The 143,062-nt window shown below is 47.6% G+C and overlaps 2 protein-coding genes across 2 annotated transcripts; both read right to left on the minus strand.

Annotated features, from left to right (window-relative positions):
* Window positions 1–418: 418 nt before the first annotated feature.
* Window positions 419–38,568, minus strand: SLC13A4 (solute carrier family 13 member 4). Its single transcript, XM_090287555.1, has 16 exons — window positions 37,717–38,568; window positions 32,390–32,518; window positions 24,237–24,373; window positions 22,171–22,340; window positions 21,695–21,749; window positions 18,966–19,005; window positions 18,074–18,148; window positions 16,136–16,320; window positions 12,496–12,615; window positions 11,361–11,462; window positions 9,753–9,854; window positions 8,871–8,968; window positions 8,530–8,654; window positions 5,250–5,411; window positions 3,591–3,728; window positions 419–1,555 (listed from the first exon to the last, which is right to left on the minus strand). The coding sequence occupies exons 1-16, from the start codon at window positions 37,813–37,815 to the stop codon at window positions 1,418–1,420; spliced, it is 1,875 nt and encodes a 624-aa protein (XP_090143681.1). The 5' UTR covers window positions 37,816–38,568; the 3' UTR covers window positions 419–1,417.
* A 4,128-nt stretch (window positions 38,569–42,696) lies between these two features.
* FAM180A (family with sequence similarity 180 member A) lies at window positions 42,697–57,268 on the minus strand. The gene is made up of 3 exons (XM_090286810.1): window positions 56,983–57,268; window positions 45,360–45,460; window positions 42,697–43,853 (listed from the first exon to the last, which is right to left on the minus strand). The coding sequence occupies exons 1-3, from the start codon at window positions 57,056–57,058 to the stop codon at window positions 43,509–43,511; spliced, it is 522 nt and encodes a 173-aa protein (XP_090142936.1). The 5' UTR covers window positions 57,059–57,268; the 3' UTR covers window positions 42,697–43,508.
* Between the last annotated feature and the right edge of the window lie 85,794 nt (window positions 57,269–143,062).

Consider the following 143,062-nt stretch of genomic DNA (forward strand, 5'->3'; position numbering starts at 1 on the left):
AGTGTTCAGTTTTCAACTAAAAATGGCATGACTCTGTGCCCTACCTTCCCTACTCACCCTGTCTTACCCTGAGCTACCTTTTTGTTTCCCTGGATGAAAAAAGCCCTCAGAAGAAATGTTTTTGCCGATGTGGAAGAGGTGAAACAAAATGGCAGAAGCACTAAAAGGCATCAAAACCAATGAGTTCAGAAACTATTTTGAGCAGTGGAAAAAGTCTTGATGGGTGTATTGCATCAAATGGAGAGTATTGTACTTTGAAGGTGACTGAAGTTTAAATATAAGAATAAATACACAATTTTTTATAAATCATGGTTTTTGGGGGGTCCCCGTTTGTATATCCAGTCATATAGCAAGGACAACCATCCTGGAGAAAATGGCAGGGTTTTCAGGAAGAAGAAGGAGGCTTTGATTTTTAAAGTGATTTTTCTCAAGGGAAACATTTATTGAACAGTTACAGTTGACTATATTGTATAAGTTTTTGGGGACTCTCAGAGACATAAGACATCTCCTCTCCCCTCAAAGGGCTTGTCAACATGTAGATAGTGATGGATGGGTTTGGCCCTTTCTGTACTTGTCCCCTCAGGAATGAACTGCTCATTACATCCGGAAGAAAGCCATCAGTAGTACTGTGGTCTTCATTATAGTTTTAATATGACAGGTATGAACATTTTTCCTCCCTCCCAACACTGAACCAACACAGGGGTATTGATGGTTCGTGGTGAGTGAAGAGATGTTAATCACGACGTGTCTTCTTTCTCTACTTCCTTTTCCTTTGACAGAGAGAAGAACAGCACCAGCCTTTTTTCAAAAGGGGAACACTATTTCTTTATAGGAATTTGGTGTCGAGGTAAAGAGAAGCCATTGAAGAGAGATGCTTAAAAGGGAATCAGAGTAGTGATCAAAGAGTTCTGACCGCCACAGAGGACTTACTAAGCATTGGCTTTCCGTGGCGAGAACTGAGGACAGAAACACTTAAGAGAAAGGAGCTGCTGTAAGCTCTCAAGTTCTAGGTGAGAGTGTCTTACAGAAGAGATGTCACTGGTCTCACTATCTGTGCGTAGGCAAGATGGCTTGGAATTCCTTCAACTCCTATGAAGGGATTAAGAAATTGAGTGACATCACACCTAGTGAGGCCAGCCAGCGTGGGAGGCTCAGCCTGCGAGGGGCGAGGGACGGGGGCTTCGGCAGGCTCTCTCCTCCTCCTGCCTTCCAAAAGGGTTGCTAGCAGAGATTAGAGGCAGAGAAGTGAGGAAGTAGTAGGTTTTCTTGAGCTCTGGTAGGTGTGGGAGGCGGCCCGCACAGCACTTGAGGTGGCAGATGGCGGGATCTCCTGGTGGGGGATGGGTGCTCCAGGCGTTTTCTTGGCCTGGGTGTCGGTCAGGTTCTGCTGGGTGCTGGCAGCTCCCTTGGCTGGCCGTTAGGCCTGATCAGTGATGTTACTGACCTCAGCCCAGGCTGGAAAAGTGTCCAGGTCGAAGAGGCTAACTCCCCATGTATTGATAGCCACCGTCACTATCACCAGGCCAATGACATTGACCCCCAAGCCGGCTTTCACCTGCAGGACACAGACCAGCACACCCTCACCACTGAGCAGGCAGCAGCCCAGAACCCTGAATGCCCCCCAATATGTCCCGCCCGACCACAGCCCACTCGCTGGACCTGCTTTGTTCCCGACGCTACCCGGGGTGCGCTGTTGTGCAGGGTGGCACAGGCTGGGGGAGGCCGGGAGGGGAGGGGGAGGGGAGCCTCGGGCTGGGAGGAGGGTGTTAGGAGCCTCCCCACCTGTAACACCCTCATCGTCAAGAGGAGGCTCCGAAGGTAAATGCTCAGACACCAGAGATGCCCATGTTGAGAGCTGCACTAAGAAAGGATCCTGCAGCTACATTGTGGGGGAATGTGTTACAATTACCCAGGCCTCTTTAAGGCAGGAACCTCTCAGAGCCTTTAATGTGCTGACAGGTACGGGGGACTGGTAGGGGGGACTGTTCTATGGAACCGTTGCCACTGTTACCCTTTATTTTTCTCTCTCAAGGAACAGCCTGTGGAAGTCGGATGTCTCGGGTTCCCCTGGGGGAGCGGGTCAGCTGCGTCTGCTCAGCCCTTCCATGGGACGGTGACACAGGCGTGCTAGCTTTGCCTTCTTCTGATTGAATGTCACCTCAGTGACCGACCCCTTCCCTTTCTGCCACAGCGTTGGCACTCACAGACGAGGGGGCTGTGAGGCATGACGGGTGGCACAGCCGGGGCCGAATGGGAAAATGTACAGTACGGCTCGCTGGCACCCTACCAGGGCGTAACCAAGCACAGCGTGTGGCCACAACAAGCCCGTGAGCGGGCGTAAGCCTGGGAAAGCTGCAAGGGGAAACAGAATGCCAGGCGGCTGCTGCAAGCACATGAGTGGGCATGTCCCCTCCCTGCTTTCTGGCCCCCTGGGCCTTGTGAGGTGGAGAACCACGCCTGTTTCCTAGCAGATGAGAGGGGACAGGTTGTAAAGGAGCTCCACAGAGGTCATTTAGAGCTGAAGGGGACCACGTGGAGCATTCTAGTGTGCAGGTAAGGAAATTGAAGACTCAAGTCAGTGCCCAGCTGCGAACAGAACCGAGGACTGGCCCACTTCCTGTCATCCGGTGTTTTTGATAGCTCCTGCTTCTGATCATTTGATTCCAGGGTAGAAGGCTGGGGTGAACGGCGGGGCGCACAGCGGGCGGTGCAGGGGGACAGTTGGGGCAGAGCTCAGGCTGAGACTGAGGGGATAGGGGTGGCCATGACCTCCCTGAAGTATGAGTGACCTGGGCGAGCAGTTTGAACGGTAGATGGATCTGAATATCTGCTACCAGCGTGAAGCTCTTTCTTTCCTCCATGTGCTAGTTAACAGGGCTGCTGGGAAGGAGTTCGGGCTCCAGTGAACAAAACGTTTGAGACCCTCCGCAAAGCTGAATGGACCCTATTTCAGACAGTCAGGCCCCAGTCATCTGTTTCAGGTTTTTTCATCCTACTCCCCCTCCCCCAAGCCCCCATCAGCCCCGGACAGTAAATGGCCCAGCAGTGAGTGTGGATGGAGGAGTGGGAGGCAGACACGCCCGATTCTAAAACCAGCCGCAGACTGTCTCCTGGCAGCCACTGCGCCTGCGCCCAGCTCAGAACTAAGACATGAGCTGTGGATGCTTCATTTTGCTGCTGTTGCTTCAGGGATTTCTTGCCTGGGGGAGAGTTCCACTAACGGATCCTGTTCTCACAAAAGACCTTTCACTTTAGGTTCATACAGTTTCTCAAACTTCACCTGCTAGGAATAAGCCAGCTTTTCGAATGAATAGCCCACCGGCCCAATGAATAAATGGAAGCAAAGACCAGAAGCTCACACCTTCTGGAACGGGGCGACTTCCTGGGTCGGCTCCAGCTTCCTCTGTCCGTGGTCCCACTCACTCCCAATCAAGGCCTGAGGAGAGCCCATTATCGCCCTTCTCGGTGCTTAGGGACCCACCCCAAACCTTTTCACCAGCACCCTTCTTTCTCCCACACTAGACTGAGTGCCGGGCTGTGGTGCCGGTCATCCCCGTCCTCCCGGCAGGAGGAGGGCACCCGGCACTCACCATGTCCTTGATCTGGCAGTGCCCGTAGCTGAAGACGATGGCGTTGGGGGGGTTGCCCACAGGCAGCATCACTGCAAAGGAGATGCACATGGTGACTGGGATCAGGGTGTAGAGCGGATTAATGTGCAGCGTTTCGGACTGGAAGGAGAGAATTCAAAGAAGCGTTAGTCTGGACAGTAGACTGGCATTTCCTGGGCTTAGCATCACAGATGGGCTTTCAACAGTGGCTTGGTGCTGGCCAGCCTTGGCTGGACACCTTGTGCTGGGGGCGGTTAAATCACTGCTCCCAGGGGCACGCCAACGTGCTCACGCTCCTCACTCCCCGCGGAAACGCAGGCTCTGAGTTGCTCCTAGGAGGAATGTTTCCTTTCTTGGTGCTGGTCTAAGGAAGTGGTTTCTCAGTTTTATTCTTTAGCTGAGATTCTTTCTTCAAACACAAATCTCATGAAAAAGCTGCTTTGATTGAAGTAGAGATCCCTTGCTCTTGGGGTACAGAGCCAAAGGGGCCTTTTTTCAGGGTAAGCTGCTTGCTCTATATCAGTGGCTCTCAACCTTCCTAATGCCACGACCCTTTAATACAGTTCCTCATGTCGTGGTGACTCCCAACCATAAAATTATTTTCATTGCTACTTCATAACTGTAATTTTGCTACTGTTATGAATCGTAATGTAAATATCTGATGTGCAGGATGTATTTCCATTGTTACAAATTGAACATAATTAAAGCATAGTGATTAATCACAAAAACAATATGCAATCATATATGTGTTTTCCGATGGTCTTAGGCGACCCCTGTGAAGGGGTCGTTCGACCCCCAAAGGGGTCGCGACCCACAGGTTGAGAACCGCTGCTTTATATGGATGTGAACCCATCAGCTGGACCTCCGTGTGGCCAAGTTTTAACTAAGCGCACTCCCGTGCTCGCAGTAACGAGATGCTGGGAGCCGGGGGTTGGAGGGAGGCACCTGATTAATGAGCAGAGTCTGGGGTTAGAGAGAGCAGGGGGGTGTTGTGTTGTTGGGGACGGGGAGGAGCCTTCATTCCATAGGTTCCACCTCACAGAATGGACGGACTGTGGTGCATTACCTTGGGGCCGCTTAGCCAGGCTGAGATCTGGCCGCTGCTCCCCTGCCCTATTCTGTTAATGACACATCGTTCTGAGGCCATGAAAGGGGGCTGGCCTTGCTCCCGCCTCTCAGAACCTCTGGGCACTGGAAGTGGGTGGAAGTGGTGGGAGAGCTGTGGTCTTTGTCCTTGTCGCTGCATGTCCTTTTGGGAGCATTTTGTCTCCATTTTCTGGAGTTACTTCTCTGGCCCTGCTATCAGGTCTTATCTCAGGAGAGGGGGGCTGATGATGATGGTGGGGAATCGGAATCCTACAGCTGTAAGGTTTCCACTCCAAGCTCCTCCCCAAACAAATCCTAGCCTTTTGCGAAAGGGTTTCTAGAACACTTGCTTGCTTTAGTAATTTATCTATTGGCTTATCAGTTGCTATTTGAAAAACCTGATTTTTCAAACTGTGGTTTGAACATCAATGAGCGAAGGCTGTGAAAAGGACCAGAGTAGGGAGGACAGCCAAGGAAGCTGCTCCCTGGCCCCCGCCTGCCACTGCACACCCCTGAGTCACCCGCCGGGACCCCCGTGAGCCCTGCTGTACTCACCAGGCTGCACAGGATGGGCAGGAAGATGGTGATGGTGGCCGGGTTGCTCACAAACTCTGTGACAATGGACACCAGGATGCATGCCAGCAGGGTGACTGCCCATGGTGGGAGGCTGCTCAGGGACAACATCTGCTGCCCAATCCACGTGGAGAGGCCAGAGCTCTGCAGGCCAAGGGATAGTTAGCAGAAAGGAGGAAAGGCACATTCCCAGGGGAACTCAGCCTCCAGGAGGTCAGGGGTGTTGGGGGGCTGAGGAACCACAGGAGTCCTCCGATTTGCCTCCCTCCCTATTTTCAGGCAGACCGGACCCAGCAGCCCTCCTGATGTTTACGATTAGATCATTTTTGTAGCCCAGAAATTCTTTCTTATGATTGTACAACATTCAGTCTTAGGGCATCCCGGTCAGTTGCTGTCATGGGAGGGGACAGCCATGCACCCTAATCGCCTTGATTCTTCTTAGGACTTTGCCACGATGGCCTGGCAGGGGCTGCAGGTCTTTGGGGCGGTGAGCTCTTCAACTTCAATCTCATTACTCTTGCTCCAGCTTCTGCCACCCTCACTGTCTGCATCCGGTCAACAGTGCCCTCTACACAGACTGCCACGTGTAATCCTGCTTTCGGAATATTTCTTTCTTCCCCCAAGAGAGGGAAAAACTGTGAACCTCTTTGGATAGTAACCTTTCCTGTGTTTTGAGGGGGAGTGAGCAGACAGAGCTGGATATTAGGAGTTTAACTTGAGTAATGAAGAGGGGAAGGGTTACTAGTCTGTCTGCATTTAGTGTCCTGAGCTGAAGCCCGCTGTAGGTTCAGGTCCCATCATGACTAACATCGGGTCTACAACATGCCTGTGCTTACTGACGACACCAGGCATGAAAGCCTGTTGCCACTCTTGAACCTTCTCCATTAGCAACGTTTATACACAGCCACTCCAAAAGATGAATCTTCCCACTTGGAATGATTCATTGGGGTGGAAGCTGTTCATCTGGCAATGGTGAGGGCTCTAGCCCCTTCTCTAAAAAATGAAGAGCCCTGTTTAGTTTTTGTGCTAAAAAAAACAAAAAACCCAGGTTGCCTTAGGCAACCTCCTGCCCTCCTCCCTCCTCTCCCCTCTGTGGTTGATATGCTCTAATTTTTTCGATTTACCCGAGAGACTGCAAATGCAGTAAAGAAATGAGCAGGGTGAGACATTTTATGGTTCCTCAAGCTCTATTCATGTTTCACAATGAAAGACGGCCTCTCTATATTGTCAGGAGGCTACTTTTTCTCCTCTTCTCCAGATCATCAAAAGCTCATTTGATCTCCACGCCTCCTGGGAGCTCACAGACAGCTGATGACCAGGGCCTTCAGAATTCTGTCTGTTGTAGCCACCTCTAACCTGGGAGGACTTTTCTATCCTCCCCCCTCCACCCCCCGCAACTGACTGAGTGCTGCAAATCCAATCTGTGGGGAGGACCTCATTTCATGGTGGGTACAGAGCCTCCAGGCCTCCAGGAACTCTGCCGTTGTTAACTCTTGTAGCACAGTAAACCCTGATCACTGGACAGAGACAGGGGAGGGGGAGCAGTTTGCTGCGTGGAAACCATATATTTTTTATAAAGAAATGGAGTTTTACTTATCCCAACAGCACTTGTTAAGTAAAGTGAAATAACTTAATGGCGGTTATTTTTCCCCAGGACTATTTTATACTATAATTTGAGATAAATTGATAAACTAGACTGCAAAGTTAGGAAAACAAAACACAACAAAGGAAGTCTTAATTGTTCAAATCCTTGGTATGGAAACATTTTGGATTGGATTTTCTTCACTAATGTCAAGACCGAAATGATTTCAAACTCAGTAGGAATCCCATCTATGGTACCTGAATTATATTATTAAAATTAGCAAGTTGGGGTTTTATAGAAACATTAACTCTACTATCTGTCATACATGCCCAGTTTTAGTTAAACAGAAGAAGATCTTGCCAGGCTGGGCTCAGAGGCCAAAACTAACCACTGAAATTCAATAAAGATGAATACGATATCCTGAACTTGGAATTAGAAGTGTGGACAGCATATATACAGAACTGGCTGGAGGATTTGAAGCTTAATAGTGGCTAAGAATAAAAAGAAGAAAGAGTTGAGTTGACTGCAATTCCAACATAAATGTTGACGTGAGAGCCAAAGAAAAATCTTACAAAATCTTCCGTACAAATACAGGATGGTGCTGGGATCACACCTGGGGGGGGGGGGGCTTCAGTAATATAACTGCTTTAGCCTCACTGCCTCTGGGCCATGTTGGAAGAAGGCCAAGGGCAAACGACTGAGTCCTGAGAAGAGGACCAGCATGATAAGGAGCCACTACTTCTATGATAGTTAAAGGGACAAAGGAATTCTAGTTGGAAAAAAAATGATCTAGGAGGATTAATACTTATTATTTTACTAGTTGTCACACAGAGGAGGTTTCCAGAGAACAGAGCCAGAAGACCTGAGCTGAAAGCAGGCAACAGCTGTGCTTTGTTCCCGGCTCAAGGCGTGCCCTGTAGGTGTACAAGCCAGGGGTGTCTGGGAAAGAAACCTCACATTGGGTGGGAGGCGGGACTTGGTGTAAGTGCAGGATCCTGGGACATATTAATGATGCAGAGAGCAGTGGCCCACAAGTTTAGAACGGGACAATGTGTTCAGAGAGGCTGCAGGGAGAACTGGTGTGAACCTTAGCCTGATTCACTCTTAAGGTCGTTTTCTATTTTAGGAAGGGCTAGCACTTTAGGAAATTCAACTATTTCCCACCAGCCCCCTTTAAAAGATCTCATCCCCAATCCTCCCAATCAGGAAATCAGGGGGCATTTGCATCAGCTTTGGCATATCTTCTCCAAAGGGGCTCAGAATACGCCTACAGACTGACTGAGGGATGAGTTGCTGTGTGTCATTGGGGGGGAGGGGGCATCTCTGGGCCGTTACAGACATATCTCCTGTCACCACTGTCAACTCTGCAGAAGGAGATGGCTACAATATCCGGTACACCTTTTGCTGTGACAGTGCGGGCCCATCCATGAGGTGTGAGTGCCGTGTGCCCTGACCCCGTGGCACAGCTGATCTGTCACTGGGCCCAGCAGCACTAGCCTAGAAGCTCGGGGAGTACAGCATATCTTCCTGGCTGTACTGCTGCCCTTCCCAGTGCCTTGGAAGGGAACATTCATCTCTCCCTCAGCTCCTTTGAATCCTTCCGCCCAGAACCGCAATGATTCAGTCGGTAAAGTAGCTGGAGAAATATTTTGTCAAGTATGTGCAGAATTCAAGAGCTACCTTGCTGCCAGAAGCCAGAGCGTAGCCTCCTCCCACCAGGATGACAATCTCCCAGGGCATGGTCTTCTGGAAGTCCTTCCACGTGATGATGGGCTCCATCCTCGGCGAGGGCTCCCGATCCTCCCCTGGGTCACAGGGAGACAGGGGGGTAGAGCCAGGTGAACCCTCACGGGTGTGCTTTGTGGAGACAGGGGCCGAACTAAGGACCCGGGTGGTCTGGGAGGGTGCTCTGCTATATCTGGGCGGAGTCAGAGGGCCTTGGTCACGCTCCTTCTGAAAATCCTGACTTGGGTGTTCGTTGACTAGAGCCAGCCCCAACTTCTCCCCTCAAACTCTCTCACCGTCCTTCTTTTTCCTAAAGCAAGGCTTCTTGGCTGGAATCAGGAAGAGGAGGAAGCCAAGGAAGACGGAGACGGTGGCATCGGTGCGGTAGCCTTTCCTGGCAAAGAGACAGGCAAGCTGGACGGGAGGGTCAGGATGCCCCGGGGCAACATGATACCTGGGGACCTCTGTCTGAACACAAGGCCTCTTTGTAAGGCAGACTAGAGGGGACGTCACCCTTCTCGCTGCCAGCTGTGTGGGCTCTGCAGTGGTGGATTTAATGGGCAGTGGTTAATGTCTGCAGGCAGAGCCTGGCTAGGGTGGACGAGTCAGTGGGAATTTGTAGGCCCGAGCACTGGGGCGAGTCCTAGAAGGATCACTGTGATGAGGAGTTGCCTAGATGAAGGAGAATGGAGAAGGGTGGGCCCTCTTTCCAGTGGGGGTCACACCTCCCTGTGTGGGGAGAGCTTGAGGCCCGTGGACCTGGCCTCAGGGGAAGATGCGGGGCCGGGACAGGAGCCTCCATCTGCCTTGCCCTCCATAGGCCTCGGCCGCTCCATGGCCATAGTCTCTTCACAGTTGGTACGTTACTTGATGGACATGTCCCCCTTTAACTCATGGCACCCTATGTATGAGACAGCTGAGGTCCCAAGAATGTAAGTCACAAGACCAAGTTCACAGAGCTGGGTAAGCTGGGTCCCTGCCCGGGACTCGGACTCCACAGACTGTCTCTCCGTCCTGACTGCACCCTGCAGCCCTGCTGAAAGAGGGGACTTTCACGGGAACAAAGTGTCTTCCTGGCTTCACGTCTGTCCCTGAGAGTCTAGAAGGGGCGCCTGTCAAAGCTGCCTGGGGAGTTCACATGACGAGGTTGTTCTTAAGGAGGGGGCGCTACCACTTACTTTTCAAAGAAAGAATCCCAGCCGGGGACAAAGCCAGGCTCCCGGGTGAACCACAGCACGGTCATCAGGATGAAGAAGAATCCAGTCACCATTTCAGGGTAGCTACGGAATAAAACAGGGCAGTTCCTGGCAGCGGTGTCACCTGCTCTGTGACGCTTCTGTGCTCAGAGCTCCAGCGCTGGGGGCAGGAAGCCCGGTTAGTGCTCAGCCGCTCTGCACGCTGGAGTGCAGTGGGAAGAGGGCGGGACGAGGCCAGAAACATTAACCACGTTCACCAGGGGCGTCTAGGTGGAGGGGGAAGGATAACACAGCACCCCACGTTTACAAGATAATTTCAGATACAGCCTGCAGACACCATTGGTCCGAGTAGCAATCGCCACAACCTTTTTGAGGCAACCTGACCCATAAACCTCAGGAACCTTCAATTCGGTCATTCCTTTTCTCTAAGAAAATAACCAGAAATGCACATCAAAGCATTATCTATTTAAACACATTTAAAAAGGGAAACAACCTACTTATGCAATGATATTTCATGGCCTTGAATACATTTAGGTATAGCTGTTTGTTACAGTGAGATGCATCTAATAATGGTGCTTCCACAGCAGAGCTAACCACGTGGGCACACATGAAGTCTAATGCTAAATGAAACAAGCAAGCTGTAAAACTCTTCGGTATGGACTGAATTTTACTAAAAGTTTGCAGAATTTTGCTCATACACATAAAAAAATCAGGGAAGAAACAGTACATCATGTTAACGGTTGTTAACGGTTAACACTGGGGTGCTGGGAATACAAGTCAGTTTTAACTCCTTTATATTTTTCTGTATTTTCAAAGTGTTCTATAATGAACATGTACTCCTTTTATAAATTTAAGATAGAAAAAAATACAGTTTAAATCTGAATCCTTTCACCCAAAGTTGACCATGCCGATTGCCATAGGAGGAGAAACAGCAGGGAACAGGACCTAAGGTCACTGTGGGAAAGCTGGTAGGAATGGCTCAAAAACAGCTTAAATGTAAAATAAGTGAATAAATAAGTAAATAGAATCAAACAGTAAGAAAGGAAGGAAGGAAGGAAGGAAGGAAGAAAGAGAGAGAGAGAGAGAGAGAGAGAGAGAGAGAAAGAAAGAAGGAAGGAAATGGCCGAGGGTTGGTGACAGAATTCTTTCACACTCTATCTTCAGTCCGTATTTGATGCTGCCTGTGACTCTAAATTCAGTACAAAGTCGCCAGCTCCCTGGGAGTGGCCGCTGGACCTGCGGTGGCCCATCCTGAGCAATGTGGGAAGGCCTGACTTGAAAGAATTCAGCCGGGAGAGTGGCTGAGCTGTCCTGGCTTGTGCTTTGTCCTCGGGCGGCAGGTCTGTGACACTCCACCCCCATGCCTCAGCCATACCTTAGATCAGAATATAGTGAAGGGGAAGGGCGGCCACCTGGGAGCCCAGCCAGCCAGACTGTGGCAGTAAATAGCATCTCTAAATGCCTGGGCTGTAGTTGTGGGAGCTCCCCCAGCTCCAGGGAACGTCGGGAACAAGGCTGCCCTGTGCTGGCTGCCTGGGCCGTGCTTTCTCTCCCGGAGGAAGAGAAAGAACGTGAATGGTTGATTCTCACCTAATGGCTCCCAGCTTTTCATATTCCTCTCGGATCCTCTTCTCTGACAGCTCTTCCCTTGAGGTCTTATTCTTCTTGCTCAGAGAGCATGTCTCTTTAAAACTGAGAGGGGAGAGTGAGCAAAGGAATAAAGAAGCACAGGAGACCGAGTAATAAGCAAATGCTAAATAAACCACTGGCTTGCTCTGGACACTCCTCCCCGCTCACACTCCCTGCTTGCTGCCCCCTCCCCGCATCATATGACTTTTATTTGTCAAGTTACACAGCCTCTCATTAACTTTCTTCCTTAGCCTTTGGGTTCTCCACCTACTATTTAATCAATGTGAAGTTACGCGTTACGGATTTATGCAGGTGTATTTATGTGAGGTTGCTTCTATATACTTGTGTGTTACACACATAAACGTGTGTGTTTGTCTGTCTGCAGTGTTGGTTTTCTATCTGTGACACAGGAGGCATACAAGTATTCAGCTATCATTGATTTGACAAGAGCCTCTGAGTCATAAAATAAATGTCAGCTCAGAGAACATTCCCTGATTGATGGAAACATTAAGTTCCATGGACTAATAGCAAAACTTCATACATAATGTATCTTCCCTTTATGTATCTGAAGCCGGTCAAATTTGTAATAGACTACTGGCTGTGAAGAATAGGCTTGCCAAGCAGATTAATGTATGAAATAACATTCACAGAGAAACGTCCAACTTGTTATTTTGAGGGAAATGAGCATGTTCCATACAACTACTCAATATAAATCATTCGCGTCTAAGGCAACTTCTACTCGGGATCTTATTTCTTTAGTGGTTAGTTGATATTACTCTATATGCTTTGAGAACAAAGGAACTACATTAAACACTTTTCAAGTCAGATTCTTTGTAAACCAACAGTTGCTCCCACCCGTTAGTGGTCACTAAGAACGCTGCATGGTAGAGCTCTTACTGAAGTGCAGAGCGCCCGTATGTTTTGAGCGTCGAGAACAGACCACGCCTGAGTTGCCACCTAGTCCACTGTAGTCTCCTAGGGGCATCCCCTGCGGTTCCCTGGCAGCTCCCCCTCAACCGGTGCCCTCCAGGGCTTGCGCTGCGACCCTGGGTGAACAGCAGAGCCCCTGGCTGGCTGGCAGGGCCCTGGGACTCACTTGCAGCCCAGAAACAACCAGTGCATCCAGAACCAGCTGACCACCAGCATGATGAGGGAGATGGGGAAGCTGAAGAGGAACCAGGTGCCAAAGTTGACCACCTCGGCGGCTGGATAGTGGCTGGAGGGGAAAGAACGAGGTCGGCAATTAGAAGAGGCGGGTTTCCATGTGGATTTTGGGGGGTAATAAGCTAAGGGCTCCTTAAGAAGACAGATGGCAGAACTGACACAGAGGTAATGATAACAATATGGGACCCATGAGCTGGAACTCACTTACTGGACAGTTGCGAGTGTATGCAGCCCCGCCAGGAGTTATGAAGTAGGCTAGACAAGGCCCCAAAGCAGCCAAAATTGGTGTCACCGAAGTGTATATACTTTGCATCCAGGAGAATTGCTCAGGAGCTATTTGCTCTTAATTTTCATAAAGATTCTGATAAGTCTACTTATCTGGTTTCCAAGACAACTGAGCATGGAGAGGGCAGCCTGGTATACATTAGGAGGTTTGATTCTGGGACACAAAGCATCAATTCTAGACAACTTTGGACTCCAGAGCCTCATGGAGATCCCAGGTGTTAACTGTGCCCAATGGAGGAGTGAGAGTTGGAACCTCCAAATCCTTTATTAGCGCTATATCTACTGCTGTCTCAGAATGCCAAGGAGGCCACCCGGGACTCTTCATTCATTGCGGGTTGGAGCCATGCTGTTCCCTGGGAAGCCAGGATGGACCACACGTGAGCCCTGACGCCGGCCTAGCAACGCTTCCGTTTCTTTACCCTTGGGCCCTTTGTGCTGGGGCTGGGCCTAGAGCGCCTCTAAGGTGGGAGCAGGCTGCGCCCCTCTTTTCCTCTAGACACTGCATGGGGAAAGAGAAGGGCCAAGCGCAGGCTCCCCAGGGAGAATGCAATGGAAGCACAGGATGTAAGAATGTTTCATGTCCTCTGTCATCACAGGGACATCCACTCTTTCGCAGTGTGGCCTGGTCATCAACCTACCTGTTCTCATCTCTGTGTGCCTCTCAGAGAAGTTATGCCAGCCTGTGCCTTCCCTAAAGGCTGGCGTGGGTCACTGATCCTGGGCGTTGGGATGAAGGGCTTTTGGATCTAGATATAAGCCATTCAGAGGCTCCCTGCCTTGGGCTATCAGGCATTAAGTCTGTTGCATCATTTCTTCTCTGCACCCAGAAGCCTAGGTCCTGGACCCAGGAAAAGGAATGGACTTTTACAATAGATTAAATAGAATTTCATGGATAAATAAAAGAGCCTAATACTGTTTATAGCATTTAAAAAAGTGAGAATACGTATCCTGAGTGGAACAACTAATTTGTAAGGGTTTGAAATGAATTCTGGGGGTGGGCTGTTCACCAATGCCAAGAAAACACAGTGGCACTTTCAGACCAGTGGGGACCCAGGGAGCCCACCCTCCTGTCATAGAATCCCCATTGTCCAGGTAAGCCACAGTCATGACTAAATGTACCATCCACCACCATAGAAGTAGACCAAGGGAATACGTATTGGCCCAACCACAAAATGAAGCAGAAATTGAAGAGCAAAAACTCAGAGCCTGGACCGAGTAACAGTGAGTAAGGGGTCCGTGAAGCTCAGATCCTGAGGCATTGGCTCTTCAACGTTCATCGGCCCTTCCTCCTCCCTCCCTCCCCTTTTCCTTTCTTCTTTTCTTCCCCTGTCTGCTAAAATGAAAGACGGGTTTCTCCTCTTGTCCGTGATCAATTTCTTCACTCTGGGTCCCATCCCTTCTTGTGACTTATCTGTGTCACAAGTGACATCACTCTGTCAATTATCCCCTCCCCTCCAACCTTTAATTTTCCTCTCACCTGGATCTTTCCTATCAGCTCTCAAATGTCTTCCACCTTAAAAGCTTGTTCTTGACCCAACTTCACTCTCCCTGTATTGTCATCCCATGTCTCCTCCCTTCACCCCATGTCTCACCTCCTCGAACTCCCCAACTCCCCAAAATTTGGCTTCTTTTCCAATCACTTGACCAAATTGCTCTTGCCTAGATCACCAGTAACCTCCATGGCACCAAATCAGATGGATTCAGTTTCCTCCTTATTTTGCATGATCTCTCAGGAAACTTTAAAATACGGACCGCTCCTTCCTCCTTGAAACACTTTCTCCCCTTGGGTAGAATGACACCAGATCTTCCTCTTCCTTGTCTGATCCCGTTTTATTCTCTTATCTGTAGTCGAGTTTAAATGCTCAAGCTTCCTATCATATCTGTGCCCTCTGCTCTCCTTACTCTGCATGTTCCCCCTGAGAAATCTCTCTCCTTCACTCTGATGGCTCCAGTTCCCGCATGCATACCACCAGGGCCAACTACCATCTGATCTGGGTACTCAGTACGAATTCAAATGTCGGGCCCCTCATTCAAATATTATTAAAAATGTCCAGCCCTGGCTGGTGTGGTTCAGTTGGTTGGAGCATTGCTTTGCACACTGAAAGGTTGCAGGTTCGATTCTCAATCAGGTCATATGCCTAGGCTGTGTGTTTGGTCCCTGGATGGGGCACTTACGGGAGGCAACCGATCAATGTTTCTTGCTCACATCAATGCACACCCGTGCAGTGAACTGCACCGGCCACAATAAATCCACGCCTTCAGCCTAAAAACTCCTCCTGAGGCTCAGAGCTGTTTGTTCTAACTGGACAGCTCAATTTCTGCAACATTTCCTCATCTTTCCCTTCAGGTAGGTTGAGGACAACTCTGTTCCGCATGGCTGAAGCCACCAGACCGGAATTTTGACTTGGCCTTTCCCCATCGGGTCTACCTGTGAATGTCTCTCAGATCTGCAATTGTGCTCTCCTGTCACTGTCACCCAGGCCACCACCGGGTGTCTCCTGGGCAGCATCCTGAGTTTCTCCCTGCAGCCCGCTTTCTCCTTTCCCATCCATTCCAGCCCCTCCTTTTAAAATCCAAAATGAACTTTCAAAACTATAAATCTCATCACCTCACTCCAAGCCTGACATCCTTCAAAGGCTTCTTATGGCCTTTTGAATGAAGGTTCCTTAGAGTAGGGGTCCCCAACCCCCGGGGCCGTGGACGTATAGTGGCCCGTGGCTTGTTAGGAACCAGGCTGCACAGCACGGGGTGAGCAGCTAGCAAAGCCATTACAGCCTGAGCTCCGCCTCTTGTCTCCTGCCCCATCCATGACAAAACTGTCTGCCACCAAGGCAGTCCCTGGTTCCAAAAAGGTTGGGGGCCGCTGCCTTAGAGAGCCTGGCCAGGTCCTCTGTGGTCCTCCTGTGCCCCTCCCGCTTCCTCTCGCCCTCTCTCATTTTCTTCTGCGCGTTCTGCCCTCTCTCTCTGAGCCCGCCTACGTACTGTTGGCTTTGGCTGGAGACTCTCCCTTCATTTGGTCTTACTCCAGCTCATGCGTCAGGGCTCTGACTTCCGCTGTTGCCTCTTTGGGGAGGCACTGAGATGGGGTGGCCTCCCCCAGCGGGGCTCTCCCGGCAGAATCCTGCCCTTCTCCAGTCGCACTGAACTGTAATGACTTGATCATCTCTTTCCCCTCTTGGTACAAAAACTGTTCTAGTCCCCTTTTCTGCTGTATTTTAGCACCTCGTCACGTTCCTGACACATGGTGGCTGGTTAGTAGATCCTTGTTGGCCAAGTGAGTGACTTACTTGTTGAAGTGTTCCAAGAAAATGAGGCTGGTGGAGGTGCCAATGATGGTGGTCAGGCCTCCAATGGTGGCGGCGTAAGATGTGCTCAGAGACAGGCACTTGCAGATCATCTGGTCGTGGTGGGACTTGTACTTTCTTTTGAGTTCCTGGTTCCTGGGGCCGCGTGTCAGCACTGGTGGCTTTTCCTACCAAAGGAACATCAGTGAATCTCTCCAACCCAGCTCGGGCTGTCCAGCATGAAGCATGAAAAACAGGGGCACCGTGGTGTGGTGGAAAAGGCTTTGAACTTGCATGTCAGAGAGACCAATCCCAATGTCAGGTCTACCATTTCCCACCCTGGCGGTCCTCCTGAATCGCACTTTCTCCTGTAAAATGGGGAAAATCCTATTTTCTCTGCCAAGTGGTTGTGAGGAATAGATGAAGATGTATGTATGTATGTGGCACTTAGAATACTTCCTGGCACTTAACAAATGATAAGCTACTGTTATTTTTGTTGTTATTAATGTTATTATTAATAGTAACAGCATGTCCTGTCTGTTACTTGACCTCCATTAAAACTGGTTGCCCTCCCCTCTGTGTCTGAAGATGGTTGAGCTGTGTGCAGTGGGAATGGCAGTCCTGATGGACAGATGACTAAAAAATAAGCCTTGGATTACAAAAGGACTCTAGCTCTCATTGGGCAGAGGTCGAAATGTGTGCCTGCGTCCGCCTTTCCTTCCTCCCTTGTTTCTCCTCCCCTACTGGTTTCTCCTCCCCTCCGTCCCCCTCATCCTTGCATATAAGCCTCAGCCTTGCTGTGGGCCTCTCAGGTCCTGCTTGGTCGAGATGACAGCTGTTCGGGGTCAGAGGGTGCTGACCTCTGGTCTCAAGTGTGAACTACAGAAGCCAGGGCCACCATCCCTGTCCAGGCCTGGCCACCTCACATGAGTCTTCATGAGACTAGGAGCGGCCTGGCACAAATGTCAGGCCAGGTCATAGGACAACCATGGGGAAGAGGCCACCTTGCCACACTTCTCCATGCCCTTAACTACTTCCCTATCTTCCAAGGAGGGCCCAGGCAGGTCTGGGCCTTTCCAAACCTTCCTGAAAGATTCACTGATTATCAGAGCTGGGAGAGACCTCATAGAGTCTCTGGTTTCGTGGTTTGCCACAATCCTTTCTGCTGATGATTTTTTACATAGATCTCCAATATATAAAATGTAAATGCAGCACTTAAGTGGCATACATCATCTATTTTATAACTGAGTGTATACACAGGAGGTCAGGGAGACTTGGATTTGAATCAAGGTGCTCTCCTCATTAGCTCGAGGACTTGGGAACATGATTTCCTCTCTCTGCTTCATTTGAAAATGGGGGTTCAAAATTCCTACCTCATTGAGCCAAGACAAGAGAGAAGACGCTTAACGTAATAGGTGTAATAAATGGTGGCAGTTATGTGTGACGATGATGGACATTAAGTTAACCGAGATCATTCTGAGGAACACGCAAATTTGAATCAAGGTTTTAAGTGACAGATGTAATTTTATACCAGCTTCAGCATTTAATTTCTTTCTGCATTTTGTTTTACCAGGAAATACCGGGAAAATCCTATTCTCATAGAAAAGCAGTTGCCTGAAAATCTCTGGATGTTCATATAAAATATTTGCAATGTCCCTGAAGCACCTTTGAGGGATAGTTTGGACACCTTCTGATCTAGGTCAGTCCTCCGCTTTTATACTTGAAGCGACTGGGGCTCAGATAGTAGAATGACTTGCCCGGTCTACAGTGAGGTGGATGTTTTATCTCCAGGCACATGCAGGCCAGGCAGGCATGTGGACAAAGAGGGTCTGGCGACAGCTCACTAGCTTGGTGCCCTCGCAATTTCAAGGCCAGTGCCCCTGGAAGCTCCAGGCTTGTGAGGAGGCAAACAGGGTCAGGAGGGGCAATGTGTGAAATTACCTGGGATGGGTGCGGCTTGTCCTGGTGGTTTGCTGTTTTCATGGGGTTCGTGATTGTGGGCGCCCCATTCAGGTTCTGTTGGGACAAAGACCATTAATTACACTGTCAGGAAGAGGATGTGGTGGTCCTTGAGAAGGACCCCTTTTCATCCCAAGGGCGCCCCATGCCCCAGCCCTATGGGGGCCGGAGACCAGAAGCCAGGGTCTACATGCAGTGGAAAGTCACCCCAACTGTGCCTCCCTCTGCCTCAGGTCCCACCCAGCCTGGAGGCAAGCACCCCATTTGAAGAGGCTTTTGAAATTCATCAGAATATGGCTCTGTCTTTATAATAGACCTTGGCTTTCTGGAACTTCATTGGCTCATGAAGAATCCTCATTTTTAAAAAAAAAATCACAAAATGAAAAGAAACGAACCACAACAAAGCCCACCATTTGGACGGGTGCAAGGAGAGCCGTTGGGGGAGGGGGAGGCCCAGCAGCAGTGTGCAGGTAACTTTACTTTCCCCTCTAAATGTGTCTCTTTCCGTAATAAGGTTTTTGTACTTGGAATCCCTCCTGAAGAAATCCTAAGGATGAATCTGTGGCTCTTGAAAATCTGGATGACTGAGTATTGGGTTTCCATGAGAATTAAAAAATAAGGCTGTATGTGGCTGAGCCCAGGACTCAGGGCCGAGGTGTGGAACTAGGCAGGACCCTACCAGGAGCCTGACCAGGCTCGGGGAGCGCCTCTCCATCCAGGCTTGGGGACCACCTCTCTGTACTCACATCAGTGGAGGCGATGGGGCTCTAGGACACGCTGTCTGGCATCTGTCCCTGAGTTATCCTGAGGGACTTTCAGGCACAGAAAAACAAGCAAACAAACAAACAAACAAAAACCAACCCTAAGTACATACCTTGTTCTGCATCAGAGAAGTGAAGTCTGTCGTTGAGGTGCTGGAACAAAGGAAGTGGGAAAATCAACCGTGGACCAGACTTCATGACCTGGGAATTCTCCCCACGTGTCCACAATGGGAAAGGTGACCCTCTAGACTCCTTCTTCTCGGCTTCCTTGTAAGGAAGCCTAATCTGTCGCAACTCTTGGGGGCAGGGGCAGGGCATTTTCTTAGAAACTGACACTAATAGTAGCTCACATGGAGTGCTGAGTGCTCAGAAATGGCCTTTAATCCTCAGACATTGTCTATCCTTGGGGCAGGCATGACTGTCCACATTACAGGGTAGAAAAACGAGGCAGAGAGAGGTTGCTAACTTCCTGGGGCACCGGGTGCTAAGTGGGGTTGCTGGGTAGGAACCTGCCTCTGCCTGCTGGAGACCCCTGCTTCTCACTGCCTGACTCCAGAGGTCCCTCTCTGGAAAGAGAAACTTGTGAAGTGCTTATCTGCGATGACAGAAATGGGAAGGCCCACACTGCGCAGTTTCTGATCAGTGCCTGCCCCTCAGGGGGTGGCTGTCAACTGCAGTCCTTGGCCTTAAGGAGAAAAGAAAGCGGGAAACCAGCGCACGGCCTGACACTGAGTGTAATACGTGGGTGTTTCTGGTTTGTCTTGTTCTGACAGCAGTGGGCGCTGTGACCCCCTGTGAAGGCAAATGAGAGGTGCTGACCCCATGTGTAGGACTTGGATCCTGTGGGCATCACCCAGGTCCAGACTATTTCAGGGAAGGATAAGGAGTGGATTGGGAAGCGCAGGCAGAGGGAAGCGTTCTTTGGAGAGAGTCATTAGCCTTCTAGGAGTGTGGTGATGTCCCCATGCCCCCCACCCCCGACCCATTCCCACCTTCCTTCCCAAATTGGGTGAGGAGGGCAGGCGAGGACCCCCTCGGACAACATGGGAGGTGCTGGCCCTGAGAGAGGCATCCTCACACCAGAGGACTCTAGAGACAACTTGAGCTTTTGCTTTGGAGTCTGGGGGTACCTATTTTCATCTGGAAAAGAGCAAAGGAAAGAGGCCAGTGGGCACTGCCTGGGTGGATGGCCAGCGTGAGGAGGGTGACCCCCAGCCTGTCCTCTCGGTGCCCAAGAGTCTCATCGGGGGCAGGGCACCCACAGAAGGTAGCTGGGCTAGAGCTACCTTGAAAAGGCAGAGGCGCCCCCAGAACAAAGGAGCTGTAAGGGCGGGGGTGTGAGCTGGCAGCACACAGAACCAAGGGGAGCATGAACGGTGATGGGCATCAGGCCGGCCATCAGGCCCAGGGCACTGCAAGGACACTCCTCCTACGACACCCCCAGCCCACACCTGTTTGCCCTTTATCTTTCCTGCTCCCTGGAGAAGTCAGAGCAGCAGAATGAGCTGGGGGTAGGGGTGGGGGGGTGGGGGGAGGAGAAGAGGGAGGTGGAGGAAGAGAGAGAGGAGTCAACTTCCCCCACTGGCTTTTGCCTGTTATTCTGCAGACCTGGGCTGAGCGGGGCGGGTGTGAGCATGAGAAGGTGTGGGGGAGAAGCTTTGGGTGACAGATGGAAGTTCTCAGATGAGTCTGGGCTAGACTGCTGAAGATCTGAAACAGATCATTCTAATGGCTGACGGGAGCCAGAAGAGCTATGGGATTTGTATGAAGTATTGTCAAGGCTCGGGGAGGGGACCCAATAGGCTATGATGGCGGGAGTTTCTCCCATTCCGTATGCTGGTTTCACGCAATGTGAGTGGTCCATTTTTTATGAAAAGAGCAAACTGCAAAACTGAGCTCTAGTACAAATCCAGCTTTTAAAGTGTAACATTTTCATCATGGAATACCTTGAAGACCACATTTTGATATCGAAGCTCCAAAATAAATCAGTTGGTAATGGATCTACCTCACATGAATGTTTGAGACTATTTCTCCTTTTCTGGTTCCTTCTTTTCATCATCCCATAGCTCGCTTACCGATGTCCCCTAATCTGCCACCCGCCCCCTGGTTTTTCTTGGCTCTCTCTAGGAAGACCAAATGTAGTAACGATTATGTTCTGGACAACACCCCCCCACCTCCGCGATAGGTGAAAATCCGCGAAGTAGGAACCTTACATTTATTTTAGTATTTATATATATTTTAAGGCTTTATAAACCGTTCCCAGTCCCTTATTAACCTTTCCCACTCCCTTATTAACCTTTTCCACACTTTTATAAACACTACTTATGTTCTTAAACATATTCTACACATTTAAACCTACGTAACTTTAACCACATACGTATACAGTACTGCAAAATTCCGTGATATACAGTAGCGAAAAATCCGCAATAAATAATTAAATGTAATATTTTTTTAAATCCTGCGATACTGTGAGGCTGCAATAAGTGAACCGCGATACAGAGAGGGACTACTGAAACGTATTATTCTCCTAAGAGGGATGTAAGTTTAGAAAAGTTCAACTTGGTGGATGTATAGACAATCGATATACTCCTCAGGTCCAGGAGTCTTTTTATCGTTTGCCTCGTCACCACAATACCCTTTGCTTAAAGGGAGTGACCTTCCAGATCTTGGCTAGTGGCTCCCAGGCGCGGAGAGCAAGTCAGGGCAGGGGCAGAGGGTGGCCGGCCAGATGTGAGCGTGGCCCCCGCCTCTGAAAGAACTGTGGACGGGCTCAGGTCCGGCCTCCCAGACCTTGGAGAGGGCCCGGAGGGGCCCTGCCTGGGAGGGGGTTAGTCATACTCACTCTTCGTTGACAAAGATGAGCTCCAGAGAAGGCTGGCTACAGTTTGCGTCAAGACCTACAGTAGCAAAGGAAAGCAGGAGGTGAAACGTGGAGGAGGCTGGACGGGCCCCGTGGGGCAGGGCTCCGGGGCTCAGGGCTGCGTGGGGGAAGGAGGGCAGGAGGCTTCTGCTGGGGGAGGGGTGCATGACGACTCCCCTCCCCTCCCCTCCCCCCTGAAGGCGCTGCGGGACTACTCCTGGCTTGTCCTGCCCCTTGAGCGTTTGGGGGAAAGGGGCCAGGCTGACTGCTGTCCGTGGGGGAGGAAGGAAGGAAGATCTGGCAATTGGGGGGGGGGGGTTGTCTCAGGGAAACTTCAGGCTACAAGGGCGGGTATGGCGGAAGGGGCAGGGGAAGCAGCAGCCGAGGGCACCGAGCTGGGCCGATGCTCAGGAGGAGGGCAGCGGGGCAAAGGGCGGATCAACTCCGGCAAACGGTACTGGTGGGCTCGGCCTCCGCGCCCGAGTCGCGGGCCACGAGCTGCTCGTCCTCGGCGCCGATCAGCTCCTGCAGCACCGCCTCCACAATGGGCATCACCATGGCGGTGGTGGACGTGTTGGACAGCCACATGGACAGCAGCGTGGTGCAGCTCATGAAGCAGAGCAGCAGCCTGGAAGGCAGGGAGGGCCGGGCAGTGTGACAGCAGGGCCAGCGCCACGGCTGCCCCGCTCACAGGCCACCTGGGGCTTCACGGGCGCGGGGTGGGGGGCGATGTCCCCGCAAACCCCGCAGTGCTGGCCTGGAGAGCCGTGCCCCGCGTTTACCCAGAAAGTTGGGTTTTTATGTCTTACATTCAACTTTGTCCTCCCAGGGCTCTGCACAGTGTAAACAGTAAATAAACACTCCTTGCATGAATGAATCACACTGGATGGGCTGGCGGCCTTAAGCCAGAACAAAGCCCTGACTTAAGCAAAGAACAGCCTTGGTAGTGGGGTCAGAGGGCACGTCTTCCTGATTGCTCCTCTCGCTCTGTGGACACTAGCTTGGTGATGATGAATGTTTTTTTTGTGTGTGTGTATAGAAAGGAAATCTATTTTTACCCTTGCAGCCAGCAGTTCTATCAGTACCATGACATTCCTTGCTTTGCAGCCAAGTCACCATAGTTATTAGTGACCGAAACATGCAGCTTGCGGTTCCGCCCATCCCCGTCCCGTTGTCCACCGGCTGAAGGCACGGAAGTGCCCATCTCCCTGTGGGCGCTGCTTCGGCTCATCTCCGAAAGAATCAATGCTCAGAGGAAAACGCAGAGATAACTCCCCAGCCGTTTCTCTTTGCCTCTGAGAGCAGTGTGTGTTCGCACAGACCTGGTTCTCACTTCCATGAGATAAGCCAGCCTGAAGGCCTGGCAGGTGCTCATCGCTTTAGGTGGAAACACTGGCTTTGCACAGCTATCGTGTGGCTCACACCTGGGTGGGCCAAGATCTTGATGGAGTTTTTGTTTAGGCTGCAAGCGACATGAGGTTGCCTGCCTCGGACAGGCAAGGGCAGAGAGCACCACAGGGGCGGACACTTGCTGGGGAGTGACGCAAACAGAGACAAGTGGAAACTCAACGGGATTTAAATTCCTGAGCATAGGACGCAGAGGTTTTAAAGAGCCTCAGCATCCCAAGCTGACCACTGTGGGCCTACGAGGCTGGTGTGATTGTTTCTGGTGAGGGGTGAAGGGTGCTGAACGAAGCTGCTGTTAAGAGAGAGACAGGAACATCCTTTTAAGCAAAACCTATATTCATCTAATGACTAATGTTGAACATTGATCCCACGTTATTTGTTTAGATCCCAAAGGGGTTGTTTGACTCCCAAAGGAGTCAGGAAAGTTTACATAAAATAGAGAAAGCTGTACCCTAGAAGGAGGTGAGACGCTTCTCCAAAGGGAAGGTAGGGACAGGCTTGCCCAGCGGAGCAGGGGTGAGGTGAACCCCAAACTGTCAATGCTGACTTTCCTGCATGTTCCCCCAAGGCTGCGAATCTGTCCCCAGACTGGGCTTCCTGACAGCAGAGACAAAAGAGGAAGCTGCCGAGGGCACGCAGGGTACAGCAGACACCGGGTCAAATGTGACAGGGCAACATGCTTGTGGTCTGGTCAACGACAAAAGAAACTCAAGGCAGATGGGAGGCAACTGTCACATCTCCTTAAATGACGAAGGAGAAGCCACCGCTTCCTATCTAGCCTGTCCCCTGATATACCAGGAAAAGGCTGGGAGACAATTCGTTTGGTGCGTCTTGTTTCACCAGATGAGCTCCTTCCGATTTAGTAGCCCGCTGCCTTTGCAGTCTGGGTTGCTTGGATAAGTCACTTAGATTGTGACAGCAAGAGACACCGGAGTCACACACTCAAATGTCTATTCCATGGTTACAGGCCCTGTCGCTGGAGGGGCAGGTGGGAGCCCGTGGCCCGGGTGTGTGTCATCCCATCCTCACTGGTAGAGACACAACCTGACGTGGACATGCCCCGGTGGCCCACTGTCCAGGTGGCCCACTATGGCTGGACACCCCAAGCGCCACTTACATGCCCGGCTTGGCTCCGGCCATCATGACCATGCGCAGAGCGATGCGCTTGTGCAGGTTCCACTTCTCCACCGCGGAGGCCACGCAGATGACGCCCACCAGCAGCAGCGTGGTGTTCTTGAAGTATTCCGCCGCCACCTGCGGGGGGCCAGCATAGTCACCACTGCTCCCCAGTCGGGCCCAGGGCCGCCCCCCATACCTCCCCCGGGAACATGGGCCTGGCCAGACAACACCCATTCTCAAGTAAAGACTTGCAAACCAGAAGCAGGGGATTGAGGGTTCTTAAAATAGCCAACTGTTATATATATTAAATTGTTTTTTTGAAAAAGTATATATACACTACCTTGGGCAAGCACTATACTAAGAACTTCACAAAGATTATTGCATTTAATCCTAGCAATAACCCCATAAGGTCAATATTCTTCTTCACTTTTTTAAAGACATAAAAACACTATGAATGTGATTCCCAAGAATAAACATACTTATAATTTTATCTTAATCCTTAAAAATTATTTAAATAATCCTGGGTTTGTCTCCCAAGACTCATTTTTCTTTAGCTTTTTAGAAAATTATGTTTATTTTTATTAGAAAATCAATACATGCTCATTATGGAAAACTTCAAAATATAGAAATTTAAAGATAAAATGACCCTGACTCCTACTACTCTTAATATTTTGGTATACGTTTTTTAATTTTTTAATGTCTATGTTGGTACATAATTGGATTTATACAATATGTATAGTTTTACATTGTTTTTATTTTTTATTTTATATCATACCCTGATCATTTTCTTATGAGATTTAAATTTATTGGAAAAATTCATGGTAATGGTGGCATAATGTACCATAAATTTTATTTGGTCATTTTCTTTATGTTGAATATTTAGGGTTTTTTAAAAAATTACTACAAATGCTTAAATTGTCAACCTCACATAAATGTGATTATTTCCTTAAGATATAGCTCATAAGGTGTCTTTGTAACTAGCCTTAAACCTTAATTTTTTTTTCAATTTAAATAACTCTATAAATAACCCAAAATTCCAAGGAGTTCCAAAATGATAATAGTACAGGGAATACCCACATGCTATCTGCCTATGTACTTAATTTTCTTCCCTCTAAACCATTTGAGGGTAAGTGACGCACATTTTGGCCCTTCACCCCTAAATACTTCCTTACACAGCCACAGTACCAGTTATCAGCTCCTTCCCACTTTTCAGTGATGAGGAAATTGAGACCGAGGCCCGTTAAAAAGATGTTTCCCATGTTGGGGTCCAGGACCAGCTCTTCATTGATTCCCTTCCTCGCTCGGAACACTGTCTTCTCCTCTCTGCTTGTCCACACTTGTTCAGACTTCAAAGCCCATTTGGATGCCCTCCAGAAAACTTCCCTGTGAATCTAGCTAGCCTCTCTGGCTCCAGAATATTCCCTGCAGGCACCATTAACTCCACATATCACAGAGCACTGCGGGCAATGCTCAGATTGCTGCTTCATGGTTTTACTCTTTTATTTTTCTACATGAACGTGTCTTGTCTCTCAATTAAATTTTAGTTTACAAAGGGCCAAGGACTATGTTTCTTTCTATATCGTGTTTCTTTCTGTATCTCTTAATACCTGGTAGAATAACATGCTCAGTAAATATTTGTCACATACATGAGAATTGTTCCCAACAATGGAACCATGACAGAAGTGGAGAGAAGACATACAAAAAAGTTTAGAAGCCCTCTGACAGTGAGAAAAGAAGATTTTTAACTGTAGGAAAAATAAAAATTGAACAGAAAATGTATAGTGAAATTATATAGTGCTTGAAGTAAACAATATTTACATAATCACACCGTTAAACACTGATCATTGAAGTTACACAAATGGTGATGTGCTCATGTTGGGAGGAGCGAGGGAGGGGGATCTGGGGACGTCAGAGGAAAAGCCTCATCTGCTCTCAGAGAGTCAACTAATAACTTCTAAAAGGGACAACTCAAGAATTAAAATCAGAATGCACACAGGACTGTGGAGCGAAATACCAGAAGAGGCAGTTAACAACATTTAAAAGTTACTGACCGAGGGTGGGGGAGGTGCCCCTTGGTGGGGGAGCAGTGGGGGTAGGGGAACTGCTGATTTTCCACTGTGAGCCTCTCAGTATCGTTGGGCCTTTAAACTCTGCAAAGGACACTTTGATAACATAAAAGTCAAGATAAAGGCACCTGGCTCCCAGTTTCCCTTCTCTCTCTTCCCAGTGTTTCTGTCGTGTCTGGCTGATGAGTTTTGGGTAGGAGAAGGGACATTTGCCCTCTCTGTGACCACTTCCTGGAGGAAGAGCCCTCTGCTTCTGGTAAATCGAGTTCTTGTCCTCACCCCCAATCTTCAATCTTCACTGTCACTGTGCTCCCAGAGGGCAGAGAAGGCCACTGGGCAGGGTCCCAGGGTGGAGATGCTGCCTCCTAGTGGGAGGTAGCATCCTTCAGGGGAGGGTGACAGTGAGCTGGGGACGGAGGAACCTTTCTCACGGCACCCGCCCCCTTGCCTTCCCAGGATATCTAGGAGGCAGCTTTGTGGTGGGATCAGTGTTTTCATTTTCTCTGTCTACCAAGGAGGGAAGTCCTGGCACTGGCTCCTAAATACATACGTGGAGTCAGGACCAGCTTTAGCAGGATGTGCTGTTTTCTTATTCTGTTTGGTGGGGTTCATGTCTACTCATGTGCCCTCCCCACCCCCTTGTTAGTGGTGCCATGTGCTTGGGCGATGAGCCTGGGTGTAGATTGTGATGAGGGAATAATGCAGTCCAGTTGTAAAGAATGGGGCATCTGCAGTCAGCCAGCCAGGACTTGGCTGTGTGACCCTGGGCAAGTGTTTCAACCTCTCTGGGCCTCATTTTTTCATCTAAAAATAAATGAAGCCCTACCTGGTGTGGCTCAGTGGGTGGGCAATCTCCCGCAAAGCAAAAGATCGTCAGTTTGATTCCTGGTCAGGGCACATGCCTGGGTAGCGGGCCAGGTCGCCGGTTGGGGGCATGTGAGAGGTAACCAATCAACGTTTCCCTCTCACATTGATGTTTCTCTCCCTCTCTTTCTCCCTCCCTTCCCCTCTCTCTAAAAATAAGTAAAATCTTAAAAAAAAGGATTGTGTGAGCTTCTACCTTTTGTAAAACTGTTGTAAAGATTAAATGACACATGTAAACCAGCTGGCATGCCCACCGCGTTGACAACCAGGGTCCCCGGTGGTGCTTCCTGTTACTAAGAGTGAGCCCAGGCACAAGACTGCCTTTTCACCTTTATAATTAAAATCCCTTCCAGTGATGGTGTTTGTTAGCTGTCTAGCCCATTGAGTTTCTTTTACAATAAAACCCCCCAGGGAACACTGAGTTCTAGGATTCTTAAGGATTATTTCAATCATTTCCTAAAATGTGTTGATCCTCACAATCTCATTAAGCATCCCCATCTATCTAATTTCTGAGATTAATATTCTGTGAGTTGATAAACTCAGTAATGAAGCTTGTTAGGATTATCTGCACGGAGAAAATAGATTTTAAAATGAGTGCTCCTCCCATGAGTAGAATGCTTGGTTTTGTGACATTTATGTTGGCGGTTTTATTGCCTTTTCTGCTTTCCTGCTCTGTGGTTTTTTGCAGTCTGCCAAGTCATTGGGTTTGGAGAGCAGAGGTGTTTCTGGACTATGTTTTAGAAGGGATGGGCTCAAGGAGGCTGCTTTGAAAAAAATGGAGCCGAATGTAGCCACAGAGAGCTTGGACACCAGCCCTGGCCGGGTAGGTCAGTTGGTTGGAGCATCGTCCCTTACACCAAACGGTTATGGGTTTGATTCCTGGTCAGGGCACATACTTAAATTGCAGGTTCGATCCCTAGCGGGGCAACCAATCAATGTTTCTCTCTCACATCAATGTTTCTCTGCCTTCCTCTCTCTCTAAAATCAATAAACATCCCCTCAGATGAGGATTTAAAAAAAAAGAAAAAGAGCTTTGGTTCCGACGTCAGGCTGCCTGGGTCTAAGCGGTTGCTCTATCGGTGGCACATCTGATTGGCCAGATGAGCGGTAGGCTATTGGGCAAGCTGCTGACCCCCTTGTGACGCGTCACTCCAACCTTTGCAGTGGTGATTCAGTGACACACAGCTCATTTAATCTGTCATGACATGGGCCTGCGGTGAGCTCAGGCAGGCGGGCTCTTAGAACAGTGCCTGGCACGCGGGGAGGGCTCAGTGAATGGCCATTATGATTACCACAGAGGTAAGCAAGGACAGAAGATGAGACTGGGGACTAGGAATCAGGCGCGCCAGCACAATCACGATCAAATGAGGGAATAAGAGAAGGACATGAAAGAAGGAGCAAGGTTGAGCTAAAAGACAAAGGTTCCTCCAGATCTAAGCGGAGGGCAAGTGGGCCACCAGAGCTTTCTGACCCAGCGCGGGTGGAGAGGCGCCAGGACGGGAATCCTGGTGAGTGCAGTCTGCTGACGGACCAGTTCGTTGTTAGCGAATTGCCGGTGACCTCGGTTAGGAACGAGCTTGTAAAACCCTTCCTTTCTTGGGACATAATTATGCATTGCTCTCTAGATAGGTTTTTTATTTTCTTTTAAAGTTTTTTTTTTTTTTTTTTTTAAACGAGGGCGAGTTATGGCTCTATTCCTAGGAGTCTGAGGAGAATGGAGATCGAGCTGTTAACCTCAGATTCACACTCAGAATTGTCTAAAATCCTCACAACGCCCCAGGAGGCAGGAATTTCTATTATTCTCAGTTTGCAGGTGAGTAAATGGCAGTTCGGAGAGGGGACACAAGTTGCTCAAGACTAGTTAGTTAGTGACAAAACTGCGTCCAGCTCGGCCCTGCCCTGCTCCCCCACCCTGCATCCCGACCCTTTCCGCGTGGCCATTCCACTTGCTCCTGCTCAGGGCGCCAGGGCCCAGCAGCGTGTGTGGATCTGCTTCCACTCCCCAAGGCAGGTGTTTAGTGGCATTGGGGGGGTCCCCTCCGAAGTGCAGCCACCAGGCCCTCTTTGCAAGTCACCAGTGCTCAGGAGACCAGCAGTGGCCTCTGGCAATGGACCTATTTTGAGGGATTTTTGTTGTTGTTGTTGTTGTCTTTTTTTTTTGTTCACCTGAACAATTTTGCAGTGAAATCCTGTAAACCACAGGAGGGGATGCCCAGACACTCCCCCATCAGAGCTGGAGCCCCACACTACATCATTCCAGCCAGGTCCCCCGCCCCACAGCCAAATGCAGTGTCTGGCTCTCAGCAGGAATGCAGTTTCTGCTGGGCGGGTGTATGGGGGCTCCTCCTAATCACCTAAGTCTCCTCATTTGAGGGCAGAGGGTTTCAAATCATACTCACTGCCTGCGGGAAGGGCCCTAGCAGCCTGGGCTCTGGGCCCCGTGCCCTGCTTGAATGGGACTTCTTCTCCCATCCATTGTATGTATTGGGTCTCCTAAGATTTGCATTAAAGAAAAGGTTTTGTTGCTTTGGGGGAAAAAAAAAAAAGAACACCCTTTTTTGCAAACTGTATCCTAGAGAAGTAAGTCTCAAGCAGAGAGCCCGGATGGGTGCTGACCCGGCGCAGAAGTTAGCCCAGCCTCTGCGTAGCTGGAAATGCTGGTGTAAAGAGCTCCCAGGTCTTTCGGGGACTGAGCTGCCCCAGTGGAGGAAACTGGGCTGGGCTCTGAGCCCAGAACCCAAGGGGCTGGTTCATCGTTGGGGAACAGGTCTGCCCATAGAAACACTAGTGTGTCCTCCAAAGGCTGCGAGATCTAGAGGTTCCTGGTCAGTCCCCATTTAAACCTTGGGTGTGGAGCTCAGCTCTGGGCTGTGTTTAGGGGGCTGTGGGTGATGAGCAACCTGGACTTGGGCAGGTGGCTGGGCCCAGATGCTTGACATCTCCCCCCTTTTGAATTTTCTCTTCTTTCCTTGTGCACCTCAAGTTCTAGATTTTTGGTGTCTTGGCTACCCTACCTCTGAAGGAGCTCCTTATCCAGAAGCTGATGTTCTGGACACACAGGTTTATCAGTTCAGCACATTTCAGAACATTCTGGTCAGTGGGTAAGAGCAAAGTTCTGGAATCATAGAATCCTGGCTCAAGTTTCACTGCTTACTAGCGACATAGCCTTCAGGAAGTTACTTAACCTCTCTGAACTTCAGTTTCCTTCTCTGTAAAGGGAGGGTAAAAATAATGGCCACTTCATAGAGATTAAATGATCGAATGCATGTCAAAGACCTCCCATAGAGCCTGCCATTTGGTAAATGCTAGAAGTTGTGGCAGCCACGTGGTCCCGGTAGAAGACTTGTGCTGAGTTTGTACTCAGCTGAGAGCCAAGGGTCTTTCTCACAGGCCCTGCTAACATCGTTTCGTGAGCTCTACTTCATTGTCTCCTTCTGTCAGCATTGATTCTGTCACCGTACAGTAGCTAGCCCACCCATCTCTGAGTCATCTGCAAAGTCAATAACATGCCTTTTATATTTTCATTTGAGCTCTCTCTCCCGTCCGCCGCCAATATGTTACTCAAGATTCTTTAGGTTCAGCTGTCCAACCGGCATTCACTTACTCAGCTGTGCTCTCACCCAGCCCACATGGCTCCTCTGATTGAGAGGTTTTTTTTTGCCCTTGGAAACTGAAGGCTCCAAAGGAAAAGTTCATCTCTGTTCAACAACTTCTGTTTAAGAGACCAGGGAAATTAGAAAGCCTTTTAGAAAGACTTCGATCAAAAAATGGTCAACATAAAGTTTGGGCGCTTGACAGGATACATTTTATTTATCTAAAACATTCCTGCACGGGGAATTACGTAAATCCTCTGCAATGCCAGAAAACGAGCATTATTGCCTAGGGTCTGGGGTGTTTTTCCATGTGCTTCATACTTTCTCTCTGCCAGAACAGAAACTTCTCAAGGTCAGGCGTCATTTCCATCAGTTCATACCTTTTTCAGCACCCGAGTTCCGCAGAGAGAAGGCAGTCTAAGCTTCGCACACAGCAAACCCTTAATACCTGCTGACCAGCAAGTCACCATAAAAATGAACCCCTTACAGGGACACTTCAAGTCAACAGTGAGAAACTCAGAAGCGTCAGCTGTGAGATTTGAGAGGGCAGAAATGATGTGTTTCACGTTTGACACCCTCAGGGGTACCTGTACCTGTAACATCCTATATTGCACAAGGTAGATACAAAACTCAGAAAATACTTTTCTGAATGTTGAGTGAATAACATGAGAGACAAAAGCCACAGTCTCTGAGTCACACCGACCCTGTTATTCACAGGCCTGACTTCATATGGAGAATGCATTGTTGATACACCATCAAGAAGCACTGTAATCAAGAAGCATTAGCTGAAGGCCCGCAGGCCACAGACATTATATATACATCCTAGAGGGCAGGAATCTTGGCGGAGAGGGAATGTGTCTGCAGAGAGTTGACATCTGTTGTATCTCATTTAAAGGCTAAAGGGAACCACGCTTTTAGCCAAGGTCTTTGGAAAGCCTCCACTGAAGAGGGTAATGGGTAGGATTTTAAAGGCTGAAGGAATTGGAGAGAACTTTTCAAGGGGGAAGAGTGGCCTGAGCCACGGCAACCGGCTGTGACAAGTACATGTCCGTCGTGAACAGGGGCCTCCTGCTGATGTCCAGGCTAGCTTTCCCCGGTGACCACGGCACACACGGGCACAGGGGGCGGCTGGTGGCTGTGGCTCAGACTTAACAGGCTCACAGAGAGCTGTCACCCGTGTCCTCTCTCTTACTGGCATTCTTCTTCTAATCTGAGTCTGAAGTCCAATTAAACAGATGACTCTGGCCTAAACTGCTCCCTGTATCCCAATTGCCACTTGATCACAGAGACAGTGTAGGATTTTTCACCCCAAATAATAAAACTGCTCTCTGGCTCCCCCAATGTTGTCCGTCTCCAGCCCCAGCAATAGCAAGGTCTAACCCTTCATCGACAGCCATGTTCCCTTGCAAATGACTAAAAGGGGCTGTTTGAGGGAGAGGAGGTCAAGGGCGGGGGGAGAGGAACTCCAGCCCGGGAACAGCACGTGCAAAGGCTTAGCGCTCAGGGGTTGTTCCGGAGGATGGAAACGCCTTCCGGGCAAGGGCTTTGTGCACCTCCCTTCCCGTTGAGCCCTCTGTCACTGGCCTGGCGTGGACCTGAGCAGGGAGCTGCGCCGCACGGGGTCTCACCTCGCTCGATCGGAGGACTCCGAAGAAGGGGTAGAGGAAGGCGGGCACCAGCGCTGCGGCTCCCAGAGGCACGGCCTCGGACACCCAGTACACAGCCGTCACGATCAGCACGTAAGCACACGCAGCCTCCTGGAAGGGGCGGAGAGTGGGCAGTTAGTCCCAGGGACAGTCACTGGCACTGAGAATCCAGACGAGACCCAGGGCACAGGCAGCGGGCACTGGGGACGCAGCCCTGGCAGGTGCAAGGCTGGCCCTGGCCGGAGTGTGGAGGGACGCGTGGGTCCCCTATCCTGGTGTGTGAAGTGATGGCCGCTCCTTGGGGGAACAGATGCCTGGCATGTGGTTTGCACTGGCTGGCACCTGGGTGGCTCCTGGTCTGTTGGGACGTCACAACTCTGCGGCGGCTTCCTTCCTGTACGGGGTAGGGACTAAAAGTCACTGCAGTGTTCAGAGCCAAGGTCATACATAAAGGTGGAGTTCCTAGCTTTAACTTGGACTGGGGCATGATATTTTGGTGTTGAGTTGATCAGACACTAGATGTTCTTGGGGATCAATGTGTGTGGTTGGTTCACATCCGCCCTCTGAGATTGGCCCATTTGGGGCCGGCTAATTCCTTGCCGTGCGAGGGGTGGGGGATGGGGGCTGTCTTGGGCATGGTAAAATGTTTAGCAGGAACCTTGCCATCTACCAACTAGATATCAGCAGCACCTCCACAACTGCGATAACCTAAGATGTCTCTAGACATCGCAAAATGTCCCGTGTGGAGAGAATTGTCCCGGGTCGAAAACCAGTGCCCTAAGCAGCACCTGGTTCTCTGTGCTCCAGCACTCCATTCCACCTGCTGGGTGCACGAGGGGGTGTTCTTCTGGCTAAGGAAGTACAGAGTGCTATCACCTGGAAGTGGGGCTGGGAAATTTACCAGCGTTTTCCCTCCGGCTGCTCACTTTGCTGGTTGCACCGCCTCTGGGTGCAAAGAATGAATTAATACAGCATTCCTATTTTAAAAAATTAGCCCTCCTTAACCTTGGCCTCCAGTAATGCTGATTGCCTGAAATAGCGCTGATTACTGCTGGGAGAGGTCACTGTCCCAGGGCCTTAATGATGGACTTGGAGGGTCTCTGTATAAAAGATCCAAGCTGGCTGTGGGTTCTTCCCTTTATACATAGTTCTAAACTATCTGGGCTCAAGTCTGCCTGCCCCGAGGCTGGCTGCTGATCAAGAAACTCGACAAATCTTGTTCTGTTTATCTCTCCCTTGGGTTCAGAACAAGCATCCTCACTCTCTTGCACAAAAGTTACAAAAGGTCGCTGTGATCGGGGAGAGTCATCAGGAGAGATGAACCCAGCCTGGCTGGATAGGCCCTGGCTCCATCCTCATGTGCACGGATTACGGGGTTGGGGCTTGGGAGGTGGGAACCGACTCCAACAATTGTTGACTGTAGCTCCCACTGAGAATTCCTCCAGGGCCAAAGATCACAGAGAAGCTCACATTTTTTTGGGATGTGCTGATAAGACAACAGAATCAGTAGTGGAAAAAATAAAAAGGCTCCTTTTGGAAAAGAATGCAATTTAGAGAAATACCTGCTTTGTTGCAGAACTAAAATGACCCAGAGGAGTTCGAAGGCCTTTAGCCCACAGCGGTCACTTATTCCCATCCCTTGCCTCTGAAGGAGACGGAGTGGCAGGTCTTAATTCCAACTGAAGATAAAGGAGGCAGAATGTCTCTCCCTCACTGACAGGGGACTATTCCTTCTTGAGACCCTCCAGTCTTTCTTGTCCTGGTTGTGACGGGGCCACCCATTAAGGGAAGGGATTGAAAATGAGAGACAGGAACGTCCCTGGTACCAGACACCACTTTGCTTTGAATGAGGAGAATTTGGGTAAGATGAGGCAAACTTTTGGATTGTAATTGTTGTAAGAATTAGACTAGCCCTGTCTGGCATGGCTCAGTAGATTGAGTGCCAGCCTGCGAACCAAAGGGTCACCTGTTCGATCCCCAGTCAGGGCACATGCCTGGGTTGTGAGCCAGGTCCCCAGTTGGGGGCTTGTGAGAGACAACTACACATTGCTGTTTCTCTCCCTCTTTTTCTCCCTCCCTTCCCCTCTCTCTAAAAATCAATAAATAAAATCTTTTTTAAAATAATAATTAGAATAGGTTACTGGAGGGAATCGCTAAGTCCCCTCCATCCAGCAGTATTAAGAACACAATAAACCACCATCACTGTGATCTGGACCTTCCCTAGAGCAGAAGAAAGACCAAGAGACCACCCTCAGAGGAGGAGTTCCACATATTTCTCCCTCAGATCACCGTGGAATTCACACAGATTTCCTTCTGTCCCTTCTCAACCTCCTCAACATTCGATAGGTAAGCTTATATTCAGACACCCCAAAACAGTCTGTGAAGTTTGATTACAGGGGCCAGTGTCCTCGTATCTGGCCAGTGTCTGGCAGGCAGCTCAATGTTGGTTGATCTGATCTGGGCTCGTCTGTTGCCTAACAGTTCTCTGTTACTTACTGGAGAAACTATTCAGAGAATCCCAGGCCCCTTATTACTGCCACGGGCCAGCAGGTGTGTAGGGTGCGGGCAGTGACTTTTAAGGGACAGTGTTCTTGGTTGTTTTTCTGCCCCTGTTACAAAGAAGGGAGAGAGTTCAAAGCGGGCATTTCTCCATGTCGGACAGGTGCCTCAGCTCCTTTTCCATGCAGTGATATCGACCACCCCAGTGATATCCCGTCCCAGCTTCACTGGAAGGGGCCTGTGGTCTGTGCAGTTGCTGGCATAAATGACTAGGAGGCCTTTTGGAAATCTACCTTAGGGGTTGGGTGTTACTTTTATCCTCCCTTGGGGACACCGAAGCAGGGCTTAGTTACGGAACCCCCCTCTTCTTCTGTAATGTGGTAAACTGAGTCTGGGCCCTGGTTTTAGAGAGCGGGGCAGGAAAAAGGGAGATCATTCTATCTCTTCCTAAATGTCACTTTGAAGACCGCGCAGAACTGCACGTGAGGAGCTGCTACTCAGGCCACATCTCTCTGCTCCAGCCTAGGGCAAACAGTCCATTTAGGAATCTTCAGGATTAAATATCAGAATCTAAAAGTGTGATGCTTGGCAGGAAGACCGGTGACCACAAAGTGCTTTTCCATCATTACAGAGGAAGAAGGGGAGAGCCCTTGTTGACACTGTGACACACAGGGAAGTCATTTTTGCAGGTCATGCTGGGGTGGGTGGCAAGCAGGCTGGGCTGCCACCCCAGGGCGTCGGCCACCCCAGGCTCCATCTAGCTGCCCCAAGGGCTGTGGGGATCCAAACATCTGCCCCCCACCAACCCACATGCACTGACTGGGAAGTTCTGAGGTAGCATATTTCTATTTCTTAAGGGCATTGGTTCTCAGCTAGGAGTGACCCCCCCCCGGGGGGGGATATTTACTAATATCTGGAAACACTGTTGGCTGTCATAAAGGGGGGTGCACAGTGTGTTACAAGCACCTAATTGGTAGAGACCAAGGATTCTGCTAAACATCCTACAATGCCCAGGACAGCCCCACCCCGACTCAAAAAATTATCTGGCCCCAGTGTCCCTAATGTGGCTGTTGAGAAACCCTGTCCCAGTGGAAAGAGAAACAGTCTGAAAAAAAGGGACTAAGTCAAGAAAGGGCACTGTCAATTGCCCTTAGTAAGCCCAGCTTAAAAAAAAAATCTCTGCAAAAATTATTTATAGACCCAAACAGAGCAGAGGCCCACCTGTCCTTCCGTGTCTCTCTTTTACTCCCTACCATTCCCCTCAAATGTATAGATTACTTTGCCTGCTTCAAGAATTTATTATTGCTTTTCTTTCTGCGGATGCTTCTTACTCATCATGGGTAACTAAGAAGGTTGAAGACAAGGTCTCTCAATGAAATGTGGGGAACACTGTATCCTACAGTCAGGGTCCCCAAGGATGGGACTGACTTCAGGGGACACAGAAGGTGGAGAAGAAGAGGCAATCAGGCTTGCGTTAGCATTCCCTGAAATCCACTTGATATTGAGTAAAGAGAAAAACCATGAAAAGAAATGGAAAATCAGCTCATTTGGACAAAGCAGAAAGCTGACTGGCGTACGAGCCAAGAAAACTGTCAGCGGTAATCACTGTCTGCTAATCCCAGCCCGGTTTGAATCAGCGTCTCCCTGGCATGCTGGAGTATTTATTCTACTAAAGATTTAAGCCAGTTTGTTTTTAAGACACATCCTAATCCCCTCTATTTAACTTTACAGCTTAATCTTTCTTGGTTACCAAGTTACTCAGGGAGCTGCGTGGAGGCGTTCTTCCCCTCCCACAAACACGATTAACCTCTCTTGGCTTCGTTTTCCTAAAGTCTCAGGGGTGGTGGTGGTGGTAGTGGGGGTAAAGCCACTGAGAGGAGGAGCGGGGAGGGAGAAGAGGAGGAAACGGAGGAGAAGGAAGGGGAAGAGGGGGAGGAGGAGAATGAGAAAGTGGAGGAAGAGAAGAAGAGGAAGAGGGGGGGAAAGGAAGGGCAGGAGGAGAAGAGAGGGCCTGAGAAGTGATGGCCTGAGAAGCAGGCCAAGTGCAGAGCCAAGGATGTCCTGCTTCTGCTCACACGATCAAAAACTAGGTCATAGTCTAGAAGTGGGGGCTCTTGTTTCCTTTTTATCACGTCGTTTGGTGTTTCTCCTTCAAGAACACAGAGAAGAAAACACAGAGAAGAAAACACAGAGGATACAAACAATGAAAGGGTGCGTGCAGGGGACCAGAGCAAGATGCTGAGCTCTGCTTTCGAGTCCACGTTCAAAGGGAACTTTGGAGATGAAGTTTCAAATCCTGGTTATCGGGGCCCATCGTGGGTGCACAAAAGCCCCCTTGGGGTCCCACCCCTTCCCTCCCCAGTCCTGCTGTCTCCCATCCACTCCTCAGCGTCATCAAGACGAGATCTTCCCGGCACATCCAGTTGCTCTCACATATAGATGGCCACATGCTGAGTCCTGACAACTACAGGACAAGGATGTCCTTCTTGTTATCAGTACATGGGCCCAGCCCTGTCACAGGGAAGGCTGGCCCACCAATGTGTGTGACACACATCAGCTAGCTCAGCAGCCCCTCCTCTAGTCTCACTCCTGGCTGGGGGCGCTGGGAAGGGGGACTGGAATGAGATGGACGAAAATGGCAGTTTGGGGGAAGTATTTCAGCCTCCTCCAGGCAAACACTTCCATTTCTTCAAACCAACAGAGAAGCACCTCGGGGAACTGCACAAGCACCCCCTTCCCTTTACCTACCTCCCCAGGCTTGACCTCCCACCTGACCCAGTGGCCCCAGGAGGGGACAGGCCGGTACTCACGCTGCTGGGGTAGAGCATGGGCAGAGGCAGCAGCAGGAAAGGCACGGAGACGGAGAGCAGCAGCTTTCCTTCCCGGAGAAGGCCCTTCAGCAAGCCCATCCTGGACCTCGGCGCTCCGGCCCCCTCGGAGCCCGCGTGGCTGGCCGGAGAAATGCCTTTGTTCCTGGCGATGCGCTCACGCCCCGTCCGGAAAGACTTCTCGCACCTCTCTCGGCTTCCAAGAGTCCTGTTTCGTCTTGGGGCAGAATAGGAGGGCAGTTACAGCCCCTGCTTGCACAGAAGGCTGGACTCCTCGTCTCCTGTTTTAGGTGGGATTGGTGAGCATGGCTTCATGCCCTGCCCAAAGCAACTGGGACAGGATGGTACACCGGGCATAGCGGTTTCCCTCTTTGCTGGATTAGTAATAGAGTGACTTCATTCTAGGACCAGCAAGAGCCCCCTTAATCAATCAAAATTCCACCTCTGCTGTAGCTGTGTGGCCTTGAAGTCATTTAAAGGCTTTAAAAATTAAAGATACCAAGAGTACATCGTGCCGTCCATCATTTTTCCTCTCTCTGGTGGCCTGTTTCGGGCAGTTTCTCTTCCTACCTGTACTCACTGTACCCCCCTTCCCTTAAAAAAAATCTAGCACCTTCCCCCCCTTTTCCCTAAATCAAGCCCCCCCCAGAGTTTGTCAGCGGAGGATGCAGTCTTCAGATAGGACTGGGCTTCTTTCCCAGGACCTGGCACCTGAACTGAGTTCAAATTTCTTTCCTTCAAATTGATTTCCCACTTAGAATTTGCCTTGATCCTGGACCTCCGGAGCAGAAAAAAAAAAGTCCCCAAGACATTCCTAGTTGTCACGGGACAAAATCTTGCTGGAGGCCCACCTTAACTTTCGGTCACCTATGGGAAGCCAGACAGAGGCAGCAGCCCCGCCCCCTCCCACAGCCAGTCAGCACGTCCCAAAGAACCAGTCCTATCTCTTCCCAAGGCACTTGTTGATTGGTGCCAGCAGGGGCCTGCTGATCTTGCAGAACTTAGGCAACTTGCAAAGCTTATTTTTGTTTCTCAAACGTCCTAGGGGCCGGAGTGATGACCGTCATTGTAAACATAATCGCACTTCCCCAAGCAGGAGACCCTGGGACACAGTACCTTGGTGGGAGGGCCACCGCTGACCTAGCCCTTAGGAAGATGATGTGTCTAGTGGCAGGGAGACAATAAAATATTAATTCTGGAGTAAATTGCCCCCAGAATATACAATATTAAACCTTTCAGACTTCCCTGGTGGCAAAGGGTGTTTGCGAAATGGTCTGAGTGAGCAGCGGGTTCAGCCTGTAAGAAAGGCCAGAGCTTTTTAGGGAGAATTGGAAGGATAGCTAGCTGCCTCTTTGGAAAAGCCTAGACGCCAGTCTCATTTCAGAGGTCTTTGGAACACAGAGGTCAGTGGTCTTTCTGGCTGGAGGAGGTGCTCAAATGCTCCTCTCAGTGGCTTTTTTACCAAAAAAGAAAAAGCAGAAGGTTTCGTTTGGCTGGACTACAAGGAGGAGGTGGGAGAGCAGGGAAGAAGTTAACAAGTTCAGGGACAGGGCCTTCGCAGCAGGTGGAATCTGGACAGTTGCTGCTTACAGATTGGGAGAAGCTGTTAGCCTTTCCCAGAAAGGACATGTGGATTTGGGGCGAGGAAGAAAAGAAAAAGAAAGAAAGAAAACCTACATGTTCCGTAAGTGGTGGTCCTCAGCAGAATTGCCTTGACCTGAGATATGCTGAGCAGAGTCAAGGGTTATGAAACCTAAGTTCTCTTGAATTCGCGGAATGTAAGGAATGGCGTTCCAAGATCTATAGCTATACCAGTTGGAAATAATCCCCAGGCTAAAATTAAAGTGACTGGAAAAGTAGCTCCAGAAAACCAGTTCTTCTTGACTTCTGAGATCTCCGTAGAAATGATCTTGCTATTATAAAATGGGCTGTCATGACTTATCTCTATAAATGCATGTTAAAGTTATTGTATTTACTACATTTGGACCTTATTTTGTGATGATTTTGAAACTCAGAATGAACAATGTTACATGTGTGATGTTTTGGTGGCAAATATTAAAGAGACTGGATAATAATAAACAGCTGAGGAAATCAACATTGCTGTTCAACCCACAAACCATTTCAAATTCCTTGGTAACATAGCAAAAGATTTCACTGAGCCTAATATAACTCCATCATGACATATTTATTCCACCATTAATAAACATTTGTTAAATAAAATTAGGTAAGGTGAGTGACACAGTAAGACCAATAAAGTTCTTCAGAACTCTATCCACTTTTCAGATGAAGAAAACATTCTCCAGAGTACAACACTCAAGAAAAGTAAGACAAATATCGTGTATATGAATCAAAAATAGTCAAACTCTTAGAAACAGAACATGGAATGGTAGTTGTCAGGGGTTGGGGGGACAGGGAAAAGGGGAATTATTGTTTTATACATGCCATTTTTTCCCAGGATGAAGTTCTAGAGATCTGTCATGGAACAATGTGCATATAGTTAACAGCACTGTACACTTAAAAATGGTTCGATGGTAAACTTACGGGGTGTGTGTATGTGTGTTTTACTACAATAAGAAAAGTAAGACATTACAATGGTTTAGGAAAGTAAGGAGTGCCATGTAAAGTCATTTAACAAGCATATGATTTTAGACCAGTTTACCTATGGAAATACCTTCTGACTGATTTACCACTTACATGATTCTTTCAGTTAGATTCAAGGTGAACTGATAGAGCAATGAAAGTTTTAGCACATGGATGTTTTCAATGTCTCCTGAGTGACACCAGAGGTAACCATGACGATGCCAACTCTAGAGGAAACTTCCAGAATTTCTAGATCCTCAAATTTCCCAGCAATATAGAAAGGACAGAATTGGTTCCCTAAGTCACAGGCAAGTTTCCACTACAAACATCATACCCCAAATTATTCTGTTTATGAGTAAACATGACAAAACGTGACTCAGTTGTGACTGTGGTATGTACAGAGTAACATTAACAAGGCAAAATGGAAGATTCTGTTTCTGTACAATCTTCTACTTCCTTGTTCATTGGGCAAAGAGGCAGGTTTTTGGGTGGCGGTCATGAGCATAACATTTGATTTTGCATGTAAATGAAGTCGTTGTTATAAAACTTTTTGTGGGTAAACAATTAATTTGTAGTCAGACTAAAATAATGTTTATGTATATAGTTACTGAAAATGAAATGTTCATTTGTCTTTAAAAGAGGTCCTGCCTTTCTTATTTCTAATTTTTCCAGTCATGAATTACAACATAAAATGGGCCTGGCTTCATGAATACAAAAGTGCATTTAATTTTTGTTACAGGGTGAATGAACCACTATTGCTGTCCCTGGTCTGGGAACCATCCCCCCATACATGGATCTCCCCCCACTGGGAGCAGCCATGCACATCATCAGGACATGGTGACCAGGGACCACAAGGTGGGTCTTTCCAGTGGGTGATGAAAGCTCTCAGACCCCTCCTGATGGGAGAGTCCCAGGGTGGGATGCGAGACTAACTGCGTGTTTATTGCACAGTGTCTAGGGACTGAGGCCTCTGCTAACCCTATCCCCATCCCCATCAAGGAAAAGTACAAACAGCGAAGGTAGATTCTGAGGCTAATCTGCCTCCTGGGCAATCCCAACTCTGTCTCTACGTTAACCTTGTTCTAGTCAGACAGTGATACCCAAAGGAGATCAAAAGCCAGTGTGTTCAAAGTATGCATGCGGGCAGGCAGAGATAGCGCTTGCAAAAAAATGTCAACCAACGGACACTTGGAGCTGCTTCAAGAAATGGATGCAAAGATAATCAGAATGAGGTCCAAAGAGAGAGCTGCAGAGACATGAACTAAAACTTTAAAAAAGAAGAGGAAGACAAACAGAGTGACCATGTCAAAGATAACAGGTAATATTAGAGAAAAGTTGAGCAAGAAAGCATATATCAGTGTGCAGTTGAGGGAGGTAAATGAGCAGTATGATCAGGGAATAAATGAGAAAGGGTGTTATTAATCTTCTAAGCCTGAGAACATCAGGATGAAAAGCTGTATTTTTCTAGTATTCTAGTATTTCTCCAGAAAGATCCCGCAGCTTGTGCTGCTGGGCTGAGCTCACTTGTTCAAAGGTTTTAAAGAAGTCCCGACAAACTTTTGTCATCATCCAATGACAGCTGTCAAATACTCATTTCAAAATCAAATTTAGCCAAATGAATCATCACTCATTCAAAGATCAGACTACTTGTGACTTTAGCCTCCTGGACCAAGCTGTAAACCTAGGAGAAGCCAGAGAGATCTCTGAGCTAGTGAGGAATCTAAAAACAAAATTAAAAAAGATTTTTTTTATCCTCATGCAAGGCCATTATTTTTGTTGCTTTTAGAAAGAAGGGAAGGAAGAGAGAGAAACATTGATGCGAGAGCGAAGCATCAATTGGTTGCCTCCTGTAAGAGCCCAGACTGGAAATTTAACCTACAATCTAGGTATGTGCCCTGATCAGGAACCAAACCCACAATCTTTTGGTTATGGGACAATGTGCCAACCAACTGAGCCACACTGGCCTGAGCAGTGAGGAATCTTTATTAGAACCCAGGCGGTTCACTCCTAGCAGAGGTCTTCATCTATTAACTCTTATTTAACATGGAACAAAAAGCAAAGGGCAAGCGATGTTGGTCACAAAGAAAAGTGCACTCTTTTAGCTTAAAGGCAAAGAAGGCAGCCGAAAAACTCACCCCTGACACAGAATTAGCAAAGCCTGGGAACTTCCAGGGTTGCTGCAATTAACCCAGCAGACCTCTCGGGTCCAGGTGTCCTCCCTGTAATGTCTCACAGGTAGTTCAATGCTCATGGAAATTTCAGAAATTGCAGAATCTTAGAGATTATGTCATCCAACTCCTTCATTCCAGTGTTTCACAGACATGAACCAAAAGCTTAAGGCATTTCTGCATAGTTTTAAAAGACATCAAGTCGTTGTCGCTAAAGTGAAAAATTGGCATTTGAAAGGATAAAAATTTGTCGTTCAAAACTAATTATTATTTGGAACACTTAATTCTCTGATGACACTAAATAATTTGAGCATTAGGACAGAAAGGCAAAGCTGTGGGAGCCACCTCTGTGTGAGGACGACCCTCTCCGCATTAGCTTGGTTTCTGTGCTCCAAAGACAAGGCATGCCTGTTTGTAGTGAACCAGCCTTCAGATAAGAAGAGTCAAGACAGAGAGGACATACAATTACCAACTTTCTACCTGATTCTCCTCGGTGACTTTTAGAAAAGTTTAGGAGTATATCCTTGGCTAACAATATGTTTACTTGGCTGCAGCTCTAGCATCTACGTATCTTTCTATAGAACCTTCGGAAAGATGTTCCTTCAACCCAGCACCCTACTCTCTTAGGAGCAAAGAAATCCGTTCCCCATCTTCCCACCATGCTCAAACCTCCACGACGGGTCCTCCAGCTGTCCTCCCTCTTGGGTGTGTGTGGCGGCCACTCAGGGTTGAAGCGTATCTTAGACGCTGCCTGTCACCAGGCAAACCGTTTGGCCTCTGGAGACATCCTGACTGACCACTGCAGCCCTTCCTTCTGGCCCAGGTCCGGTTAGGACGTGAGTCAGGTGTGCTTGTCAGGAAGCTCCCACGGGTAAAGAGCATGGGACTTAATTATTTTATCTTTGCTGCTCTGCATTGGAGGCATGTGCTTTGTTGTTGGTCTCTGTAAATGGAGTGGAGAATGAAGAATTTCTGGCTTACAGTGTTCACTGGCCCTGCTCCGCCCTCCTGGTGGGGGCCAGTCTCTCAGGGAGACAGTCTGGAGCCTGAGGACCGCACCAGGTCATGCCTCAGGGCCTGGAAAAGGCTCAGGAGGGACTGGGCCCAGATGTCCTTCTGGTGCCCTTGGGACAGGGCTGTGCGGTAGGCCGCGTAGGCCAGGGTCAGCGCTGTCCTTTCAAAGTCCTCTTTCTTGAGGATGCCCGGGTGGCTGGAGAGGCTGGCGCTCAGCCGGCGGATGTCTGGGATGCGCTTGGGGATCACGTTGTTGCAGACAGCACGGAAGTCAGAGGCCTTCCGCAAGGAAGCGAGCTCCTCATCCTTGATGGAGATCTCCAGGTCGGGGCTGATCTCAAGCTCGGCTAGCAGGAACTGGTGAGAAACACGAGATACAGAAACACACAAAGCGTTTGGGCATCACTGAGGACATCATTGTTTTCATTATCACTCGCATTTGCTTAGGGAGGCAGCTGTGGAAAGAGCTTTGGAATCCAAGGTCCTGGGGTCCAGGTCTGCCATTCCCACCAACTGTGTGACCCTGGATGAGTTACTAACTTCTCTGAGCCTCATCTTCCTCCTCTATGAAATGATTAGTAACAAAATACTTTACAGGTCTATTGTGAGATGTAAATAAGACAAATATGGACACCATCTAACATTGTCTCTGGTACAAAGCCACTACTTAATGGCTATTTATTATGCTTAGTGTCCCAGATTAACCCATTCTTCCTTTTCTCCCTCCCACCCACCAAGGGTCTTCTAAACCATGAACTGACTATTTCGGATAATTTTAAATCAGAAGCTGGGAATCGAGGGATGCAGAGAATTGTGCCAGGAACTAAGTGGGAGACAGAGATATGTCCTCACTTCTCCCCTGTTCTTTAAGAGTCAGGGTGGGGTCTGCTATGTGCATGCCCTGCTCAGCCAGGCTCACCTTGGGAATCTAGTCTATACCTCTTGGACTTGGGGTTCTAACTCTCGTCTCTGTTGCCAGCTTTCCCCAGCTCCAATTTGTCTCTATCCTACTATTATTTTGCTAAAGCAGATCTGTTCATATAACCTCCACATTCAAGACTTGGCAAAGGCTATGCCTTTTCCAGTTTGTTCTCTATGGCAGGACTTGAAATCCCTCCCCACCGTCTGGCTCCACTGCTTGGATGCAACAGGCTGTCTCTTCCTTAGCCATGTAGTTCTGGTCCATGGAGGATGTCAGAGCCCGTCAAGGTGGGAGGTAGGGAGATTTGGAGATCATTGTTGCCCCTGATTTGATGGCTGAGGAGATTCGGGGCCAGGGAGACACATGGCTTATACAAGGTCAGAGCTGATGGGGGGCAGCATCAGAACTAACGCTCCGATCTTGAACCTGGAATTTTACCACTGAACCAAATGAAGCGTCCCTGGGACACTTACCTGTGGCTTGCAGAAGTGGGGTCTGAATGGTGGAGGTGTGAGAGGCAGAGGAAGACAGCCCTTGGGGTGGCCCCAGACGGTCATAAACTGTGCTGTCACAGTAGGTAGTTACGAGAGACAGGGCTCCACGCAGACAGCTGGCTTGGCATTGCCTGGACCCTGTGACCAGTCCTGCCTCACAGCCTTCACTTGAGACTATTCCCCACTCTGCTGCTTGGCCGCTGGGAGTGGCCAAACCCAAATGTCATTTTGCCTCTGGTGGCTTCCTCATGCCACCATCCCCTGTAATGTCACATGGGGAAGGAGAGAGGAGAGACGAGGAACACCTCACGTGGGGGCGGCCAGGGTGTGATGGCCTCCACAGCCGAGTCTAGGCCCCTCACTTTCAGGGCCTTTGTTTGCTTCTCCACAAAAACAGAAAGGTTACCATGCCTTGGGGACGATGTGGCCACCCGCACCTCTGCTTACCTCATAGAGCAGTTCTACTTCCTCCAGGGAGCTCTGCAGGACGGGGTTCAAGGGCATGGAGGAGGATCTCTTTGGCCGATGGGCAGCAGGGAAGAGCACGGCTGCAGGGAACAGAAGAATGAGTTGCAGGGGGCTGCATGCACCTGCCCCCCCATCCCCACCCCTGCAACCTTGAGGTCAGCCAGCCAGTCTTGAAAGTGACCGATTGGGAGCTGTGGTGGCCGTAAAGCAGGGGAGATGACAGACCACTCTGGTGTCCCAGAGAGCTCCCAGGAATGGCAGACGTTACTCCTTCAGACCAGTGATTTCACACCTGGCTGCTTATCAGAATCATCCCTGAAAGAGTGGGGAAATATGCTGTGTACAGGGGCGGGCAGAAGTGGGCTCACAGCTGTCTGTACGGAAGGCGACGTGTAGGCTGTGGTCGCCACATGGCTTTATCAACGCTGCGTTTCAAGCACTCACAACTTTGGCCTACCTTTGCCCACCCCGGTATGTCGAGGGAACTTATGTTAAAATGAAACAGAAGTGAGCAAACAACAAACTCCTCCAAAGTCAACAAACGGGTTCCCTAATAATACTGTTCTCTAGTAGTGATGCACAGTTCAGCGCTTTATCGGGATGATGTGCTGGTTTGTATTTACTGACAACCCTTTTAATCAGAGGAGGAGACTTCTGCCTATTCCCCAGCCCTCTGAAATTTTGGCTGCCAAGAAATGAATGCAGGTGACAAGGAAGAGAGCGGCCCTAAGATTCTGACACGTGGTCCTGGCTGGGTGGCTCAGTTGGTTGGAGCGTCATCCATACACCAAGAAGTTGCAGGTTTGATCCCTGGTAGGGGCGCATACCGGAGGCAACTGATAGATGTCTCTCTCTCTCTCCCTCTCCCTCTCCTACTCTCTCTCCCTCTCCTTCTCTCTCTCAAATCAGTAAACATATCCTCAGGTGAAGATTAAAAAAAAAAGGTTCTGACACATGGCTCTAGGGGTGTGTGGCACCAGGCTCAGGGGTTCCCACAAGGGCCAGCTGACTTTGGAATGTATTTGGGACAGTCAATGACTTGCTAATGCTGTTCCTTTGTGGTTGCATGTAGAAACAGTAGCTGAAGGAAGATGGATGGACTGCTACGGGCACAGAGGGTAGCAAGAATTAGGACCTTGCTGAGGACCAGTGAAGGGGTAGACAGGATGCTACCAAGTGTAGGAATAATCGTTATACATTGCAGAGTTTCAGGTCCTGTCAGGCTGGGAGCAGACAGCCCCGCCCACGCCCATGGCCCCTCCATGCGCCAGGATGCTGCTGCCAGCTGGTAGAAGAAGATACAGCTTTTGCACCAAAGGTAATTGTCAAGTATTGAATCATAAGTCAGATTCCCTTAACCTTAGATGACTATCCTTTCTCCTGCAGTATGCTGCCTTTCAAAATAACTATTGAAGCCCTGACTGGGCTTGAACCACCAACACAGCAATTAACAGCAAAATGTAAAGAATTGTATAGAGTGATTTTGGTTTAAGTCTCATGTTACTAGAGATGCTCTCAAATGCGTAAATAAGAAAGTAAGATTCTCTATATGGCTTGGTACCTTGGGCCCAGAAGCAGTAAATGGACACTGTCTACCATTTGAGGAATTTTTATCTTGAAAGTACTTAAAATAAATCCTGTCTTTAAAAAAGAATGATAAAAGTACAGTGTCTTCAAGACACTGGATTGTGATTTCCCAGAAAACTGGGCAACTAACTATAAAAATATCTAGACTTTGAGGTAAATAGCGCCCCCTGAAGCTGTGCATGACAGCTCTGCTCTTAAGAGTTTTTTAAAAGATTTTATTTGTTTTTAGAGAGAGGGGAAGGGAGGAAGAAAGAGAGGGAGAGAAACATCCATGTGCGAGAAATACGTCGATCAGTTGCCTCTCACATGCCCCCAGCTGGGAACCTGGCCCACAACCCAGGCATGTGCCCTGACTGGGAATTGAACCAGCGACCTTTGAGTTCAGAGGCAGTGCTCAATCCACTGAGCCACACCAGCCAGGGCCAGCTCTTCTTAATGATGGTGTTCTGGGGCCATCCAGAAAGGGCCCATTGATGTCCAGTGCACTGTGTTAAAGAAGACAGGGAACTGCATAAACATTTTAGAAAAAAATCGAGCCGAAATGATAAAAATGCCACATCTTTGATATAATGACATTTCCTGAAAAGCTCGGTGGTAGGATTCTCCCATTTTGTGGAAGAAACTGGGTGTGTGGGGTATTGCTGTAATACTGCTTTCTCTGTACTCACTTATTATCTATACCACAAGTCCTTCTGGGGTTAGCATAAATACGGTTTTCGGTTTCTGCACCCCCAGCAGATCCCGGCAGGCTTCCAGGCCATGCGCTAGGCACTGCCGTTGGCTGACCAAATCTGTGCATGGTGGGGGGTGGGGGGGGCCTCGACAGGCAGGGGACCCTCTGCTTCCCCAGACCACTGTGGGGAAGGAGCCCGTGAATGCCAGAGCACCATTCTATAGCCTTGCATCTTAGCAGAGTTTGTTCTCTTTGCCGGAAAAGTGCCAGCGTCCCACAGAATCTGAGATTTTGGGGCTTTGCCTCTGTTCACTCGTGGCCTCTGCCTGTAGTTTTAGGTGCAACTCAGGAGAGTGAGGTGTGTCCTACTCACGGGCTTCAGAACCTTGACTGCACATTCAAATCACCCAAGGGGCTTTAAAAAACGCTGGTGCCTGGGTTCCCACGCCAGATGTTTTGACTGAATTGAATTAGGCTACAACTGGGGCAGTGAGATTTTCAGAAGCTTCCTAGGTGCTTCTGATGGCAGCCAAGGCTGAGTACTGAAGGGTGCCTGCCCGAGGCTGTGCAGAAGGTGCTGCCTCAGCTGGACGGCCGCTCTTGGGGTAGCCCAGTGGGTCTCAACCTGGACGGCACATTAGAATCCCCCAGGAGTTTTTAAAAACCCAAATGCCGAACGCCACCTCACAGGCCAGTTCATGGGCGTCTCTGGGGCGGATGGAGGCCTCAGGACTTTTTATGGCTCCCAGGGGATTATAATGGGCAGGCAGGGCTGACAGTCACTGGGCTGTCCGGAGCCACAGCCAAGCACATGACGCGAAAATGCAAAGCTCATTCCCATCTGAAGCCTTACAGGGCCATCTGAAGAGACCACAGCCAATGAGCAGAGGCACAGAGGGCGTGCACCTCGATTCTGCTTTCTCCTCGCTGGGACGTGACACCGGGACCAGAACCAGTCCAAGAACAAAATGTGGGTTCCTCCCATAAACGTGTACGTAGACCCTCTTCTCAGGATAGAACCTGAGAACAACTTTACCTCTTTAACTCTTCTTCCAGAATTTCTCTTTTTTTGTGAAATTAAAGGTATGGGTTCCCTTAAAATATTCATACTCCAGCAGGCAAAGGGGACAGGAGGGAATGACTGTCCCCAGCATTGAGCCCTTTCTGCTGCCTGTCACCTCAGACGGAGTGGCTGCCTCTGGGAAAGCTATTCATGGCGCTAGACCTGCGCTCCTTCACTGGTCTGTTTCCCTGGGAACAGCAACACTCTCACATGCCCACCCCAGGGCGCCCCTAGTACTCAGGGAGGTGGGAAGAAAATACTCTGGTTCAAAATTGAGTTTTAACAATGGAAATCTTTTTTTCCAATAGCCCTTGTTCTCATTGTTTTTAAAATAATAACATCTCAGGGAAGATTGTTAGAAGTAGCTTCTGTCTCTAGACCAGCCAGGGGAACGGATGATTGTTCCAGAAAGTGTGTGGGGAGCCCAGGAATCTGAAAGATGGACCCCTCCCTCCTCCCATCCCCTACCCAGTGCCCCTTCCTTCTGTGAGTACCCCTCCATTGCTGTAGCGGCTTTGACCCTGCACAGGGCAGGGGCTTCTCAGCGCCCTTAGGCTGCGGAGATGCAGCCAGCTCTGGGCCCAGCTTCTCAGCGGCTGCCCAGCCTCAACCCTTAGGAATGGGATGAGGATAAATTCATCTCCACTGGAGATGCTGCAGGTTATGTCTGCCCCAGGTCCAAACATTTGGCTACCAGGTTAACCATACAGTCCCTCCAGATGTTTTTGTCAATAAAGGAGAAGGCACGACCCTGCTGGAAATGCAAATGGCCCAAGCAAGGGCTGACCAACTCTGAGAGGCAGGCGTGCAAAGCCTGAAGCTAGACTCGCTCCCACTTGGTGGGAAAAACAGTGCTGTACCCCCAGGAAACCTTTCCCCGTGACCCCACCACATGCGGTTCCTTCTCTGTCCTTGTGGTTTCTGCATCCCTGCTACACGTTCCATGTCTTGCTCATGGCGGAGGAAGCGGCCTTTCTGCTTCCCGTGCTTGACCTTGGTGTCCGCAGGAAGCTGGGCTCTGAGTGCAGGCTCAATAGCTATGTTTCAGAGTGATTTTTAAAAAATTAGCTATTAAAAAAGCAAAATCAAAACAAGAACTCTTCCACTCAGGCTTTGCTGGGTTTTCTTCCTTTCCCTCTCTCAAATTTATGGAGATCATTTGAAGTTCGGCTCCCTCCTCCTTGTCAGCCATGGGGCGGCACAGGCTTTGCAGGGCTGAGAGGGGAGAGACTCAGGTGCTCCCCCTGGACTGCCATGAGCAAGGACACCCCCTCTGAGGAAGGAACGGGGGAGGGGGAGACCAGGACTGGCAGGACCCCCGCCTGCCTAGGCACCACCTGAGCATGGAGCCTCTGGCAAGAAGATGGCTGGGACAGTTTTGTCAAAATCACGGACTTGTGTACTTTTTGGGGGTGTAAAACTGGGCCAGTTTGTTTCCTTCTTTTCCACTCAATGCTCCACACCCAGCCCGCTCTCCAGCTACTTCTTCAGGATGTGAATGTGCCACGAGGGCCACTCAGCGTAACCAGGGGACACCAGAGGTTCCCACGCCTCCTTGCCGGCTGGTCTGCTGCCCTGGATGGGCTCTCCCCTCCTCCCTCAGGCCCTGGGCCGATGAGCTCCGGGGAGCAACGGACTGTTTACGAGTCATTGGACAGACCAGCACAGAACAAATGATTCACTTCCTGAAGGCCACGCCACGTGCACTGCGTTAGTCCCGAAATTGGACCCAGACATGCAGAAATCACGTGTCACATCCTGTTCTGTCCATGCCTTCTGTTGAAAGACACATTTGGACCTCAGACTGAAGTCGTTAAAACATGGGGCTCAGACGTAACCGCGGCTCATGAGCCCACGTGAGCCCCCCAGCGTGATTTGTGCTTCCCGTGTGGACCTTGTGAAGTACTCAGATCCCATTCTAGACGGGAAGAAACGTGCCCTAGGCCATCCAATTTGCTTGCAATGGGGCTGAAATTCAAACCCAGAGCTCACAGGTTCCAGAACCCAATATCACCAACAGGGTGAACAGTGCTCTCTTTTTGCAGGCACATCTGCCCCGAGACTGGGTGTTCCCCAGTTCTGAATAACTGCAGGAAGGATGATATTAATTGTGAATGAACGAATGAATGAATGAATACGGTATAAAACATATTCTTCCTGGGGAGGAGGGGGGCGGTGGAGGAAGGCTGCATGTTTATCACTTATTTATTTTTTACTTTTTAATTGTATTTTTTTCCATTACCATTTAGTCCCCTTATACCGTCCTCCCGGCCGCAATTACCCCGCCCTCCCTGCATGAAGCACACATATTTTTAAAAATCTGTAACTTTGATTTATAATGTGGTATTGCGACATGCCAGGTCAAGGGACTACAGCCCTGTGAACGCGCTCTTATACTTGTCCACACCTCTTTCGTCCACTGTTCCTTTGCAGTCCCCTGACATAAAGTGCAGCCCATCCCCTCATCTGTGGCACCACTGTACCTGTGAGCCTGAGTGGGGCTGCTGGAAAACACGGACATGGTCTCACGGAAGTTCTGATGGTCATTTTCACACGGGCCCTGACACGCTGCCCGACCCTTCTTCTTACTTTCCGATTCCTCTCAGTCTATTTCGCTGTGAAATGGATAATGATTCCACCCCTCCTACTTGCTCCTCAAATCAGTCACCCCGGCTCTGGCCCAGATACTGACGCCTGTTATGGTGTGTACGCTCCTATCTGGAGCCAACTTTTCCACGGGCATGAAGTCTCCAAGAAAAATGTCGCTCACCTCTCCACTTTTCTCTTCTGTGTGCTTCCTTTTCCCCTCTCCACTGGGTCTTTCACATTAACATGAAAACATGTTACTTCTTCTATTTAAAAAAAAAAAATCCCTCTTTGCTGGCTGCTGGTCCTCCCTGCCCCCGTTCAGAGTGCAGAATTCTGGCCTCATCTGGCACTGTCCTCTCTCCTAGCCACCCTCTTTTTCCTGCTGACTTGCAGCTTTTTATTTATTTCTAGGCCAGACTTTTATATATTTAACTGCCTATGGGAATCTCCTTTTGGACATGTAACAGTTATCTCTCCTGGTTCCCAGCCCAATCCCAGCTCCCCAAATGAACACATGTATATGCATACACATACATGTATGCACAAATGTGTGCCCCCCCACATATCTCCTGCTTTATCTACCTTCTTCCCATCTCTCTCAGTTGCTCAGGCCCAGAACCTGGGAGTCACCCCTGACTTTTTCTTTTACACCCTACCTCTGACTAATCAGCAAGTCTTGGTGGCTCCACGTTCAAAGTCGATCTGGAATGTGGCTCCTTCTTGCCATCTGGAATGTGGCTCCTTCTTGCCACATCCCTGCCAGCTTCCTGGTCCAAGACTTGAACATCTCTCCTAATGGGGTCTCTGCTTCCATCCTCCGTTCCTGCCTTCATTCTGTTCTTAACACAGCAACTGAAGTGATTTTGTGTGAACAGAGGTCAGCTGTGTCCATTTCATGCAGTGTAAAAGCCAAAGTTCTTCAGGGGGCCACGAGGTGTTATGTGACCTGACTTCTTACTGCATCTGAACTCACCTGCTATCCTCCCCTGGTTCATGCCATGCCAGCCACAGGCCTTCTCACTATCCCTTGAGCACCCCAGGCATGCTTCTGCCACAGGCCTTTGCACTGCCGTTCCCTCTGCCTTCAGTTTTTAGTCACCTCCTCAGGGAGGCCCTCCCTGACTACCATATTTAAAATTATAATCTTTGATATCCTTTAACCTCTTCCGACTTTATTGCAATCTAACAAACCAGATGTTTTATTTCTATGTGTTTGCAGTCTTTTCCCTCACTAGAATGTCAGCTCCACAAAGGCATGGGATGTTGTCCTTTTTGGTCACTGTATTCCCAGTGCCTCGCATCCTGCCCATGACTGTTTGTTGAATGAATAAACGATTCTGTTAGAAACACATTAACTACCTTTGTCAGGCCCTGGCTGGTTTAGCTCAGTGGATTGAGCGTCAGCCTGCGAGCTAAGTGTCGCTGGTTCGATCTTCCAGTCAGGGCACATCAGAGAAGGAAAACTCTGATTCCAAAAAACCTCCGCTGCCTTGCGGCATACCTCTTCAGGGGAAAGGCTAAGGGAGTAAACCCTGACAGAAAATCCGGAGCCGGAGTCCCTAAGGCGGTTTGACGTTGTAGTCAACACCGGCAACTCCTGCGGCGCACCTGAAGCCAAGCTGTATTGACTCCGTCTTTCCCTTGGACCCTTCAGCTGCGAAGAGAGGGGGGGTCTGCTGCATGGGCAACAGCAGACCCTCCATATCACCCTGCCCAGGCTCTGTAGCTTCAGCGTCATCGCAAGATGTCGATTCAACACGGGAGGAGACAGATACGATGTCACTCCCGAGTCGGACTGCACAGCCATTCTCGGCGGTGCAGATAGACTCTTGAGAAGCTACACCATCGTCTCTCGAGACGGACGGCTGCCGACGGAACTACCTTTGTCACCAAACTCCTTTCTTTTCAAACAAAGTGCTTCACTAAATCTTTCTCTTTCTAATGGAGTAATTTTTAGAACTTATTTGCAGTTATAGGTCCTGGCTAATTATCACAAAGTAGATGTTGTTTCCTATGCTCTGTTTTTATCTCTGAGGAGCCCCTGTTCTGGTCTGGGAGGAGCTACTCCTAAGTTTTTTTTTTTTTTTAATTTATTGATTTTAGAGAGAGAAAGGAAGGGGGAGGGTAGAGAAAGAGAAACATTGATTTGTGTTCCACTTACTTATGCATTCATTGGTTGCTTCTTCTATGTACCCCGACCAGGATCAATCCCATAACCCTGACATATTGGGACGACACTCCAGCCAACTGAGCTACCTGGCCAGGGCTTGGGAGAAGCTACTTTTAATGATCTCAGTCAAGGCTAGCACCTGTCTCCCCAATGCCTTAGCCCATCCAAGCTTTCTTGCTCAGACATACAGGAAGAAGCATCCCTAAATGAAGGAGCCTGTTTTTACTTTGAGTCTGACCATTTTATAACCTGGGATAAAAATCACCTCTTCTTCCCTCCCATCCCCCAATAGGTCCAATATAACAGCATTATTAAGGCTAATCACCATCTCTACTGTAATTTACACAGCGTTTGTACCAAAGAGCTTGCTGAAAAGGACTCCAACTGCAGAACTTTTCCAGCCAAAATACAACCATATTTTTAATGAATCAATTGAAGCAACCCTGTGGAAAAGGCAATGGGTGTGGAAAGGAAAAGCTCTGGTTTATAAAAGATCCGTTGCCAGATCCTACTGATGTCATTTACTTTTTTGCTCCTGGGCCAGCCCCTTAGAAGCTCAGTGATATTCTGAGCGAGCCAGGATCTTGGCCCGGGTGCTGGGGTCCAATGGGAGTGCTTCTGGAAGGGCTTCTGTGAGTCAGCTCTCCTTGGCCAGACTGCCCCACCACCTAGGGACCTCAAGCTGCTGGAAGGGATGGGGAGGCGTGAAAGACAGTGATACTTTAAGGCCATAGACTTGGGGTCGGGGCACGTCAAAATCCAGCTCTGTCCTTGCTGCTGAGTGATCTGGGGCACATTCCCTTCTTGCCTCACCCCAGTTTTCTTACCTGTACGTGATCAGCATAGCACCTGCCTTCTGGAGTGACCGGGGAGTAACCGAGGTGGACTCAGCACTGCTACTCCCGGTCCCTCAGTACTTACTGAGCACTGACCACAGGCCTTTCCCTTCACTCCTGACTGAAAACTCACACAACACCAAAATGGACACCTGAAAACGACATAAATCCCCCTGCAGACCTGAAGAGCTTCCTTTCCCTATTAAATTGCTTTAAAAAGAAATTATTATATGTATTTTATAACAACAGATCCTTATATAGTCAGTAAAGCATAGATTTCTTTTCTTAAGAAGACTGGCTAGTTCCCTCCAGCCCCCCAAGCCTTGCTGTGGTAGGAGCGCGGCAGGCTGGGACTCCAGGCAGGTGTGGCCAGTTCCCCAGTTTGGCCACATTAACCACAGGCGAGTCACTGGGTCTTAATCAAGTTTGTGGAGCTGGAAGGGCGACTCTGGCGCAGGGAAGCCGCCACCCGGGGCCAAATCCTAGAGAGCGCTTCTTACTGAGAATGTGATGGGTAGGAACAGGGCGTATTCCCTGTGGGTTTATTTCCACCTTTCTGCATGTGGGCGCAGGGCGTGGGGGAGGTGGAGGCTGGTGGAGCAGAGGGGGGTGGGGTGGGGTTGTAGAGGAGGAGCATCTTACAGGGAGGGCGTGGTCTCCCTGAGACTGTTTCCAAAGGGAATTCTCCGAAATTTAGGCCTGCCTTTGGGGTGGGGATGGGGTAAGGATGAAGGTGAAGGGACTAGTAAGTCACTGGGCGTGACTCCCAGTCTGTCTTTTAAAAAGATGTCAGTCGTGTATTCCTTTTAAAGAATTAGAAAAAGATGTTAAAAATGGTCAACTATGTGGAAAACTTTTGTTGATGGTTTGCATGACTCCATAGCATTTGTTGACTGAACACTGACCGGAATCACTAATCTTGCGCTTATCAGCTGCCTCGCCCTGGCCCCAAGTTCAGCTGTGCCTGCTGCCTGTCTTTGAGCAAGTCGTTCTTGTTATTGGGGACAGACCTTCCCCAGCCAGGACCAGGTGGGGCCAGGGCAGTTGATCCCAGGATGTTGCGATAGAAATGTCTGTTGAGAATCTTAAGCTTTCTTCAGCGAAGTTATTTCGTTTTTTGAGTGGCTAACATTGTATCCAGTGCTTCGCCGTTTACAAAGCTTTTTATTTACATTCTTGGATCTGACGCGCACTACGACAGAGTGAAGTTCAGTTTTGTACGGTTAACACGGTACCCGTTAGTGAACTGAAGCTCCGAGGCTTGCCGGCGACCACACAGCCCATTAGAGGCAGAACTCAAATCTTTGCGTTCCCGGAGGGGTAGCTCTGGATGCGGTCATCGTGTTTACGAGCCTCGTGACCAATCAGATCATCTCATTTGGAAGAGTGGCTTTTATCATCTTTTTCTGTTTTTAATAGGCTAATTAAGTAAAGCCCCCAGTGTCACACAGGGTAAAAGGGCAGAACATAACTTCAGTGCTTCTTCGCTCTCTGCTTCCAAAGTTTGTGCACACGAAGAGCAGGGAGGTAGAGTGTGTGTGTGTGTGTGTGTGTGTGTGTGTGTGTGTGTGTATGTGTGTGTGTGTGTGTGATTATCTTACCAGAAATAGAGGGGAATGCTACATTAATTATTTGCCCAGGACAACAATTATTTCACAGCTCCGCTCAGAGAACTGGCAAGTCTCTAATCTCAGGCTTAAAAAAGATGGAATAAAACCCCGAATAAGTGCAGTGCCTCCCCTCCTCCATTTCGGATTCATCTGCTCCGCACGCTCTGTTCCCACACAGTCGTTCCTTCCTTCCTTGACTCTCTGCTTGGGAATCAGGAGGCACCGTCTTATGCCACTGTGCCAGTCTTCAGCCTAGTTTGGGTCTCTAGAAACACCTATGAGCCTGACTTTTTTTTCCAGTTCTTTCTGGGTCTGAGAGACCTCAGTTGACTTTAGTTGGTGGGCGGAGAGATTTCTGTTCAGATGGGCACATCATGGCCAGCACCTTGGCCTCTCACTTCCTGCCAGTGATATACTCTCACTGGCTGGAGGTGCTGTTCCTGTCTGCAGCCTGGGGCTGGTCCTGGGGCAGAGAGAAAAGATGGCATGCCGGCTCTGAGGAACTACATCCAAAGGGAAAGAAGTCAGCCATGAGGATCACAATTATGTCAGGGACCCTTTGTTTACCAGGGTGGATGGGTGGCCGGTGAGGGCAGCCGGCAGGTAGGCACGAGGATGCTGAAGAATTACCCTTCCTCTTCTGCCCCTGGGCCAGCTCTACCCAGCTGGAAAGGTGTGTGCACTCCTGGTCAGGCTCTTCAGGTGGCACCTAGGCACCCACAGTCCCATCGTGTTAGCATCAGACCTGGACACCTGCTTTCCACGCGCCTGGCCCAGCTGCAGCGGCCTTGAGGGAGCTCAAGGGAGTCTGTCCACAAAGAGGACTTCACCCTGGCATGTCAGAGAGGGATTCCCAAGTCCCCTCAGCAGCCTGGATTTTATTCACTGTCATTTTCTCCATCACCTTCTAACACCTTCTAACATATCAAGAAGCATCAAGCAATCAGCAGAGACGAGATTAAAGGAGGGTGTGGGGCTTCTAATTCCCTTCCCCCTTTTATGCCCGCTCCCCAATTTCCAATTGTATGTAAAAAAAAAGATAAGCATCAAAGAAATAAATAAAGAGCAACTCACCCCTGCTCCACCTGTGGGGCACGGTAGCCTGAGCATCGTAACACAGCAGCAGGAGCAACAGTGTCTGCCAGCACATCTTCCCCTCCACGAACGTGGAAAGTTGCCCTCCAACCCAGGGGGACCCCAGGAGCTGCAGGTGTGCCCTTACTGGTCCTCCCTGGGAGACGGTGCCGTTCTTATCACCCTTCCCTTTTCAGAAGAGCAGACGCCCTCTCCCGCCCGGAAGGTAGAGGCAGAGGCAGCCTCCTGGGGGAACGGGCGTGGAGACCTCTCTTATCCCAACTCTCTCTGGGATTGGGGGACTGGGCTGCCACAGAGAGACTCTGTTTTTGAGCACATCTGGAGTGACTCACGGGGCATGTGATTTCCTTGGCAGTGGGGTGGATAAATATAAATTCTGTACTTGAGTTCCATGTGTTGGATGCACCCACTGGAATTTTTCTTTAACAAACAGACTCGTGGAACTTGTTAGAGAGCCCGGCGAAGAGCTGGCTGCTGTCCCCGTCCACACACACAGCCCGAGCCAGGGCGAGGACTGCAGGAAGAGCTGGGAGCCTTGTGTTGCAGACGCCGGGGCGGACGCAGCCCGGAGCAGCCTTCAGGACAGCAAAATCATTGTCATGTGGGGGCCAAGGATCAGGTCCTGCCTGGGAGTTAGACCTCGCAATATGCATGTCTGCAGCCAGTGCTAGAGTCTCCCCCAGAGTCTGCAGGGTTAGGGAGTGGGTGGGTCGTGAGGAGCAGAAGTGGGGCAGGGCCATCCTGCATAGGTATAGTGTGGGTAGGTACTGATCCAGGGGCCCAGAGGTGACCCCCTTTCCCCATTCACATTCACGGCACCCTGCTTTCTGGACAGTGTCTAGACCTGGGACCAAGCCACTGTGATTCTCCCAAGCAAAATGGTAGTACTTTTCTGGGATAATGTTTTTTGGTATTTAATTAATAAATTATTTTTTATTGAGATATAATTGGCATATGACAATGTGCAAGTTTAAGGTGTAAAATGTGCTGATTTGATACACGTATATATTTGCAATGTGGTCATCGGTGTAGTGTCAGCTAACACCTCTATCATATCACAGAATTCTCATTTCTTTTTTTGTGGTGACAACATTTAAGATCCATGGTCATTTTCAAAGCACTGCCATAGATACCCTGATTTTGTCCAATAGCATTTCCTTACCTACTGTGCAATTACAGACATGTAATGCTAAAGCTTGAAGGACAGTTAAGGATGGTGAACCTTGGCCCTGGCTGGTGTGGCTCAATTGGTTGGGTATCATCCTGCAAACCAGAAAGTCATGGGTTTGATTCCTGGTCAGGGCACATGCCTGGTTCGGTCCCCAGTCCGTATGTGTACAAGAGGCAACAAATCAATGTTTCTCTTTCACATCGATGAGTCTTTCCCTCTCTTTCTGCTTCCCTTCCCCCCTCTCTAGAATCAATAAAAGAAAAAGAAAAAAAAGGATGGTGAACCTTGTGGGTTTCCAGCCTGTGGAGGAGGTACCCAGTGTGATTAGACCACTCCTCTACCTGTTAGAAGAAGTTGCTTGAAAAAAAATGTGACTGTGAGATTTGAAAACTGTTGATCTCACTAATATTAAGAATAGTGAGTGGGTGTTAATTTTTCCAAGCACTGAGCTTGGTGCCCTCCTTGTGTTAATTGATTTAATACTCACACCAAGCTATGAGATCAGTAGAACTATAACATGAGTCACCAATGTAATTAAAAAATTTCTAGTTGCCACATTTAAAGTAAAAACAATGGGTAAACTTACTGTAATAATATATTTTATTTAACCCAATATATCCAAAGTATTATTTCTCCCTGTGATCAGTATAAGTATTAATGAGATATTTTCTTTTCTTTTTTTTTTTTTTTTTTTGTGCTAAGTCTTTGGAATCCAGTGTGCTTCACCCGACAGCACTTCTCAGTTCAGCCCAGCCACAGTTCAAGTACTCAGTAGCCACAGGTGGCCAGTGGCTGCGGCCGTACTGGGCAGCACAAGCCGCTGAGAGGAGAGGGTGGGTTCTAAAGCCCGACTGCCTGTCTTGTATTCTGGCTCAGCCCCTGACTAGCTGTGGGATCATGGCTGAATTCCTTAATCTCTCTCTCTCGTTGAAAAAGTTCTCACCTAAGGTATATGTTCATTGATCTTAGAGAGGAAGTAGGGGGAAGTGGTGGTGGTGGGGTGGGAGAGACAGACAGGCAGACAGACAGACAGACATCTAGGTGAGAGAGAAACATTTATATGAAAGAGAAACATCAGGGATCAAACCTGCAGCCAAGGTATGTGCCCTGACTAGGAATTAAACCCCCAACCTCTTTGGTACATGGGACAATGCTTTGATAAACTGAGCCACCCGGCCAGGGCTCCTTAGTCTCCTTTTGCCTCGATTTCCCTCATCTATTGAATGAGGATAATAAGTTTCTTTTTCATAGGGTTGTTGTGAGGAATCGATGAATTTAACATGTATAAAGTGCGGAGAACTAGATCTGGCACATACATGTGTGCTACATACACATGAATAGATAGGCTCGGAGGGGTTAAGTAAGGTGCCCAAGGCCACCCAGCCAGCAGGTGAGGGAGCTGGGATAGTAACCGTGGCCTGAGTGATTCTGTAGGCTGTGTGCTGACTGGCTCCCCTAGCCTGTCTTGAAGCTTTACATTTGGGAACCTCTGAGCGGAGTGCTGGTAAGCCAGTTCTGGAGGGGCGGAGGAAGCCCTCCTCTGTAGCATTTGCCAACTTTCCTGGCAAAAATACTCCCACAATGGCTGATTTCAAGCTACTGATGGTTTAATGAATGGCTTGCAACATTTCTGAAAAATGATTTAGAACAATCAGTTCTCTAGAAGCCCAGATGAACTGGTCCACACGCCACCCGCCTCACTCACACGGCCGGTTCTGATGACTCCTCTGCTTCTACTGTATTCTCTTTTTTTAAAAAGTATCTTTAAACATTTTTATCTTTATTTTTTATTTTATTATTTTTTCTGGTTCCATTTAGATGTAACACAGGGGTACAACATAATCATTTGGTACATGGTATATATTGCAAAATGATTACCACAAGAATTCTAGTTAACATCCCTCGCCTCACATAGTTACACATTTTTTTTTCTTGTAAGGAGAGCTTGAAGTTCTCCTCTCTTAGCAACTTTCAAATATACAATCTAATGTTATTAACTAGTCACCATGCTGTGCATTATAGCCACAGAAGTTATTTATCTTTTGACTGGAAGTTTGTATCTTTTGACCACCTCGACCCATTTGCCCATCTCCTGCCCTTGGCGACCACCAATCTGTTCTCTGTTTTGATGAGTTTGCTTGTTTTGGGGATCCATGCATAAGTGAGGTCATACAGTATTTGTCTTTTTCTGTCTGACTTATTTCACTTAGCATAATGTTCTCCAGGTTCATCTGTGTTGTGGCTAACAGCAAAATTGTCTTCTTTTTTATGGCTGAGTAATACTCCAGTGTATGTATGTGCATGTGTATCTATTTATCACAGTTTCTTTATCCACTGCTGACACTTTGCTTCCATAGCCTGACTATTGCCAATAATGCTGCACTAAACATGGGGCTATAGATATCTCTTCAGGACAGTGATTTTGATTCCACTGGATATATACCCAGACCTGGAATTACTGGATCATATGATAGTTCTATTTTTAATTTTTCGAGGGACCCTCATCCTGTTTTTCATGGTGGCTGAACCAATTTACATTCCCAGCAGCGGTGTACCAGGGTTCTCTTTTCTCCACATTCTCGCCAACACTTACCTCTTGTCATTTTGATAATAATCATCCCAACAGATGTAAGGTGATACCTCATTGTGGCTTTGATTTGCATCTCCCTGGTGACTAGTGATAGTGAACATCTTTTCATGAACCTGTTGGCCATTTGTACATCTTCCTTGGAAAGATGTCTATTCAGTTTCTCTGCCTAGTTTTAAATCAGAGTGTTTGTATTTTTGCTATTGGGCCATATGAGATCTTTGTATATTTTGGATATTAATTTCTTATCAGATATAATTTGCAAGTTTTTTCTCCCATTCTATAGGTTACCTTTTCATTTTATTGCCTCTGCCGTGCAGTGTACTTCTTTTTTAAGTCTGCAAGGATTTCCCAAAAGACCTAGCATGTGACTGAGTGCCCTGTTGATACCCATTGGAAATTTGTTGCTTGGTGCTGAAGCCGAGAAAGCTCCCTGTTCCCTGCTGTTTTCCCCAAACTCCAGTGAGTGAAGAAGGAGATGAGAGGGGAGGGTGGATCTGACTTGCCCGGCCACAGGGAAACCAGGACCAGAAATCACTGTCTTGGCCTCCAGTCTCGGACTTTTTCATCTGTAGGCTCACATCACCAAACTGTCATCTACTAATTACTAAGCTGGGATGCACATTAGCTTCTGGATCTGGGCTGGGAACAAATGTGTTTGTAACTCATTTCATAAGATGATAAGCCAGGCTGTCTCTTCCACACTGCAACTTGGCAGCCCGAGGCAAATATCTACTCGTCTCAAGGAGTCTTGGGAAAGCCTGGCCTGGTGCACTGATTTTTTTCCCTCTCTCTATGGTCTTCTTGTTCTTGCTGCAGTTCTGCGCACTCTGCTTGAGACTGGCAAGCACATGAAAAGCACTGTCTTTTGTAACAGATCACAGGAAAACCATGACTGTGGGGCTTCCTAAGTGTACTGCTTATGTAAAGAATACTTTAGGGGGAATGTGCTACATAAGGCAACACTTTTCAAGTTCATTCTCACCTCTGAACTCCCACTGTGCCTGTGAATATACTTTCACCGGCACCAATCATTTTCCAGCTTAGTCACATGTACCATTGACTGAGCTCTGACCTTATTTTATTTCCTTCAATTTTCACAGCAATTTTGTTCAGTAGATGCCATCACAGAGTCCATTTTACCTACAGCCAACTGAAGCTTAGGAAGGATAAATAACTTCTAAACGGTAAACACATCCCTGTAAAGCCTAGTAGGGGCTGGGTGAAATTAAAACACCAAGAAAGCCTCTCCTATACACTGGACACCTGATGCTGTAGAGGGAACGCTGGGCTGACCCTACACAATAGTCATAGGTGTGTGTGTGGGGGGGACATTCTGTTCATTCCAATGGCTCCAGCACAGAAGTGGTATAGTCATTTTTTTGTCCTCTGCTTATCTATTCATTTAATTTTTGAGCCACATCTCTGTGTCAGGCCATAGGTATAGCAAGCCAAATAAGACAGAATTCCTGCCACCAAGAATCATAATTCTAATGGGGAAATAGAAACCTCCACAGATATTTACAATGCCTGATGTTAGATTTAATGATGGGGGATCCTCCGTAGGAACTGAGAGGGGAGGGGTATCGGGAAGGCTTCTTGGAGGGGTTGATGCCTGCATTCAGTTTTTAGGGGTGAGTTGAATTTAGTCAGATTGTGGGAGAAGGTATAGTGAGGGATGGGACAACCTGAAAAATGGCATGGAGGGGAGAGACAGTTTGATGTATATGAGGATGTAAAAGTGGTTTGGCCCTGTGTGAAGGTCAGGGATGAGCCAGGCAGCAGTAGGAGGCAGGGCAGTGGGAAGGCAGACCAGTCACCACGGAGAGCCTTGTGTGCCCTAATGAGTATTGGGAGTCACAGAGGGTAGCGTCAGGGGGCTGAGGTGGTTGGCCTTCTGGGGGCTGGCTCATTGAGGGTGGATTTGACAGGGTAGAAACCAGTCAAGGAGGGAGCAGATGCAAATGTTTCAGGACAGACAGGACCTAAATCAGGGCAGGAGTGAGTGCTGAAGGACAGGAGGGTGTCGACTGGGGAAAGATTGCAGAGGTAAAATCAGGAATACACAGAGGCGCTGAGAATGGTAGAGAGGAGCAGACAAGAATTCTGGGGTGTCCCCAGCTCACACTGCGCTCAGAAGGAGGAGACGCCGGTGGCCTGAGTGAGTCTGAGGTATGTCCTGGATGTCGCTGTTTCCTGGTTTCTGGGGCACTTGCTCCCTGCATTGCCCTCCGTGACCTGCTGCTTCTCCTCACCCGTTGGTCCTGGGCTGGCTTCTTGCTCTCTCACTGGATTGCTCTCTCCTGCATCTGGGTTCTCTGCTGTGATTTGCAGCTGTGAGGACAGGCGGCAGTGTAAGTTCTTTTTGGAGAGAAGTGTCACGCATGGATGGGTTGGGATGTGAATGACAATAGATCCCCCACGGGAGGGACACATGGACACTGTGACATAACTCCTCTGGGTCGTCTCCCTTAGCCCAGAGGGGGCCTGCAGAGCCCCTCTTTATCTGGGTGACCCCATTTAGCCGTCACATTCTGGCTCAGGTGTCCCTCTTCCTGGCCGTGATTAGAGTGATTCCCCCAATTAAGCATGTGCATAGCCCTGTGAACTTTTCCTTCATATCTCATTCTTGTTGCAATTTAACTTTGTGATAGTTTAATTAAGCCTATTAAACTGTAGGCTAGCCATGAAGGCAGGGATTACGCTATTCTTTGCTCACCTTTGTATCCCTAGTACCTTTCGGTACTTAGTAGGAGCTCTACCAGCAAGGCAGTCAGGCAGTAGGGCTCTAGGTCAAGGTCCTGGCAGGGAAAACATGGCACAGTCTAAAAAAGAACTGAAAGGCATCAAATGGAGGGACTGTTATCAAGGAGTGAAAAGGATAAGGGTCCAATCCAGGGACTAGTCATGGTGGGAGGCTATTACTACTTGCTATAGATTAAAATTTGTTCCCCAAGAAGATACTTGGAAGCCCCAGTTCCTGTGAATGTGATTTAATTGGGAAATAGGGTCTTTGCAGATGTAATCAAGCTGAGATGAGGCCATTAGGGTCGGCCCCCATCCAATGACCGGTACCCTTCTACAAAGAGGAGAGGAGACACAGACGGAGAAGACAGCCGTGTGATGCCGGAGATGGAGATTGGAGAGATGCGCCTATAAGCCAAGGACACCAGAGGTCATTGGCAATTTCCAGGAGCTAGAAGAGGCGAGGAAGCCTTCTCCCCTGCATGGTTCAGAGGGAGTGTGGTAATGCCAACACCTTCATTTCACACTCCGGCCTCCAGAACTGTGAGACCATAGAATTCTCTTGTTTTAAGCCATCTGATTATGTGGCCCTTTATGATAGCAGCCCTAGAAAGCTAAAATACTGCTCCTGGGCCTGAAGGGCCAAGGGCCAAGGAGTGACCTCTTTGCAGTGGTCTATGGCAAAGGGGCCACCTGCCAGGAGCTGTGGTCCAGGTCGAAAACTGCAGTTATGGCCCAGCAGGAAGGAAACGGGGAATAAATGCCTTGATCTTTCCCTTCTCCCACTTTCTAATTCCCACCTCCTGGCTCCCATTAGTCCAAACCTTCAGTCCCAGAGCAAAGGGGCATGGTGATATGGTCTAGAGAAGTCAGGCTCCTAGGTACAGAGCTGAGTGTTCAAGGGGGAGAGATATGGAGCGCAAGCAGAGTCGATCCTGTCTGGTAAGTAAATACAGTATCGAGTGAATGAATGAATGAATGAATGGGAGCATGATGGAGACAGAATTCCAAGTTAATTCTTGGCGCTAGTTTGGAAACAGACAATTTGATGGTGCTGCTCTGTTTCCAGCCCGAGAAGAGAAGAGAGGAGTCATGTTTGTTTGTTTGTTTTCTAAACCATTAGGACTTTTGTGTCTAGCTTCGAGCCCTGCCTCCTGGCCTAGCACCCACGTTCTGAGCGCTGGGAAGCCTCGCTCTTAGCGCAGCTGGCACCTTTAGGCTGGATGCTATTTTCAGGCTGTAAGTGAGGTCATTTGGTTTGATAGCAGAAACACAGCTGTAATTATGAAGTGCCAGCCTCCAAAGCAGAAAGTCATCGGCCCTCAAGGGTTGCCAACGTAAATGACTCAGTAGTTCATACACACTTGTGCCAGGCCAGGCCAGGGCGTCCTCCTGCAACGTGGAGGTCCCCTGTGAACTGAAAGAAAGGGGCATTCGGATAATTCAACTCCTGTGTCGATGGATTTATGTGAGCCTTCAACATCCTGTCATTGCCAACTCTGTGAGCCAGAGCAGTGATTCGGGGGAGGTAAGGTTAAGTCCCCCCAATGGTTGGGCCCAGTGAACAAAATGGGCCAGACCTCTCCTCTAGTGGAAACATTGTCCCGATCAGGCTACCCTGGCAAAGCCTCTGAGGCCGGTTTACATGTCACTGAAACACCTGCAGTGCAATCAGCTCAGCTGCTTGGCTTTGTATAGACCCAGTGGCTGTGACCTCTCCGTTTCAAAGGCAGGTCCCTTGTCTAGGGGAGGCCAGAGAGAAAAAGAGACCATTTCTGTGTGACTTGCCTAGCCTGGCATTTTTTTTTTTTTTTTTTTTGTATTTCTCAGATTAAAAATCACTTTGGATTCTAGGTTTTAAAACTTAATTTAATTTTTTAGTAGGTTGCTGAGACAGGGACAAAGCATGTGTAGAGACTTAGATGGAATAAATTTTAGTTGTTCCCCTTACCCCACAGGCTTTTGAACTTTACTAGTGATGCTACTCATTTGTCTCAGAATTATCTTGGTTGTCTTCAGACAGCCAACGTTCCCAGGAGTCCTCCACCTGCAAGGCTCTGTGGCGACAATGTTAAGTGGTGGAACCTCCCTCTGAGGGGTTGCTATGTGTCCTTTCTTTAGCAAAAGGAATGTCCATAAGTTTCTGCAGAAGCAGAACTAGACCGGCGCCTCAGGGCAGATGTGGGACTCCTCACTTACTAAGCAGATATAAGTAGGCAGGAGACCTTAAGAAAGGATGCAAAATGATTTCCTTAAGAATCCTCTTTTGGTATAAAAAGCTCTGGGGAGGAAATGTCTGATTTGCACAAGGAGTTCCAGGGTGTTCTGGGAGGAAGGGGCTGGATATCCACTTTATTAGTCAGGATTTGCAAGGTTATGCTGCTTTAACAAATAACCCCAATGTTTCAATGGCTTACAACAACAAAGGTTTATTTGTCACTCATGTATCATAATCATCATGAGTTGACCATGGCTTTATTCCAATTATCTTCTTTCTGGCTAATGGAGCAGCTTCTATAGGAAGCCCTGTTTGGTCATCATAGCAGAGGGAAAAAGTCATATACCCTGTTTCTTACAATTTCTGCTTCAAAGTGACACCCCCCACACACATTTCAAGCCCTCTCACATATATATAGCCAAAACAAGGCTCTGGGGCAATCCCTCAAGTCAGCAGAGCAGGGTTATATAATTCTCCACTAGGATGACAAACATTAATATAATCTACCACATGTAGTGTAGTTACACCTTCCTTCTGAGCTTCACAATTAGGGAGACCTGTTGGGGTGGGCAGCAGGCTGGCTCTAATCATGGCCAGTTGGAGGGGTGGACACCTGGATCTCCAAAACGAAGTTACCAGGAAGCTTGAGACAGATAGATGGATAGATAGATAATCTGGTGGGTCCACTTGACAGAGGCAAAAGAGAGAGGGGTAATGGTTCTGGGTCCGTGAGGTGCTTGTGGGAGCCCATCTTGACCCAGTTCTTCTGGGGTCGGCTCACCCTGGGAAGGAGCTGAAGGAATCCTTGGGGGAGGAGCTCAGACCTTTGGTGTAGTTTTCTTGACGGGGCATAACTTTGAGGGATCATGGCTGTGGCTTCCAGGAGGCACTTTGCCTATCTTGACTACACATCCAGGAAAGTGAAAATTTACTCCAGCTACCAGCCTGCCACTGTGGGTGTCCAGCTAGAAAGGACCATGTAAGATTTGGGCCATCCCCAAGATGTCTCATTTTCTTTGCATTTTCTCCCCTATTCCCTACCTACGTACTAATGAGGACTCAGATACCTATGGACATATAAAGGTGAAGGAGTTGGGGCCTTGGAAATATGGACTTAATTTTTAGCTATTCTCAACTCCAGGACTTGGTTGGAGTATGCTATTTGTACTAGAAACTGTAAAGGGAGACATCTCAGCCATATAAAAATGTATGTCACAGTTCCTGAAAGAATTAGGAAAAAAATCACAATCAAGGCAATATTTGGTAAGTGCAATAGATGTTAAATGTGAGAGACAACCCTTCAGTATGTCAATCCACTGAAATGTTGGGGATGTTTGTTATGGAGGTTAGGCCGACCCTAACTGATACACTGTATGTATGTGTGGTTAGGGGAGGTGGGAGTAGCCGTCAGAGAGGTGCAGGTGGTGGTGGGGTGATTCCAAAAGGAATGTCTCAGAATGGAAAGTTCTCCAGGGTGGCATCTTTGCTGCTCTTTGACCAGATTCCATAGAAGGAGAAGACACTGCTGAGACTCTATGGAGGAAGTGGTGGGTGTCCCTGCCGGTTAAAGTCCCATTATGTCTCCTGAACGCTTGCCTAGAAGGGGTTTGATGACCAGATGTGAACCTGCCGGGTGAAGCTATAAGTTACAGTAAGTGATGAGTCCGCTCTGCTCGGAGCCAGGGGTGGCTGGCCTGGGAGCCGAGGAGAAGTAGCCAGGGAGGAGTCAGAGGCTCCTGCTCCCAGCCGGCTTCAGGAACAGAGGCTAGTCATGCAGAGAATTTCCTGCCTTTGCGATCCTAGTGCCAACAACCACAGCTTAGCAAATCCACCTCCTGGCCACTCTTGGTGAATTTTCAAAAAAAATACCTCAGGAGCTTTTTTAGGTTTGTCCTTAAAAATCCAAACCCAGTCCAGGACTGGTTTCATTTCTGACTCGGATTTTGGTCACTAACTGACAACTAGTTTATTTTCAACAGCTTTCAGAGTGGAAGAACGTTTTCTTCTTCTCCTTCGAATTTAGAAACGTGGGGGGAAAGAATTTGTTCTCGAAAGAATAAGAGGTGGGTGGAGCGTGAGCAGAGGTTAGAAAAATGCCTCGGTGTTTGGCTGGCGCCGGCAGAGCCCACGCTGGCCAGGGGCTGGGATGGGCTGACTGGGGTGGGATGGGGCCGTCAGGAGCTGGTTACACGGGGTGTTGTCATTTTAAGGGGAGGGTGAGACCAGCTTAGGGAAAGGAACAGGAAGGAGTCAGTGAACAGACAGGCCCAACCGCCCCTGCCTGGTGTGAGGATGGGAGAGCCAGGATCCCAGAGAACAGTATCTCTCCCTATCTTAGAAAAGCAAAGTGGGTGAAGGAGCTGGGAAATCAGGGGTGCATTCGGTCAGCTGGTGCAGAGAGGTATTCCTGGGGTCGTCGTCGGCGGCAGCCGTCCGTCTCGAGAGACGATGGTGTAGCTTCCCAAGAGTCTATCTGCACCGCCGAGAACGGCTGTGCAGTCCGACTCGGGAGTGACATGGTATCTGTCTCCTCCCGTGTTGAATCGACATCTTGCGATGACGCTGGAGTGTCCTCTCCAGTGAAGCTGAAGCTACAGAGCCTGGGCAGGGTGATATGGAGGGTCTGCTGTTGCCCATGCAGCAGACGCCCCCTCTCTTCGCAGCTGAAGGGTCCAAGGGAAAGACGGAGTCGATACAGCTTGGCTTCAGGTGCGCCGCAGGAGTTGCCGGTGTTGACTACAACGTCAAACCGCCTTAGGGACTCCGGCTCCGGATTTTCTGTCGGGGTTTACTCGCTTAGCCTTTCCCCTGAAGAGGTATGCCGCAAGGCAGCGGAGGTTTTTTGGAGTCAGAGTTTTCCTTCTCTGATGTACCCTGACTGGAAGATCGAACCAGCGACACTTAGCTCGCAGGCCGACGCTCAATCCACTGAGCTAAACCAGCCAGGGCTATTCCTGGGGTACACTCAGGGTAACAGAAGGAACAAACAATGCCCCGAGGGGGTGGTTATAGGAATTTCAATGGCTCGAGGAAAGTCTATTTAGTTGCAACTTATTCACCTGCTCTTCTTCTTCCCTCTTCTCATGAACCTATACAGAGTAGAGATAGGTAGAGAGAATCAATTAGGACGAAGAAGAGGGTGGGAGATGTGTGGAGGAGAGGAGAGATCCAGGGCTGAGCTGGGACGGATGAAACCTGAGAGGGAGAGGGAAGAAATCTGTGTCTGTGCTTCCGCTCCCCCAGCCCAAGGTATATTTCATCCCCGGGCCCCCGTGAGGGTGGAGGACTTCATTGGTGGGTACCCAGGTTAGATATTAGGTAGCGTAACAGTAATGATTCAGACCACTAGGAGTTCAAGTCTTTGTGGTTCAATAATTTATTGAGGCAAACATTTTTTAAATGTGCATCACCTGGATGGTTGCTCCCAACCTTTTCCTTGCATGCCCAGGAGGAGTGTAAAAGACCCGCTCTCTGGTTAAATGAATGCCCAACTTTAGGATAGACTTTGTGCATTGCAATTAGACTCAAAAGCCATATGGGTCTCCTAGAGCGAGGATTAAACAAAATAAGTAAAAGAATAGGAATGAGCACTAGGAATCCATTTAAGGATTTGTAAGCTCCGCCTGACGAGGGTGCTTTGGAGACCTGGTGGAGAGTCCCGCTGAGGGCCTTACTCTCTCCCACGTAGCTCAGGGGACAAACCACGTTTGCTTGCTGTGGGGGACAGAAGAATCGGCTGAAGTAGCTTTATTGATGTCCCAGTTCTGCTGGCCTCTTTCCAGTTGCTTCCAGTGGGTAGAACAGAAGAGCATCTTTCCTTCAAGAACAGACGCCGTCTGCTAAGAGAAACGGGTGGGTTTCTTGTCCTTGAACAAGATCCGTAGGCTTTGTTGGTGCACTCATAGGAGCAAGGGTCATGTCTCTGTTTATAGAACTCTGCTCTGCAGTTCAGAGGAAACATTGTCATAACTCCGCGTGCGAGTAGGTGCTTGATAGCGGCTCTTAGCCAGAGAAGGGGTTGAGTTAGGGGACCTTGCAGCTGAAAGGACCTTTGAGACCATCTAGTGCCTCTTTCTTTCACAGCACGCTGTGGCCTTTGGAGGGTGGCTTTCTTTAATGCTTGAATTGTTAAAGAACAAAATTCGACTGAGTAAATTTGAAGATCTAGTTGGTGTTTTTTTGTTTTTTTTTAAGATTTTATTTATTTTTAGGGAGGAGGAAGGGAGGGAGAAAGAGAGGGAGAGAAACATCAATGTGTGGTTGCCTCTCATGCGCCCCCAACTGGGGACCTGGCCCACAATCCAGACATGTGCCCTGACTGGGAATCAAACCAGTGACCCTTCGGTTCACAGGCCAGCTCTCAATCCACTGAGTCACACCAGCCAGGGCTAATTGGTGTTTTTAAGTGATTCATGAATTGGGCAGCATCCCATCTATCAATTAGAAGGCCATTCTAAGGGGTTGTACAAAATGGAAGGTTTTTATAGGCAGAGAGTGGGACTAAGAAGAGAGAAGAGTGGAAGGACCCCTCTTAGGGGAAGACAGGGGTCTTATCAGGCACATTACCTCCCCAAGTGTTGCTCAGGAAATTCCAGACTGATTGGTCTAAAATTCCACCCCTTGGAAAGGCTAAAACTGCAATTAGGTTGGTTTTTAAGTTTTGATTTGTTGAGGTGACTTAGCAAAAGGGACTCCATCATGGCCTTTTTTGTTTTTTTAACAGAATAAAAATTAAAATAGTCACATGAGACTAACAAAACAGTCAAATAAACATAAGAGCCCCAAATTGAAAACAATGTAACTATCCAACAGAAGAAAGGATAAACAAAAATGTGCTTTTATCCAACGATAAAAAAGAACAATTACTGATTCTTCATGGTTGAGCCTGAAAAACATTGTATTGAGCAAAATAATGTGAAATTCCATGAAGTTGAAGAATAGGCAAAACTAAGTATGGTGCTAGAAGTGAAAAAAGTGGTTAATTCTTAGGGAGGTGGCTATTGACTGGAACAGGACATGAGAGAACTTTCTAGAAGAATGGAAATGTTTTATCTTTAGACCTGGGTGAATGCTTCATGGGTATGTGTATGTGTATGTGTGTGTGACTGAGCTGTACACTTAAGGTTTTCACATTTTACTGAATGTAAATTATACCAGAAAAACAAAAAACAAAAACCCCAAACCAGAAACCAATAACGAACACACAGAATGGGAAGCATGTAGTTAATTGACTTAGGAACATTTATTGTTGATAAGCTCAATGAAGCACATTTAATAGTAAGCAACACTAACAGAAGTCCCCTTTGTCTAGCAGTTTAAGTAACTTGGGTGTGGACATTTACTCAGTGTATCTGAATTTCAGTTTTCCTTCTTTAAAAAAAAAAAAAAATGAGGGCTCATTTGTTCACTGCACACAGAATCTGCCCCGTCAGACGGCACTGGTCTGGCCGCAGGGAGAACACAAAGACTCCAATCACAGGCCTTGATGCTCTTCTGCCCATACAGTGTGCCCAGTAACACAGAAATAAATGCAAAAGCTGCCAATGCCAGCCCTGCCCGACTCCTTTTTCCTGCCTTTCTGGTTATAGCCAGCGCAGCAGGAGCACTGAAAAGGCCTAATGTTTAAATCCAGACGGGCACTTCCCTCCCTGCTCCAGGGGCCTTGCTTCTCCTCTGCTCCAAAGCTGCTCTTGTCCTCCAGGGCTTTGACCCTGAAAGGCTCTTCCTGTTTGGTGAATGAGTTTGAAGCCAGAGAGTCAGAGGGAGAGAGAGGGAGAGGGGAAGAGAGAGGGAGAGTGGGAGAGAGAGAGAGAGAGAGGGAGAGGGAGTATTTGACGGTACTCACACCCAGCCCCTAAAATATGTGGTCAAGATTCCAAGTCTAACTTCCGCCCAGGGAGACCAATGCCAATGGACCTCTGTGAGGCAGTTCTAAAGACATAGAAAGAGATACTGACGCCTTCCCAGCCCAGCCCACCGCCCTGGGCCACAGAGCTGATGCTGAGCAGGGTCCCTCCTGCCCCTCTGCTGACTCAGAACCCCCAGTGGGGGAAAAGTGGGGTGACCTAGTCACTGGAGCAGCGTCCAGGTCATTTCCTGCTTCATTTATATACTTGGTCTTTCCTTCTGACATGGGGAGGCGGACAAGTTAAGCGGCTTTTGTTTGCTGATGGGAGAAATGAGGCTCTAGAGACAGAGATGACCTAACCGGAGGTCCTCGAACAGAGGTCACACTTGTCCTCCCTGGTTTATATTCAGGATCGATGCAGGAGAGACAGGCTTATCTGGAGGGGAGTAAACAGTCCTTGGTCAAGATATTCTTCTATCAGGAACAGGGTTCGGTGAAAGCACAGAAATTGGCCCAATAAAACCAAAGATTCATAAACAGGAAAGTGCTGGGAGGTCAGAGACACCGATTTTATTTTATAGATGAGGGAACTTAAGCCTAGAGGGTGAAGTAACTTGTTTGGGGTAAAAGCCAATCAGCGACCATCAAGAACACTAGCAGTGGCGTGAACTCAAATTCCTCAGCCAGCCAGAGAGAGCGGACCACACCATCTTTTTCCCCCTAGACCAGGGTTTTCCAACCCTGGTTCTATTCACATTTTGGATAATTTCTTGTTGTGGGGTACTGGCCTATGTATGGCAGGGTGTTCAGCGGTATCCCTGGCCCTCTACCCACTAGATGCTAGTACCACCTCTCACCCCAACTGTGACAACCAAAAATGACCCCAGACATTGCCAAATGTCCCCTGGGCCACAACGTTGCCCAGGGTCTAGAACCACGGCAAAAGGGAGCCAGTGTTTTCAGTTCAACACGTAAAGTTGTACTGTGATGCACTTATTACTTGTAGATCTGTCTCATGCATGGGTCTGTAAGTTCTTTGAGGTCAAAGACAGGTGCCTATTACTTTTCTGTTTCCTGTGTCTTGCTTAGTACCTGGCATATGAGCGATATACAATAAATGGTTGAATGAATGAGTGAATGAATGAATGAACCAACTCCCTAAGAGACCCTAAAATGTGAACTTTCAATTGCTGGATATCTAGTACTATATTAAACATGAGCCTGATATAGGCTAGAGGACAGGCAGGAAAATTACCTGTATGGTCTTGTGAGGGTAGTGGGGGGCCTCTCATTCATCCTGTTGAGGTTAGAACATTCCCAACCTGTAGAGAATTTTTATAAAATTCTATTTGAGTCAAACAGAGGCTACACCTGGATGCAACAGATTAGAAACATGCTTTGGAGAATAACTTTGCAATTTCTTTTATGCATTTGGAATTAAGGAGGGAATGGAAGGAAGACTACATGGAGGTGGGCGAAAACAAAGCAAGGATTGGGTTACAGGAGAGTTAAGATTGTGGGTTTTCTTGAGGGTGGTCCCTCTTTAAAAGAAGGGGTCTGAAAGGGGGCATGTCAAAGATTTGCTAACCTTGTTGCAAAGAAGCAATGGACGGGCTTGCCTCAGGCAAAGATGAACCCGTACAAAAATAGTCACAGGGACAGGGCATGTCTGCCCATCATGGCCCGCCCAGTTAGGACTTTGGGGTCAGAGCATCCTGTGACATTACCTGGCATAGAACCCTCCTTTTTTCCTTCATAATCTGTCACCCACGATCACAGGCTCATCGAAGTGACTTCTCCTTCAGCTCCTTTTCTCCTGCTTGTCATTCTTACACAACAATAGAAATAGATTCTACGCTGGGGATAAAGCCAGAATTCCGAAATATTAAGCCTTGAGATTCTCACAGCTAAAAGGAAAAAGCCCCCAAATGCTGTCATTAGCAGCCGTGGGAACCATGGGAGGACATTGGTTATAGAGTGATAAAATTTTGGCCCTGGGAAAGTTGCAAGTAAAAGAGAGATGGAAAAATCTCTACCACAAAATCTTATTGTTTTCTTAATCCCAGAAATTTTCACCAGTGTTGTCTTTGGGCAAGTGACAAAACTCTTCTGTGTCTGTTTTCCAAACAATAAAATGCTTGAGAAGGTAGAGTTCTCTTTTGTAAAAAAGAAAAAAGAACAAAGAAAGGATAAAGAAAAAGGAAGTGCTTTCAGAAGACCTTATACACAAAGTCACAAAATGTAGTTCCAGTGAATCATGAAAATACAAGCTATTGGTTAGATAGTTCTTACAGAGGAATTAAAAATAAAAAGATGGCCCAAGGACTTTACTGGCCAATTAATCCAAATAAATACGTTGCTTTGGATGTAAATGGTGAAAGAGAACGCAGTTAAAGCAGAAATAAAGACAAAAAGGGAAATAATGACGTGGCCGTGAGAGGGAAGAACGATATGTTAGAAGAATGACTGGGGGGAATTGGGTTGATAGTAATATTAACATTAAAAATGGACTTGACCAGGCGTCAGGGACTCACCCATCGAGCCCTCATGCTTGGCCCTCATTGTGTGAGAGTTTGTGTGATGGCCTTCCAGCCTCAGTTTGGGTAGGTGACGATTTATCAGGGGTCATGGCTATTGCTTATGATTGACCAGTTGCTGCTGCGGAGGTAGGAGAAAAAAACGAGACCAGCAGGAGAGCTGGAAGGCTTGGGGTCCCAGCTCCAGGGAGGACCTCCAAACAGGACTCCTCATTGGGATGGGAGGGAGGGGTTAGGAAGGCGAAGTGTCAAGTGTCTCAGGAAGAGCTGGGAACCAGTTCGCTACGGGGACCTCCACTGGGAGCAGAGCTGGACCCCTGGGTGTTCTGGGACTTGGGCAGGTCCGGCCAGCACCACAGGGAGGGAGACGCTGGCCTTTCCTGTGAGCAGGGGCACACAGACTCACAGAACTTAGAGTAGGAAAGGCTTCTGGGATCTCGTCTAACCTGCCGATTTTCAGGCGGGGCCGAGGAGATGGCTGTATGCAAGTGGGAGGCTGTCCTCACACATGTCACTGCCTGCTCTAGAGAAATGGTCCCCGTTCTCTCTGAGGGCACAGAATGTACTTACTGGTTTTTTTAGGGGTTCAGCACGACCTCAGGCAGGCGAGCCTGAAGCAGCCCGATGTAAAGTGTCTGCCAGTGAGGCCGATCTTGTGTGATATCTTCCTATATGGCTCTGGTGTGTGTCCCCGTAAATCCTCATTCGCTCCAGGACTCCATGGTGGCCAGAGTTGCTGCAGGGGTCGGGGGTGGGGGGGAATGATGTCATGGGATCACCAGGGGTAGCACTTAAAAATACAGGATGCTCAGTTAAATTTAAATTTTCAATGAAGAACAAATGATTTTTTAAAAAGTATGTCTCATACACCACTTGTGATATACTTATCTACTAAGAATTTATTCACTGTTCATTGAAATTCAAATCTACCTTGGCTTCCTGTGTTTTATCTGGCAATCCTTTCTTGAGATTCTCAGCAGCAAGAGAGCCCGAGTCCTTGCTGATGTTGGTGATGTTGAGGGCATTGTGCTGTCCCTGTTTCAAAGGGAAGCTGGTGTGGCCAAGCCCTCCTCTCTCATCCACCTGGGGCTTCTAGAAGAGACAGGAACTCCGGATGCCTTTGAGGAGCTCAGGCTGCAGCGGAGGCAGAGAGAAGTTTTCATGGGTCATTGCCACCACACATTTCCTCCTCCGGTTCCCTTTTGTCTGGCTTCAGCAACAGGGACAACACGCTCTTTCAGGGTTTGAGGACAGAAGGGAGCGTGGCTAGATAAAGCCAGCACACACGGTAGCATGTGTCCTGGGGAGATAATGGCTTGAACCTGCGGAAGTAAATGGTCTGCTTTGGCCTTGGATAATAATCAGCTGGCAGCTTTATTCTCTTTTCCGGGCAGCTGGATGAAGAGATGCTGATTTCAGAGGAAAAGCAGTGACCTCAGGCTACCCATGCTGACCAGAGGGGGAGGAGAAAGTGACCATGACAGGCCACCACCTCTCCGGGGATACAGCCCCCTTCCTACAGAGTACTGCCCGCCACCTGTCACGTGCTCAAAGCTCTGCCATTCAGTTTGAACGTTAACGACCTTCTCTTTAAAAACACACACACACATCCCCGAGAAACACAGTAAATGAAGCCACTATCCTTGCAAAAGGAGTTGTCTTCTGAGTGTTTCTAACTCCACATTTGATTGAGAGCAAGGTCTTGAGGTTATTGGAGCCTAGGACAAGAAATTCTCACGGGGACAGAGTGATAGAGAAGTTGACTTTTACAGGGAGCGGGCATGAAGAAAGCCCAGAAATTAGGGGTCTGGGCAGTTCAGGAGAATGGGGAGAAGCGGAGAGAGGGAGGAATGAAAGGAGAGGCGGGACAGAGGAGGTCACTCACCACCACCTCTGCTGGGGCTCGCATGAGTGGAAGTGTCCCCAGCTTTTCAGACAAGTTCAGGTTGGGCATGGCTGAAGTCAGGGCATGTGAACTCCTGCCCTGCTCTTCTGTGTGAGTCGGGGCCCCTCAGCTCTGCTCCGTTCTCTCGCCCCCTCCTCCCAAATGCGGGGAGACAGATGAGAACACAGCGAGGGAGAGGCTCGGCAGGGCTAGTGCTCGGGATGTAAAAGCCACCTACGGTGGCTTGAACATTAAGGGGTTTCTGTTTCTCATGTGACAGCGAGTCCAGAGTAGGTGGTACAGGACATGTCATGGGGATGTAGACAACATGTATTGTCCTACAATTAAGGAGGCCGAAGGGCCTGGAGTCAGCGTTAAGGAAACTGCAGTGCCCCAGAAGAAAACCAATAGGACATAGTCAAGATAGTCCTGGAATGGGGGCCTTTCTTTTTGCTACCTGAAGAAAAGTCCACCATTCTGATGTTGTTGTGTCTATTTTTTTTTTTTTAAGGTTTATTTTATTCTCATTCAAGAGAGAGGGAAATGGGGTAGGAGGAGAGAGAGAGGAGAAACATTGATGTGAGAGAGAAACATTGATTGGCTGTCTTCCACGTGCTGACTGGGGATGAAATCCACAACCTAGGCTTGTGCCCTGACCAGGAATTGAACCTGTGACCTGTTGGTTACAGGGTGACGTTCCTACCCACCAAGCCACACCAGCCAGGGCCTGATGTGGTTGTTTCCAGTGCTGTCCGCCATGAGGAGTGGCTGAGTGTTTCATTCCCCGCCCAGGTGTCACCTGTGGCTCCCCCTCTATTTGACAGGACACCATGAACACCGAGGGGTCCAGGCAGGGGCCTGGGTCTCAGTAAATTCCCTGGGCACAGGGTGACCTTTGGTCCGAGCCCTCCGCCCAAAATCTACCTTACAGGAGCACAGCGGCTACAGCGCTTTCTCTTCCTACACCAGGAATTCTTACCGCATGGTCGGGTCGGTGTCATTTTCTTCCCGAAGGCAAATGCCTGAGAAAAGATACAGCGCAGAACAGAGCTTGGACTCCCTTGAGCAGCGCGTGCAGTTGTCCTTCAAGACGGCGTCAGTAGGGCCAGCTGGCCGAGTGTTTTCAGTTCAGATAACAGAAGAATCTGGAGTATGATAAGGCCAGTGGCAAAATTCTCTCTTTGGAGGGATAAACAGATCATGGCATAAGTCAAAGTTGGGGGTTCCAGGGCCTGGAATCGTACATACCCTGACTCGAGCCAGCTGTCCTAAGAAGTGTGTCCTCTAGGTTTCAAAGGAGAAAGAACGTGCAGTGTGTCCCGTCTATGTGACAGAAGTTGCCTGATTTAGTGACAAGAGGAGCTTTGGAATCCGAGACCAGGAGGCCAGCCCTGGCTTCCTGCCTCATCTGGTGGAATGGCATTGTACAAGTACCGAAGCTCAGTGACGGTCTCCTCCTCTGAGACGTGGATAAGTCCTGGACTGCCTGTCATGTGGGGAGGTCGTAGATGTGAACGCACATTTCAAACGCTGAGCTGTAAGTAAATGCGGTTTGCCAATGGGGACCATAACTTGTGGATGGAGAGAGTTGATTTCATAATCAAAAGGCGGCCCATTCACAGATGCTGCCCTGGTCGCCCCGGGCAAAGACAGTGACTTCTGAAGCAGTGCCTTGCACATAGTAGCTGCTAATCAAAGTAAAAGTGACATGAATTAATCCACGTGAGTGAAGGCTGAAGGTCCTTTCATGTCTACTTCAGCTCACCCCAGGACGTGGGATGCGGCACTCCATCCAGGCTGTTCAAAGCGACCGTGCGTTCTGAGACATGACACGTCACTAAATGTGCCCATGAGCAGGGCCTGGGCACTGAAAACGTAAAGTCTCAGATAAGCCCCTTCTGCCTCGGAGGACATGAGAACCTGCTTCCTGGCAGATACCCGGGTTTATTCTAGCTCTGTCCTTCCCGAGGCACTCTTCTTGGCTACGAAAACGTATCATTTCATTTTAAAATATGTTAATGTAAAAAAATCATTAGCTGTCTCCAAAATAATCAAATAAAGACAATTGTCTAGGCGATTCAGGTAAACACCTCGGTGGATTCAGGCATCCTGTGCATTTTGGCTACTGAGTGCCAGACACAGCACCCGGTATTGACACACATTGCCGCATGTAATTCTCACAGCGTCCCCCTGGGGTAATACTGTATGGTACCCCCTTTATAGATGAGAAAACTGAGGTGCAGAGAGATCAGGGAGCATGCTCACGAGCTAGGCAGTAGCAGGGCTGGGACTTAGCCCTGAACCCAGAGCTGTCTGGTTCCGAAGTCCATGCTCTTAACGACCACTGCAGTTGTGGATCTCTGCCTCATTTTTCTCCCCAGCTTGTGATTTCCAATTCCTCTAAGAGAAAACATGTTCCTTTTGCCCTTGAACTACCCATGTCTCCTTTCTGATGTTGGACAGCCCTGGGTTCAATTGCACAGTGAGGCTCACAGTGAAGGGAGAACGGGATTTGTTGTTGAGCTCTGGCCCAGGCAGGCTTGGACACGGAGGAGCAGTCTGGCACCCTTTCTCTGACTAAGGGTGCTGCAGGTGCCCCTGGCAGTTCTTGGTCGGGGGCAGAGCTTTAGGGGTCAGGGACAAGATGTTCTGCCACCTGAAGCTGGCAGGGCTCCTGCCTCACCCTGCCAGCACTGACCCCCAGCCGTGACTCCACAGGGAACCGGCGGGCAGAGCAGGGGCGAAGTCTCTCTGCTCATTTTCTCTTTCTTTGAAATGGGCGTAATGATTGAATACCGAAGGATGAGAACATGTATTTTGCCAATTGCTTTAAAAGCCTCAGAATCAACCACAAGCCTCCTCACTTGGCAAAACCTTGCAGAGGTGCTCCCAGCTACTTCTCGCCATCTGAAATCAGTGCCAGAGTCCCCCCTCCAGGAAGTCTCCGTGGAGATGCAGCCTGGGTTAAGGTGCCCTCCCTCTGTGCATTCTGCCGTTAGAGTGCTCTGTTACCACACTGAGGCTATTGGTGCATTTATTACCAGCTTACTTACCGGTTTCCCTCCAGACTGGACATTCTTCAAGGGCAGGGACTACATTTCCTGGTGCATAACTGTTACCTGTGCATGTTTGGTTATGTGAACCATTAAACTGAGTTGGGAAAAAAGATCAGGGATCCTTATCCTTGCAAAGGATTTTTGTTTTAGGTTGTTGTTGTTTTCTGTGTTTGTTTTTCATATCCGCCTCTGCTGCCTCTTAGGCGGAGCTAGTCCTTGGAAATGTTAGTCATCTTTGCAAGTTTCTTGCTTCATTCAGATCTCTGGGTCATGACTTAGAGTTCCAGGGTATTCCGGGGGAAAAGTCATTTGCTTCTGCAAATGCTAATGTCCACTGTTTGGGTAAAGGATCCCAGCTGTGACAAGGAGATTATTTCCTGGAAACTAATGAGCAAAGCTAGTTACTGCAGTAGAGCTGAGCAGGGACAGAGTGTACCAGGGCAGACTGTTGGCAAAGGTTCCCAACCCACCAGCTTGGCAACTGAGCCAGCGAGCCCACTAGACATACCAGTGCCGCTGGTCCCTGAACGCCTGTTCAATAGCAAACGGGCTTTAAGATCATGGTTTGGGGTTCAGTTGTTTGACAGGAGCCAGGGATGGATTTCTGTGGCTTGTTCTGTTGCTCCCTGGTTCCAATTTTTGTCAAATGCATACTAGAACAGTTTAAGTCTGATTGTTTTGAGGGTGTGGAGTTGGGGATCCTCCCATCACTTTCCCAACTTTATTCCTCACAAATCCTACACGGTTCCTCTTTTCTAGGACGGTAAACCTACTTCTTGACTCTCGCCCAGAAATGGCTGGTTTCCATGGCTACAGCTTGTCTGTTTCAGCCTCTGCCCGAAGTCAGGGCCAGGTTCCTCCCAGTGCAACTCAAGCCCACCTGCTGGGAGATCACCACCACTGACCTACCCCCAACCCCCGACAATGTTTGGGCCTTTATTTGGCATTCTGAGCTGTGCTTATACCAGATGCAAAATCCCATTATAATGAACTAAGTGGGTAACTCACATTCTTTCCTTTGGGTCCAATTTTGTTCACATCAACCCAAGAGGAGGTCATAGTGATATAGAGTGAAAATTAAATACCATAAAGGGCTTAGTCCAGTGCTTGGCACAATTTATGTACGTATTTTAGACATGTAATTTCAATATGCCCCTTTAGAGCATACTGGGAAACCCCATCCTGTTATATGAGGGGGGAAATGCAGAAAACTATGGTCTCTGCACTCAGAGGGTTTGCGTTTTAGTGGGGGGATGACAGAACAGCGAATGTCCTCATGTGGTGCCCGGGCTGCTGGGATAGTGACGGCATGACGAGCAGGCAGAAGGACTGTAGGGACTTAAAGTGAGGCAAGGACAGCCATGGGTGAGGTCCATTGGGACAGGATTAATGGGCAAAGTCTGAAAGCATAGGTACTATTTTGCCAGACACTGTTGGAGAAGGTACCCAAGGCTTGAGAACAGGTGTGTGGAAGTGCAGAGATGGTTACCATGGCAACAAAGGATGAGACAACTGGGAGGTGCAGGGTCTGATGGGCCACTGATAGTGCCCGTAGCAGCTGAGTGTATGATGGCAGCTGGGCTTGGATCATTAGTAAAACATTGGTTTTCCTTGGAATTCTGAGGTGAGGAGCATGCATGGCCCAACTTAAGTTAGAAGCGGTCAGAGATGAGAGTCTCTGTGTTTGAGATGAATGGGCGGATGTGTGCTCTGGAAAATGGCAGGTTTGGCCAGGATGATGGTGGAGAGAAGAAGTGAAGAATGGCCTACAACAAAGGCACTTTAACTGTAGGAACTGGAACTACACAATACAAACCACAGAGGCCCTGGGGCAACAAAGGGTCAGCACTGATTTTTTTGTTTTTGTACCAAGTCAGCAAACAAGTATGGAACAGGCAAGGAACTGTCACAGGTCTAAGTTCTTGAATTTTTTAAAACTTACAATAGTGAGATTTTTTATCCCATACTGTTGGTCAAACAAATAAATAATACATAAAAGGAAAGAAAGAAAGAAAGAAAGAAAGAAAGAAAGAAAGAAAGAAAGAAAGAAAGAAAGAAAGAAAGAAAGAAAAGAAAGAAAGAAAGAAAGAAAGAAAGAAAGAAAGAAAGAAAGAAAGAAAGAAAGAAAGAAGAGAAAAAGAGAAAATATGTTGAGGAATCAATACAAAAACAGAACCTATCGATAGTAAGCATTTTATTTTAATTTAAAACATAAAATGTCCATTCATTCCCTAATATTTTACTGTTGAGCCTAGGCTTTTCTTTGGCCATGGGTATGCTGACTGAAGTTTCCCTTTTTCTTTCTTATATGAACCACATTCATAATGGGTCAACAATGACCACAAATCCTTAGCTATTCCTCCCATCGAGAGAGAGGTAGTGTCCAATTTTTCTCCACTTGAATCTGGGTCTGCCTTAGTGAGTTTCTTGACCAAGAGAAGGCAGCAGAGTGGAATTCTGGGATTTCTAAGGCTGGGCTGAAAAATCCCGGCTGGGCTCTTTGGGACACCCTCTGAGAGCTCTGAGCATCATGAGGCCCATGGGAATTGCCCTGTAAGAATCCCCTACCTCAAGTTCCCAGAGAGCAGTTCCAGCTGAGCTCAGCCTTCCAGTCGTCCCCATGAAGGTGGAAGACATAGGGGTGAAGTTGTCTTGTGTCTTTCTTCATTGATGTCATGTGGAACAGACAAATTGCATGCCTGAGCCCTGTTTGAATTCCTAACCCACAAAATTATGAGATACAATAACATGGTGGTTGCTTTTAGCCACCAATTTAAGATAGGGTGTTATGTAACAGATACCTGGAACTTTGTTGTAAAGAGGGGTGGGCACAAGTTCATAGAGCTGGGAGAGACCTAGAGGTCAAGTAGTTCACTCTCTGATTTGCACATAAACATGAATATTGTCAGGGGCCTCCAGAAACTGACCACAAAATACAATGATCGTGCAAAAGGAGCCAGAGCCTCTGTATTGTTTCACCTTTCCTGCCCATGAAAGTGAAGGGCCTCCTGTGTTTACCTTTCCTGATGACCTAGCTGGAAAGGTGCCAGCGAGCAGAATTAGGTGCATGAGTCGCATCATCCCCTCCATGTGACATTGTTCCAAGCATCTGTTCTTCAGTGGTTGGTGTCTGTCTGCCTCTGCAAGGCCCAGGGGAGTCTCTGAAGTCAGGGTCTCCATTTCTACAATATAGAGGCTGCCTCCAGCCCAGTGGGGGCAGCAGCCCAGCTTAAGGAGAGCTTGGAGCTTCCCACCTGAGTGCTAAGGCTCCTGTAGCTGATTCCATGACCAGCTCCCCCACTTCACGGGCCTGTGACCAGTGTGGTTGCTCGAGCCTCATACTTGGTTTAATGCTCTGCTGTTACCATCTTGAAGTTCTTCTTTTCTTTTATTTTTTAAATATATTTTATTTATTTACTTTTAGAGAGAGTGGAAGGGAGGAAGAGAAAGGAGGGGAGGGAAACATTGATGTGAAAGAGAAACATCAATCAGTTGCCTTTCATAGATGCCCCAACTGGGACCAAACCCACAATCCAGGTATGTGCTCTGCCTGTGAATTGAACCAGTGACCTTTCACTTTGCCCAATGATGCCTAACCAACTGAGCTACACCTGTCAGGGCTTGAAATTCTTGACATTCCTTGAACAAAGGGCTCTGCATTTTAATTTTGCACTGGGCCTTGAAAATTAAGTTGTTAGTCCTGCGGATGGTTAAGACCAGGAGTCATGGCTGTTTCGTTAGTATAGCCTGTACTGTCTTCCTGAGAGCCGGTGAGGAGGTGGGGTCGGTGAGGAAGGAAAATCCATATGCAAAAATGAAGGTTGTGTGTCTGTTTCTCTTGTTAAAAAAGAAACTGAAGCATATTAAAATCGTTCAGAGCTGATGTCATTGTGATGGATAGGGTATCATTTTTGCAAAGAAAAGCAACAGTTATTCTTTTATGGACAACATTCCTCTTACACACACACACACACACACACACAGATAAACTTGAATGGGGCAGTACAAGAAGATTGGACATGGTTAGGAGCGCTCCGTCTGCCTGCAGGCACCAGGGTAAAAATTTACACGGGGAAGGTGCAGAGGATGACGTGATTGGCTATAGCTCAAAGCCCAGATGGCTGTCTGTGATTGGTTATCCTTAGCATTTTGATTTTGCAACCTTGGCGCCTTTACAGGCTTAGATTTTGGTTTGCATGTGTAGGCCGCCACAACATTAGGCACCTCAGTCTCATGGCCTTCAATTCATTCAACACCCTCTATATGACATGCCCCCTTTCCCACCCCCCACAACTGACAAAATGACCCACCTGCGGCGGAATTCACTGGGGGCAAGGATGCTTGGCAGGCAGACAGTGCGCTGAAGCTCAGGCCTTACACAGCAAAACCCAGAAACCCAGAATGTGCTGCTCTTAGTCCTCCTGGGACCCGAGCAGAGGACGCTCCTTTCTCCACTGGTGGGGTTTCCTTCAAGGGGAGGTCCTATAGGGAGAGTGCAGAGATTTGTGGGGGCAAAAAATAGAGGGCTGAACACCACAGCTTCTCAGAGAGGGAAGAAATGAAGAGCAAGGGCCCCACCCAGGGCCTTGATAGAGGCCTAGGAAGCTGGGGCAGCCTCGGCTGCAGCAAACGTGAACCCCCCCTTCTGTGGCCAGTGCCCCCTCCTCATAACACGCTGGTCCTCACTTGGAAATCATTTTCCATCTCTCTTTTGCCTGCTCCCGCTTACCCTTTCACCCACCTGCTCAGATCCAAACACAGCTGTCTTGTTGCCAAGAGCTATGTCCCAAAAAGTCCAACAGGCTGGGTCGGGGGTCACCTGGCCGATGATTTCTGGCCTTTTCTCTTTTTCTTTCTTGTTCTAGAACAGTGATTCTCAAAGTGTGGCCCCTGAGCCAGTCATATTGGGATTCCCTGGTAGAAATGCTCATTTTTGGACTCCACCCCAGACCCACTGAATCAGAAATTCCAGGGGTGAGGTTGGTCACTCCCATTTTAGCAAGCCCTCCAAGGGGATGCTCACAACCCCTAAAATGTGAGAACCACTGTCCTGGAGACACATGGCTGAAATAAGGCCCTTGGACCGGCACCCACAATTTCAGAGTTGACGTCTATGTGATGCATGGGGTATCGGTTTTGCAAAGAAAAGCAACAGTTATTCTTTTATGGACAACAACCCCCCTTCTACCCCCACCCCCAACCAAATACGTGTGACGGGGAAAAAAATGCTTCGCTTCTCATTCCTCCTGTACTTAACAGCTGTTACCCATGCTCGGAGTTGTTTGAACAAGAGAAGCAGTGTCAGAATAAACTCGCTCGTGGGGTGTCTGGAAGGCAGGAGCAACCTGCCACTTTTCACGCAAGATGGAACAAACAGCTCACGGAGCCTGAATCAGCCTTCTGCTGCCAGAGAAAGGGGGGTGGGAGGGTGGGGGTGAGTGTGTTGCTGGGATCAGACCCCCTAAAATGCTGCCTTACCTTGGGGCCTTAATTAGAAGCAGCGGTGGTCCTCCGGCCTGCTGAGTTTCTATTTGATGTGATTGCCCAAAAGAGCTGAGTTGGGAAATAGGACCTTTTGTTTTTTCACACATTCTGAAAAGCTTTTCCCCGAAAGCCCCTTTGCAGTCTCTCATTTGCTGTCACACGCACCAAGGTAGTTTTGGAATGACCGATTCCAAACAGTTGGTAATACCTGGTTTTTCCTTGTTGGCTATAGATGATCAGATTCAATTCCTGGGCTCTCGGCCCTTCTTGTCTCTCTCACGGGCACCTGTCCCTCCCCAGCCACCTGCCCATTCATTCACCACTGTCCTTCCTTCACCTCCTTCCTGTGGGTCTCTTTCCTTTTTCCTTGCTTCTTTCTAGATATGTCCTAGTGTCTAGTATTGGTGCGGAAGCTTGACATTTAATATTCAATATAAAAGCAAAAGTACCCATTCGAGATGTCGGTATTTTAACTTCATAACTGTACCCCCGAATTGACCTGATAAATTAAACTAAACGGCTGTGTAGTTTTTCTCGAGTTTTTCTTTATGTCAATATAGGCAACTGAGCACATACCATAGGCTGTGAGACCTGAGCTATAAGCCAGTAGAATGAATAGTATGAAGCTGGAAAGAAGAGAGATGTAACTGTCTTCCTGGATCTGCCACACATGTCGTAGAAATAAGTTCATGGGCTTAGCCCAGTACAGCTCTTGGCTCGAAGTCCTAAGTAACTGTCTACTGTGTGGCACTGGACTGCATAGCTGAGTACCCTTACCCTGGGTTAACAGAAAACATGTAAGGACTGATATTTTGACACATCAAGGAGGGTCTTGTACTTAGAGCATTGGACCTACGTTGATTGATTGATTGAACAAAGTCATTATTTTCTGTCTTGATTCTCTAAATTTTCAAATCATGGATTCCTTCTCCTCCTCTGTTTTCTTAAAACTTACTTAATTCCCTTTAAGCACCAAGGAGAGTTTATTGGAAGACACTGGAGTATCTCATAGAACCCACCTGGGATAACTGGGACTCGGGTTGATCTATGCTTCTTTTTCTCTGTAGACTGGCTTTTTCTTCTTTGGCATGAGCACAAAGAAACATGGGTGTCACAAAACAGCAGACTTTGTTCCCAGTTCAAGTGGGAGCCTTGAGGATGTCCCAGTTCCCAATAGCTGGTAGAAAAGATGAGTAGGCTAGTTGAGTCAGATGTGACCTTGGCTGCAGCCATATCCATGTGATACCAACATTACTGCTATATTTTATTTCATTAGGTGGGGATTTGCTCTGTTAAGAAAAATTATCTCAACTTTGGAAATAAGACGGAAGAAGAGCATGTCCCTTCAATGTCATTCATACTGGAACATTTGTTTAACCACCGAAGGATTTTTTAATTATCTAGGGGAATGTGCCTCTATTTAACTCACTTTCTACTACTGATTAAAGGCCTATATTCTGTGAAGTTACATGATAATTTACAAACTTTTTCCCCAGTAGATATTTATGTGATTTCTTTCTGATAGAAAGTATTGCCCATATGCAAATTAACTAGTTTGCTACCTAACCTAGCAATCTTATTCCAACATTTCTTCCTTTAATGACTGTATTTGTATGAGTCATATTTTAAACTTCTTGAAAAATTATATTTTGTTAGTTCTTAGAAAAAGGGAGGGATGATTGGTGTGACACTTCAGAGGTATTCCCTAGCTTCCTTTTGGTTCCTGTGAATTTCCTTTTTGTTTTATTATTATTGTTATTATTTTTTTATGACTTTCACATTTTACCAGTGACCTGGTCTTTTGCTTTAGGGACGGTTGACTGTTAGTAAATTTTCTCAGGTTTTCCTGGTCTAAAATATACTTATTTCACCTCATTCCTGAAAGAAGCTAGCATAGAATATACATTCTAAGTTGACCATTAAGCCTTTGAAAATATTCCACTGTCTGCTAGCTTCATTTGCTTCTGTTGAGAAGTCAGAAATAAATCTAACAGCTATTCTGTGATAGGTAATTTTTCTTTTTTCTCTGGTTACTTTGAAGATCTTCTTTTCCCCTTTGGTATTCTGTATTTTGACTATAAGAATCTTAATATAGATTCTTTCTTATTTGTACTTCTTGGAATTCTTGGGACTTCCTGATTCTTTGGGTTTGTGTTTTTCATCAATTCTTGGAAAAATTCAGTTAATAGCTCTTCAAATATTCTTTCTTATTATTTACATTATTCCATTCTAACATTCCAAGTAATTATATGCTAAACATTCTTACTCTATCATTCATGTCATTTAACTTCTATTTCATCATCTTTTTTTTTTTTCTCTGTGTTATATTCTGGGTAATTTCTCCAAATCTATCTTCCAGTTTACTAATTCTTTCTTTAGCAGTGGTTAATATTCTCTTTGATCCAATAAACATATACAAATGTTTTCAACATCATTATAACCAGGAAAATGCAAGTAGAAATTATTACACTTTACAGAATGGCTAAAATGAAAAGAAATTCCAAATATTGATAAGTCTATGGAGCAGTAGTTATACTGCTGTTGGGAGTGTAATTTGTTACACCTCTTTTAGAAAACAATTGTCACTATTTACCTAGTGTTGAAGCTACACTTTGAGCTAGTTAATGGTACACTAATAACAAAATAGAGGCAACATGTGCCCTAAGTGACTTACAAGATTGTTCATAGCAGCATTATTCATAATGGCCACAGATTGGAAATAACTCAAAGGTCCATTAAGAGTAGAAAGATGAATAAACATATATATTCATACAATAGAGAACTATAAGCAATTAAAATGAACAAACTAGCTATAAACAATAATGCAAATGCAGCTCACAAACCTAATATTTAGTGAAAGAAAACAGATTCAAAAAATATATTCTGCAAACATTTATTTATAAACAAATAGAAAACCAAACCAAAACATTACAAAAATAAGCTGTCATTTTTAGGGGAAAATACTTAGGAGTTAAAACTATAGGAAAAGGAAAAGATAACCATTAAAGTCAGGATAACAGCTAGCTTTGGGGAGGGTGACATTGTGTAGCATCTGGGAAGGGACTTTCAGGGTGTTTCTGGGGTACATGTAATATTCTATTTTTTTGCCTGGTTGGTGTTTACTTGAGTATTCATTTTGTAGTAAATCATGGAGCTTATGCTGTCTTGTGGAAAATAAAATACTTGGATTTGAAAAATAAAAATATGACACATCTAAGTTTGGTATGTGCAGCTAAGGTGGTATTTGGAAGGAATGTTATACACTTAAATGCTTGTACTATAAAATAAGAATGGCAAAAATCAGGGAATTGAGCTTTTAATTTAAAACATTAGTAAAAGAGCCCTGGCCAGTGTGGCTCAGTTGGTTGGGTGCTGTCCCAGCAAGCAAAAGGTCGCACATTCGATTCCTGGTCAGGGCAGAGGCCTGGGTGTGGGGTTAGTCCTGGCCGAGGTGTGTATGAGAGGCAACCAATCGAGTGTTCTCTCTCACATCGATGTTTCCCTCTCTCTCTTTCTCCCTCCTTTCCCCTCTCTCTAAAATCAGCAAGCATGTCGTCAGGTGAAGATAAAAAAGAAAGTTAGTAAAAGAACAGGAAAATTGTGTAAAGATAGTAAAATGAAGAAAACAATAGAGAATGGACAAGAAGTTAATGAAGTAACAAACAAGCATAGAATAAAGTAGAGACTAAAAATGATGACCAATACAAAATGTTTGTTCATTGATGTGACTAATTAAATTAACGAACTTCCAGCAAGACTGATGAAGACATAAAGAGAGAAGACAAAAATAATCAATGTGAACATGTAGCAGTCATAGCAGAAGTTACAAAGATAAGAGTGTGTTATGGACAAATTTATGCCAATAACACAGAAACTTAAGTGAAGTGGACAAATTAATGGGAAAACATAACCTAGCAAAACTGATTTAAATTAAAAGAAAAATGGGATCACTTCATAATCATTGAAACAGTGAATCAAATAAATTGAATTAGTAGTAAAGAATCTTCCCACTAGGAAAATACCAGGCCTGGGTACTTTTATAAGTAGGTTTCAGCAGACTTCAAGAAACATTAAAATATTATACAAATCTTACAACTAGAAGAAGGAAACCTCCCAGCTCAGTTTATGAAACTAGTAAGAAAAATTTTCATACCAAAAGGAGGTGAAGGCAATATGAGAAGGAACACAATAGGCTGATTGTCCTCGTAAACATAGGTACAAATACCCTGAAGAAAATATTGGTAAACTAAATGAACAATATATAAAAAGAAAATAAGTCACAACTAAATTGGAATGAGGGTTTTTCCCGGAAATGCAAGGCTCCGCATTTGAAATAGACTGATACAATTATCACATTCACAGATCAAGTGAAAAAATTCACTAAAAGCAGGAAAACTGCTTGATAAAATCCACCATTAACTTAGGATAAAAACTCTTAGCAAATGAGGAATAGAAGGGAATTTTCTGAACCTTATAGAGGACATCTATATACCAAAAATAACTTATAGCAAATGCTATACTTAACGATGAAATAGAAAAGCAGATCCTTTAGTGAGGAGGATCAAAATGAGGATTCCTGCTTTCACCAGTTTCTAGCCAGTACAATAAGGCAGGGAAAAAAAAAAGAATTATAAGGACTAGAAGGAAGAAACAAAACTGTTATTACTCAAAGTTGATTGATATTATAGTTTGTATAGAATCTCAGGCCAGTTGTTAGAATTAATAAGAGAGCTTCCCAAGGCCACCAGTTATAAACCCAACATATACAGATCAATTGCATTTTTACATACCAGTAACATTTGGAAAATTTAATTAGATAAAGCTATCATTTACAATAGCAATAAAATAAAAGAAAATTGTGCCTATTTTTCCAAACTGAAGCTTGAGATTTAAAGCATTTCCAATAAAAATACCAACATGGTTTTTCATGGAAGTTGGCAAGCTGATTCTAATGGTTTTGTGGAAGGGTAAAGGTCCAAGGATAGCCAAGAGCCGAGAAGAAAAAAGAACAGAGGGAGGGGTTTGCCCTAATAGCTATCATGCGTCATTATAAAGCCATAATAATGAAGACAGTGAGGTTTTAGCACGGGGATAGGCAAAAAGACCTCTGGGAAAAAAGCAGGGCCCAGACACAGTCCTGAGCCCGTTTGGAAACTTGATTGAATGACAGAAATGACAATTACAGAAAAGGGAGGGAGTGCTCGAGTATTCAATAATTACCCATATGGCAAATCAATGAAATTGGAGCCCTGTGTCGTTCCAGGTACAGAAACCAAGTCTGGTTGGACGAAGGACTGAAAGGGAAATGAGAAAACTTGAAGCCTTAAAAAAAAAAAAAGAAAACCAGACTGTCTTTCAGACCTCAGGGTAGGGAAGGATTCCTTAAACATCACACAAGGTGCAAGCCACCAAGAACCAGACTGATAATGCTGCTCCCTTAGTTAGAAACGAACTGGTCAGACTCTAGAAAAAGAGTGAGAATAAAAGCTCCCAACAAGGAGAAGAATTTGTAACACATATAGACAAAAAAAAAAAAAAAAAAAAGGATTATCCAGAATGTATAGATAACCGTTAAACCACACACTATACAGAGAGAAGACACAGATAAGAACGTGTGAAGAATGCTCAGTTTCATTAGTAAGCATGGGCTGCAAATAGAAACAAGGAGGGGATCCTATTTTATGTCATCAGACTGGCAAAAATTAATAACTTGGATAATACCATGGTTGTTGAGCAAAGCACCATTGATGGAAGATTAATGGGTACTTTGGGGGAAAAATGGTCACTATCAGAAAAGCAAAAGCGGCCCAATACCCCAACGACTCAGGAATTCCACTCTGCACCCCTAGAGAATTCTTCCATGTGAGCGTCAGAAGACATGCACAAGGATTTTCATTAAAAAAAAATTTTTTTTTTTTAATAGCAGAACTGTTGCTAATAACAAACACCTGGAAACAACACAAATCTCCACCTGGGAGAAAATGAACATGGAAATTGTGCTGCATACAGTGAAAACTAAATGAATGGCAGCTCATCCATTCACCTGGGGAAAAGGTCTCAGCAACAGCATTGAGGGAAAGGAGCCATTCACAAATGAACATACCCAGTGACTCCATGTTCACAACATTTGCAAACATGAGAACGACAAATAAGGTTTCATCCAGGGATCTGTTTATCTGCTGAGATGTCTTTGAGGGGAGCCTTAAAATAGGTGAGACCGTCTGTCTACCAGTTTTGGCATGAGGACTTTACCTGCTTCTCAGAGAGAGAGGCGAGGACTCTGAGGACCCCGGGCATCCTCTGGCCTGCCCACGTTCCTTGCTATCGCTTGCCGGTTTTCAGTAATAATTCCATGAAATCGGAACTGCTGGCTGAGCTTGTCGCTCCTGACAGAGGGGGCCAGGTAACGGTCTCTGTTGCTTTTTCTCAGTCCACTGCTGGGCTCTGGGATTGAGCTAGGCCAGGCCCTGTTATGGGCGGGGAAACATACGCATTTCTGAATTTAAAATAGGATGCCTTGATGTGAATTTACTCTCGTTCAAACCACTCACCCTGGCTCTGGGGTTCTTTCCTTGCCTCTACAGCATCCCAATATGATACTATTTTTATTTCAGAACTAGGGCACGATCTAAGAGGTATACCAGGTAATCTTTGGGTACAACCACAGTGAAAGTCAGTCAAGCTGGTCCTGCCTGTCTGTGGCCATAGAAAGACACAGTTTCTGGCGATGTCATGTCTGGGCAGGGGTACTGGGACAGGGGGGCTCCACCTCTCCTGCTGAGGGGCTCAAGCACCTGCCCCCCACCGCTCTTTGCCAAGGCAGCTGTCTGGTGAGCTATTGAAGGGGAGGAGGGCAGGTGACAAGAGAAATTGAGGGAGGACAGGTAAGAGGGAGGCAAGGGGGCAATGTGAGGGGAGGGTACCTGGGCAGCCTGGAAATGAAGCTCTTCAGTGTCTGAGCCAGAACTCCTTTTGAAATATACCAAGGTCTTTTCCAGCAAGTCTCCAGACAGATCCACCATTCATCCTGATGGCACTTTTTTTTTCTTCCCTTGAAGAAAATAACCGATCATCAGCCAGCAGGGCCTGGACCATGGGCTGAGGAATATGGTCCAATGGGCAGGTCCTTCTTCACTTATTGATGCCCATGGCTGTCAGGAGGTGACATCAAGGTCTAAAAATAGCCTCCACCTCACACCTACCCTCCTGGGTCCTGCACTTTCCAGGGACTCCTTCCTCATGTTGACTTGGCCTGAGACAGGGAGGGTATTTCTGGAAGAATAATATTTCTATCCTGAGCTGCTTTCTCCTTCCGAGTAAGGCAACTTGAAAACATTACTCTTTGCTGAAACATTCAGCAAGAAAACGTGATTTCTATGAAGTGTGAACACCTGGTTCAAAACTGAACTCAATCAGAGGCCAAGTCCCTATCGTGGTATGAAGTGAGCCACACACACACACACGCACGCACACACACGTACGCACACACACACACAACTATGGGAGAGGCAAACTCAGAATGGGGCCGCTAGCTCATTCAGAGCTTGTGGGTCTGATGTTTGTTAAATTCAGTGACACTCTGAGTTCAAAAAGACTGAGCCCCAAATAACAGCCTTTAAACCTTTTCTGATTTTTTAGGTAATGGGCTTAAAAATCAATAACATCAAAGGAATCATTGAATTAAAATATGGAAACATGCACAGCAGGTCCTCAGCATCCTTTTGTTCAATGTCATTCTGTTATAACTCACCTTCTTTCCTTTTCTATCTGCTCAACTATCAGTGGGTGCTAGGGTGGCAAGTGGACATGGGGGTGCAGATGCCTCTGGGAACAGTGACTTTGTTTTCTGTGGATGTGTAGTGAGAAGCGAGATCGCTGGGTCACACGGTAGTTCTATTTTTAATTTTTGCGCAGCTTCCGTGGTGTTTTCTATAGAGCCTATATTAATTTAAATTCTCACCTGACATCTAAAGATGGGCTCAGAATCTCCATTCATTGCCTCCCTGCACACCTGTGCTGCAAATGTAACTGCACCCAGACTCTATGACAGTGAACTTGCTTCGCATGTATATTACTAATGGGCCAGTTCATTAACTTTCCCAGAACAAGGTGAGAGAGAGCAGTTAGAGATATCAAATGGGAAAGGAAGAAGTAAAACACTACTATTTACAGATTCTATGATATACTAGACAACCCCAGAAAGTTGACAAAAAAACCAAAAAGCAAAAAAACAAACAAACAAACAAAAAACTACCTCAAACAATATGAATACTTAGTAGGGTAGCAGGCTATAGTATTAATAAACAAACAACGTGTCAGAAGGCATAATGGAAAAAAAAGGACCTCATTTACAATAGGAAACAGAGAGGGAGAGAGAGAGAGAGAGAGAGAAATTTAACCCCAAAAGTTTAAGGCCTACAGGAAGAAAAATTGAAACAGTTTTGAAGGAAACAAAAAAAGATTTGAACCAATAGAAAGATGTACTATGCCATGATATGTCAATATTCTCTAGATAAATGTATATACTTAACATTAAATCAATACAAATACAAACAGGACTTTTGTTTTTCTGGAGCTAGACAAAATGATTCTAAAGTCCTCAATGAAAACTTAAGTAGGAAAATTCCGAAAACCAAGAGCAATGAGTGGTGGTCTCATGTGTAATTAAGTTTAAATTGTGCGGTGCTAGTATATAAGTAAGAAAAATTAATGTAGCAATAGAAAGTCCAGAAATCATCTCAAATACGTGAATGAATTTGGTATATAATAAATTTGGAAAATCAGTAAAAAAAAAAACAAACTTGTAAATAAAAAGTGTTATTACAACTGGGTAGGTCACCTGGAAACTTTTGTAAGCCATACCTTATGTCATGTGCCAGGATACTTTTTGAAAAGATTGATAATTTAAATATAATGACCAAATAAAACCTATCAGAAAACAAGGAAGAATTCATTGGTAACTTTGGAATGAGTAAAACCTTTCTAAAATGATTCAAAACCCAGATATCATACAAAAAAGATTACATCTTCATTATTTTTGTATTTTTTAAGATTTTATTTATCTTTAGAGAGAGAGGAAGGGAGGGAGAAAGAGAGGGAGAGAAACATCACTGTGTGGGAGAAACATCTATGGGTTGCCACTTGCACGCCCCTAACCAGAGACCTGGCCCGCAACCCAGGTATGACTGGGAATCAAACTGGTGCCCTTTGGTTCACGGGAGGACACCCAACCCACCGAGTCACAGCCGTCAGAGCAAAAAACCAAAAAGATTACATTAAAATGTTTTTAAAAATTATTTATTGTTAGAGAAAGAGAGAAAGAAACATCAATGTTTTTGTTGTTGTTCCACTTACTTATGCATTCATTGTGTGTGACCTGACCTGGGATCAAACCTGCAACCTTGGTGTGTTGGTATGATGCTCTACCCAACTGAGCTACCTGGCCGGGGCTTCCACTTTTTTACTTTATAAAAACTTGACTTCCTTTTGCCTCCCAGGCTAGTAAAGTGGTACACAGATGTTCCATCTTGCCCTGTGTTCCATGTGCATCTCTATACGTACTGTGTTCTCAGTTGCATTAAGGAGACAGAGGCGATGGAGAAGACCCCATGATATGCAGTAGTGAGGTCTTCAGATTTTTCATGCACTTTATTTCTTAAGACGGTGAGAGCCACGTGGCTAAACCACCAAAATCGGCTGGGAGCTTTCCTGGTAGCAGCCCTCTCATAGAGCAGACTCACGATCCTGGGTTTTCAGCCAGAATCTGGTGTCCAGTGTGTGAGTGTGAAAAAGAGCCAGGAGGCCTGGTCAGGAATCTTCAGTCCTGGCCGCACATCAGGATTGTAAGAGCTCAAGGAGTGTTTACAAGTCCTCATTGCTCGGGCCTCTTCCCCCAGAAATCCCGACTCAGGGGGGTTGGACGGGGGCCCAGTGAGTGGCTCAGATGTGCAGCCAGGGTTAGAAACCACCAGTCTCAGCTTGTCCCAACACTGTCCCGAGGGAGCTGACGACCTTTGGCAAATCCCTTTACTTCCCTGGACTGCAGTTCCCTCATCTCAAAATAAGAACTTGGATTGGAGGTCCCCAACCCTGGCTGCAAATCAGTAACTCCCAGGGAGAAATTCAGGTTCCGGAGTCCCACTCAGGCTCACTGAGTCCGAACCTTTGGGACAAGGACCCAGGGGCCTGGATTCTTTAAATTATAGCATGCACGGCATACGTTTTACTATTATTAATTGTACGGTTGAGTGGTATTAAGGACATTCATATTGTGCAACTGTCCTCCAGAGCTTTTGTACTCGCAGAACTGAAACTTGGTACCCATTAAACAACAGCCCCTCCCTCTCTCCTCCCCCAGCTCCTAGCTCCATCTTTCTCCTTTCTGTCCTAATGAACTTGATTGTTCTAGGTGCCTGATCATAACCGGGTTCATAAAGCATTTGTCTTTTTGTGACTAGCTTATTTCACATAGCATGGTGTTCTCGAGCTTCATCCATGGCACAATATGTTGCAGAATTCCCTTCCTCTTCAGGGCTGCATGATATTACGGTCTATATATATGCACCACCTTTGGCATGTCCATTCATCTATTTAAGGACACTTGGGTTGCTTCCGTATTTTAGCTATTGTGAGTAATGTTGCTATGAACTTAGGTAAACAGGTATTTCTTTGAGACACTGCTTTCGATTCTTTTAGGTGTATACCCAGAACTGGAATTGCTAGGTCCAACGGCAGTTCTATTTTAATTTTTTGAGGAACTACCATACTGTTTTCCATAATGCACTGCTGCACCAATTTGCATTCCCACCAATAGTTCACGAGCATTTATTTCCCTTTTCTTCGCATCTTCACTCATCCTGATGCATGAGAAACCTGTATTTTTAAAAAGTCCCTAGGAGACTTGGTACAACCACGGGGTAGGGACCATTGGACTCAGTGGTGACTGGAGTCCCTTCTTGCTTCCTGAAAGTGCCTCAATGGATGTACAATATGAACTTAAATAGATACGCCTTCTGGAGTATCAGCAATTGTCATGATTTGCCCACATGAGAGGTTAGTTTGAGATCATCCTCTAGCTGTTTTAGGTATGAGCACTTCTTCTCTGTCTGTTGACTTCAAATTGCTGGCTTCATGCCTGGCACATGACAGATGACTCAAAAACTGAAGGAATCAGTGAGTGAACCAATGAAGTCCTTGAGGCAGAGAACACGCCTTCTGTCTCCCATGAACCTCGCACTGTGCCCAGTGGAGGAGCTGGTAACACGGGCAATGCTAATGAGTGTTTGAGTATGGAACAGACGTGTATCTATCTATCATTTTCTGCCAGTACAGAAGTTGGCACGCTGAGAAGGCTAAGTGCAGTGTGGACCCTTGGTGACAGTGGTTGGGTTTTTGTTTTGCACAATTGTTTTGGTAAAGGCAGGGCCTGGATAGGTAGCATCAGAACACATGTGGGCTAGAGAAATGTACCTTGATGAGTCTGTGCATTGCTCTTCCTCGTGCATGGGAGCCCCCGGGGTTAGCCAGCTGTTGGCAGACCAGAGATGGGGTCATCCCGGAGCAGAATCCACTGTCCCAGGACCCTCCCATCCAGCCTGGCCTGCCGCGCTGTGTTGCTGCTGCCACCATTGCTTGTCACTGTCTCAGGGGAGCGGGAGCCAATCCTGGCTGCGTGGTCCAGAGAAGCAGGAGGGGAGACTGGTCCTCTGTTCTCTAGAAAGTGGAACAGGCTCTAAAATAATGGAAGCCCTTCCAGCCTGGGCCGCAGGCATGGAGAAGGCAGTCAGGAGGTCTCCCCACCCTTGTGGCCTTCCCTTTGGTGCTCCCTGATAGGCGCAGGGCGTCGGCTCTATCACAGCCCCTGTGCTCAGCCAGTGCCTGACTCTTTGAAGCTCTAGTGGTTCCAAATCAGCTCTTCCCTGGCAGGAGACAGTCTTAGAGTTTAAAAATCCTATTTACATATTATGTCATAGTCAATCACACACAGAAGATTGTTTATTAACTTTGCGGGGTGGTGAAATAAGAAAGCATATTTCTTTTAGCTGCCTTGGCCAGAAGTATCTACTCTCTCAACCCACTGATGGCTGGCTCTGCCTTTCCTCTCCCCTCTTCAGCACAGAACATTCATTAGAATAGCAGCCGCTTCTGGCCTCCCCGACACTGAGTGCTGTCCTGGAAGTTGGTGATGATTGAACTAGTGAACTGATTTAAAAACCTGGATGCATCGAGGTGGAAGTCATTAGAGATGAACGCATATATCCATAAAATTAACAACCCTACATTCACAACAGTAACTGATAGCGATATAGCGTTTACTCAGAGGTGGCTGTTCGAAGCCCTTTCTGCCTCACAGAGGAGAGAATAGAGGCCCAGAGCAGGGGGTGTGGGGGTTGTGGGTCACCCACGGTCACACCGCTCATGGTGGCACTTCCTGATCTCTGCCGCTTCCTCAGCTGTCTCCGTAGGTCTCCTTAGTCTCTAGTCCCTCCTCCATGCTGCCAGCACTTACAAGAAAAATTGAGATGAAAGTCATATAAGATTAATGTGTATATTTGAATGTGTACAACCCAGTGGCTTTTAGAATATCCACAATTCTGTGCAAACACCTCTCTAGTTCTAGAAGGGAAACTAAAAGGCAAAGGAAACCCTGTACCCATTAAGCCATTACTCCCCATTTCCCCTGCTCCCCCCCCCCCCATCAGCCCCTGGAGACCACTAATCTGCTTTCTGTCTCTATAGATTTGCCTATGCTGGGCATTTTATATGAATAGAATCATGCAATATATGTGTCTGGTTTCTTTCACTTAGCACAGTGTTTTCAAAGTTCATCAAAACTAGAGCATGTGTCTGTACTTCATTCCTCTTTATGGCTGAATAATGTCCCACTGTATGGAGGTAACCACGTTTGCTTACCCAGTCATCTGTTGGTGGGCATTTACGTGGGTTGCTTTCATCTTTCGGCCACTGTGAACAGTGCTGCTATGAACATTTGTGTGCCAGTATTTGTTTGCATACCTGTTTTCGATGCTTTGGGGTATATGCCTAGGAGTGGGATTGCTGGGTCAAATGGTAATTTTATGCTTGATTTTTCGAGGAACCTTCTAGCACTTTTGGGTGGAGTAGGTCTGTCCTTGCTCTAAGAAGACAGAACATGCTTGTGGGACAGAAAGTGTCAGCTCCGCTTTCTTCCTCATCTAGAGCCCGTCCTTTGGCGCCCTGCCTGTGGGGGTGGCAGGGAACGTGACTGGGCTGGGAAAGAAAGCCGACATGCTGGGCTAGGTGGCACGGGCTGTCATAACAAAGCATCACAAACCGGGTCGCTTAAACAATTTGTCTTCTCACAATTCCGGAGTCTGGGAGTCTGAGACCCAAATGTTTGGCTCTAAGGGAACCTTGGCCTCTGTGTGCATTAAACATACGGACACCCAAACATTGGGATGAAAAATGAAAAACTCAGCAAATACAGGGGCCGTTGGCAGTTGGAGAGAAGAGCTGGGTGGCTGACCGGTTGTCCAACTGTTTCAGGCTGGTATAGACAGAGCCTCAGCATTTCTTATGTCAACACTGACTCTGGTTAAAGACCAGGCCAAGCCAGAAGAAATGAAAACGAGGGGCAGAGTCTAGGACTGACCTCCCTGCTCACTTCCTTCAGTTTCTGGGCTCAGGGGCATGTGTAGGCTTGTGCAGCCTCTGTAACCTGCCTTCTCAGCTGTGGCCTGTCCTCAGAGGCAAAACAACTCCTTTATCCCAACATACCACAGCTACTTAGGTGTGGGTGTTTAACCTTCTTAAGAACAAAATCCCATTACTCACCATGCCCATTATTATACTGGAAAGAGTATAGAGATCGCCTAATAGCCTAATAGAAGCAGGCTAGCTAAAAATATCTCATCTATACTGCATCTATTCTTTTATTAAAAAGACTTCTATTAAGCTGATAATTTCTAGGAGTAAGGGCACTTGGCCTAAGGTCAGTGGACATGAACCTCTGCACATGGCTGAGCTGCTTTGTAGTTTTCAGAGTCCCCGTTGTCTTTGGGAGGCAGTGGAAAGAGAAGGGACTTTGGTGTTAAACCAACCTGGACTCAAGTCTTGGGTGATGTGACTTTTCTCTGTGACCCTGTTTTCACTTTGTTTTGCTTTTATTCACTTATGTACTGGTTACCTTTGGGCTGTTGGCATGCAGTGAGTTCTTTTCTGTGTCAAGCACATTCATCCCCCATGTGCCCACCCCTCTTCCCTTCCCTTCGCAACATTTATTCTTCACTCTGGTTACATTGTTGTTGTCCGTGGTTTGGGGGTGAAAGATGGAGGACGCAGCACAGTGGAACATCCATGTGCACATAACAGTACATGAAAAGCTCACATGTTTTCCTCCTGTTGAGGTATTCCACGGGTCTTGCTTCCTTCTGCTCTCCCGTCTCCTTTTCCTTCTACAGCAAGATGAATTAGATCACCCGGAAAGCACATTCTTTATCCGAAACATCAACACACCCTCTTTGCTTTGAACAGCAGAATCAAAGGAAAGCAAACAAGCAAATCAAAGAAACCCATCGTGCGTGCGTGTGGGCCGGAAAGATCTTGGTTGCCTCTGGAATGCTTGGATGTGAGCCCTTTGCTCAGTTTCAGCAGGTTAGAGGTGCTCTCTGGACACACCTCATTTTCCCTTTATTGCGAGACAGTGCCCCCTGCCTTCAAAAACCCGGTACTTCCCTTTCTCAGTTCCAAAGCTCAGGATTGCTGTCTCTCTCAGCTCAGCCAGATTCCTCCCTTCTTCTGCAAACACCTGGCATGCGCCAACCGTGTGCTAACCTCGCAGTCAACCTACTGGTTGGAGTTGCACTTCTGGATTAATGGATCCAATGCTAGGTAAACCACAACGATTTTATTAGCCTTAGGCGGAGGGGTGGCTTAAAGTATTTACATATAGACATTGCCAGGATAGTCAAATCATTCCAACAGCGCAAGAGTAAATTCTCGGTTCCTGAGTTTTCAAAATTTAAGTAAGGACTTTTTCCCCTGGTCATGTGTAAATGGTAAAATAAATAGCCCTCTAGCTCTCTGCAGTATGCAGAGGTCATCTGACTGAAGGCAAACATGCCAGCGAGGCTTTTTTATTAAGGGTAGGGAACGTTGTCTTCTCTCCCCAACACCGCACTTCTCCCTGGGTGCTTTCACTCTTTCAGAACCAGGGAGAAACCTGCCTCTCTTTCTCTCCCTCTCGCATTTGACGCATTTGACTCTCTCCGTGGGAAAGAGGGCGACGTGACTTTTAACTGGGGAGAAGGGCCTCTGGGCATGGGCAGTGCAGCACCTTCTCGGCCAAGGCAGCTCCAGGGCTAAGTCAAACACTCGCCCCACGAGGCGTTCTCGGACCCTGCCCACGCTGGAATGGTCTCCCCGTCCATCATCTTATGGGAGCCTGGCACCTGCTGGCGCTGTGCAGTGTCACGCTCCATTGAGCTAAACTTGAACTTCTAGTTTCTTTCAGTTCCAGGGGTGGAGAGGGGCTGGTGCAGACAGGGCCACATGAGCCTCTGGGCCCTACGCCTTTCCACGTGTCCCCCGCCCACACCTCAGCCGCCCAGATGTGACGACAGCTGCTCAGTCAGTTGCCCGAAGCCTCGTTCCCGCCAACTGACTGCGGTTTCTGGTGCTGGCAGGAAGGGGGCCTCCCACCTCTCCACACAGCTTTCCATCATCGACCTGACTTCTCCCCGCCCACTGTACCCCCAGCTGCACCTCCTCTCCAGCAGAGCGGCCGTGGTCCCCCATCTTGGGAGCCCTGGTGCCTACCACATCCATGCCCCTCAGGGGCTCACTATTGAGTCCCTCGTATTTACCAAGTTACTTTTCCGGACAAGGAGTTTCCTCTCAAAGAGAAATCTCAGTGGCAACTACTTAAGATGCTAATTTTACCCCCAACAGCACTTCATTCGTACCTCACACAGGTGGGGTTTACAGTTATATGTGAGGTCGCTGGGGGTTCCATGCTGCTGCTGATTTCTGTTCAGGTGCCCCCACGGTAGGGGGCCCCTTACTCCAGTGGGACTTACATGGATCCAGGACGTGGCTCATGGGGGAACGGGGCAGGCACTTCCCTTGGGGCAGCGCCTCCTGCCTCCGGGACCCCTCTGATGGAAGGGCTTCCTTTGTTCCTTTTGCCCCTTGCCCCCTTGCAGTCCAGACTGTCCTCTGCTCCTGTTTCCAGGGGCCACCATCCTTTCTCTTGCCTTGCTCGGGCCTCTGAGGAGAAAGTCTTTGTCCTTCACTTAAGTGGAAGTGACTGTCCTCTTTGGGCTTTGTTTCTGCTTTGGTGCAACGTGGGGAAGAGAAAATAGCCCTGCGGTACAGGTATCGAAGAAGGGGCAAAAAATATGTGCTCGGTTGCCAAAGGAGGCAGAAGCTGCGTGGCACACAAAGCCGGGGTCCCATTCACATGGACAGTGCTGTGTGTGATATACAAATGGGGTTTGCAACCTGAGGAGAATGCTGAGCTCTGCTTGCTCTCAGGCAGGATGGCATGGATGTACTCTCCAGAGTGATATGCTTTCAGCTCAAAGATCCCAACCAGAATCACCCTATTCTGTCACTATTTCACTGACTAGCCCTGGACGAACTCTCTTACCATCTTAGAACCCCAGTTTCCTTATTTACAAAAGGAAAATGACAGAATCTCCTTTACACAGTAGCTGTGTGAAAGAAACAAGATCTGAGTTTAATTGTCTGGCATGTATTAGGTGCTCAATAAATGCCTTTGCCCTAGGAGGGCTGGTTGAAGGAGTGGTCACCAATCTTACTATTTAAAAAAAAAAAGTTGTTTTTATTTATTTATTTTTAGAGGGAGTGGAACGGAGAAAGAGAGGGAGAGAAACATCGCTGTGTGGTTGCCTCTCATGTGCCCCCAACTGCAGACCTGATGTGCAACCTAGTCATGTACCCTGACTAGGAATCGAACCAGCGACACATGGTTCTCAGGCTGACACTCAATCCACTGAGCCACAGCAGCCAGGGAACCAATCTCACTGTTATTGGCCCCTTTCAAGCGAAAATATTCCAGATCTTCCAGAGATTCTGAGGTACATGTATTGGAGCCTGAAAAAGATACAATCATCCTTCTTGCACCTTAATTGAAGAAAATTACAAATTTATCCAGATATGTGGCCTGTCGGCCATCCCAGAAAGTTACAGTCTTAATAACAACCACAATATACTGAGCACACACTGTATGTTAGGCATTGTTTTAAAAGCAACTCTGATGTGTTATTGCTCTGACAAAAGTCAACGCTTCCCAGAACCCGTCCCCAGAATCCTGTGTCTTTGCACAAAGGGTGAGAAGATAACTTTTCTTTGCTTCCCAGTCCCCTTCCTGGCGTTGCCCGGTTCTTTTGCAGCTCTTTGGGTCTCCAAATCCAGTCTGTTTCCACCAGCCCCTCTGTCCCTCTTGGTGAGTTACTTACCTCTGAGCACGCGCAGGAGCCTTCGTCACGCGGGTCCGCAGCTGGCATGTGCAGGTGATGACTGGCGCCCACTGATGAGAGTCGATGGTGTGCATCTCCAAGGCTCTGCGCCACTGATGTCGCACGGGTCTTTGAAACCAGCCAGGAGCGGGGTGTTTGCAGCAGGGAGACCAGCAGATGCTACCAAGCAGGACCACCCCCCTCCCTGGAAGCTGCTTTCCCGCCGCAACGTTACCGCTGGCCCGCACACTGGCAGAGAAAAGCTCAGCCAGGTGCTGCAGACTTGAATGGAGGAGCTTGGAGGAAACCGTTAATTCACAGACCTGCTTTCAGCAGAGGATTTCAGGTAGGCAGATTCTCTGCTTTAGGAGGACAGGTAACTGGTCTTCAAAACGATGCTGAAAGGTACCCCCTGGGGACCAAGTGCATCTTAAGCGTTACCTCCTGTACCTGGCAACAGCTTAACACGCTCAGGGACACCTTACGTTCCCTAAACTGCGACGTCTCAGTGTACTCTGGAAATTAAACAGGAGAGCACAGACCTAGCCGAAACCTCGAAAACCCAAAGAAAAAAAGGAGGTGGGGGCGCGCGGAGGGGGGGCGGTTGGCATAGCCTGAACTTCAGTGTTTGTACACACGATGGCGCTCTCTCCCCAGGAGAAGGGAGCAATTAGAACAATGCTTGTCGCTGAACCAGCAGCCAGAGAGTGGACTCATCTGCCTGTAGTAATCTACTGCATTAGAGCAATTGGTTTGAGCTGAGCCACGTTAAGGTCCAAGTCGCTGGCCTGTTACCTTACAAATGCATCTCTTGATCCTATGAGCCAGTATTAATTATTTCCGTTCCTAGGGGAAGGGGAGAGGAGGAAAACGCAGCGCTAAGGCAAGCCCTCTTGCCCTTGAGTCCTAGGTTCATAGATGAAAGACAGGAAATTGTAACTGATCCCCTCCTTTCGATTAGTAACCAAAGGCCTCCTCTGGCTCCAATGACAAGACAAAGAAGGTGTCAGAGATCTCTTCTGAATTCGTGGTTTCCTCCTGCTCCCCGCGCTCCCCTCAACTCTGCTGGCCCATCCTCCTACCCTCTGGACATCACCAATTTGCATCCGCAATTAAATCTCATTGCAAGAGGCAGCGATGAGAGGGAACACACATTGCTCAGATAAATTACAGGCGCAGTCCCTCATTACTCTTCCAGAGTGACACAGATGTACCTGACCAGCCCGCTCTAGGTCCTCCCTGTCATCCCCGCCTACTCGTGGTTGGCTGGCCACCATGGCTAACTGGCAGACTCTGGAATTCCTGTTCTCCATGGCAGTGCACCAGACCCCAACTCCCCAGCCAGAGGTCAAGCTTTTTTCTTCTACAGATGCTGGCTCTCTCTCTCTGACCCAGGCTGGACCTTGGGCCACTGACCTGGCTAGTCACCTCCAGTGTTGTGTGCTGAGCTTTCTGCTGCGTATTGCCCTACTCTCTTTCCTGCTCCTCTGAGCTGAGCCCTGCTCTGGTGGTCTTCCCCAGGGGCCATTCCTGTCTCCCGGCTCCTACTTCCATCCTATGCCAATGGCCCCCAGCCCGTGGGCACTTCTTGGGCTGTTTCCCAAGCCCTTGGCTTCACTCAATCCCCCTCAGGGCATTCCTCTGCCTCACCAGGAAATGAGGAGCCTTTTGAAACTTCCCACTCAGCTCTCAGCCTGGCCCTTTCAGTAGCAATCAGCCTTGGGGAGTAGACCCTTGGGAATTTCATGCAAGAAGCTCTCATCTCTTTGTTAAGTTGTAAGGAGGCTGCAGACACCCTGTGCATGTTGGATGATACCAGATCCCGGAGTCAAGGATAAAAAAGTACACCATGGTCTCATATTCTAACCTTTGTAGTCTTTGCCGGCGACATAGGTAGGTCAAGAGCTCTCCTTGCCTCCCCCCAGCTGGCCATGATCAAGTCCTTCTGCTCCCAAGTTAAGTCTCACCCACACACAGTTGCCAGTATTCCCTGAGGACCATCTATTCCTTCTGTTGCTTATGTTTCAGGAATGCCAGTAGCTGGGGAGGCATGTGAAGTCAAGTGAGAGTTTATTTAAGGGGAACACATCATATTTGAACATTGAAGGCAAAGGTCCAGTTGGTAGGCAAAACGAAAGTGTGTGTGATTGCCTGCAGTGAAGATCAAAATAACCACCTATTGCCCAAGTTTTCCCAGCTCACAGGTGTGGAGAAGGCAAGCTAGGAGGTAAGCTTGAGGCTCCTCAGTCTTTTTAACACTCAAGACTCACTTCTGCTGGTCACCAATGCTACCATTCTCTGCCTAGCACTACCATGGAGATGTCCTTCCTCCACCTAAAGTCTTGATCCATTCTTGGAATTCCAATCTCTTCCAGCCTTTTCTCTTTCAGGTGCTGTGACAGACTGATGTCATTAAAGGCTCCATGAATGCCTTTTGCCCTGTAGCTTTGCAGTCCCCACCCACTGTGACTCTGGGACATATGACTTGCTGTGGCCAATAGGACTAGAGCAAATTGGACGAAAGCATAGCCTTGCAAAAGCCTTGTTTGCCTTCTTCTTTAACTCCTGCTTATGGGAACACACCTGGACCAGCTGCCTGATAGATGAGAGACCATATGGAGCCGAGCTGAGCCATCCAGGGTGAGGCCATTTTAAACCAGCTGGCCCTCAGCTGACCGGCCAAACACAAGTGCGCCTGCTCAGATCCGCAGGAAAGCCCAGCCAGCCCATGGACTCTGAGCAGAAACAAATGTTTGCTGTTGTGCTCCACTAGGGCCTTTGGGTTGTTGATTATGCAACAACATTGTGGCAACAGACAACCGATACTGCCATAGCGTGTGAGCGCCAGGAGCAGTAGCTACCCGTGGGATTCGGGGGTGATGGGCTTGCTGCCTCTCCCCTCATCTGTCTCTGTCACTTTAAGCTACTGGGAGTAAGTTGGGAAGCTGCTGAGAGATTCTGGTGACCTGCTGTAGTAAAAACAAAACAAAACAAAACAAAACAAACTGGAGACCATGGCTTTTTGAGCCAGATGTGTGGGGGGATGGCATCATCTGAATAGCTCAGCTGGTTAGAGCATCATTCCAATACACCAAGGTTGTGGGTTTGATCCCTGGTCAGGGTACATACAAGAATCAACCAATGAATGCGTGAATAAGTGGAATAACAAATTTATCTCTCTCTCAAATCAATAAATTTTAGAAAATTATGTGTGAATATAAAGAGGGACTTTTGTCATCCTTGCCTGGCTGCTATTATTGATGTCCCCAGTAACTAGTCTTTATTTAGCCTGTTTAGTTGAAGACATATGCATCTCCCGTTTATGGGGCTCACTGGTTGACTCAAGGTTTGTCACAGTGAGACAGCTTTTGTCTAACAATCAGGGCTGCATCGCCTGGGTTATTGCGATAACTCTTCATGTAACCCATGCCCAGACCTATCTATCCTGCCAGATTGATCTGTCCCAAATGCCACTTCACTTCTAAATTCTCTCTTCTCTAGGCCAGGAAATACAGTGCTTTCCCCGTGGCCTTCGGGACTGAGCCTGAAGCCAGCCTGTACTTGAGAGGCCCTATGACCTGGCCCACCCAAGTTATTTACTCCCACCTCCACTGTTCCCTCTAGCCCCAGTGTCCTTACACACCAGGCTCCCAACACTTGTCCCTCACTCCCATTTTCCTCCCCACCACCCCCAACCCCATCTCCACTGCGCCTATGCTGAGCCTATTGACCTTTCAGGTTTAGACTCTGCCCTCACCTTGCCCATGTAGCCCCCTTGGTAACTAGAAAATGCTGATGCTTGCCTGTTCTGAGAACCTGTGATACTTGTAATGAAAAGTGAGTCTCACAGCCTTCCCTTTCCTCAGCCTTCAGAGGGCGAAAGCCATTGGTGGAGAATTGAGATGAGTCCTCCGTTAGAAGGCTCAATTCAGATCTTCCCTTGTACCCGAGGGAACAGCTGCTAAGGAACGCGTGATATTTTTCTCATTCTGTAAGCCCGAAGAGGAACAAAGAAAAAGTAAACACTACTCTTTATAATGTGATTTTCTAATCTCATGGGTGGAGAGAGCATCTTGGAGATTTTAAGACAGTCAGGAACTATTTCCTTCCTAGCTGAAGCTCCTGTCTTTGAGAATTAATGTCTGTAGTGTGTGTGTGTGGTGTGCATGTGTGTATGAATGCACCTGTTTCAACAGGTCCAAGGAACAGCCATGCCTGTATGTAACCCATTCGAATGAGGGATCACAAAGGCAATCTGTCCTAGAAGATCCTTCTGGATCCACTAGGAGAGCAATTCCAAAGCTGTTCCCACTGGACTGCTCTGGGAGGTATGGGGGATTTCTTGGCCATCAATGACAATCTAGGGAATTCTCAGGACCCTCCTCTAGACAAGGTGATTTAGACTTGGGAAATGTATGAATGGGAAAGGACATGATGGTGGGCATTGTGGTCACTCTCAGTGCGCAGGGGTTTGGTTCTCCCAAAAAGTATTCGGAGATTCCAGCCTGGGAGGTTTGATGAATGGGGATGCTCCCTGGCTGATGTGGCTCAGTGGCTTGAGTGTTGGCATGTGAACTAAAGGGTCACCGGTTCAATTTCCAGTCAGGGCACAGGCCTGGGTTGCGGGCCAGGTCTCCAGTTGGGGGCGCACAAGAGGCAACCACACATTGATGTTTCTCTCCCTTTCTTTCTCCCTTTCTTCCCCTCTCTCTAAAAATAAAATAAATAAAATCTTTTAACAAAATGGGGACACTTAGAGGAGAGAGGTGGTGTCATAGATGCTTTCCCTTTGGACTCTGGGAAAGTCTATTATTTTGTGTTTGGCTTTATCCCTTCTCCTCCCACAGTGAGTTCATGCTTTGCTTGACCTCATTCTCCTGAGCGTACCCCTGTGCACCCTGGTGTGCAGAGACAGGGGAGACGAAGGTCGGAATGGAGGGTTACAATGCATCTCAGCATTCTCAGGACTTTATGATTTCATTACATTTTTTTTTTTAACTCATTGATTTTAATTTAGTGAAAACCTAAAAATGTTAATCAAAGATCTCTGGAACGACCGCTCTTTAACCCAAATTGTCACAGTGTTTTTGTGCTTGCACTGACACATTGTGCCCAACCCAGATGAAGTCCCAGTGGCTGTATGAATGAAGCTTTGTGGCTTCAGGTAGGAAGTGAGGTGGGGGAATGGAGGTGTCTCCTGGCGTAAGGGGTGCAGACTAGCATCGTTGCCCTTTTACATGGTCATCAGTCAGGGTTCCTGAGAGAAACAGTACCAGGGGGACATAGAGAAAGACATTTACTATGAAGAACGTGCTTACATGATTATGGAGTCCTGAGAGGTCCCATAATCTGACCTCTGCAAGTTGGGGGCTCAGGGAAACCAGTGGGGTAGTTCCTGTCCAAACCAAACGCCCGAGAGCCAGGAGCATCAAGGTCCAGAGGTGGGAACAGATGAATGTTCCAGCTCTGCTTCCTCTACCTTTTCTATTCAGGCCCTTCATGGATGGGGCGATGCCCACCTGCGTGGGAGAGGGGGATTTTCTTTTTCTTTTTTTAACTCAATCTGCTGATTCAAATGCTAATCTCTTCTGGAAACACCCTCATAGACACACCCAGAAATGATGTTCTACAGCTATCTGGGCATCCCTCAGCCCAGTCAAGCTGACACAGGAAATTAACCATCACAAGATATAAGCAGATATATTATGTGGCTCAGATGACAAGTACTTTGTAATTTGCAGTTCGTTCAAAGTAAGTCTAGTAGCAAATTTATGATAATTTTTCTGATTCTCTGGAGCATTTGAGATCTTGCTCCTGGCGTATGTTGTCAGTTTGGCTCAAATAAACTCTTATTAAAAAAACAAAACAAATCAAACAAAAAAATGTTCCTTCCCTAAAACAGGCAGCAACGGGGTTAAATTTAAAGCAGTTGCTGGTGTCACAATGTTAACTTAACATCCATGGGATTAGACAGTGTTACAGTGTTATCAGATGATATACATATGAAAACAGGCATTTGAGAGTGGCATTTGGCAAATTTTGGTTAACTGTGAGGTCAGCAGACAAAGTCTTGACACGGCAAACATGATTTTCAACAGCACTCTTATGTACATAGGTTTTCTCTGAATTGGTATTATAAAAGTCAAACTACAAAGCCAAGCCAACTAAATAAAGAACCGGCCCTCAGGCTATCATTTTCCAGTATTAAACTCAACACCATTAATTTGGTCATAGCAAAGCAGGATCATTAAATTGGTGGTGTTAACGCAAATAGTATTGGTTTTTTGGATTTTTTTCTTGGTATGTAATTTATAAATTTGCTTTGGTATTTATTTATAAATTTAAAATATTTATACCAAGGTTTATGTTTATCCTTATGCAAATAAAGTTATAGAAATTTTAAGTCAAAATGGAAGGTCCCTGAAAATTTTTTTCCTTTGAGGGGGCAGTCATTACTCTAGTTTGAGAAAAACTGTGATTTTTGGGGAAGATCCTTGGGTTATATGCATATTATTGGCATTATAAATTTTCCTCATATCCTTCTCCAATTAGTTTTATGCACAACGAACTTGATCCCCCAATTGTTTATTATGCTTCTTTGGTATTCTCCACAGCACCAGCACAATACTGGGCATGGAATAGCCCGTCAGTAAACACTGGCTAAATGGGAGTGATCTAGGCTTTCTGAGTGGAATGAAATTCATTAGAAATGGATTCAAAAGAAATGGAGTGAAATGCATCCCTATCTTGCAAAAGTCCGTGGCTAGGCTGTATGTTCTGATAGTGTAAGTGCCTTTGCATGTCCCATGATGCTAATACAGAGCAGGAGTCCAGTCAGTGCTTCTAAAGTAAAAAAGGTTTTATTCTCAGCAAAAGGAAGAAAAAGGAAACAACCTCCTTAGAGTTCTGTACATGTACATCCAGGGAATCCGTTGCTACTGCTGCACACACACACACACACACACACACACACACCCCACTACACATACATATGAGGTCTGTCCAGAAAGTATGCAGCCAGGTACTATGAAAAATAGAGACATTTATTGAAGAAGATACAAGAAACATTGTACATAAGACAGTGAGGCCTCAGACCCCTTCAAAGGAGGCCCCTTGGGACCTCACACAGTTTTCCCAGTCACCAACAGCTGCCCTGTCATATTTTCCTGAATTTCATCGACACTCTGAAATCTCTTCTTCCCTTTCAAAGGTGATTTTAGTTTCGGGAAAAGCCAGAAGTCACAGGGCGCCACATCTGGGCTGTAGGGGGGCTGAGTCACCTGGACGATTTGATGTTTTGCCAAAAAACTCTGCATGAGATGTGACCCATGAGCGGGTGCATTGTCGTGATGAAGCTGCCACTCACCAGTTGCCCAGAGCTGCAGCCTTCTGAATCATCCAAATAGTTTCCACAGAAGAATTTCAAGCTCAATGCAAAATGTGATGCAGATCTGTTGCTGCATGCGCTTAGTCCTTTTGAAGTGAGGGCCACACAATACACATGCTCACTCAATGTCATCTTCTGACTAGTACAGTCATCATTGTTCATACATGTGCATTCCAGTCCACTCTCCTTGGCTGCCAGGTTACATTGATGTCATGTAAACCATTCTCATTATAGTAACAACAGTTGGACTTTTTCTGAATAGGCCTCATACATGTATATACACGTGCATGTGCATACACACCCACACATGCATATACATGCACACACAACTTTGCACGCATGCACGCACACACATGTGCATGCACACACAAACATATACATGTGCATACACACACTCACACACACTCTTAGCATGGCAGGGTGGGAGTCCAAAGTAGAATGCTACGATGGCACCGGCCCATTGAAGCCTTGTCCCCAGAAGGCCTTCGTGCATCTGGAAATCTGACCTGACCAGCTCGAAGGGGGTAATGCAATCCTGGTCACATTTTCTATGAGTTCTCAAGTATCAGCAGCCTTCCTGATACATCCTCTGAGCTGAATTTCCCCATGGGCCAGCCCCGGCCATCTGAGCATTTCAGAGCAAGAAAACAGCTCCTGCTGGTGTGGGCTTAACTACAGCCCACGTGGTGGGCAGCTGGGCCGCTCTGCCTGCTAGGTGTCCATGGCCCCACTGTTAGTTCCGGGTCAAGCAAGCCCTGGCTGTTGTGTCTGGTGGGGGCCAAGAAGAGGGCTCTGTGCTAGTTTCTAGGGAGCACCTGGCTTCTCCCCATCCACTGGCCCTGCAGGGTTTTGAGTCCAGACTGGTAGTAGGACAAACACATCTAAGGGTGTGGCCCACGAATCTGAATTTTATGCCAGATCCCCAAGGTATAGGCTGCCCACACGGTTGGCCCTTTCTGCATGGCTCTGGCTCTGAGTCCTCCGATTCCCTAGGGAACTGCCATCTTGAGATTGAAATGGCTTGGGAACTGAGCCGTGGCCCATGACCTCCCTCGCCACCACCGGTGCCCGTCCCCTGCTCCTGCAGTCTGTCAGGCCATCAAGATTCGAGCTGCTCTGACACTTATATCTCACTTTCCTGATTTAAAATGTCTTAACCACAACCACGGCCTTCCCCTTTCTCCCTTTCCGTTTGGGGCATTTGCATGCCTGTCATGGAGAGAGAAACGTGCTAATGAGGCCACGCTGCCCTATTTCTTGCCTGTGTCATGAGCTGGGAGGCTGGTCTAGATCAAGGGAACTATTGTCAATGTCAGCAGGTCAAGGGCAAGATGCCAAGGACGATCTCCTTCTCTGGTATCGACTCACGCAGAGAGAGAGATCAGAAAGAGGTACATAAGAACCCTCTCTGCCCTCTCTTCTTCATGCCGCTGCCTCCCTTCCAGTCCTCCTGTCCCTGTCATACCACAGCACTCGGGACCCGACATGAATCCAGAAAGTGTGCACGACCGAGGTTGGACTGGCGAAGGGCACAGAGAGCTGTCCCTTCCGACCCTCGGGCTGGCCTCACATAACAGCCAAGCCCCATCAATAATAACTCTCCTTCATAAGGGCAACAGAGCTATTCCAGAAAAAAGCCTAACCTGATGAGAAGGGAGCCAGGAAGACAGCCAGGCGAGACAGCCCCCCTGTGGGCCAGGACAGCCCTAGAGTCTCTGACTTTTAGATGCAAGAGTTTGCATTTCTCTGTTTCTGATCGGGTCTGCTAGGCGGCTGGATTTCAATGTGCTTTCAACAGCGTGGGTACCTGCTACATGTTCTCCTCTTCTGCTCCCTTAGAATCACCCAGGGAGCATTTGAAAGGCAGTTTCCGCCTCCTGGAGACTCAGATCTCGTCAGTTTGAGATGAGGCCTGGGCATCTGCATTTATCATTGCGACGAGTTTGGGAACCTCAGCCCTACAGCGTGGAAGTGCCTTGGGGACACATAAGTAATGTGACGCCACTCCTGCCTTCTAGTCTAGCCGGGGATGGGTACTGCAGACACTTGGAGCATCATGTTCTACCAAATAGTGAGAATACTATAGAGCCTGTGTAGGAAAAAATGTGGAGGGAGGAAGAGAGAGGTGGGTCCTTCCGCAGCGTGGGCTTGCAGGGTTAGACATGAAATGCACTTATTTCTCAGAGCCTTCATAGGTCAGTCGTTCTGTCACAGATTAGAGGGAGTGAGGAGCCTGCTGGGCTCGGAGGATCACTGAGCTGCAAGGAGCCTTGTCTAAGCCAAACCCCTTCAGTGACAGGTGAAGGCACTGAATTCCAGAGAGATGGTGTGGCCTGCCAGAGGTCACGCAGCAAGCTCCTGGCAGAGTCTCAGGCTCCTGCCTGAGTCAACAGCATCTGGTGTCTGGCGAGAGACCAGCTCCACACACCACAAACAGCTTCCTCTCTGGAAGGGAGCAAAGTAGAGCATTATTTCACAGGATCCATTTCTGAAAACCTCACCCACCCTGCTCATGGGTTCCACAGGACTCTGGTACTTTGGGGGTTCAGTTCATTCCCTCCCACCTCTCATGGCTGTGGAGCTGAGAAAATCCACAGGAACAGCTGTTGCACATGGGCCAGATTTGCCACATGAAATGATTGCAAAGTGCGTCTCACATTGGGGTTCTAGAGCCACCCCAGGGCATTGGGGTCCACGGCCAATCACACTGTAAGGAGATCCCCCTATAACCTGTAATACTGCTGCTCTGGGAAAATCTAGTTAAAATAAACATGCACAGCATCATTGAAACAGAGAGAGCCAACATTCTGACCAGCTGCTGGGGGAAGAGACCAGCCGGCTGGAAAAGCATTGTCAGGGCTGTGGAAGGGAGGGCGCGTGCAGCTCATGGAAAGGAAGAAACAGCACTGGGATTTCTCTCGAATCTCTGTGCAAGCTGTGCAGGGGTGTGGGGGGACTGGCTGTCCGGGGGCTGTGTGGTACTGAGGTCACGTTTGGTCCAAAAAAGCCAGAGGTGGTCACTGGAGAGTCTCAAGGCGGTTGGGATGGGATGAAGCCTGCAGTCCCAGACGGCAGTGCTGGTGGTCAGGTTGGACCGACAGGAGGCCATGGCACTGTAGACAAGGACAGGCGACCAGATCCGGCACAGCACCGTGCCCTTCCTTCACCCCAGTGTCTGGCACAGTCGCCTTGCATAGCAGAGTGGCACCCCACACGTGTTTGTTGTCCCAGCCTTTAGTCACTCCGTTGCTCTGTCTTGAATACGCTGCCCCTCTCAGGCCCCGTGTGCTAAGCCTGCCTGGCCTTCAGAATGGAGTCCAGACACACCAGCTCCACACACCAGCATCAGCGTGGGATTTCTCACAGCCACACAATATCTCACCTTGGACTTGCTCGGGACCAGCCAGTTTCTCCCTCTCCCAAGGTATATGCAGGAGCGCCGAGTCTTGAGCAGACCCAACTTGGGTCTTATCTCTGCCTTGCAGACTTGATTCTTCCCTGTCCGTTATTCATTGTTGAAACCTTCATAATGGTGAGCACTGTTGTGCGTGCTTGTGGGGGGAGGCGGGGGGAGGGCGTTGCAGAGACGTGGCGCTTTGCTTCTTTGAAATGACATCATATTGACGCTGTAGAAAGAGTTTGAAGATCAAATGTGTATGCTGCGAAGTCAGGTGTTCTCAACTGTTTTAAAACACAGGCGCTGAGAACACAGAGGGGGTCAGTAAGTCATCCAGAGCCACACGGCGGTTGGCCCTCGGGGTCGGCAGCTGGGCTGGCAGCGAGCTCGGTTGGGAAGGGCCATGTCTGATGTGGGCTTGGGCCTCTCAGGTCTCCAAACATGCTCAGCCCAGTGGGCTCCCCTCCAAGTGCCACCCTCCTGTGCCTGGATTCTTCACTCTGAGCCCCCCGCTATAGGTGGTCCAGACCCTCTGCAGGGGGTTTGCATCTAGATGGGTATCCAAGTCCTTGGATCATGGTAAAGTATTTATTTTTTATTTAATCTTTACTGTATCTTTTTCATTACCATTTAATCCCCGTATACCCCCCTTCCAGCGATCACCACATTGTTGTCCACGAGTTCTTTTTCCTTTTTGCTCTTACACCACACACAAGAATAAATTCAAAATGGATCAAAGGCTTCAATGTTAGACCCGAAACTATAAAAATCATGTAAGAAAACAGAGGCAGCAAAATCTCGGACATTGCTTGTAGCAATATTTTATGAGATATATCTCCCCAGGCAAGGGAAACAAAAGAAAAAACAAACCAGTGGGACCACATCAAACTAAAAAGTTTTTGTACAGCAAAGGAAACCATCAACAAAATAAAAAAAAAAACCAACCCATGGAATGGGAGAACATATTTGCCATTATATCTGATAAGGGGTTAATATCCAAGATTTATAAAGAACTTACAAAACCCAACACCAAACAAACAAACAAAAAAACAACCCAATTAAAAAAATGGGCACAGAACCTGAATAGATACTTCTCCAAAGAGGACATCCAGATGGCCAATAGACATATGAAAAGATGCTCAATGTCACTAATCTTCAGAGAGATGCAAATTAAAAGTCTTATACAGTCAAAACTGTCTTTAAAAAAAATCTCTGGTGTTACCGTAAAACTCTTATGGTTGCAAAATCCTGAGCCAAGTTATGCAGCATGAATGTTAATGCAGAAAGTAATGCTCAGCATAGAGTGTATAGGAATGAGTGCATATGCGAATATAATTTCACAGTATTTTAAATATAGCTTCCCCCAAAGAGAAGGGTCTGTAAACACAGGAATCTTAGGGTGTTCAGCTGTCCCAGTTGTCTAGAACTATCCTAGCTTCAGTGCTGTAAGGCATCTCAGGAACCCCTAAAGTCTTTGGCAAACGGGGTCAGTGGGTCACCCTACATCCGCATTGGGAGCCTCTCACCTAGTCAGTGGCCTGTGGGGACTGAGGCCAGTAGGGGGCTTCGTGTTTCCTGGGTGGGCTGGAGAACAAGGTAGCCTGCACTTTGGTCTCTCTTCCTCCATCCTCCTACCCCCAGTGCATGTAATGGAATTCACATTAGTCATATAGAATATCCTCAAGATACTGCCTCTTGAGTCTACTGGAAAGGCAGTTAAAAAAATTTAAAAACACAGACTTTTCTAATAGTGAATCCTTGCCAGAAAGTCCATACATGCATCTGGGTTTGTGATCAGTGCACTGAGCGTGTGTGTAGAGGGACAAGGAGCTATGTGACAGGTCTCAGGCATCCCCTTGCGTGTGAGCTTCACGTTACCAATTGCTGCCAAATGGAGTTGACACGTTCCCTGGCTAGGGTTGCTCCTTGAGTTGGGATGTCTTCCAGTATCACTCAGCCAGTGCCGGGGACACATCTCCCTGTCAGATCTTGGATGGGACAGGGAACAGGTGACTGACAGCTGATCCCAGCACTTGGTTGGCATTTACGATCCTGACTCGGCTTGGGTGTCAGCGATCTCTCATCAAATGCATACTCTTTGCTTTGCGTCGGCGTCCTCTGGACAGAAGGCCACTTGGAAAGGTTTCTGCCCCCTCATTCCCTGACTGATGACAAGAGGGATTTGACAGGAGAGGCATGTCTGGTTCTGACAAAGAGCTTTTGTGGTGTCAGGCCAAATGACTGCCAAGTCTGAAGAAGAGGACTGAAGTGAATGGATTCATGCATTGTGCCTGCTCTGATATCCCACAGGCTGGTGAAGGGAGATTAAGCAAAGTGAGGAATTGGAGTCTCCCCAGGAGTCTAGAAGGGGGTGAGGTGGGACCAGTACAGTGGCCAGAGACAGGGACAAGCCAGGTGGCCAGCCCTGGGAGTGCCCGCCACACAGCTAGTGCGTCCACTGGAAGAGAATAGGAGAAACGCCAGCTGGATTCTGCGCAGGCCCAGAGTTTGCGCTCCAGCCCTTCCCTCCTTTTTTTCTGAGAAATAGGCTCTGGGACAGACCCCTTGGTCTGCCAGCATTATTAATGGCCTGGCAATCTAGTGATTTTAGGGGCTGGTTTGTATGACATTAGGTATTTTCTCACTGTCTCGAGGAATGTAGGAGTCACATCTAAGAGTCTTCTCTGCAAATGACCCTACAGGAGGCCATGAGACAGAGGTGGAGGGGACATTGGCTGAGGAGGGAAGGCGGGCAGCAGGTTGCGGTAGCGGAGGGACACCGCATGTCCGCATGTGTTTCTGGCACCCAGGAAAGAAGGAAGTAGTTGGGATTACTGTAGTTCCATGCCCCGTGGTATCTTTTGGGCCCACTCCAATTCCAGCTGTGGGCAGATGCCTTCTGCAAAGCACGACTCATGAATTCCCCTGATGCTGTACGTCACTTAATATTGTCAGGACCCCTTTGCCCAAAACCTGCCCAAAGCACTCCATGGGGCCCGCAGTCCCCGGGAAAATCTCGTCCTGGCACTTCACATGCATTTTAATTCTATTTATACTTGTTCACTTACTTGTCAAATGCTTATCTGCTCTCTTACACCGAAGCCCAGCGAGAGGACCAGGGAAGTTTTGTCTGGCATTATATTGCCAGGACCTAGCATAATGCCTGGCTTAAAGGATGTGTGTTTTAAATACCATTGACCCTTCAAAAACATGGGTTTACACTGTGTGGGTCCACTTATAAGTGGATATTTTTCAATAAGTACTGTGAATATATTTTTCTTTCTTATGACATTTTTGTTTAAATATGGTTGGTATATAATCTTACATTGGTTATACTAGTTGCAGGTGTTATAATATAGTGATTTGACATTTTTATATGTTACAATGTGACCACCCCACTAATTCTAGTAATCATCTGTCTCCATGCAAACTTATCACAATAGTATTGGGTATATGTGTATTCCCCTTCTCCTTTTTCAGCCATCCCCCCATGCCCTCCCCTCTGGTAACCATCTCTTCAGCCTCTGTTTCTGAGTCTGTTTTTACTTTGTTTTAGGTTCCACATATAAGTTAAGTGACACGGTATTTTTCCTTCTCTGTCCTAGTTATTTCACTTAGCATAAGACCCTCTAGGTCCATTCATGCTTTTACAAAAGGTAAGATTTCATTCTTTTTCATGACCAAGTAGTATTCCAGTGTGTGTGTGTGTGTGTGTGTGTGTGTGTGTGTGTGTGTATCACTGCTTCTTTATCTATTCATTCTATTGATGCATACCTAGGTTGTGTCCATATCTTTGGTATTATAAATAATGCTGCATTGAACATGAGGTACCTATATATTTTTGAATCAGTGTTTTTATTTGGGTTGTAAGGTAAATCTATTTTTAGTTTTTTGAGGAATCTCCACAGTGGCTGCACCAATTTGCAGTCCCATCAACAGTGCAAAAAAGCTTGCTTTTTCCCACAACCTCACCAACACATGTTGTTTGTTGACTTTTTGGTAATAGTCATTCCGACTGGTGTGAGGTGGTATCTCACTGGTTTTGATTTGCATTTCTCTGATGATTAGTGATATTGAGCTTCTTTTTGTGAACCTGTTGGCCATTTGTATGTCTTTTTTGGAGAAATATCTGTGTATATCCTCTACCCATTTTTACCAGATTATTTGTTTCTTTGTAATTAAGTTGTATGAATATCTTCTATATCTTGGATATCAATGCCTTATATATAATATTCAAATGTATTTTCCCATTCAGAAGGTTGCCTTTTGTTTTGTTGATGGTTCCCTTCACTGTGCGGAAGCTTTTTAGTTTAATGAAGTCCCATTTGCTTATGTTCCTTATGATTTTCTTAATATTTCCTTTTCTCTAGCTTACTTTAGTATAAGAATACAGTACATAATACATATAACATGCAAAATATATGTTAATGGACAGTTTATGTTACCATTAAGGCTTCCAGTCAACAGTAGGCTATTAGTAGTTAGGTTTTGGGGAAGTCAAAAGTTATACACGATTTTTGACTGCACAGGAGGTTGGGGCCCCTCACCCCTGTGCTGTTCAGGGGTCAACTGCATTTATTAAATGAAGAAAAGCTCTTTCTGATGAGGTTCTATTTTCATGGGGAGCTTAGCACAGCTTGTTAAATGCTTGTGCCCACATGTGAGTGACTATTAAAACTAACAGAAGAGAAAAATACTCCCTATTTTAATAGTTAAAAGTATGTATTGTATCTGGTGATGTTTTTCAGTCTCACTGGGCCTCTGTTAATGAGCTTAGAGTCTTAGGTGGAAGAGTCCGGAAACTTTCAGGCTGTTTAAATGAGCCCCAAAAGGAGCTTGTTATGGGGACAGAGAAAGAGGGAACGCTCTGTGGCGGGTTTGGCATGTGGAGGGCAGGTTGGCCCCAGGTGGGACGCTTCCAGGCTCATTAAAAATCGTTTGCTTCCAGGCCGGGTGGTTGTGCCCTGCAAAGGGGAGGCATGGTGGACGGAGTGACATCTGGAGATTTCAGAGGACTCTGAGTTATGCAGATGAGCAACCTGCTTGATTATTCTTTCTTTCTCTTTCTTTTTTAGTGTGGAATGTGGGTGAGGGGAGGGGAATGAGAGAGAGGGAGAGAGAGAGAGAGGGAGAGAGAGAGAGAGGGAGAGAGAGAGTTGTTGTTCCACTTATTTATGCATTCATTGTGCATTCATTGGTTTATTATTGTATGTGCCCTGACCAGGAATTGAACTCCCAACCTTGGTGCATCATGACCATGCTCTCACCAACTTAGCTACCCAGCCAGGGCCAACTACTTTGTTCTTCACAGAGGAAAACCAGTGGGTCTGAGTTGCAGAGGGAGCGAGGGCAGCTGAGGTCACATCTAGTTAACTCTCCAGTTACATCCTCCTCCACCAGACTGGGACAGACCCGATCTCACTGACCTCCTTGAATCCCTGCCACAAATAGAACTCGGTTATTAGCAGCTGCTCACAGGCCCTGCTGTGGGCACCTCACTTTCCCCTGGCCCTAGAGGGGCGCTCCCTGCCTTGGTGGCTGCCTAGGGCCACAAGGTCACCATTCTATGTAAACTGAGCCAAAGAATGTTATCTCACGCTGTCTGCGGTGGTCACTGAAGGCTAATCTAACGGGGCAATGAATTTACATTTGGGGCCCTTACACCAAAATTTCCCTCTTATCCCTTAAAAAACAACAGGCAACCGGCCCCTCGAGCAAGGCTCTCCTCTGGCATTGCAGTGATTTCTGGGGATTTCAGTGCCTGGGCTGACACGTCATTCACCAAATCAATGCTTTTACAGTGTGAATTGGTGCTAAAACTGCGTCAAACTATACATTTTCATAACGAGGCACTAATGTGGTTTCTGAGCCATCAGAGCGATGGGTGATTAGAGAAAATGACAATCTGGGATGTTTTCTCACAGAGGGAGGCTGTGTCCCTACAGGGCTGGAGTAGGTACAAAGGGAGGTGTCTGTGATTCATGTTTATATCTGAAGATTTGATCAGGATGTGCTGTGTTCTGGGGAGAAGCAAGAAGCAAGAAGCAAGAAGCAAGAACTAGGAATGGGAGCCAATGTTTCTGAGCTCCTAGGAAGGGCCAGACATCATTTCAGGCATTTTATGAAAATTGGCTTTGTTTAGCCTCTGATGGTCCCTGATCCTTTTGGGAGCCCTGCCTCCATCTGCCTGGCAGGGGAGCAGCAGGCAGAGTCTAGCCAGAAAATTGAGTTTTAAGATCTCTGGAGCATCTGTGATTGGGGAAACAACACATATGCCTCTGAGATGATGCTAGAAAGTCAGAATTCATGTGCCAGCTTGGTCACGATTCGCTCCAGTGGCACGGGCTTTGCTCGGCTTATGGTCGTGGACTTGACAGCTAGGTTGCCACTCCTGCAACAATAAAGATGCTGGAGTTTCTCTTGCTCCAGAGCAGAGGGTCTCAGGCTAGCTGACACCAGCACCACAGACTGCTGGTGACACCACCCCAAGGCTCTGATTCAGGGGCTCAGAGTGGGGCTGAGTTTATTTGCATTTCTAACGATATCCCAGGTGCTCTGGTCCAGGGAGCTCCCTCTGAGCACCCCAGAGAAGGAGACGCAGCTCACGTCATGCAGAGGGCCAGTTTTTTGGGGGGAGCGGTTGCTCCTTGTCAGAGCCGGAGTGTGGAATCCTTCAGCCCCCACCCGTCCGCCTACTGTCCTTTACAAAGCAGGCTGCCAAATGTAGGGACAGGAGCAGGTAATCTTCTCCTTCTAATGCTTTTTAATTCAGTCCTCTCAGAAGTTTGCAAAGCTTTTTTATTTCTCTCTTATTAAAAAAAAAAGGAGGATTCTGGTGTTCTTGGAGACAGAGGTATCATAGATTTGCTTTGTGAGGGGAGGGGGGTTTTAGCTGCTTATAAAGCAGGCATCTCTTATGTGTCTGGCAGGGGAGCTGGTGAACAAGCAGCTACTCTCTTCTCAAAGGCCAGGCCAAGACCCCAGTGTCCAGCCACACTGGGTGCTCTGACCACTACTGTCCTGGTGCCAAATGTTTTACGTCAGCCCCGGAGGGAATGCCGTAAGGTTGGTGCCAAGCACAGGGAGGCTCTTGGCAATTGTTTATTTAATAGATAGTTGGAGTAAAGGAGGGAGCAGGAGGTCGCATGGTGGGGGGATCTTCTATCGTCGTGTCTGGGAGGAAGCTCTTGTCTATAGAAACAAACTTATTTCTAAGTCCTATTCTTGACCCTGCTGGTCAGAGGGATGAAGGTCATTGCCAAGGGCATAGGCTCTACCTTTCTAAGCCTCCTTTATATACAGGGCATAATGAGAGTCTCTACCTGGAAGGGAGCAGACCCCTTGAGTGTTCTGCCCCACGTCTGGCACGTGGCTAATGCTCCCTCTCTGGTGGCTGTACTGCTCTGGATTTACAGCCTTAAACAGGCTTTCACCGTGCACCGCCCGAGGGCCTGGGAACAGACTCTTCCTGTTCCCATCCTCAACAGGACCGAGGCCGATGTGGGTGGGCAGCAGGTTTCGATTATTGACTGAAACCTGAGCAGCCACAGTGAGTGAGGCTTTGAGTCGGAAGTCACTGCAAGTCACTGTTGGTCCCTAGGGGAAAGCCAGGTGCTGCCTTCACAGAGCTCAGAGAAGCAGCGGGAATTTGGGTGCCCTGCCCAGTCCTCCTACTCCTTCCTCTGGCCTCACTCAGGGTGGCGTGGTGCCTTTGGGCCAAGCTTCCCTGGCTCCCTTGATTTTGATTTGGGTGCAGCTGGGAGGAAGGTCAATGTGAGGTCACGGATGGACTACCTCCAGCTAGCCACACCAGCCACGCCACACATTCTTCTCTCAGCTCCCACTGAAAAACCGAAGGGTCACGGAGGTCCCAGTGGCTGGTGACGAAGGGTGGGTAGACATAGGCCCGTGGGTCCTGTGGTCCTCTTTTTTTTGCTCTAGGTACCTACTGTCTCAGGAGGCCCCTTCCCAGCTCTACACACTGGATCCTCCTCTCAGATCCCACCCCAATGAATTTCATTTCAAAATGGTTCCTCTTTCATCTCAGGCCTTCAGGTCCTGTTCTGCATTCACTCATTCATTCATTCACTCATTCAACAGTAACTACTGGGTGCTTACTCTCTATGCAACAACCGGCTGGTCAAGCCTATGTGATTAATGAGGTCAAGTGCACCCAAGCACACAGCTGGCGGTGACTACAATGGGTCTCTGGCCCTCCGTGGGCCCACATGCTCCTCAGGCCTTGTTTCAGTGGCCTGGGACCTCGGCCTAGGTGCCCCCAGCGTGGAGGGGTAAGGCAAGGCAGTTGCTGGCCCCCTGCTGTAAGGTCAGAGGAACAGACAGAAGTCTTGAGGGTGAGCTCTCGCTCTCCGGGGCTTCTCTTTGGGCATTGCACGTCTAAGTGGGACCCTTGCTTCTCTGAAAACAAAGTTACCTTACCCATTTTCCATGCAGGGAGTGGCAAACACTGGCCTGTGAGTAAGTCTCCAGCATGTGGGTGGACGTGCCTTGCGTGCGAGAGCTCATGTGCTCCTCTCATTGCTCGGCCCGGCTTTGTCCAAGGTGGGCCAGCCGCTGGCTGCGGGAAGTCAGCGTGCGCTGTCTTTATTCTTCTTTCCAAAGAATCAGCATGGACATTTTACAATCTCCGGGGACAGGAGGTGGCGGGGGGATGGGCGGCAGCGGTGTAAGGGCACAATCAAACTGAGGCCTCAGATGTTTTGATACACAGCTGACCTACCCCCTCCCCTGCCCCCCAACCCCATGCTACTGAGGGTCACTGTGTGCAATGAGAGACATTTCCTCATAGGCACGTGTGCTTGTGAGTGACATGGAGGCAGAGGAAAGGGAGGGAAATGTGTCTGGCATGCTCACTCTTCATTCATTCATTCATTCGTTTGCTCGTTCACCTCCAGAACACTTAGTGAGCCCTGGCTCCCTCGTAGGCACTGGGGTATTGGCATGGGTCGTTGCCTGAAAGAAAGTACTTGCTGACATCCTTGGAAAGCTTGACATCAAGGTGAGCCTGTGAGAACCTTGTTGCAAGGAAAAAGGGGCTGCCAACCCCTTCGTTAACTTTGAGAACCCTCGCTGTCTCTCTGGGGACCCCGGACCCCATAAGATGCTTGGAATCAGGAATGTTCAAGGTGCCGCCATCAGAATTTTTCCACTCGGTTGACCAGAGCTGGGTGCTCAGAAACCTGGGTTGTGAGTTTAATCCCCTGAGATAGCAGGTAACCTTAAAGAGAGAGAAAAACTTGCACAGGCAGACATGTTGCAAATCATGTCCTTGGTTCTGAGAAATGAGGCTCAGGGTAGCCTTATATATGTCCAGAAAACTAACAAGTCAAGTGGAAGTTATAGATATTGTTTGAGGATCTGGAATGAGGCCTGTCCAGGGAAGCTGGCTGATCAAAGAGGCCTCGTACCTGGCTGCTGTGTGGCTCAGTGGAAGGGCACATGACTAGGTTGCACGTCAGGTCCCCAGTTGGGGGCGCGAGTGAAAGGCAACCACACAGTGATGTTTCTCTCCCTCTCTTTCTCCTTTCCCCTCTCTCTAAAAATAAATAAACTAATTAATAAATAAATAAATAAATTTTTTTTAAAAAAGAGGCCTTGCAAAATGATGTTGGTATTGATGACCTCCCCAAGGTCAAAAAGCATAACTGTAATTGTCTTTTTCTGTCTCTTCCTATAGAACAATCTCCAAGCCCATTGTCAACAATAGATTTATTGTTCCAAGCGTGAGCTTGGAACCTGAACAAAGGGAACTTGTTAGACAGCTTTGGTCTTTAACAGCCTTAGGCTGTGAGAGCCCGATCCTTCACAGCCATAGGTGGTATAAGTAGCTACTCAGCTACTCACACTGATGAATTTGAAGGGGTCAGGCCAAGTCTCTTGAGCACAGCTTGGGTAGAGACTGCCAACTTCATTTCTGAGAGCATGTTCTGTCTTCATCTATGTGCATATATTCAGTCCAGTCTTATAGGCTGAGGAGTCGTTCTATCATTTTCAGGGGACTATCTCTGCTGAGGTCCTTCTTGCATAGAACTTATGGTTTCACAGGACAATCTCATGTTCCCTGGAGTTTTTTGTTGTCCCCACATGCTGCCAAACAAACAAACAAACAAAAAAAAAATTATGTGCAATCTTCAAGCACAAAGACCAGACCATTGATCACTGTTTTTGAAAAAATAACTTTTTATTTTTCAATTACAGTTGACATATAACATTATGTTAGTTCCAGGTGTTCAGCATCGTGATTAGACATTAATATATCTTACAAAGTGTCCTTCTGATAAGTCTAGTACCCATCTGACACCACACATAGGTATTACAATATTGTTGACTGTATTCCCTGTGCTGTACTTTACATCCCCATGACTGGTTTTCTAACTGGAAATTTGCACATCTTAATCCCTTCCCCCTTTTCACCCCCTCCCCCCTCCTATCTAGCAACCATCAAAATGTTTTCTGTATGTATAAGTTTCTAGAACCCCCCAAAAAAGGCTAAAGGAGTTTCACAAAACCAGTATTATTGGAAATATTAAAGGAAATTCTTTAAGAAGAAAAAAATATATAAAAAATATAAATAATAAAATGATAATAACTACATAGTTATCAATAATTACTTTAAGTGTAAATAGATTAAATGCTCCAACCAAAAGACACAGGATCACTGAACAAATAAGAAAACAAGACCCGTACATATGGTGCTTACAAGAGACCTACTGCAGATCGAAAGACACACACAGACTGAAAGTAAAGGAATAGAAAAAGATATTTTGGGCAAATTGAGACTGAAAGGAAGAAAAAAAAGCTGGGGTAGCAATAATTACATCAGACAAAATAGACTTGAAAACAGAGGCAAAAACAAGAGACCAGGAAGGACCCAGCAATTCCACTTCTGGGTATTTATTTGAAGAAACCCAAAACACGAAACCAAAAAGACATATGCATCAGTATGTTCACTGCAGCATTGTTTACGGTAGCCTAGACATGGAGCCACGATGGTGTTCCTGTGTCTGGGATAGTCTCCAAACCCAATCGCCCTACCTAACTGACTTTTATTTATCTTTCAGCTTTTGTGAAGATTTTTCTGAAGTCAGCTTTGGTAGCTCTAGTCATGATTTGTAATTATATGTAATATTTTGTGATTCTCTGAGTAACGCGTCTCCTCCACTCATCTCCCTGAAGGCAGACAGCACGTATGAGTTTGCTCACTTCTGCGTTCCTGGTGATGAAGAGGGTTTGGAATGTAACAGGTACTCCTTAAATATCTGCTGAGTACACAGATGATGATGTGCCATGTGCGGTTTGCGGGAGGAGAGCTTGGGTGCAGGGGCTGGAGGAGTGAGCGCCCCAGGGAGAGGGAGGGCACGGTGGTAGGAGAGCGGGGTTTCTCTGAGGAGCTGGACGTGGCCATGAATGGAGACCTACTGGGGTGGTGGTGGTGGTGGTGAGCATTCAGAAATTAACACCCTGGAGAACACTGTGCTGAGTGAAATAAGCCAGTCAGAGAAGGACAAACGCCATATGATGTCACTCACATGTGGAATCTAATGAACAAACTGAACTAACAAGCAAAACAGAGACAGACTCAGAGGGAAGCAGCATGTGTGGCAGGGAGGGGGAGGGGAGGAGGAGGAGGGATTGAACAAAATGGAAGAAGGACTCATGGATATGGACAAGTGTGGTGATTGCTGGAGGAGGGGGCTGTAAGGGGGTTAAATGGTAATAAAAAAAATACAATAAAACAAAACAAAACAAAAAAACCAACAGGGACCAGATTGTGAAGCCATGTACACGAGAGCAATGGGACGCCATCTGTAGGTTTACAGCCACGGCGTGGCGTTGGCTGACTGGCTTCCTTCAGTTAGCACGGGGAGAACAGGCTGGAGAAGGTGGGAACAAGACCCAAGGGAAGGAGCCCACGGAAGAGCCCTGCTGTAATCCGGGCCCAGTGGTTCTCAGCCTCACTAAACACGACAGTCACCTGGAGGAGCTTTAAAAAAAATCCTGATGCCCTGGCCCCACCCAGGGGCCATTAAATCAGAATCTTTGGGGCTGAAGTCTGGGCATCGCTAATTAATCCCCCCGGGTGATTCCAGTGTGCAGTCATGGTTGAGAAGCATTGGTCTGGGTGTAAAAACCAGCTGAATTAGGAAGGTGGTATTGGGGCTGAAAAGCAGAGAGAGATTTAGGAGGTAGGATAAAGTGAATTTGTGGGAGGGGAGGGGAGAAGCCTGCCTCCTAGGTCACTGCTTTGAATTCCTAGGTGGATGGTCCAGCCATTTATTCTCTGAGGCAGCTTTAACAAAAAGGTTAGCGCAGGAGAAGGGGAAGTGCTTTCTCCTTGTCCTTCACTACCTCAAAGTGAGAGCTGCCTCATGTTCAAGGCCATTTGGGCTCTGGTATCTAATGTCTACTTTCCAGGCTTCTGACCCTGTTCCTGTCCCCGGGCACCAGTTCCTCTTCTGCCTCTTGACAGCTCACCTGGCTTCTGGCTCCTGCTTCCATCAGCTCCCCAAAATCCAGCCAGTTCCTTAGCCAGCTCACCTGTTCTAGCCACCATCCTGTTCCTACAATTTAATACTGGCCATAGCTCTGGGGAACAAATAAATGAGAGAACTCCGTGGGTGGAGGCATTGGGTCTACTCCCACAAGGACCGTTCAGTGACTCCGTCTGTCGTAGCAAAGGCTTCCCTCCTGCTACGTGGTGTCTTGGATGGAACAAGGCTGCATAATAGCAAAGACAGACTCTAAAGAGACTCGTTAATTTTAGAAATTTTTATATATTTTTTTAAAATTATAATTTGCATTCAATATTATTTTGTATTAGTTTCAGGTGTGGTTGAGTTTGTTTGTTTCTGTTACCACGTGGAGAGGGAGGCTCTATAGGCTACCAGCCCCAGGGACAGGAGGCAGAGAGGCAGAGGGCTCCTGCTAAGCCTGACTGCTGTGACCTGAGCCCTCCGTAGGCTACCTGGAGGTGGTTTTTCTCAGGCCGGCTTTAATCCGGGAAGAGCAGGCTGACTGGAATTCCCTCCTGCGTGTCCTCTCTGATGCAGTAATTAATTTCAGTTAAGCCCCGGTGCTCTGGAGAGGGACCCAGTCAGCTGGTATTGATGCATCTATGGCGCTTCTATCCTGCGCTCGGCGCTGTGTGAGAATCCAGCAAATGCCTGGGTCACCCCCGGGGGTCCTCTTAATATTTGTCTGACTCTGCATTCGATGGCCACCTGAGAAAGGCAGAACAGATAATGCTCCGGATTTATATGGAAATATCATAAGCCTCTGGGCATTTCTTGTCTCAGTTGTGATCATTTCAGCCTTTCTTTCCGCCCCGTGAACAGATCCCTGCGCGTTCCCGCCCCACGTGGTTGGTAGGCATTTCTTGGTAAGAGCACTCAGTCTGAACTTAATTTTACTGCAGAAGCTGCAGTTCCACGGGTGGCCACGGCAGGGCGCTCTTGGGGAGCGCAGGCAGCCGGCCAGCCAGCCATGGCCTCGGGGAATCAGATAGGCACGGAGTCTGCGGAGTCTGGGCATCTTCGGCCAGGGTTTCCTGTGCGGATGGGGCAGAAGTGTAGGACCCTGGTGGGCTGGAGGGCTAGTGAGCTGGCGGGGTGCCAGGGGGAGCCCTCACAGCGCACAGCCAGGGTTCCTGGGAGCCAGGGCAGCTGAGGTGTGCTGTGAGAGGCTCGTGGCAGTAGTTATTATTATTATATTCTTAAAATCTAATCTGGCTTTATTTCTGGGCCCGAGGCAACCTTTCTCTCAGTTATTCTTTTTTTTAATAGTTCATTTTTATTGTATTTTTCCCATTCCCATTTATCCCCTGGCACCATCTTCCACCTCCATCCATGCCCTTCCCCCATCACCGCACTGTTGTGTGTGCCCATCAGTTCTTTTCCTCCTTTGCTGGGTCCCTCCACCCCCCAACCCCCCACCCAGAGCTGTCATCTGCTCTCTATCTGTGAGTCTGTCTCTACTTTGCTTGTTAGTTCAGTTCGTTCATTAGATTCCACATACGAGTGAAATCATATGCATTTGTCTTTCTCTGACTGGATTATTTCATTTAGCATAATCTTCTCCAGGTCCATCCATGCTGTAGCAAAGGGCAGAATGGCAGCAGTTACTAACCAAAGGATATCATCTGTCCTTTCCTTCCTTCACTGTAGTCTTGCTGTTTTCTAACAGATTCTCTAAGTGAACCTCAAAATGCATGCACCCGGGAGCTCCCCTCCTTCCTGTTCCCACGTCCTCTGAACTTATGAAGTCCTATAAACTTTAGGCCAGGTATGGAAACATCTGCCCCCACTTAATCTGTTTGTTTATATCCTCATGAACTCTTTCAGGACACATTTTAAGGTCCTGGCAAATATCCCTTCATCTGGAGGGGCTGCCTGTTATCAGGCAGCTGGCTTCCTGGCATGTAGGGCTTTCGTGGTCTGACCCAAGTCCAGGGGTGCGGTGTGCATGGGGACCCCGGGCTGGGCAGGTGGCCCTGGTGGTCTGGAAGGACGCTTTCCACTCTAGCCCATTGGGCTGGGCCATCATTCCTCTGCCCTGGTTATGTTAAAAGCTTCTGCTCCCTCAGGGGAGTGCGCAGCCAGCATCTAGACTAGGTTTGATGAGATGAACGTGAAGCTGCTGTTCACCGGGGCTCCTTATGCTGGTCTTTGTTTTTTTTAAAGATTTTATTTATTTTATTTTTAGAGAGCGGGGAAGAAATGGAGAGAAACATCAATGTGTGGTTCCTTCTCTCACGCCCCCAACTGGGGACCTGGCCTGCAACCCAGGCATGTGCCCTGACTGGGTTTCGAACCAGCAACTCTTTGACTCACAGGCTAAACTCAATCCATCGAGCCACACCAGCCAAGGCTCCTTATTTTGGTCTTGAGCTGTAGGCCCAAGAATATAGCAGTCTGATACCCAAGGAGGATGAACCAAAGTGGCAGAGGCTCAGGAAGGCGTTGATGGTGCCCAGAGACCTGCCTGCCACACACAGAGGTGGTGTCTTTTTCTCATTTTGTCTCTCTCTCAACTCTTCCTGTGTGAGGAGGGAGCTGCTCCCTTAACTGCAGTCAGGCCTCTTGTCCCCCAATTTTCCTTAGGAAAAAAGGGGTGAGGGGAGGCTTAGCCAAGGGAAGAAATTCATTTCAAAAGCACAAACTAACCTGTGTTCCTGTTCCCGACCTCCAGACTGTTCTGATCTTGTGAGTGGTAATGATGTTTGTGGGGGACAATTATGTTGTTTACAGAAGCAATTGAGTGATGATTGCCGAGAAAAGGGAGAGCGGAAGGCTTTCCCCACGTACTGCTGTACTTCTTGCTGTCACTCTTGATGCTAATATAGGCTCAGACGCTGTGTCTTGTGACTCAAGAGGACAGACCAGGACAGGGAGCACAGCAGGGGGTGACAGAAGGAAGCAGGGAGATGAACCCCAGGCCTGGACCCCCTCCCACCGAGGAGAGTAATGGTCTTGGACAGTCGCAGGGCTGGCTGACCCTGCAGATGCTGTCAGCATGGTTACAGGGTAAGGAGGGAGACTATGCAAATACCTCTCTGCCCACCAGATGGGGTGTGTGTTCTGCAGGCAGCTGGCTGCATTATAAAGCCACACGGAAAGTTCCTTCTGGTGTCAGATCAAAATGCATCCTCATGCAGCCGAGAAAAGGAAGAAGCTAGACCGAACAGAACAAATATAAAATTATTTTATTTTACTTAACCTTCTTAGGTTAATCTGTCCAGTTCATTAAAATTTTATTCTGCTTGAACTATCAGCACAAATTCCTCTTTAATAATGTATATCCCTTAAATTAGCTTTTTTGTCATAGATACAGAATTTATTGAATGCCCAATGTATGTCGGAGTCAGGGCGCAATTTATGGTCATGTTGGGTCAAGACAAAACACAGGATGCTTTAAATGCAATATAGAAAATGCTGAATTGTTATAGGTGATGTCTTGGCTTTGTGGACATGACTGCAAAGCAGGCTGGGATATGAAGAGGTAGGGTCAGTGCCGGGCACAGGGAAGGACATCCAGGGGTGAGCAGGACTTGGTCTCAGGGGGTTCACCCACAATAGGGTTATATAAGATGAGGTTCCCAGAGCTTCTCCAGTGGAATCACCCAGAACTGGGGATGAGTGGATGGGCCAGGCACCTAGATCAGAACCTCCAGTGGTGAGCATGGGACTTCTGGTTGTAATAAGCTCCCAGGTATTCTGGTGCACACCGATGTTTGAGAACCTCTGAGCTATAGGGTGCTCTGATGCCCTGGGAGGATGGGCAAGACAGCAAGCAACCTGTCAGTGGGTGGTGGTTTTAGACTCCTGATGATCTGTGCAATTAAAAAGCAGGCCCTGGGGCCCTGACCGGAGATACAGGCTCTGCTTCATTCTCCCAGAGGAGAGAAACCAATGAGAACAGACCAGGTAGCAAGCCCTCCGTGCATTGGGGAAACCCAGCTGTAGGGCAGAATTTGGCAGAAGGTCATGACCTGGTGGGCATGAGGATACTTGAGCCTTGCAGCGGCAGGCCCATGGTCCAGGCTCCATCTTCTTGAAAGTCTGAGGCTCTACACCTCTTTCTCGCCTCGCTCGGGACTGGCTCCAGGCCTGGGTAAGGCTGAGCCTGCAGGGGGAGGCACATGCAGGCAGGACTGAGTCATAGGGGTCTGGGGAGCCAGATGTTAGCGCACCAAGGGTGACCTTGAAAGGTGAAGACTAGCGATTTTAAGGACAAGTTCTCTGATGGAGCACTTAAAAATTTATTTATTTATTTATTTATTTGTAGAGAGAGGGGAAGGGAGAGATAAAGAGAGGGAGAGAAACATCAAAGTGTGGTTGCCTCTTGTGCACCCCTAAGCGGGAACCGGTGGGCAACTCAGGCATGTGTCTTGACTGGGAATCGAACCGGCGACCCTTTGGTTTGCAGGCCAGCGCTCAATCCACTGAGCCACATCAGCCAGGGCTGAAGCGCTTTTCATGTTCCTGAATGAACCCATGGAAAAAGCAGGAAGGCTCAAATATTATGACAAGACTATAGTTACAGACATCATGTTGTTTCTTGGGCTTGCTTGCGTGAAAAAAGGATTCTATGCCTGAAGCACAGGTTTTCTCAAGCAGGCCTGAGCATGCCCAGGAAAACCTTGACTTTGCTAGAGTTGTCCACAGGAACCAAGTCACGTCAGAGGGAAGGCCCAGTGGACTTCTTTTTGTGTTCCTGGTGGAGCAGGCATCTCTCAGCCCTTTGCTCCATTCTTAACCTGAAATCGAGGCTGGCTTTAAGAAAAGATGCTCCCTTCCAGAACAGCTCAGCTGAACCTCTATCATTTTTACATCAAAACCCCCAGGCTTTTTCTCATTTAAACTTCTTTCGGTTAAACTTTCCCTTTGGACTAATCCCCGAATCAAATTTCTACAGCAAGCCTGTCTAAATCTAGGGCATTTGACTCTTAGGATGCCTGTCTGAGAGAGACCAAGTTCTCCCTCACCTAAAAGCCAGGGACCTGTTACTGACAGCCTCTGGCTTGTTCTGTCTTTTCAAACAATTCCTGAGACAGAATAAAGGGCAATTTTCTGGGAGAGCATAAACAGTGCCTGAGAAAGACTCCATTCTCTCTCGGCATTTACAAAGCATCCAATGCTTCCCAGGAGGTAAAAGTTCTTTAATTGTACCCAGCACACTGAGCCAAGGAAAACTTGCATCCAGACTGCCCCACCCTCTACATCAGCACCAGGCCATTATCCTCTGAGGTGGGGACACTGATGGGCAGGACCTTGTAGGACGGCTCCTTTCTGCCCTTCAAGTCTGACTCTGCAAAACCCCATTTCTTTTGCCTGCTGAGTCTATGAACGGGCTCATTTACTGATTGTTTTGAAGAATCAACTTCTATTGCAGACTCTCTTAGAACCTGGAGATCTTTCTGCTTTGGGGGCATTTGATGTGGGAGGTGGAGGAGAGCTTTAGGCTGGTTAAACTCCAGGTCAGACTTCCCACCTCTTCCACTCGCATCCTTTCTCTCCTCTCAGAAGAGCTCGAGTTGCCCTTGAATGCTAAGAAGAGACAGATGCTGGTAGGCAGCCCTTCTTGGGAATGAGCGAATGAGCTCTGGTCCAATCACACACACACACATGCACCATTTTCACAAGCAGAGAAGGAGGAAGAGGAGCTAAGGGGGGCTGCTTCTGAGCTTTTGGAGAAGGTGACAATACCTGGAGGGTCTGACCTGGCTACTGGGACTGGGAAGGACCGTGGGACTCAATGAAAGACAAGGAAACCATTATGGAGTCAAACAGGTGAGCATTTGGTTCTCAGGTTCCTATGGGACCAGCTGGGAAATGAAGCAGCAAGCCATTTCCCTACCTCGCCATCTTGCCAGCAGAACACCTTGAATTATCACGACATTCGTATTGCTCTTTACAAGAAAGCAAACACCTTTCCCCTTGTAATCTTATTTTATCCTTATACAAGCATAAATTGAATTCATTGTCATTGTACAAAGTTCAAAGAACATAGTAATATATTCTTTGAGTTGAGACTCCCTTAAAAAATGCTCTGGAGGCAAAGCCCTGGCTGCTGTGGCTCAGTGGATTGAGCGTTGGCCTGTGAGCCAAGTGTCGCTGGTTCGATTCCCAGTCAGGGCACATGACTAGCTTGCATGTCAGGTCCCCAGTTGGGGGAGGGGGGGCAAGTGAGAGGCAACCACATAGTGATGTTTCTCTCCTTTCCCCTCTCTCTAAAAATAAATAAATAAACAAACAAATAAATAATTTTTTAAAAAAAGGGCTGGAGGCAAAGCTTACTGTGCTAGTGCTAGGGCTGGGGTTAGGGGTGACAGTGGGGAACCCTGGGCAAGCAGGATTGAGGGAAATAGGGACATGAAGTCAGGAAGGAGAAAGGCGACCATAAGGCAGGACTTACCAAGTAGTCCACAGGTTTACAAAAATAAAAATCAAAAAACTCAGATGGTTTTGGCCATGTGAGACATCGCCAAGGAACTAGTTACACCCGAGGGAGTCCCCTGTCATCTCCTCTTTTTCACTGGTCAAAGACTACCCTGGTGGTATTACCCAATTCCTCGGCACCTGCTGGGGACACCAGAACCTCTCTGGTCTTGGCCGAGCCCAGCACTTTTCACCATGGCAGAGCTGAAGGCAGAATCTTGCTTGTAGGGAAAACTAATATAACCTTTCCCCTCCTCAGAAGAAACTACTCTTAGGAGTTTAGTGTGCATCATTCCAGACCACTGTCTGTGCATTCATGAACATATCTATGTGGGTTTTAGAAAACATGAACTAGGTGATTTAGCGTGTATTATCTTGTAATTTCCTCTTTTGCTCTAATACATATACCTTATAGATTTCCATGTGTGTCCATTATTTTAAATCCCTGTGCAGCATCGTTTAGCATGGATGTTGCATGTTTTACTCCCCTTTTGATGACTCCTTGGATTTCCCCAGTGTTGACTTTCATAATCAATATGGCAATGAACATGCCTCTGTGTGCACCTGTGAGAATATTCCTCTGGAACCAACACCTTGAGGTCGTAATTGTGGGTCAAAAGTCGTCGGCAGCCGTCCATCTCGAGAGACGATGGTGTAGCTTCTTAAGAGTCTATCTGCACCGCCGAGAATGGCTGTGCAGTCCGACTCGGGAGTGACACGGTATCTGTCTCTTCCCGTGTTGAATCGACATCTTGCGACGCTGGAGTGTCGTCTCCAGTGAAGCTGAAGCTACAGAGCCTGGGCAGGGTGATATGGAGGGTCTGCTGTTGCCCATGCAGCAGACCCCCCCTCTCTTCGCAGCTGAAGGGTCCAAGGGAAAGACGGAGTCAATACAGCTTGGCTTCAGGTGCGCCGCAGGAGTTGCCGGTGTTGACTACAACGTCAAACCGCCTTAGGGACTCCGGCTCCGGATTTTCTGTCGGGGTTTACTCCCTTAGCCTTTCCCCTGAAGAGGTATGCCGCAAGGCAGCGGAGGTTTTTTGGAGTCAGAGTTTTCCTTCTCTGATGTGCCCTGACTGGAAGATCGAACCAGCGACACTTAGCTCGCAGGCCGACGCTCAATCCACTGAGCCAAACCAGCCAGGGTAGGGTCAAAAGTACTTTTGGGTTTAAATGACTATCCACAAAAATCAGATAACTCTCTCCTTGTCAGAGTCCTTGGGTATGTGTCTTATTACTTCACTAATTTAGACACTGGAAGCATTTTAAAGTCGAGGCCACTTGATTCAGTTGGTTAGAGCATGAAGCCAAAGAGGCCAAGAGATATTGAACTTGATCCTCAACCAATAATGGGGAAGACATTTACATCCCATGGTCACAGACTGCACCCTGAACCATGGCTAGCTACTCTTCAAACATTCATCATTGGCCCTGAGATGGGGGAGAGTGAGGGAGGGGTGGGCCTGCCGGAGCTGTGCTACCACATAATTCCATGGGCATCCTTATCAGAGGACATAATATGGATGCAGCACCTCCTGGGGTTGTCCACGCCAAATTTGTGGTAGGGCTTATTCCTTAAATTCTTTGAGCTGTGGTTTCTTTATCCATAAAATACAGGTAGTAGTATCTACCTTCAATGAGATCAAGCATGCAGAGCCTTTAGAGCTGAAACTGATGCATAAAGGAAGCGCTCATTAGTGGTTACAACTGTGATCAGCACAGTCGCTCCCATCATTGTTTTATTCCCAGGCCCAGGGCAGGCCCAGTTACCTGGGAACAGCATGGCTACTCAGGCCTGGGTCCAGGGCTCAGGGGAGAGAAGACAAGAGGACCTGCAGGTTTGTCACTCAGCTGGGTGCCGAGTGCGCGTGGGCAGAACAGGGATTGGGTGTTTTGTGCAGCTCCTTGTTTGGGTTCCCTTTTGCTCGGGGCTGTCATCGCTCTGGGAGGCCACGGAAAGCTTGCCTTTTGTGGGCCTCCCCCTGCATTAAAAAATATTAAAATTTATATTTTATAATTGCATTGGCATAAAGAGGAATGTAATCTAGATTCGATTACATCCACTTTATTCTCCTGATCTTAAAAGGAATGGAAACATTTCCACAGGCCCCTGATCTATCTCAGGCCCTAAGCACTATGCCCACTGTGGCCACCAGATGGTTTGTCCTGCTTGTGGTGACCCTCCCAGTGGCTGGGCAGGAAGGCCAAGACCCTCACCATAAGGAGTGATTTTACATGTGAAGTTCCTTCTTTCTTAACTAGGTCACCACGGCCTGGCCGTCCTCCCCAGCAGGGACTTTCCCTTGGGCCAAGCATTAGGGCCGGGTTGCTTATTTTAACACATTGCAACATAAATACCCTTTGTCATTAATAATTGTTATGAGGCTCCTTCTAAAGCCTTGGGGACCTGTTTCTCTGCAGCTTTCACAGTCATTATCAGACTTGGATAGGCCCCTCAGGACTTCCTCTGGCACTGCCTTGAGAAATTGGCCACAATAGACTCGTAGCGCGGATAGAGACCCACATCACCGAGGCCAGAAGAATGACATGATATTGGGGTACTTGGCTCTGCATTCTCAAACTTGTAATTCAGTCTCATTAGGTAGGCCCCTGAAGCTCCCTGTTGGTGGGGGTCCGAGCTCTATCCTCACATGTTCCCTGTGATCTCCAGCTGTCATTAATCTGCAGGACGAAGTCCCTGCTCACTCCCTTTGAGCTGGAGACAAACTGGCTGGCAGACCATCTGGGCTTTGTTATACAACTGTCGCTCGTTACTGTTCTTTTCCTCCTTTTATTCAGTTGGGGAAACAGTATGTACCATAGGCGAGATCATATGGTACTTGTTGGTTCCCTGGGTCACTCTGTCCACCCCAATGGGAACATTTCGGGAAAGGTAAGGGGAATATGATCTTCTGAGGGGTGTGCCATGTGAAAGCGCCTCCAGGACTGGCCTGATTAGGAAGCTGGGAGTCTGAGTTCCTTGAAAGGGGTTCCGTCTCCACATGGGTTCAGCTGAGAGTCATTCCCATAGTAGATCAAACCAAGGAACTAATAATAGGCCACGATGGTCAAGCTGGAGGCAGATTACAGAGGCTGAACAGGGACATCCCGGGGGCAGATAGCAGTTGGCTGCTGTTCCTTTTGTATGCTTGTTTTAATATGGAACTTAGGAATTCACACTTTACTTACACTAAATTGCTCTCTCATCACTTGTTCTTGATAATCTATTGTTATCTCTGAATTTCTTTTGTACCATTTGAAGACTGCCAGAATGCTTAAGTCATTACTACCAAATGTACCCAGTGACAGCAAAATGTAAATATGGAGCTAAGTTCTCAGTTGGGAGATGCAAACTCAGGTTTCTTATTAGCCCAGACCCTGAGAAAGTGTTTGGGATGTTTGTCGTGCAGAGGAGAGGGAGGGACGTAAAATTACAACTAGGGTCTGGGAAGCCAGATGGGAAGGATATTTAAAAAAACCCACAGGTAGTTTCAAAGAGGTACTTCGAGTCGCGCTGAAAGCAAAGACTATTTTGGGGCTGGCAGCGGAGAAAGGAGTGGATTGGCCAGACTCTTCGGAAAGGAGGTTCAAAGCCTTATGAGATGCAGTCCAAAGAAACAATGACCCAAGAACAAGGGTGATGGAAACACTGGGAATGTTTCTCCGTCCATCTGCTCACTTTACAAATATTGTCTGAATCCTGACACAGAGGGGCGGAGGCGAGAACGCTTCTGACGTAGAAAGAAGCACCTCCGTCTTCCCAGAGGTGAAGGGAGGGCGTGGTTTAGATAGTTGGTGTGGTGCAAGACACAGGCCAATAAGGGACTTGGAAGGCCTGGTGAGGAATTTACACGTCAGATTAGGGCAAGAAGGAGCCACGGACAGTTCCAAGCAGAAGCGCGGAGAGCCTGTATTATTTGAGAGCAGGGCCGGTGTCTCTGAGACTACGAGAGGGCGCTGTGGCAATTCAGAGGAATCATTCCCCTTTAGGAACCAGAAGCTTCAGCAGTAGGAAGCTAAGCTGTGTTTGATGAGAGGCTGTGCTTTGGGGTCGGTAAAAGTGATGCGTTTGGATCAAAACTACTGACACAAAGGGCCTTGGGACATCCCCGTGGCTGCTGGCATCTGGAGCAGAGGGATAGATTTAGGAGTCATGACAAAGTAGGAGGTGTTTAAAGAAGCATAGGAGTGGCTGAGGTTGCCCTGCTAGGTGACGGGGAATTAGAAGAGAAGGCACACAGGGACGGAACTCCCCGTCGAGGGTGAGTGGAGGGAGAGGAGCTCTTGAGGGAAACTGGAAAGGAAAGTCCAAGAGACAAGGATCAACCAGGAGAACACAGGGGCAGGGGAACTAAGGGAAACAATGACGTAAAGAAAGAGTGGGCCATCAGGAGCGTCACGTGTTGGAGAGAATTCATAAAAGACCTTCAAACTAGACACTATAGTTAGCCACAAATAAATCTTTGGTCTCTACTTTGGAAATTAATTTTTCTTTTCAGCCAACAAATATTTCCTGAACATCTATTCACTCCTGCCAGGCCCTCCTCTTGGCCTGAAGCTTACACGTTAATGGGAGGAAAACAGCGAATAAACCAAAAGCTGGGCAAGCTTATTTTAGACAGTGAGAGAAGAGGTATTAAGAAAACAACATGTTACAGAACCCCTGGGCTGCTCCAGTTGAAAACAAACCCACGGGCTCTTTAGTTAGGGGCCCGATTGCCCGCCGCCAAAATTATAACTCTCAATACCAGAGTTTGGTGAAAAGAAAAAGAATTGTTTATTTAACAGTTATATAGATTTAGTTATTTGCGGATTTCTGTTATTAAGTCTTATGCTCTTTAAAACACCCACAAACACATATCCTTGCCTCCCCCCCTTCCAAACCAGGCTAGTTTTAGGAAAGCTAGAGAAACCGTTTCCCTACTTTCCAAACACAGTTCAGCTTTACCAGCAGCTGCCAATCACTCAAATCTGATTGGGGAGGTCCTTTCTGTGCTGTGGTGCCCTCCAGCTCTCAATGCAGGACTGCCTGGATTCTCAGCCTCCTTGCAAACTGCCTTCTTCCTGCAAACCGAATGGATCTCCTCTCCTTCTCAAAACCGCATGGCGAGAGCCTCTTAAAGCAGCCTGGAGACCCCTTCTCCAAGCCACATGGAGGGAGCACACGAGAGAGCGAGAGAGCGACAGCCCGAGAGCGAACGCGCGAGTGCGCCAGAGAGAGAGTCAGAGCGCCAGAGCCAGAGCGTGAGTGAGAACCCGAGTCAGAGAGCGAGAGTGTCTGAGTGAGAGCACGAGCGAGAGCCAGAGAGAGTCCGAGCACCAGAGCCAGAGCGCAAGAGAGCCTGAGTCAGAGAGCGAGAGAGTCTCAGAGTGAGAGCACGAGCGAGAGCCAGAGAGACTCCAAGCTAAAATGTCTGCAGCTGCTTATATATCCCTGACTGCGTCCTCTGACGCAGTGGGCGTTGCAAACAGTTCTGACCATTCACAGAACCCCACGTAGGCTCTGTGTGCTTTCCTACCGTCCCCTGGTTCAAGACTCCACCCATCTGCCTGAGGCTTTGGATGCATTAAAGCCATTTGCATAAGAAAGACACTAGCCACCAGCCTCAGGCATGTGGAGGCATTCCAAAAGCTGCTTCCTTCTCCCCATCCCCCCAGCTGCAAGCTCTGGGGATTTTTGGACTCCCTTGTTTCTGTAACAAACACACTGCGGGATGTGACCGTGGGTGATTGGTGATGGCTGGGGAGGTAATTTAGATGGGATGGACAGGACAGGCCTTCTGAGGAAGAGACATTTGATCTCAGTTCTGAATGATAAGAAAAAAGGAACATTTGCATGAAGATCCAGGAGGCGGGACATTCCAGGTGGAGGGAACAGCTAGTAAAAAGGCTCTAAATTCGTGTGATTTTCAAGCAGGGATAATTCTGCCCTCCAGGGGTTATTTGGGAATGTCTGAAGACATTTTTGGTTGTCATGAGTCAGACGTGGAGGGAGAGGGGTTGGGGGGGGGGTGCTGTTGGCATCTAATGGGTAGAGGCCAGGGATGCTGTAAAAATCCTATAATGCAGAACAGCCCACAGAGCAAAGAACTGTCTGGCCCCAATGTCACTGGCATCAAGAGTGAGAAACCCTGCCTGAAATTGGGAACAGGTTGGTCCATTAAGTGAGTAGAAAGGAGGTCAGGGTCTGGGAAACAGAGCAAGGGACGAAAGATGGGACTTGGGTCAGAGATGACACAGGCCTTAAGGTCTTGGAAGGACATTTTATATTTTACTTTCTGAGTGCAAGGGGAAGTCATTACAGGGTGGTAAGCAGGGAAGTGACTTGATCTGGTTTACATTCTAAAATAATACTCTGGCTGCTGTAGTGGACAAGATGGGGAACAGAGAGGCTCCATAGCCATCCAGGTGAGGAGAAGAAGGGGGTGCAAGTGGTAAGTTAGGGAGGACTGGTGGAATTTTTCTGATGGATCAGGTTTGAAGGTTGAGGGAAAGTGAGGAATCAAAAATTACTTCTAGGCCCTGGCCAGGTAGCTCAGTCGGTTAGAGCATCATCTGGATATACCAAGGTTGCAGGTTCAATTACTGGTCAGGGCACATACAAGAATCAACCAAGGAATGCATACATAAGTAAAACAACAAAAACCAATGTTTCTCTCACTCTAAAAAAAAAAAAATCAGTAAAAAATTATTTGGTTTAAACAACAGAATGAATGAAGGTACAGTTCACTGTGATGAGAAGACAGGGTGAGGTTTATATAGAAAAACTATAGTTTGAAGCGTATACTAAAGGGATCATCATGGAATAGATGAGGGTTTAGCTCTGCCATGTTTATCATATAGCTGTTTTAAATAGTTGCAAACCACCTAATTATATAATAATAGAAGATTAATTAAATAAATTATGGAACCAGTATAGAGTAGTATTACAGGATCTATCTATTAACATGGAACTATGGTCTCCGAAAGTCACCACACAGAAACTCCATTCCTTTACCATGATCCTTTCTCCTTTCTGTCCATCCACTCCCTTCCTTAATCACTCAGCCCTCAGGGCATCAGATTCCATTGGGCATCAAACTGTCTTAAGAACAAAGCCGCAGGTCTGTTGATGACAGAACCAGTTTCCGTCAAGCTAAAGATAACATCTTGACTTCAGTTGTGTTTACAGACCACACCCTCCTAAAATCAGATGGAACTGCCAGCTGTGGCTGATGTCAGGACCTGATACAGTCACCAACTTACTCTCCACCCTGGCCCTAGTCAATCAGTACAGCCCACGACCCTAACTCTTTTAGCCATCGTGGCTAATAATTTTCCCCCTATATAACGCATCCCCTGAAAGCCATGGGGGAGACAGATCTTTGAGCACTAGCTTATCTGTCACTCAGCTAGGCACCATTTCCTCAACTAATAAACTGACTTCCTTGGTTGTAAACCCGGGTTTGCATTTGATTGGACTTTGATGCACGCAAGAAAATGGACCACTTTAGTCTTGCAACAACAATGCATTAAGTTAAAAAAATCATAAAATAGTATGTAGTATGATACCGTTGGATTCTTTTTTTATCTTTTATACCAAATATAGGGGTTGGCAAAAGGAGGTTTACAGTTGTGAGTATGTAAAAAACTGAGTTTATTCTTGTATTATTATTTATTAATTATTATTTATTTGTATTATAACTCTAAACCTATTTTTGCTTACCCCTGTATATATTCCATGAAGTAAAAACTTAAGTTTAGAAGTGAAACTATAAAAATACTGGAAGAAAATATGGTTGAATGTTTTTATAATCATAGGGTGGTGAAAACTTGCATTGCATATTAAAACCAGAAACAATAAGTAAAAGACAAATATGCTTGACTATATGTAAAGTTGAAACTCTTATAGGGGGTAAACCCATAGATAAAGGGGGAAAAAAAAACCGGGAAAAATTATTTAGTCGGCATGAGAGTTAATATCTGTATTAATTAAAGAAATTTTACATAGTGGTAGAGAAAAACAAATAGCCCAGCAGAAAAATGGACTAAGACGGGATTCAGCAATTCCTAGAAAAAGAAATAAAATGGCAACTCAGTGTGTAAGTTCAGTCTCTCTGTTTATGAAAAAATATGCTAATTGCAACAATGAGTTTATGTTTTACTTATCAGATTAGCAAAAATTAAAAGACTTATAATATCCATTTTTGGAGAGGAGGAGGGAGAGTAAACTGGTAAAAAAATTTTAAGGTATAAGTTGTACCATCAAAATGTAAATGTGGTTTCTGTTTGATCAAGAAGTCTACTTTTCACTATTTAGCCCATGTGAATAATTACAAAGATGTGGGTACAAGGTGTGAAAGCTGCATTGTTGATGATAATAAAAACTTTGAAATAAATGGTTCTCAACAAGGACATGCTTAAAAAAGTCATGGGCCACATGCAATAAAATGATATAAACCATTAAAAGGAAGATGGTCCATCTGTATGTCTTGATCTTAAAAATTGTTCAGGACATTGGTAAGCAAAAAGGCAGTTGTAGAACAGTCTGTATTATATGATCTCATTTTGAAAAAATAACAAAATAAAATTATGTGTTGGTAGATAGGGCTATATATGTTTAAGAAAAGATCTGAAAGGCTTATATAAAATTATTCAGTGTGTCTTTTTACAGGGAGTGGGATTTTTAGTTTCTTATTTATTTATTTAATAATGATATGTGTCTCAATACGCTTGGTGTGATATAATTTTATATTGGCATATTGGCAAAGATGGACCTACCATAATTAGGAGTGTGAAGTATATTTGCTATGTCAAAATCATCTGCTGAGAATTTCTACCATTGTCTCTTCTTATCTTAATATCACAATATATGTAATTAGAAAGTAAATGTAATAATGTTTTATTTTTCGATGAAGTGTTATGTAAATATCACATCCTTTAGCGGCCACCGTTTTCCCACATGTAAATGGATGTACCAAGTTGTCACAGAGCCTATTCTTTAATAACAGAAACCAGTGCCTTCATAAATCTTTGGCAAACACAGAAGTTGCAGAAAACAAAGCAGTTGTGATTTATGTAAGATATGCAAAGATAAAACAGCGAAGACTGAGTGAAGAAAAGGAAGTAGCTGTGTGCTCATATTTTACAAGCTCACTATGCAAAAAGAGACAGTTCTGGGCAAGGAGCATACCTGTATAAATCAGCTATTTGCATCTCCCATAATCCCCCTTTTGTTTGTTAGGTTTTTTTTTGTGAGATATCTATTTAAACCAGCTAAGTATTTATGTAAATATATATGTAGTTTGTATATATACCTATATGTATTTTAAGTAGTATATTTAATGTCAACGTAAGCACCAGTCAAACCTGTAGACAATTTTTGTGAGTTTAGTTGAGCCAAACTGATGATAATTGGCGGGAAGCAACATCTCAGCAGATTGAGAAACCCACAAGCAGCGGTTGGCTTGGATGGATGGGTTTCTGGATTTTATTTTTTAATGTCCATTTCAGTTGCCTAAAGTCTCTGATTTTTCTGTAGTGTGCATATTTGCTTTTCTAATGGGAAGAATTTATTTTGAGGGAAAAATGAGGGGAAAAATCAAAAGACGTCAATGGTGACCTTATCCAGGGATATTTCTGAGCAGTAATAACAGGGGTAGGAGCTAGATGGCTGTGGGAAATGATGAAGTAGAGGCAGGGAGCAGGGAAAATCTCTTTAATAATCTTGAGTAAGGGTGAGGAACAAGATAAGGCAAAGCTAGAAGCTGATGGAGGGTCAAAGGGAGGTTTATGCTTCCTCTCTGTGTGCACGTCCATCGGTCCCACCTGAGAAACATGAGCACTCCTGCTGAGCTTTCCTAAAAGCAGCCTTACTTTCGTCTTCCACTGTGCCTTTAAATCTGCTCTAGCAACTGCCCGCTTCTCTGGCTCATCTTCTGTAAAAGAAAGTTCTGAATCATGTTAGGTCCCAGTTGTAGTCTCAGTTGATTTAAAATGCCTGCTGCAAGATGACAGTCCAGGCCCGGCCCTGGTTTAATGTTCAGTTTTCTCCCCCTCCCCAGCGGGCCCCTTGCTGCAATGGTGAAGGCTGGCACGGTCCTCCTTCTCTCCCTGCCCCCCCCCCCCCCCCCCCCCCGCCAACCTATCTCCTTGTTCTCCACATGTGACTGTGCTTTTCCCACCAGGGTCAGAGGCAGGGCGGGCATGAGGGGTGAGGTGGGCTCTGGGCAAAGATGGCTTTGCCCTCTCTGCGCATTTCTGTTACCAGAGAAACCCTGGTTCGTCTCACCGATGCAGGAAAGAATTACAGAGCAGCGAGCCCATTAGTGTGCACACAGAATTTATTAGTGACTGGGAGAGCAAAGCAAGGGTGCCCAAAGGCCAGGGTGGCAAGCTCCCCCTAGGCTGGTCAGAGGCCCTGAGGCCAGAAGGCCAAGAGCTCCATGAGAGCCAAGAAAGCCAGTCCTTTGTTCTGAAGACTTAGAGAGTTGGCAGGATGGGGGTGGAGACGTTACATATTGATTGACAGATAAAGGTGGTGTCAGCTTTTCTTGGGGGGACGTGACTACCCAAACTTAGGTATGGGTGGGGTCTGTTAGCCCAAATCCTTATTTTGCTCCAGACTCCATTTGTTCATCTTGCTGTAAAACAGATACGTGAGAGGAGGGAGTTTTCGGTCCAGCTTAAGGTTGTAAAACCCACTCCCATGGCGCGGGCTGCTGAGAGGGCCAGTGGGTGCCTGCCTTCTCCTCGAGCCCGGTGGGTTCCTCCTGCAAAGGGAGAACTCTAGGTTAGCACTTCCCCGGCTGTCACCGTCTGTCCCTGTCCCTGTCAGGGAGGGAAGATGAGAGAGTGTGTGTACCGAACAAAGAAGGGTATTACGTGACAGAGGAAGACCAGGAAAGCCCAAAGGTAGCCAGGCTTCCTGGGTCAGAGAGGAAACATTTTCTCTTTGCAAATAGACGCAAAGTTCAGGTTTGACTGTCCCCGAGTCACAAAAGCCCCAACTGTACCCTACCAAGCACCCCGTTCTATCCGACAGCTCAAAAGAGGAAGCTGATATGAAAGACAAGTCCTAATGGTCTGCAATTACTGACGGGTTTCGGGAACCGGTAGGAGGGAAGGATGGAGTCCTTAGAGCTTATTCAGCCTCAGAATGCAGGATTTGTTCAGACCTTGTAAAACGCTCTCAGTCTTATTTCAGAGAAGTCCATGGACGGCCACGTTTGACGACGACACGCTGAGATTTCTCAAACACTGTTCTCTCTATTGAGCGGTAAGGGCGATTGGGATTTGGTTATGAAGTTGATGTCATGGATAACCAAGAACTGTAACAGCTCCTTTAGCT

This window comes from Furipterus horrens, unplaced genomic scaffold, assembly GCF_987537825.1.
Source record: "Furipterus horrens unplaced genomic scaffold, mFurHor1.1.pri manual_scaffold_9, whole genome shotgun sequence".
Classification (NCBI taxonomy): domain Eukaryota; kingdom Metazoa; phylum Chordata; class Mammalia; order Chiroptera; family Furipteridae; genus Furipterus; species Furipterus horrens.

What these genes read in the sequence shown, in the direction of transcription:
- FAM180A (XM_090286810.1), bottom strand. Translation starts at nt 57,058, where the DNA reads ATGTGCTGGCAGACACTGTTGCTCCTGCTGCTGTGTTACGATGCTCAG. An exon ending in GCCCCACAGGTGGAGCAGGG is followed by an intron (nt 45,461 to 56,982) that starts GTGAGTTGCTCT and finishes TGTTCCCTGCAG; the next exon opens with CCGTGCTCTTCCCTGCTGCC. An exon ending in AAGTAGAACTGCTCTATGAG is followed by an intron (nt 43,854 to 45,359) that starts GTAAGCAGAGGT and finishes GTTTCTCACCAG; the next exon opens with TTCCTGCTAGCCGAGCTTGA.
- SLC13A4 (XM_090287555.1), bottom strand. Translation starts at nt 37,815, where the DNA reads ATGGGCTTGCTGAAGGGCCTTCTCCGGGAAGGAAAGCTGCTGCTCTCC. An exon ending in TTCTTGGAACACTTCAACAA is followed by an intron (nt 12,616 to 16,135) that starts GTAAGTCACTCA and finishes TTTCCCCTCCAG; the next exon opens with CCACTATCCAGCCGCCGAGG. An exon ending in TGCCCATCCTGTGCAGCCTG is followed by an intron (nt 3,729 to 5,249) that starts GTGAGTACAGCA and finishes CTCTCCTTCCAG; the next exon opens with TCCGAAACGCTGCACATTAA.